The sequence below is a fragment of the Onychostoma macrolepis genome, chromosome 05, assembly GCF_012432095.1.
Source record: "Onychostoma macrolepis isolate SWU-2019 chromosome 05, ASM1243209v1, whole genome shotgun sequence".
Classification (NCBI taxonomy): Eukaryota; Metazoa; Chordata; class Actinopteri; order Cypriniformes; family Cyprinidae; genus Onychostoma; species Onychostoma macrolepis.
Window position 1 is genome coordinate 23,484,805 of NC_081159.1, and position 144,179 is coordinate 23,628,983.

A 144,179-nucleotide genomic window follows, 5' to 3' on the forward strand; every position below is an offset into this window, starting at 1 on the left:
GAAGATGGCATTCTTTCAATCTCCACAAGGACGTGTACCACGGCAGATCAACATTGTTTGTCGCAGACAACTAGTGATGTATAATGCTATGTAGTATAATAAATGATAAGACACTTGTTCTTTGCTTTGTTTTATTTTAAACAGGAAGGTGTAACATTAAACTATATTACAGCGCTCATAAACGCACACAAAACTCAAGTGCATAAGGAGGGAGGGGTTCTAGCAGACCAATCACAGCGCTTGCGGTCCGTGTAGAATTGACGCGCTGATAGATTTTTGGAGAGGTGCACGTCAGGTACGGCGTAGGTTACGGTGCAGGCCTGTGCGTCTCTGCGTAGGCTACGGCGTAGGTTCGACGCAGAAGTATAAATTGGGCTTTACCATCTTCGCCACTGAAAGTAATGTGAAACAATCTTCTTTTTTCAGTGTTGACTATACCAATCACAAGTTGGTGGGCGGATAGTGTATAGCCTTTGCCAACAAGGCAGGCTCTTTGCACTTAATGTAAATGGACACTCCGTTTTTATTATCACAATAACACTTTGATTAAGATCTCCTAAACCTATTGCATGCTTAAATGCAGTACAATATTAAAGTTCCATCCCTCAGATCTGATTGGATAAGCAGCGTTCCAAAAGTGATGACAGGTTTGTTGACACCAGAAAACGTGAGCAATCCGGAGTGAATGCAAAGCGGCGGGGAGCGAAATTTGCGGTGAAGGGATGCAGCAAAATCTGGAAGCTAACAATAAATTAAATTACTATTGTACGCACTTTCATGAGATCGGGTTGTCCCGTAGCCTATTGAAATTTGAAACATGGATTAGTCTCTTATCCAATCAATACGGAACGCGTTTGGTCCAGTATTTTATTGTTTTATTGTTGTGATTATTTTTTTAATGATTATTTTATTTCCTTTTATGTAAAGCACTTTGGAGTACCATTGTGTATGAAATGTGCTATAAACTTGCCCTTTCGTTAATAGCGTAATCGGTTCTCTCATAGTGTGCAGGGAGTGGCAAATAGAAAATTAAGGCCTGGTTTGGTTTAGACCAGTGGTCTCAAACTCAATTCCTGGAGGGCCACAGCTCTGCAGAGTTTAGCTCCAACCAGCTCCAAATCACACCTGCTTAGAAGTTTCTAGTGATCCTGAAGACCTTGATTAGCTGGATCAGCTGTGTTTGATTAGGGTTGGAGCTAAACTGTGCAGAGCTGTGGCCCTCCAGGAATTGAGTTTGAGACCAATGGTTTAGACTAAACCAGGATTAGGCCATAGTTCAATTAGGATATTTAAGTAATTTTTATTAATGAAAAGCTACTTCAGGGAAAAAAACATTAGGCTACTGGTGTGCATCTTGAGACAAAACAAAGGCCCTAATATATTTTAAGATCAGTCAGTGCAAGTTTCTTTCAGTTGAAACAGCTTAGATTTAGCCTACATTTTAGTCTAGGATTAGGCTTAAACCTTGTCTGTGAAACCGGGGGCTAGATTTCAACTGATTGAGTTATTACAGAACGCTTTGTCCACTCCACTCCACTTTGTCTCGCCGCTGGCGTCCGGTGTAACCCGCGTTTGAGCGGGCAAACCCACACTGATGCTTGCTCATATCCAGGGCCGCTGCTGGCCAAATGGGTGCCCCAAGCATAATTGTATTGTTGTGCCCCCTCCCCCAAATATTATGGATGTTAAAAAAAACAAAAAAATTAATAAAATAAAAAACACCTAGGGATCAAAATAGAACTTTAATAAAATATAAAAGTAAAATAATTAATTAAATAAATTGTAATTAATCTTTGGACGCTCCGATCAGGATTTTTGCAGCCGATACCGACTACTGATTTCTTGTCATGGTGATCGGCCGATACCGATGCCAATTCTGATGCTTCAAGCTTTGTATAACATATGTAATAATGTTATATAAATAATCACAAAAATGATCCCTTATACAGTGAACATTTTAATATTCCTTTAAAATGGTGTCTATGCATAACATTATGTATGTCAGGATAATTAATATAAGACAAAAATAAATGCAAACAAAATGTGTCTGATGCAAGCCAAGGCAGAGATGGGCACTTGAGTTAGTGAGTCGGACTCGACTCGCATTTTTATAGCCTTTAGTTCAGGCTTGACTTGACCTGAAATGACTCCAGACTTTACTCGACTCGAGGAAAAGGACTTGTGAATATTTTAAAAGCAACTCCAGTCTTTTATCCTTGAATAGGCTACTTCTAAGTGCATATGCACCCCGGCATCCATCCGGACCGCGAGCCGTAATAACAGCAACACCATTTTAAGTGAGCAGCGCATCAAAACAGCAGAGCGGATCACATAACAAGCGCTCAGGGTAGTTTATGGTAAATATCTTTCAGCGCTATATCCTCTGGTATTTTTCATCTAAAGCTAAACGCGCTTTATTCAAGCCTTTCAGCTCCGTCCGCGCTTTCTCTCTCTCTCCGGACGCGCGCCGGCGACAAGTTCAAGAGCTGCTGCGGTTATTTTAACAACAGCAGAAACATGGTGAGAGGCAAAATTATAGATTACTTTCACTAAAATGTAGCAGGAAAAAAAACAATGCTGCAAATCAGGGACGATTCTAGGATTTTCATTTTAGGGGGGCTCAGCCCCCAATGAGGGTATAATAATAAAAAATAAATATTTACAAAAGAATTGATTGAAAATTTGTACAAAAGAATTGTAGAACTGTTTTACATAAATTCAATTCAAACAATACATTTTTTTTTTAAATTAATACAAAACACACACACACACACACACACACACAATGTTTCAATCTCTGTCAATCACTCTGATATGCAATTAAAATGAGTGCACTGACTGAGTGCTGTCACTGTCTTTAATCATTGCCACATGCACTGTAGTATTATGTTCTATATTGAAAGCTAAATTTTCAAATGAAAATAGCAATAACGTGATCGTTTTATAAAGTATGCGTTCATATGTGTTAAGGGAAGGAAACAGCTGTGGTGTGATGAGTGGTGAATGCAGCGAAAACTTTACAGTAGATTGGAAACCGATTGCTCTCCCATGACTGTTTGTAAACTGCATTTATGACAAAGAACTGCATAGATGTAGATTATAACAATCTATCGATAAACACACACCTTGTCCTCTCCTCCGCGCCACCGCAGTCTGTGGATTGAAGTACGCGCAGAAAGATGGGGAGGAGCCGAAGTCTGCTGCCGTTTTCATTTAAAATTTAAAGGGAAAGAGTCACAAGATTTTTAGGGGGTAAAAATAATATAGTTATTTTTCTTACTATGTATTTATCTATCTCACTGAATCTGCTGTTAAAAATGAACCATCCATTCATCATATCATCATGTAAAACATAGCTACACGACATAGAGCGAATTTTTCATTGAGACTCGAAACATCATAGCATTTCCACACCGGCGATGACTTGCAGAATATGTCCCCATACATGTATGTCGTCACGCGTTGACGTCATCAATTTGCGATCGGTATGAGATCGGCCAAATGTATTAGTACAGATCGAGTCATAAAATGTGATTATCGGCCGATACCGATCTCCGGTCGATCAATCGGAGCATCCCTAGATTAAACTGTATTATTTACAAATGACAATTGTATAGCTATAATTTTATAGGCTATAATTTTATTAATACAGTTGTCTGATTGATTTTATAGTCTCAAGCATTCAAAAATCATGCAAAGGAAAATTAAGCAGTTTTAAAAAATGCAACATTTTAGAAGAGAACGCAGCATCACGGTTGTCTGAACCAATGAGCATTAAGCTGTGTCGTCAGTCAGTCGTTTCCCATCATGCTTTCGATCAGCGCAGTCGGTGGAGAGCAACTGCGCGCGACTGATCGATCCGACACAGCCGCCTCACCGTCGCGAGAGTTTTTTGGCACACGTCAGCATGACATCAGAGCAAGGCGGACGTAACTCGGACACTTTTCTAACCGGCATGCACCTCGCGGTGATCACCGGTGATCGGTTCTGCGCAGATTTTGCTCATCTCAAACAAGCCTATTGATTAAATGTAAATTTAATTACATAACATTAATACATAAAATAAATACTAGAATTGTCTATAACATATAGAAATGTCTATAATAGTAAGCATTTTAAATACTCTTTAATATGATATAAAAATATTAGGATTTTATTAAGCTTTTGGCGTTTAATTGGGTTGGAGAATTGTGAAGGATTGGCTTTTAGTCATGTCTTATTGTTATTGTTATGTTTGTATGAATTTTAGTATTCTTATCAATTATGGATAGCACTTTGGTCCATTTTAATGGTTTTGAAAGTGCTCTATAAATAAAAGTGAGTTGAGTTGAGTATTATCGAGCGCATGTTTTGTATTACTCAATACTTACTAGTATGTTTGTAATTTACGTGAATAATGTAGAGTAAAATGTGAGCGACTGGATGACAAACTATGAGCGTATGTAGTGCGCGGGTGATTTCGCTCTCCTCTCGCGCCAGTGGTCGTCGCTCCTGCTCTCCAACTCGCTGCTGTTCATCTCTCTGGAATCGGGGAGAGAAAGAGGGAGTACGCTGTTTCTCTCTCCCTGCCCCAGACCCTCCTCCTCCTCCTCTGGTAGCCCGTCCATCTCAGAACATCGGCGGTGAGTTTTATGGGGAGAGTGGCCGCTCCCTGCAGCGGCCCCGGCAGGATCGTGTCCTTTCTCACCGCAGTTCCGTGCTTATCCTGCAAACAGCAGCAGCGGCGGCGGCGGCGGCATCGTCAGTCTGCGGCAGTGGACCGGGGCAGCAGGGGGAGCATGAGCGAGCAGGGCAAGAGTGCCGCGTCCACGCCAGCGAGCGGGACACCAGCCCCGGGCTCGGACACGTACAAAGGCTGGCTCTTTAAATGGACTAACTACATCAAAGGTTACCAGCGCAGATGGTTCGTGCTCAGCAACGGTCTGCTGTCCTATTACAGGTAAATAATGCGCCTTCTATGTGCACATGTGTTGATGTCATTAATTTAGAATGCAATATATGCATATATTTAGGCTATAGTGGGCTATGTTAGTATGCTGTTGTGTGGCCGACCAGTGTAGGGATCTGTCATGTTAAAACAGGTCATGAGTGCTGTCAAACACACATGCGGACACTCATCGCACTACATGAGCGCATCTCTAGTGGACAGATGCTAGTCCGCTTCTCAAAACCCTCGCCCCACTTCACCACAGTGTGTTTCTTTTTAAAACAGGTCCTTAAATGTCATCACGAGCGGATAAAAGTCTGTCTCTCTCATTAAATGACAACAGTGCGCTGTTTTTATTAGCGCGCCAGCTAGCGCTCATGCTAACGTCAACTGATATTCTCGTATGGCGATGCTGTGTGACGCTTTTGAGAGTAGTTGCACTTTAACATCTGACAACCTACTTTTGCTTGTGTATGTGGGCGTGTCTTACAACTTTCGTTTTAATCATATTTATGGCTTGTTTTTATGGTGAACTTGGTCAACAGCAATTTATTCAGGTCCACATTCAGCCTCTGGGCAGCTAAGTTACAGATGTGTTAGCCAGCGTTAGCTTTAGCTAGCGTACACGCAACGATCTAAAACATCCCTTACAAACATTTGCCATGGTAACCAGCTTCCCTTAAAATATAATATGGAAAAGAAAGAGTTTTAAAGCCAATTGTTTGCATATTAATTTCTATTAATAATTAATTAATTTATATATGAGTGTGTGATCCACGAAAAAAATACTCTTTTCTTTCTATATATGTATGTGGCTTTATATGTGTGTGTGTGTGTGTGTGTGTGTGTGTGTGTGTGTGTGGTGTGGGTGTGGTGTGGGGTGGGGGCAGACCTTGATGCGGTAATGCAAACACACACACATACATCACATCACATAGCAAAACTACACTCGGATTATTGTTTTTTTTTTTTTTTTTTTTTGTGACAGCATCTCGAATGACAGGGGCTGAGATATCTGATGTGAAGCTTATGTATGCAGTGATACAGTATCTTTTTAAAATTTAAACCACCTTCACATGTGTCACCTGTGAGCTCAGCCAGTAACACCTGTTGTTCAAGAGGCCCGGCCTCAGCCAGCAATGGTAATCATGTTTCATTTCTCCCCTTGTGTCAGGAAGACAGGTGGATCAAATGAGGTAACTGTCACAAAAAATCCTAATTACTGCTGTCTTTTAATTGCTTCATTACCACATCTAGGTCTGTCCCATAAGAGCGTTTAATGATTTAGCTGAGCAAAAATATTATCCATTGAAATGTATAAGTGATTGCTATTTATGTGAATAGGATGACGATATGCATACAGGAAAATGTTAATATCTGTTCCTTGAGCTATAAAGATTATAATTGTCATAAAGTATCCTACTTCTGTTGATTCTGCAGTTTCTGAAATATTGCATATTACTGGCCATGGGATTATCAGTCACTGAACTTTCTTTTAGAATTTCTTGCCCTATATTGAGAATGTTGAAAATATTCCCAATCTACAATGTTTCCAACAAGTGCATGTTGGACTTTCTCCCAGTAGAAGGAAGAGGAAATGGATGTCCTGGAAACATGTATGGGAGAAATCATAATGGTCATTACCACAACTGCACACTGTAAATGCAAGTCTTGCTTTGCAGCCTTTGCAGTTTTAAGAGCCATTCAGCTGTGTTTATTCTAGAATGTGCATTCGTGTTAGAAGGAACAGCCTGAAAAAAAGAGGTAAAGAAGCAGAATGAATGATAGCTTTGTTGCCAGATTTTATTGTTTATTTTTAATCGATCAAATGTTTTATTAGTAATACATGAATGCAACAAGGCATACTGAAGACATTCAAGAAGTGTATTTGAGAGCCTTTGTGCTATCAGAACTGTATTGTGCACCAACTGTAATCTAGAATGAATGCTTATCAGATGGTATCGAGGGTCATCGTGATAGCGTCATCTGTAGTCAAGCAGCTAATGAAATAAGGGCAAAGGCTCTTGTAAGAGCACTGAAGCAATGCCCATCAATCCGTATCTCTACTGGGCAGACCCTGTGGGCCTCTTGACTCTTCACACAGTGGGCCACTGGGTTTCCACCCACTCTGGAGAGTCTGATGGGAAAGCGACACTCTGCTGACTGTGAAAGAGAAGAAGCACGTCTCTTGCTGCTCTCCTCTATTAATAGTCTATTATGGTGGAAGGTGATTGCAGTGGTGTAAAGCTAGATCTGCTGTCATCGGAGAGCTCTGGCAATGGTGCTCACGTAGCCAATACAATGGAGTGTCTGGATAACGTGCTGTGCTAATGTCTGCCAAATCAACCAGCCAAATACGCTATTAGGGAGCCAGAAAGAGCAACGGTAAATTTGCGAATATGTTTTAGAGCCAATGTATGATATCGATCATTAGATTATGAATGGCTTCTTGAAAATTGTGAATGTAACTGTTCATAATAAAAAAAATATATATATATATATATATATATATATTCCTTTGTGTTTCACAAAAGAAAGGAAAACCTTTTAAGTTGTGGTTATTAACAGGACAGCATGGGGAATGAGATAGCATGGGATGTGATTTAGACGTGAACCTGTATTTCTGGCCTGACCGTGTGCACTACACAGCACTACTGCTCAAATACAGGAGATGTACTTAGAGCGTATATTTTATGCGTACAGTTTTATTAGTCCATTAGTGGTCAATATATTCGAGTGAGTCAAGTGAATGGAAAGATTTGTACCAATTTCAAGCGGATCTGCTTCATGCTGCTAAATATGCACAATTACAACATCCTACAGAGAGCAGCTGACTCGCACTCTCTAGGTGGCCTCTGTATCAACATTTTCTTACTTTCAGCTGATATCAGTCTAGCATCCCCATGCAGTTATTTTATAAAAAATAAAAAACTATATTAAAATATTGTGCAATGAGCCATTACAATCTTATATCTATAATGTGCAATTCTACAGTGTTCTACAGCACAAGTCAAGTCAAGTCACCTTTATTTATACAGCGCTTTTACAATACAGATTGTGTCAAAGCACTTAACAGTATCAAATTGGAGGATAGAGTGTCAGTAATGTATAATGATAAGATTAAACACTCAATTTTCAGTTAAAGGCATTTCATTATTGAATTCAGAGATGTCATTGTCTAGCTCAGTTTAGTTTAAATAGTATCTGTGCAATCAAATCGGCGATAATCGCTAGAAATTAAGTGTCCCCAACTGAGCAAGCCAGAGGCGACAGCGGCAAGGAACCAAAACTCCTCGTGACAGAATGGAGAAAAACCTTGGGAGAAACCAGGCTCAGTTGGGGGCCAGTTCTCCTCTGACCAGACGAAACCCGCAGTTCAAAAGTTTATATTTCTATTTTAATTTTGTTGCAATTTCTAACAATAGTAGTATTATGTAGTTAGGTATTTTATTATATTTTAGTTATTTTGTTATTTTTGGTTGATATATCTGGGGATATATCTCTGGGGGTCATCTGGGTGTCCTGGTCTCCGCTGACGATCAGGGCTGTAGACATCATCTCTTGGTGCTGATCCACCATCTGATCGGATACGGACTGAGAAACAGACTAGGAAAGAAACAGACAAATATTAGCGTAGATGCCATTCAACTTACGATGTAACGAGTACATCGTGTGTTATGGGGAGTGTTCCCGGTTCGGTTGATCTAATTAATGCAGCCTAACAACTTTAACGGATTTGAATAATAGAAGCGTATTAGTGTGTTATGTGTAAGCCAGGCTAAAGAGATGGGTCTTTAATCTCACAATATTGCATCAATACTTCTGTTCCTTGTATCAATATTTTAATCTATTTTTACCAGAGGAGGCCTGTAGGATGGGGCCTGTAAGTGCAATTCTCTGCACACCAAGGGCATTTATTTAATTAAAAATAAACTTAATATTGTGACATAATTGCAATGTAAAATAACTGTTTTCTATTTAAATGTATTTTAAAAAATCTTCAGTCTTCAGTGCCACATGATCCTTCAGAAATCATTCTAATTTAGTGCTCATGAAACACTATTATTATTATTACCTTTGTGGAAACTAATAGATTTTTTATTCAGGATTCTTTGATGAACAGAAAGTTTAAAAGAACATAATTTATTATTATTATAATTTCTGAATAAAAGCATTATTGTTTTTTTAATCATATTTTATTTATTCCAAGCAAAGTCTAAGTTTTGGCCAAGGATTTTCTTTTAGTGTGTCATTAGACTTCATATCATTTCCTGTGCTTCAATTAGTGAAGAAGCAGGTTGATTTAACAATCTGTGAGGAAAGAGTGGGGAAGAGAAAGTACTGGGAGATAAAGCCCTGCTGTAATATGCTCAATTCAGAGGAGCTGGTCAGTTCATATTTGTTCTTTAATTAAAGTAAAACAGTAATGTTATTTCAGAACTCATTTTGAGCAGAAACAATCACAATCCAATTAAGATATTCTGGTGCATCACAATGCATCTTGTACTTCTCCTTCCATCGCTTTTAGCGAGGATCTCTGAGCTGACGTGTGTGTGAGTCATTCGAGCGTCCAGCGAGTCTGTTTCTGACACACTAAGTCAAGGGTCCTGGGTTGAGATGATGCTGCTCACATACACACCTCTCCATCTCTCTGGGCTGGATCGAACTGATCTTGCTGTCATATAGACTTGTGTATTATTACTAAGAGACACACTAATCAGTCACTCTTCTCTATGTGCACTTCTGAAGAACTCAGCTCCCTGTAGTGCTGTCACTACACTCTGAAGGATATGCTTTCTATAGGACGTGTTCTGCTGATGTGTTAGTTTTACCGCGAGCAATAGAACCCCCACCTCCATCACCACACACACAGTCCTGGCATCTGCAGCGCTAAAACATGTAAAAGTGTAATGACCTGCGTAAATTGCACTCGGTCACAGCACCTCCCTCTCCTCCTTCTCCTACTTGCGATGAGTCACATATCTTCCCGTCATACGTTTTTCTTCTTAAACACTTCCTCTCTGTCTGGTTCCTTCTATGCATATTTGATTTCTTAACAGACTTTTCACCCATCTTTAATGTCTGATGTGCTTATTGCAATCAGTTGCAATGGTAATCTGTTTTAGTTAGTTTATGAAGAATCTGTTAGTAAAAGAGGGAAATCCAGTGAACTTGCCTAGATCCGACTGTCAGTATCTGTAAAATCTAGTAGTAGATTATGATTTCTCCTTTAAATTGTACATTGTTTTTCTAGTCAAGTATTTATTGGTTAATTATATTTTCTTGTGTACATTGTTTTGATGCCTGATTTCATTGTTTCATTTTTTAAATTTGCAATGTAATGGCGACAGATCATTTCTTCCACATCGTTCATGACGTACAGTTGAATGATTATCAAAAAAGCATAAAGTCCATATTGTGACATACAGCCAAGTAAAAATGGAAGAAAGGAATAAATATTGGGTGGGACTCAATTGACTCGGTTGTTGATTGAATAGATGCAGATCCTAATGCAAACATTGTAAGAAAGCAACGGGGTATAAGTGGACTAAATAATTAGAGAGTGAGCATATGATACATCATCAGGGAGAAGTCTGACATTTCACTGGAAGTTCGAGTTATGACATGACATTTTACATTTACATTTATGCATTTAGCAGACGCTTTTATCCAAAGCGACTTACACTGCATTCAAGTAACAGTTTTTACATTTTATCAGCTCTTGCTTTCCCTGGGAATCGAACCCATGATCTTGGCGTTGCTAGCACCATGCTCTACTATTTGAGCTACAGGAAAGCTTTTATTTTGATTAAAGAGAAAAAAAGTTACATATACATGGATGAATTGTTCAGAATAAGACATTAAGATGCATTTAGACGGTGAATTTTCATTACATTCCCACTTAAAAAACAGGCAAAACTAAATAATTATTCTGACTTAGGCCATGAGATGGAAATTAAACAGTAATCAAATTAAACAGCCCATCATATTGCATATTACATAATAATCAGTATTATCACAATTAGCCAAATGTTCTGTTTTCAGGGCATCTCTAACTCATTCGCTCCCAGACAATGCTTGACCTTCTTTTGGAATGAGTGATAACGTTCCGTTCTGCTGGGAAGAATATGGTCACATGATCCGAGAGGAGTGTGTCCCTCAAGGGTATATGGGAGGTTAACTGAGAGAAGGGTTTTTTGGAATGTCATTCTGACTCTTTGCATGATGTGTTCACTGACACTTTGCACGCTTGCTATAATTATTTTTGGACTCTAAATACAGTAAATTTCACAGTTGGAGTAATCATCAGTCTTTGCAGAGTGTGTGTTTCTCTTGCATGTGATAATATGGATATTGCAGTAGTAGGCATGATTTATGGGCACTGCACAGCCCTCTCTTGATAGTCTCCAGGGGCTACTATGAGATTGGGAGTGTGTTGCAATGGTGTTATGACTGGAAAAAGTTACAAAAAAAAAAAAGTATATGACGGGATAACAGAATATAGAAATAAAAATAATTCACTTTTCTAAATGATCCTAAGTGATGGTGCTTATGTGACATATATGACACCTGAGCAAGCTAAGTTACAGAAAGGAAGGAGTTGCTGCTCTTTTGGTCACTCAGGATATGGTCAGTAAGATTTTTAAAATTTTATTCAGAAAGTATGCATCAAATTAATCAATAAAACATTTATAAAGTTACAAAAGATTTGTATTTCAAATATATTCATCACAGAATGACTGTTTTAAGCATTGAGCTGTTTTTAATATTGATAGTAAAATAAGAAATGTTTCTTGAGCAGCAGTTCAGTGTGTTAGAATGATTTTTGACACTAAAGACTGTAGTAACAGCTGCTAAAAAGAATAAGCAGAAACAAATTACATTTTAAAATATATTAAAATAGACAGTTATTTTAAATTGCAAGATTTATATCACAGTATTACAGTTTTTACTGTATTTTGATCAAATAAATGCAGCCTTAATAAACTGACACAAAAATTTTGAACGGTATTGTATATTAAAATTAATAATGGAGCATGCAACCAACAAGAACACCCTAGCAACACTAAAGAAACCACTCAGAATGTCCTGGAAGGCACTCAAAATTTGATTAGTAAAAAAACAGAAATTATGGTTGAAAATTCACTTACATATCTGGCAGTATGTAAGTGAATTTCGTGGACTCTCTTACATCAATATCACCTCCTTTTTCTTTCCCTCTGCTTTTTATGAATTTTTTCTTTTTGGATAAATTCTGGATAAATCTCTCATCTGATATTCCTTTTTGTCATTGCCTCACTTTCCCGTACCCTTTTCTTAGTCTTCTCTCTTCTCTCTTTCCCTACCTCTCTCTCTGCAGGTTTTAATGACATATCTCTGTCTCTCTCTTTTTGCTCGGCATGGTAGTTCCTTACCCTGGCTTCATGTTCTCAGTTCTGACCCACTTACAGCCATTTGCGTCCAGTCTGTCCCCTGCAGGGTGGGTGAAGCTAATTTAAGATCTTTGCTTTTACCCCTCCACACCTCCTCCCCCAACTTTCTCTCTCTTTCTCCTGTCTGCTTTTGCTTTGGTAGGGTTTGAGTATGCGATCTAAGCTCTAGAGGGTTTTTTTTTTCTTTTGTGTGATGGAGTGAATATGGTAATTGATGATTGGTCTCTGAGCTGAATGTGTATCTCTCCCTCCCCCTAGTGACTCGGTCACCTGAGTTTGGATTCAGCCAATTACTTGGTTTGCTTGACTGTCAGACCATCAGTCCCCAGAAGGCCTGAAAAAAATGTAGCCAGAAGACGTTGGACTCTACACTTTCAACACTCACACACACAGTAGGGAGACTATAGTGTCTCATGTGTGGAAAGAGAGGATTGCTTGTTTTCTGATTCAGATTTCCTATTATGCTGGTATATATTTTTTAATCCCCTTTCTCAAACAGATTGTTCAGTTTCAAAGCAAAATAGAAACAACTTGCTGGGTGCAAACGTAGACAATAATGTTCTTAACATTTATTAGTATTACCATGAACTGCATAGGCCTTAAAATGAACATGACAGAGACTGCACAATTGGTTTTTAAACTTGGTTTAAATGATGGTTTCATGCGCAGACAATAATGTGTTTTTGCAGTCATATGAACAACCAGTCAGTAATCACAGGCTACATATTTAAAGTTCACAAACCTTAAGTACACAAAACTTTGTTTATTGCAAGATTGACATCACTGACAGTAATGATAACTTAAATGAGTCAGATGTTAATTTGGTAACCACTCCACTAATCCGATAGATTCATCACACTGATTAAAAACGTAACTCGTGAATCTTTTTGAGTTATTTCACTGGACTACACTGATAATGCAGTGTTTCCCCTATGTTTATGGCTTTGGGGGGGCGTGAGTGTGTGTGTGTGTGTGTGTGTGCGAACCGGGGCGGAACTCCGCTGTGCGCGCGATACAGAGAGCGCGACCATGTAACGTAGAGACAGAAATGACATGCCGTCGTGCAAATAAGATAAATAACATAAGGCTATTTTGTTTGTTTAATAAAACAACAAGGTATAGACCTGTGGGCGGGCCGCCCCCCTAAAATAATGGTAGGGGAAACACTGTAATTTATGTGATTTTTCTTTTCTTCTAAACCAGTTAAGCAGAAATCCCATTTCATTGGTCAACTTGTGCAGCCACCTGTCAAGAAAAGTTCAAACTTTATGGATTCAGTTCAAAGGTCAGAAAGATGGATCTCATGACAAACAGTAATGCTATCTATCAGGACATGCTACCTAACACTTAGGTTAAGGTTAGGATGCAGGTTAAGGTTAGGGGTGAGTGTTTCTTTCAGCGTTGTGTAGGCAATTAGTACTTTGATTGACGTGACCAATGAAATCTTTAAAATCGGCTTTGGGCGAATTTGGTTTGAGAAAAGAAAATCATAGTGATCATGTTTTTGATACACTTTTGTTTGTGAATCAGACTACCTTGGTTGTGCTATATGTTTTCTTTTGCATGCAGCTCATGAGAACAGTTCAGAAGAAAGGAATGTTTGCATTTTTAACATTTTATTGGTGTCTAGCATCCCGCCATACAACACAAGTTTCAACTACAGACACATTCATTTCCACAAACACATCGTATATCTGTGTCAGAGATGTCTGACCGGCTCTGAATGAGTGGAATGCTTCTCACAGTTTCTCTGAGAGGTCAGAGCTTTGACATTCCATTAGAGATGTGCAACAGATACTGGGTAACGAGAGCAGTAACACAGAGACAGGGTTCTGGCTCTCTGTGTGTCTCCCCACTTTTAGGCTCCTCCTCTCTACCCCTTCATGCCTTTTACTGCCCTCACTTTTACACTTTTACTGAACCTCTTTTTCTTTCTTGAGTCAGCAAAGCTTCAGTATCATGACAGAGTTTGAATCAGTGTTTCATAAGCAGCTGAGTGAGAAATCTGTCTTTATTCCCTGTCTCTTCTTTCTTGGGCTGTGTTTTGTGAGGATCTATCTATCGTTCTATCATCATTTTATCTATCGTTCTATCAGTTATTCTATCCATAGTTTTGACTCTCATTCTGTCTGTGTATATATACTTCTACAATATATAGGTTGTTGATATGATTTCTAACATTTTTTTGCATTCTTGTAAATTATTAAACATGCGATTTTTATTAGGTAATATTAGATAATCTTTTTACTCAGGTTCATTAAATTAAAAACAATAATGAAATTATTTCTGTGATCAAATTGTTTTGCGGATGCCGATAATCTTAAAATAGCATGCTGTTGGCTGATTGATGCTATTTCATGCTAAGTATACTACAAGTGCATCTGCATATTTGTGTGCTTAATAAAAATACCCTGCAATTGTACATTTGTTACACTAAATTGGAACAACTAATTTTTGTGCTTAATACACTTTAATTGTGCGGAAGTAGTGCTGAAGTCCAACTAAAGACATACTGAAGTATATTTGATTGTGCTAAAGCAGAACTATTTTAAGTATACTTCAGGTACACTTTAAATATCTTGCCGTTTAAGACAATAAGATATTAATTAAAGATCATACAATCCTCATCAATAGTAACATTAAAAAAACACACACACACATTTTAGGCTTAATATTAAGAAATGTGCATTGTGCACTAGTAGTACTCCAAATAAAGTTGAATTAGCTATAATTTTTATAAGTCCCGAGCGATATGTCAGTAAATATGTTAATAGATTTGAACTATACTATACTATAGTTTCTTTGCTGTTTGATAGTGGGTACTGTAAGTTATTTTCCTGATCTCTCTGTCAGAGTTTACATCACACTCTGTTCCCTCTCTCTCTGGCTGACACTGGCTGGTTTGTTTGAGTGTTGTTGTTTGGCCAGCTGACACACAATAGCCATGTTAACTTCTATTCTCTGCCCACTCAGTATGCAGCTGTGTGTAGTAATGTAACGCTTACAGGTGCTCAGAATATCTCTCTCTTACATACGACTGATGCATTATTCACTCTACATACAGTGAGGCAAAAAAATAATTTAGTCAGCCACCAATTGTGCAAGTTCTCCCACTTAAAAAGATGAGAGAGGCCTGTAATTTTCATCATAGGTATACCTCAACTATGAGAGACAAAATGAGAAAAAAAAATCCAGAAAATCACATTGTAGGATTTTTAAAGAATAATGGTAAATTCCTCGGTAAAATAAGTATTTGGTCACCTACAAACAAGCAAGATTTCTGGCTCTCACAGACCTGTAACTTCTTCTTTAAGAGGCTCCTCTGTCCTCCACTCGTTACCTGTATTAATGGCATCTGTTTGAACTCGTTATCAGTATAAAAGACACCTGTCCACAACCTCAAACAGTCCAACTCCAAACTCCACCATGGCCAAGACCAAAGAGCTGTCAAAGGACACCAGAAACAAAATTGTAGACCTGCACCAGGCTGGGAAGACTGAATCTGCAATAGGTAAGCAGCTTGGTGTGAAGAAATCAACTGTGGGAGCAATTATTAGAAAATGGAAGACATACAAGACCACTGATAATCTCCCTCGATCTGGGGCTCCACGCAAGATCTCACCCGTGGGGTCAAAATGATCACAAGAACTGTGAGCAAAATCCCAGAACCACACGGGGACCTAGTGAATGACCTGCAGAGAGCTGGGACCAAAGTAACAAAGGCTACCATCAGTAACACACTGCACCGCCAGGGACTCAAATCCTGCAGTGCCAGGCGTGTCCCCTGCTTAAGCCAGTACATGTCCGGCCCGTCTGAAGTTTGCTAGAGAGCATTTGGATGATCCAGAAGAGGATTGGGAGAATGTCATATGGTCAGATGAAACCAAAATAGAACTTTTTGGTAAAAACTCAACTTGTTGTGTTTGGAGGAGAAAGAATGCTGAGTTGCATCCAAAGAACACCATACCTACTGTGAAGCTTGGGGGTGGAAACATCATGCTTTGGGGCTGTTTTTCTGCAAAGGGACCAGGACGACTGATCCGTGTAAACGAAAGAATGAATGGGGCCATGTATCGTGAGATTTTGAGTGAAAACCTCCTTCCATCAGCAAGGGCATTGAAGATGAAACGTGGCTGGGTCTTTCAACATGACAATGATCCCAAACACACCGCCCGGGCAACGAAGGAGTGGCTTCATAAGAAGCATTTCAAGGTCCTGGAGTGGCCTAGCCAGTCTCCAGATCTCAACCCCATCGAAAATCTTTGGAGGGAGTTGAAAGTCCGTGTTGTCCAGCGACAGCCCCAAAACATTACTGCTTTAGAGGAGATCTGCATGGAGGAATGGGCCAAAATACCAGCAACAGTGTGTGAAAACCTTGTGAAGACATTTTGAAGTTTTGTCATTGCCAACAAAGGGTATATAACAAAGTATTGAGATGAAATTTTGTTATTGACCAAATACTTATTTTCCACCATAATTTGCAAATAAATTCTTTAAAAATCCTACAATGTGATTTTCTGGATTTTTTTTTTCTCATTTTGTCTCTCATAGTTGAGGTATACCTATGATGAAAATTCCAGGCCTCTCTCATCTTTTTAAGTGGGAGAACTTGCACAATTGGTGGCTGACTAAATACTGTTTTGCCCCACTGTATGACTTTATTCACAGTGCAGCTATCCTGCAAGTTACATCATACCGAAAAGTTATGCATTGTGTGGTTCCTCTCTTCAACATTTGACAAACCGGACATTTGAATGAATGCTTTAACAATATTATTAATCACTTTCCTTTTCCCTCTCTTCTTCTCCTCATTGTTCCCTGTGTCTGTCTTCCTTTGAATTTTTTTTTCTCTTGGTGTCTTTTTGTCATCATGTACTAACACCTCCCTCTCATTTCCCGCTCTCCATGTTTTGGTTGCTTCTTTTGTCTTCGTCGCTCTTGATAGGACGCAGGCAGAGATGGCCCATACGTGCCGCGGCACCATCAACCTGGCCACGGCGCACATCGACACCGAAGACGCCTGCAATATTGTTCTGAGCAGTGGGGGGCGCACTTACCATCTGAAAGCCAGCACAGAGGTGGAGAGGCAGAGATGGGTCACAGCACTGGAGCTGGCCAAGGCCAAAGCTATCCGAATGATGAACGATCAGTCCGGTAAGAGCGGGAAAATTCTGGTGAACATAGATATTTGTTTTTTCTTTTAAGTTTGTGCTTTTAAGCTGAAATTGATCGTTGCAACACTGATTTGCCAACATTTTGTTTGGGCTTGTAAATTGATTGTCTAAATAATAAATTGGCACAATGATTCAGCTACATCTCATTAGTCCTTCAAGTCTTTAACAAACATTTATCTGAAGTTTCCTGGCAACAATAGGTCACTTTGAAATTGCTTTTATAGCAAATGCAGACACTCATCTGCCTTTTTGGCAAGATGGCATCTAATCATATGGTTGAAAGTGTTACTTTGTAATTGAAACAGTATAGAAACGTTCATCTGGAGCCATGTTTTCTCTCTGCTTAGAACTAATTGAGTTGCTGCACAAAGGTTTTGAATGAAAAATGTCTGTGCTTTTAGACAATGGCCCCACAGCCCCGCTAACACACTGTTATCAGTATGGTAAGGTGACTGGGCCTCTTACAGAGGCTTTGCATCATGTTTGCAGGGCTGGTGTGTAGTTCAGAGTGTTTGCAGAAAATTGCAGGGCTCAGCAATAAGAATTTTCTTCTTCTGGTCCAGTCAGGAGATCAAATTTGCACTGGCCATGTCATTGGATTTTCACTGAAAAAAAAACTTGACTAAAAACTAAATTAAGGTTTTGTAAGGGTCATGAACTGAGGAATCAAAAATCCCTTGATCTTTTCACATATAGGAGGTCATTGTATTATTAAAAACATCCTGTAAGTTTATATGGAAGTAACAAGTTTAACCTAAATCACAGCATCCATCTGTGAAGGATGTAGACTGTCAAACATACACAACTGTTAGCCAATCATAGCAATGGGCATTTACTTCCGAGTCTACAATCCTCCTCACCTATTCAAACAGAGCGTTCTGATGAGGGGGGTCAAAACAGGACAGAAAATAGCCTATTGCTTCTGAATTATGTTTTTTGATGTAAAAATCTTGATAACATTATAAGTGGACCTCAGAGAACAGTACAAAATATAAACAAGGCAGTTCATGACCCCTTTAAAACCTTGTAAAAAAACCCAACAACGAATAAATGTAATGGAATTAAGCAATAAGAACTTGTAATTAACCAGATATAATGTGTGAATTCATGGATGCACTTTGATTGAAAAAACAATGGCATAAGATGATGAATGAATGAATGAGGCATTTATATCCATAGGATATAAATTTATAGGCATCATTTTCAACTCATTCTAAATTCCAAAAAAAAAAAAAGACTTGACAAAGCATCATCCACTTTATCCAGCTGGATAACAGTACCCTGATAATGCATTTAAATGATCAGAATTGAACAACAATTTTCAATATATCATAGAAAGCCAAATATTGAAATATGAATAGAATTTTAAATTAAGACTTGAGACTGTCTCACACTGTTCAGGCAGTCCTTTTTGTTGAGCCGTGGAATGATTGCATTTGGACTGGCTCAAAGATGTTGATTTTTTTTTTTTGGATTGTTTAGTTTGCAGTAACTGCTGTGGGTCACTGCATTGCTTCAGATAGATCAAATCTGTCTTTCCACTGAACAGTGAGATGTCGAACGGATGGTATTAGCCTTTGGCTTGAAACACTACATACTGTAGAGCTGTTCATGCTTCTCATTGATTCTCATCGCTGAACCATGCTAGATGAGATGGTACTTGGGGACTGCAGGACTGCATGAAGCATGATTTTATTGCTTATGTTTATGTAACAGCGCTATTCAAACTTTAGGACATCTAGAGGACATGTTCACATGGACTGCAAGACTCCAGCTATTTATTATTTTAGAACTGAGAGTTGGATATAAACAATTTAGAGACAACATTCATTAATCAACAACCTCAAATGCAAATGGCAATATGAATTTAATAATTTTTAGAATATTAGGTCTTGTTCATATTATTGCAGTCAATGTAAATATAGCCAGTGCCTGCTATTTTGCAGCTCTCTCTTTTTGTTTTGAAAGACAAGGCGCTGTTTGGTCAAAGCTGTCGCTGCATGTGTTTAAAGATACGAGGTCACTTCCTTTTAATTAAGAATCTGCAAAGAAAAAAGATTGTTCTCATTCCAGGGCTTCCTGATATACTCTTGGGTTAAGCTCTAAATGTTATCATACAAAGCTGTATGATTCACACAGTGTGTTGTCTGTTAGTTCTTTGGCAGTACAGAGTGGGTCAGCACGTTCGCCATGTTACAGCGCTGTCCTATATTTGAGACCTGAAGCGCTCATCTCCTGTGACACACACAGCTGTCATTGCTCTGTGAGCTCCTGAAGCAGATGGCTTCTGCTTTTGGGTAGAACTTGTGTTTTATGTACTCATAGCTCCAGATGATAACCATACATGTACTTTAACACTGAAATAATGTTTTGCTGTATTTTATGAAGACGAATGAGTGTTGAAAATGTTTAACTTTTCATTCAGTTATTCATGTATTGTATGTGCCATTGTACTTGGCTTGTTTAAATTAAAAATTATAACTGACAGAGTAAAAAAAAAAATCTGAAAACATTTTATAATATTTTGTTTTAATTATTTTATTGTATTTTTCAGATTTTTTTACAATAAGATATATTGCTCAAATTAGTAGCCTGTTCATCATAAGTGGGATAAAGTGGGGGAAAAAATGGTTTCTGCTTTTAATAGTTTCACCACAAGGGGGCAGGTGTGTTCATTTTGGCACGTGATTTCAGTTCTCATGAGAACCTAGCCAGCACTCACGTGACAACAGAGCTCTTTTTTTATTTCTCTCTCTAATCTCTGTTGTATGTCAGACTCTCATCCATATGAAACCCTGGCTGTGCTCCAGCCCCCTCTCTTCATTCCATTCCAGACGCTGCCCACTCTTTCCTCTCACACACAAACAAACCCAAGCTTTCTATTTTTGCGGAGCTGTCGCATTCTGTGTATTCTGTCTATGCGAGCGGTATGTGTGTCAGTATAAATGACAGATTCATTCCTCTGGGGAGTTGAATGGCGGACAGAACGCTGATGATGTTTTGTGTGTTTGTGGTCAGTGCACCCGAACTCTCTCAAACTAAAATGATTCAATCCCTTGTCTGTGTGCCATGTATAAATGGTCTGCAATGAATCATGTTCAGAACATTAAATACTAAAATCACCCTGACAAGTCCCCAGCTTCCACTAACTTTTCTGTGTTGTAAGAACTAAATACAAACAAAAAAGTAACAGGAATGATCTCCCTTTTTCTGTAAGGTCAATAAAGTCATTGCCAAAATTTAAGTTTAAAAGCAGATCTTTTAAAGATTTTTGGGCATCTTCATGATGGGGTGTTTTTGATTGTTTGCCTTGTCTATGACTCTGTGTGTTGCTCTCTGTATTTCTTTTTTTATTCTGTGGTTGTATGTTATTTATGCATGCGTGTTAGTGATCGTGAAGCCCTTTGGGCAATCAGTGGTTGCATTAAATGTGCTATATAGATAAATAAAAAGGAAAAAAGAAAAGAACTTAGACATTTAAATTTGTACAAAGTACGATGGCTAGGCAATCTTCAAAATTAACTGTAGACCCTTACATTAAAGACCACATATAGATCATATAACTAGCATAATTCCATAATACAAAATTAATGTGTAGTACATATACTACCATTCAGTTTATTTATTTAAATTTTAATATTTTTATATTAATATAGGAATAAAATGTACTTTTATTTACTCTTGTGATTGTAAAGCTGAATTTTTAGCAGCCATTGCTTAGTTTTCAGTGTCACATGATCCTTCAGAAATCTTTCTAGTATGCTGATAACATTTCTTATTACAATCAATGTTGAAAACAGCTGTGCTGCTTAATATTTTTGTGGAAACCATGATACATGTTTTTGTTAGTATTATAATAATATAATATAATATAATTACCCTTTATCTATTATTAAAACAGATGGGAAATATTGATGACCTTCTAAACTGCTCATGTGAAAGTCAGGGTTAAGATTAAAATAATAAGACACTACTAAACGGGAACCAAAATATTTTTTTGGTCTAGACAAGGATTTCAGTGAAAAATGCGGTTGCCTTTGTCAGCCTGAGCTGTGCTGAAATCTGACGATGCCAGAGTGTGATCTCCTGAAGGAAGTGAGAGACACAGAGAAGTGGGTCAGACTCACGTCATTGATCTCAAGCTTTTAGATCAACACCCGTGTGCTCTAAAAGCCCCGCTCAGAACATTGTCTATTTTTGCACCAGTATTTTTATCTGCATCCCCACCTGTCTGTCTCTCTGTCTCTGCCTCAGAGTCCCAGCAGACCCACCTCACTCTGTTTGTTTTCACACATACTCTGAGTCACTCTGACAGCGGCTGATCCCTGTGCTCCAGTGTCTGGTTGTCAGGATGGTGGGAGTGGGTGTCATGGTGATGTGATCCTGCATAAACTGGAATACAGATTCGCCAATGTCAAGGCCATGGGATTTAATCCCTGTAGAACACATGCTAAATGTGTAGCTTGAAGGCTTTGTAGGTGTCTTCGGAATACAAGCATCTGCCAGATTAATAAATCATCACCAAAACCTGTTTGTCACCTGCTTCATGTAAACACGTGTTTTATAGTGTAATATCATACAAAAGTCAGCAGGTGGCAGGCCATACCTGACCACACCACAATAGAAATGTTTCATTACATGAAATGTTGGACCAGGGATAAGCAATTCTGGTCCTGAAGAGCCACTGCTCTGGAGAATTTAGCTTTAACCCTAATCAAACACACTTTAAAAATCCTTTAGGACTGGAATTGCCCACCCCTGTCAGCAATGCCTACTGTGAGGACGCGAGGGATAATCTCAAACAGCAGTCTTTAATAAACATCCAAAGGGTAACACAGGCAGGCAGGAGACACACGTAGCACATCTAGACGTATAACACCAGACAAGGAAGCATGGGACAGACTACATTTTAAATACAGAACTAAACGAGGGGTAGTTAATGGGACACACCTGAACAAAATAAGACAATAACACATGGAGAAACTGGGTCACGGGGAGCACATGGGGAGAAAAACACACACAGACAGTCCATGGGCGTGACAACCCCTGTATTAGATATTTTTGTTAGTGGGTCTTTAGTGGACGGCATCCCTATTAGTATTAGTTATTCATGCGCACAACTTCTCTAAAACATTTTTCTAAAACATTCTCTTAACTAGTGACCCAGTGGCTGGTTGCAAAAACGTAGTCACTATGTTACAACTGTGTCTTAAGAACTTGTCTGATCAAATAGCAGTTATTCAAGAGGAAATTACACTCGCTTTTCAGATTTAAATTAGACCAATCTGTGTTTCTATATAACTGAAGTTATTAGATGACATAGTTGACTAGTCTAAGCATTTTGCAACCGACCACAGAAACGGACTACATGTTGCATCCTACCACAGAAATAAAGACTGTAAGACCTTTGCTCGTCTTTGGAACACATATTAAGAAATTTTTGATGAAATACGAGAGTTTTCTGACCCTTCATAGACAGCAAGAGAACTACCATGTTCAAGGCACAAAATATCAAAAATATCTGATATCTAATATTTGTGTTACGAAGATGAACAAAGGTCTTATGGTTTTGGAACGACATGAGGGTCACATGTGAGTAATTAATGACATTATCCCTTTAAAAAAAGTAATCACGAGTATTGTGTTCAAAGTGGATGTCATAACAAACGTCAGTAGACAGTCAACATTAGAAACCACTCAGTACACCACATAGCAAAACCCTGGCATTGTGGCGAGTTTTGCAAGGTCAGAAAAGTTCTATTTTCACTATTACTTTTGGGAACACTTTGTTTGGATTTGTTAGGGTAAACTGATTACATTACTTATTTCTCACATTAGCGTTTTGACAAAATGCTTATTGGCCATTTATTCACTTCTGTTTTTAGTCGGCCTCTGTTTTTGTTTCTTTCTTGTGCTGTCCTTCTGTTTCCAGTATGAGCTGTTTAACAGCGTGACATTGGGCTTGTTTAGAGTCTAATGAAGGTATGCAGACATGCATGTGGTTTTTCAGCTTCCTGTCTGTCACGCTCAGGGAGAGTGGAGCCGAATGATCAGTTCTGGTATGTACACTCATTACCCAGCATTCCTCAGCGGGCACATCACAAGGCAAGAAAGGAGCTCCTCGCATCCCTGTCATCATTTCACTCCCACTGCAACACGCCTGATATGTGGACAACACATTCTCGTTTAGCCCTTCATATTTCACTTCATATTTCATTCTCATTATCGCTCTTCATTCCTCTGTCCATGGTGCTGAAGTCTATTCTTTGAGCAAAGTGTCAGCGATTAATTGGCGATGGTTTCCCTGGTATTCTCCTCTCGCTCTCTCTTTCTCTCTCTCTCTCTCTCTCTCTCTCTCCTTGCACTTATTTTCCCACCTATCTTACTGGCTGTTCTCTCCCCCTCCTAGTCATTCTACCTCTCCTCTTTCTCAGTAAGCTCATTCATTTTCTCTGAGTATAGACCAGAGCAGAGAACCGACACAAGTGACCTCTTCTTTTTTTTATGAGGGTAAGCTCATAGACAAGCTGGCTCTCTCGCTCTCTCTCTTGCACGCTCTCGTTCTTTCGTTCGGCTCTGGCTGGATTCTTAACTGAGGAGTGAATCTCTATGCCAGCAGAGAGGAGGAGGGCTCTCTCCTGTGTGTAAGTAATATCATAGCGTGTGTCCAGGCGAGTTGGTTTTGCCTAGATAGATCGTCATACCCACTGTGTGTTGAATATATCTGTATTATTTATTTAATTAAATATCTTCTAAGATATGTGAAGAATTTTTTCTGCTGTAGCTGAGTAGACTTTGAGTTTCTCTTGTGTGTTTGTGAACGGTGGGTGGGTGTGTATGTATGTGTGTGTGCGCGTGTTATTTGTGTGGTGTGTGTTATATGTCTCACCGCTGTGACATGTCTCTGTGTGTGTTTTATAATCTCACACACTCCAGCCTGACCTGATTTACTACACACTGACAGATGGTGCAGCTCTCTCTTCCTCATACCTCCATCCATCTCTCCTCCTGCTATCCATCGTTCCTTCCTTTTTTAATGTCTGTCCATTGGGCATTACAGTGGGATTTGCGTGTTGTGATTTGTGTGTGTGTGTGTGCGTGCGTGTATGAGAGAGAGACTGGAAACATGTATGCGTGTATGCAGTACATGTTTTGATCTGCATTGTAGTTGTTTATTAGTCTTTGCCTTTTGCTTCGTTTGTGCCTCTGTGTGTGTGTTTGTGTGTTAGCCCACAGGGAGACTCACTGTACAGTTGAGAGACTCTGTATGCTTGGATACACACTCAGCCTTGTTTCTACAACAGTCATAATTTGATTATAAAACTGTCTGGAAAGGAGAAGAAAGAAGGGAAAAGGAAGGAGAGACACGCTTTGGTGATTTTTACAATGTGAGATGTGAATCCTCGTGCTGTTTATCTGTCCAGCCGTCCAGTCATTCACTCATACAGTCTCAGATGGGATTACCACGCTTTCTCTTGTCAACTAAAGTCAAGTCAAGTCACCTTTATATAGTGCTTTTAACAATACAGATTGTGTCAATGCAAAAGGACAGTAGTAAACATTCAATTTTCAGTTAAAGGCAGTTTATCATTGAATTCAGTGATGTCATCATCCAGCTCACTTCAGTTCAAATAGTATCAGTGCAATCAAGTTGACGATATCGCTGGAAATTAAGAGTGCCCAAATAAGCAAGCCAGAGGAGATAGTGGCAAGGAACCAAAATTCCATCGGTGACAAGAAAGGAGAAAAAAACCTTGGGAGAATCCATGATCAGTTGGGGGACCAGTTCTCCTCTGGCCAGAGGACTTCCTTCCTCTTTTTTTTTTTTTTTGCCTTTTGTTACCCTGTCTCTCCTTGTTGGTCTAATTCCTCCTCTAATCTTCTTTTTTCTGCATTTTTCTGCTGTCTTTGTGAACAGTGTCTTGTGATATTGAGGTAGCAAGTCTGTCAAGTGTGTTTTGTATAAGTCTCTTTGTGTCAGTCAAAACTGTTTCCTTATTCCCTGTCTTTGTTGTCAGTGTTGTTATCATTAACTAAAACAAAAAATGATTTTATTAATTTAAATGAAGCTGAAATAAAAAAAAATATTTTATTTTTAAATAATTTTATTTCAGTTACCAAGGCAATGTTTGTAGATCTCAAAGATGAAGTATTAAAATTGCTAAAACTGAAATAAAAATAAATTAAAACAAGAAAAAAAGAATTTTATATACAGTATATATGTATGTGTGTATGTGTGTGTGTGTGTGTGTGTATAGACTGTATGTATATATATATATATATGTACATACATACATTCATTCACACACACACACACACACACACATATATATATATATATATATATATAATATACAGTATCTCACAGAAGTGAGTACACCCCTCACATTTTTGTAAATATTTTATTCTATCTTTTCATGTGACAACACTGAAGAAATGACACTTTGCTACAATGTAAAGTTGTGAGTGTACAGCTTGTATAACAATGTAAATTTGCTGTCCCCTCAAAATAACTCAACACACAGCCATTAATGTCTAAACCGCTGGCCACAAAAGTAAGTACACCCCTAAGTGAAAATGTCCAAATTGGGCCCAATTAGCCATTTTCTCTCCCCGGTGTCATGTGACTCGTTAGTGTTACAAGGTCTCAGGTGTGTTAAATTTGGTGTTATCGCTCTCGTTCTCTCATACTGGTCACTGGAAGGTCAACATGGCACCTCATGGCAAAGAACTCTCTGAGGATCTGAAAAAAAGAATTGTGGATAAGATTGTCTATGGCTATAAGTAGATTGTCAAGACCCTGAAACTGAGCTGCAGCACGGTGGCCAAGACCATGCAGCGGTTTAACAGGACAGGTTCCACTCAAAAGAGGCCTCACCATGGTAGACCAAAGAAGTTGAGTGCACGTTCTTAGCGTCATATCCAGAGGTTGTGTTTGGGAAATAGACGTATGAGTGCTGCCAGCATTGCTGCAGAGGTTGAAGGGGTGGGGGGTCAGCCTGTCAGTGCTCAGACCATACGCCGCACACTGCATCAAATTGGTCTGCATGGCTGTCGTCCCAGAAGGAAGCCTCTTCTAAAGATGATGCACAAGAAAGCCCGCAAACAGTTTGCTGAAGACAAGCAGACTAAGGACATGGATTACTGGACCCATGTCCTGTGATCTGATGAGACCAAGATAAACTTATTTGGTTCAGATGGTGTCAAGCGTGTGTTGCGGCAACCAGGTGAGGAGTACAAAGACAAGTGTGCCTTGCCTACAGTCAAGCATGGTGGTGGGAGTGTCATGGTCTGGGGCTGCATGTGTGCTGCCGGCACTGGGGAGCTACAGTTCATTGAGGGAACCATGAATACCAACATGTATTGTGACATACTGAAGCAGAGCATGAGCCCCTCCCTTCTATTCCAACATGATAACGACCCCAAACACACCTCCAAGACGACCACTGCCTTGCTAAAGAAGCTGAGGGTAAATGTGATGGACTGGCCAAGCATGTCTCCAGACCTAAACCCTATTGAGCATCTGTGGGGCATCCTCAAACGGAAGGTGGAGGAGCGCAAGGTTAGAGTAACATCCACCAGCTCTGTGATGTCGTCATGGAGGAGTGAAAGAGGACTCCAGTGGCAACCTGTGAAGCTCTGGTGAACTCCATGCCCAAGAGGGTTAAGGCAGTGCTGGAAAATAATGGTGGCCACACAAAATATTGACACTTTGGGCCCAATTTGGACATTTTCACTTAGGGGTGTACAGGTGCATCTCAATAAATTAGAATGTCGTGGAAAAGTTCATTTATTTCAGTAATTCAACTCAAATTGTGAAACTCGTGTATTAAATAAATTCAGTGCACACAGACTGAAGTATTTTAAGTCTTTGGTTCTTTTAATTGTGATGATTTTGGCTCACATTTAACAAAAACCCACCAATTCACTATCTCAACAAATTAGAATACTTCATAAGACCAATAAAAAAACATTTTTAGTGAATTGTTGGCCTTCTGGAAAGTATGTTCATTTACTGTATATGTACTCAATACTTGGTAGGGGCTCTTTTTGCTTTAATTACTGCCCCAATTCGGCGTGGCATGGAGGTGATCAGTTTGTGGCACTGCTGAGGTGGTATGGAAGCCCAGGTTTCTTTGACAGTGGCCTTCAGCTCATCTACATTTTTTGGTCTCTTGTTTCTCATTTTCCTCTTGACAATCAGACAATTCATGTCTGGTGAGTTTGCTGGCCAGTCAAGCACACCAACACCATGGTCATTTAACCAACTTTTGGTGCTTTTGGCAGTGTGGGCAGGTACCAAATCCTGCTGGAAAATGAAATCAGCATCTTTAAAAAGCTGGTCAGCAGAAGGAAGCATGAAGTGCTCCAAAATTTATTGGTAAACGGGTGCAGTGAATTTGGTTTTCAAAAAACACAATGGACCAACACCAGCAGATGACATTGCACCCCAAATCATCACAGACTGTGGAAACTTAACACTGGACTTCAAGCAACTTGGGCTATGAGCTTCTCCAACCTTCCTCCAGACTCTAGGACCTTGGTTTCCAAATGAAATACAAAACTTGCTCTCATCTGAAAAGAGGACTTTGGACCACTGGGCAACAGTCCAGTTCTTCTTCTCCTTAGCCCAGGTAAGACGCTTCTGACGTTGTCTGTGGTTCAGGAGTGGCTTAACAAGAGGAATACGACAACTGTAGCCAAATTCCTCGACATGTCTGTGTGTGGTGGCTCTTGATGCCTTGACCCCAGCCTCAGTCCATTCCTTGTGAAGTTCACCCAAATTCTTGAATGGATTTTGCTTGACAATCCTCATAAGGCTGCGGTTCTCTCGGTTGGTTGTGCATCTTTTTCTTCCACACTTTTTCCTTCCACTCAACTTTCTGTTAACATGCTTGGATACAGCACTCTGTGAACAGCCAGCTTCTTTGGCAATGAATGTTTGTGGCTTACCCTCCTTGTGAAGGGTGTCAATGATTGTCTTCTAGACAACTGTCAGATCAGCAGTCTTCCCCATGATTGTGTAGCCTAGTGAACCAAACTGAGAGACCATTTTGAAGGCTCAGGAAACCTTTGCAGGTGTTTTGAGTTGATTGGCATGTCACCATATTCTAATTTGTTGAGATAGTGAATTGGTGGGTTTTTGTCAAATGTGAGCCAAAATCATCACAATTTAAAAAGAACCAAAGACTTAAACTACTTCAGTCTGTGTGCATTGAATTTATTTAATACACGAGTTTCACAATTTGAGTTGAATTACTGAAATAAAACTTTTCCACGACATTCTAATTTATTGAGATGCACCTGTATATATACCTAACTTAAAATATTAATAAATATTAGTAGTATATTAATAACACTAAAAAACTGCTTTCATCTCTGCCTCCCAAAATTTGTCTTCAAATTTGCTAAAGAAATGGCTACAGTAAGCTGTTTGAGAATTTTTTTTATTTATTTATTTTTTTTTACACACTGAATTCTGCCCTTACTAGTCATTAAAAACAGTAAAGGTCATTACATGAAATATTATAAGAGTATAGGAGAGATGGGGCAGCAATATTCAGCATGATTGCCCAATCCATTTCTTTATCTCAGAATCCTTATAAAATACTGTGAAAAACGGCACTGTTATCTACTGACAAACAGATGCTGTTTTGATTGGTCTGTGTAAGAAGAAACGTATGGGGCAGAATAACATGGTTTTCATCTTATCAGTGTTGAATTTGAGAAACAACTGACTAGATGTGTACTTGACTTTTCGTTAAGCAGAACAACCATTCAAAGACATGTTTCTTGAACAGCAAATCAGCATATAAGAATGATTTTCTGAAGGATCATGTGACATGAAAACTGGAGTAATCACGGCTAAAAGTTGAGCTTTGCCATCCCAAAAATAAATTGTTTTAATATATATTAAAATATAAAGCAGTTCTTTTAAATTGTAAACTTTAGGAAACACTCCCGTGATGCCTTCTCTTATGTTCCCTGATGTCTCTCGTATCTGTATCTTTCTCATCCATGCATTTTTTATCGTAAGATCCGTGACATTGTTTCACTGCAGAGCTTTTTAATCTGTTCCACTCCCTTGCTATTTAGTTATTGCTTGTTTGGAGTAATTTTTCCTCTGCTCTCGCCACATGGTTGAGCAGTTGGCACAGATGTCCTCTGTGATCTTTCATCTCTTCGTGTTACAGCCTTTGCCCTTTTCAGACTACCCTGAAAGCACTAGAGTCCTCCTACATCTAGAACAGTCCAGTCTAGACATCAAGATTTTCCCAGAAATCCCTGCCCACGCTGTTTCTCTCACATTTACAGTCGCGCACAAACGCACACATAAACCAACTATGTAGCTCTATGTATAGAAGCGCTTTCTCTCTTGAATGCTCCCTGTTGTGAAGTATAGCAGGCGCAGAGGGGGAAAGTGAGAGACTGAGAGGGAGATGAAACTGCGCGGAGAGAGTCTGTATGTGTAGGAAACACTCAGGCAGGCAGGTGGACAGATCTGTAACATTACAGCCCACAGGAATGGCTCCGGTGTCTAGCCACCTCTCCCCGCACGACCGGTCTCATCCCAAACAGCAAAATATCAATCCAGCAATCACCCGTGCCCGCTGGCCTCATGTAAACCAGAAAAATGATCTTTTGTGCCCCATAAACAAGTGTGAACAATGAAATCTCACCCTTTCCTTATGTAAACACTGTGTTTGGATGTGGACATATGTGGCGGGTGGAATAGGTGGAAGAAGAGAGAGAGGAGCAGAGCATATGGCATATTAAATGTTTGCAGAAGGAAAGGACTTCGATATGAAATTGTGTCTCTGCGGTGGGCCGTCTTGGGCCGTATCCACTCTTGATTACAGCAGGATCCAGCCATGCTCAGACGCGTGCTCCTGTGGTTCTGTCTCACGCTGCAGACTGACGTCTGATCAAAACCAGCAGCATTTCTAAATGAATGAAATCTCTTTTTGCCCTGGTGGTTTTGTTTACAGTATGTCTCTCTTCGTGAAGATGCTGCTTCACACGCTTCTCTGGCTGTTCATATGTCTGCTGTTAAACCCAAATGGTCTAGTTAGCTGGTTAACATGGCCTGTTTGCTCCTGTTGGTAGATGCTGTAACTGCACCATCTGGACCCAAAAAAACATGTTTCTCTAATGACTACCATTCAAAATTTTGTACAGACCAGGGACTTACAGTATGTGAGGATCCTGTTTGTGGACTTCAGCTCAGCTTAACACGATCATCCCATTACTCCTCCAGCCCAAATTAACTCAGCTCTCTGTGCCCACCTCTGTCTGTCAGTGGATCACCAGCTTCCTGACAGACAGGCAGCAGCTAGTGAGGCTGGGAAAATACACATCCAACACCCGTACGATCAGCACTGGAACTCCTTAGGGCTGCGTTCTCTCCCCACTGCTCTTCTCCCTGTACACCAACGACTGCACATCTAAAGACCCCTCTGTCAAGCTCCTGAAGTTTGCAAACGACACCACACTGATTGGCCTCATTCAGGACGGTGACGAGTCTGCTTACAGACAGGAGGTTAAGGAGCTGGCTGTCTGGTGCAGTCTTAACAACCTGGAGCTCAACACGCTCAAAACAGTGGAGATGATCGTGGACTTCAGGAGAAACCCCCCTGCACTCCCCCTACTCACCATCATGAACAGCACTGTAACAACAGTGGAGTCATTCAGATTCCTGGGCAGCACCATCCCAGGACCTGAAGTGGGACACTCACATAGACTATTGTCAAAAAGGCCCAGCAGAGGTTGTACTTCCTTCGCCAGCTGAGGACCTGCCACAAGAGCTGCTGAAACAGTTTTTCTAGCCATTTGGTTTAACTATCATCATCATAATCCAGCAGATCAGAGGCATCCGAGTGTTTTTGTGGCAGTAATGCACTCTAATGTGTTCTGGAGCATTTGGCACTGCGTGTACCAGCGAGGTCAGTGGTTCTCTGCTACCTAAGGGTCGGATTACTGCCAGGGTCTCCAGGGCAAAACTGAGACTGAGAGGAGTGACTTATAGTGCTGGTGTGATCTGAGGCATGTTTTCTCACCACTCATGTGTTCTGGTAGCAAGCAATCGGTGTATAAACACTCCTGATGCCTTGTGTATCTCTTATATGGACTTGCTGATTAACGCCTGGTATGAATCTTGGCTCCTATGACTTTCACAAGGATTTGAGAGGTCTGTGTGTGTCTGTATGATTCATCGTTGGTGTGTTTATCGACAGGCTGCTATAATTGCATGGAGGCGTTTGTGGATTAAGTCTGAGATGTTGTGTCAGGCTGTAATTGAGGAATCTTAGTGTCTGTGTGTGTGTGTGTGTATATCATTCTTCTGTAAGCAGGGACCAATCAGCATATTTTAAGCTTGCATCTGATTGGCTCTGTGACTTACTGACGGACTTGTGTCTCAGGCTTACGTGAAAGAGCATGCACTTAAGTGAGAGCCTAGTGAAAATGTATTTTATTTTTTAGAAACTTAATTTTTAAATAAAAAGCTAAATCTATGATATCTTTATATATGCATAAGCTTTTAGATCAGATGGTCTTTAAGATTGCAGTCAATCCAAATACGCAAGCATAAGGAAAATTTCATTTAATTTTAATATTAAGTATCTACTCAAATCAAATTTAAATATGAAGCATTTAGGCATAACCTTTTAGACTGCAAGGTTTTTAAGGTCATAAGAAATATTAATTCAGTCATTTTTTTTCATCAAATTTTGACTATTACTATGTACAAAAGTCTGCAGGATGTGATTTCACATCTGTTCACAATCCTGTTCTTCATTTGAAGAGTATAGGTTTATGAAGTCTTATCCTCTATCTAAATATGGGTCCTATAAACACTCCTTCAGAATGTGTTATAAAACCTGTGATTATGTTCCTGTGATTTTGACTTTCCACTTTTAGACTTTTCAGATTCTACCTCTGAGAGAAAGTGTGTCTCTGGCAGATAAAGACACACACATACTTCTACCCACAGTTCTGTGCTTGACACTGTGCTTTTTATGCAGTGTTGATCTGAACTCTCTTGAAATGATCATAAAATGGCAGTGGCAGAAACATTTATTTGTTCATTTTTAGTCATTTTTCAGGCCTCCATTCATCACACACTAAATTAACTCAGAACTTCTTTAATTGTTTAACACTGTGGTACTATTTGAGAGTTCATGTTTCAGAATGTGTCCTGTCCTGTCCTCCAGTGGATTTTTCCTTCTGCTGGGTTTTAAATATAGACTCTCCTCTTTTATCTTTCAGATCTGTATTTCCTCTGGAACTCATTTCTACCCATCCATCTCTCTCCCTCTCTCCCTCTCTCTCTCTCTCTCTCTCTCTCTCTCTCTCTCTGCCTCTGTCATGTCTAACAGAATGTGATCTAGTTGTTAACTAGTAAAACAAATCATTTAAATTTAATTTTCCTTTTGTACATTTTTTTTAAGCAGTTCCATTGTGACTGTTTGAGCTTGGCTGCAGTCTTTGTGTTAAAGGTGTTATCTGTAGTTATGCAGGATGTATTTAGCTGCTTTACCGATCGATCTGCCATAGCAGCCTGGAGACATCCTGCAAGAGCGCCGGCTATGTGCTGCTCTGGTATCGTTTTTGATAAAATGCAGTCTGCGATGAGATAATTTATGGTTCAGCTTCAGCTTATGTATGAGGGCATATTTGAGCTTGATGACTGTAGTACTTGAGTAGGAGACTTTTTTTTTTGGTCATCCACGCCTAGTTGTATAGGTTGGGAATAGAAACCAAAACAAATATATGAATATTTATTTTCAAATGTTATATTAGCCATAGCTTGAAATGCGACACATGCTGAGTAGAAAATGTATGTGTGTTGGTCTTTGAGTTTGGCAAATTTTATTGCTTATTTAGATGGAAGCATCTAATGATGGAATCTAAAGATGCGCAAAACGATTGCGGTCAGAAGATCATGTATTAATTGCGACAGGCCTGTCTCTGGTGTGCCGTCTGCCCTTCATTCTCTTCATCTGGTAGCTACACTCTTTATTTCTGTTGCCAATTATCAGACTGAGTCACTGTCGCTGTTAGTCTTCAGCACAGGAACTCAGTGCTGGTAAGTGCTGGTCTGAATCGGCTGCGTAGGGGGAAGGTGAAAAAGTCTCCTTTTTTTTTTAGCATGGAATTAAAAACTATCTTTTGATTTGGGTCTAAAAATGACTAAAAAAGAGCGGGCGCAAACACTTTCACATGTCACAAGTTTTCAATTATAATTGCCTGGGTTATTGTGTGTGTGTGTGCCTAGTGCGTGCTCTGGCATCCATGTTGTTTTGTACTTGTCAGTGTAGATAAATTGAATTAAACTTGATAGATTCCACGTGTGTTCACACCCACCCACACACACACACACACACACACACACACACACACACACACATTACTGAAGGTGACCTTGCAGTGCAGCAATAATATAATGGTGTATTACACAGTGGCAGGCGATTCTTCTGGTGTTTCTGTGTGTGTGTGTGGTTATTACAACACATCAGTGACCTTGCCTTAAACATTCAGAGCATTGCATCGGACACAGAGCACTGCTGGGACTGAACAGAGTGCTGTCTTCTCAGCGATCATTTTATGGACAGAGTGTGTGTGTGTGTGTTTCTGAATTCAGGAGAGCAGTCTCTATATTTTCTTCCCAGAGGAGGTCCAGAAAGTACTATTTTGAAATAGCTACAAATTTCCATCTGGGCATTAGGACTACTTTATTAAAAAAAAAAAAAATCTAAACGGTCAAAATAGTCATTAAAGATAAGGATATTGGGCCCTGAGAGGCAAAGCAGTGGTGTCTGAGAAAAAAAAAAATTAATTAATCAGCTGAGCTCATTGAACATGGATATTATATTATATTTTATCAGGGTATTATTTTTACATTTAGATACCCATGTATGGCAGAAGGCCATGTGACTAAGAAAAAATACTGTATGGGGGTTTAGGGTTTTCCTCTTGAAGTCTGGACCATTTATATATTTGGCTTAAAATAAGTAAGAAAACTAACAAACAATGTACATAATAATCAAAACGTTCTCATCATGAGCACAAAACATTAACTAGTAATTTCAAAGCTTTTATCTTTTCTTGACATCTATGAATACTTTATAATAGTAATAATAAATAAAACTTATAACATTGTTTATTATGAAATGCTCTATTCATGCTGATGAATAATGATCAAGCTAGATGAAAAATCGTCTTTTCACATACCTGGTTTATTTGAACGGCTGGAGTCATATATGTATGACAGCTAAAAATAATTGTATTTTCTGCAGTGTTTTAGCAAAAGTATCAATGTATTTTGCTGCCAACTGTGTTTCTGCTACAGTTGTTAAAATAACTGTGTTATTGTCGATGCACTGCTCATTCTAAATTGAATAAACAGTAAAATAGTGTTTTTGTCATTGCCATTGTTGTTATGTCTTGCGGTCCAGTTGGAACCAAGTTCCCTATTTGAGGACCCTGTTCTATACGTTCTATATATGTACAAGGCACTATTAGAATAATGATCAAATAAAACCTGTTGAATAAAAAGTTTAAAAGAATAGAAATGTCTAATGCAACTGATTAGTCATGATTAGTCATACTTTGTGTAAAAATTGCTAATATTTTTATATGAACATTAAAATAGTATAGTATAGGATTATTTTAGTCTTTGTTTATATTATTACAGTTTTAAGAATTTAAGAATTCATATTCTTTTAATGTTTCAAAATTGACTGTTACAGTGTGTTACTGAAATTCATTTAAAAAGTAGCAAAATGAAACTAGGTTTCCTAGAGCTAGACTAATGTGACCTTTATGTTACAAAAAGAAGAAAAGAAAAAGCTGAAATTTGTTCAGTTTTACTAAAAATCAACCCTTGGGGCGTAAAAGTTCCTGTAATTGAAGAAACGTAATACTCTCATTACTAAACTCAGGATAGCCATTGCAAGAGGTGTGTGTGAAAGCAAGGACAGAAGGTGTTTTCAGCGGTCTATACCAGTCAAGACAGCAGTGTACCGCAGACTACTGTATCCCTCCCTCCCTCCCTCCCCTTGCTCTGTCCCACTCTACACTGCATTAAGCTGTGCACGAGGAGAGGAATGCCAATATGCTGCGCTATCAGAGTGTGTGCGTACGTGTTCTGAAGGTGAGGCGGGATAGCGAGGATGTGAAATCAAGGCCGTTAAGGTCTATAATTGCGCTGGCTCTAGAGAGAAGGGTTTGCTCCTTTGCAGCATGACGGCGAGCGTGTGTGCATGCGCACGCTTGTGTGATGCCGGATGAGAAGACTCAGCAGTGTGGCCGCTTCCCCCTGCACTCAGCCAGCTGATATAGTAGTCCGGCATACTTCCTGTGCAGCGGTTGGTTGCGTAAGTGTATGCGAGCGCGTGAGGAACGGAGAGGAGGGAAAGAGGAGCGGCAGGCCTGTAGCGTGGTGGAATGAAGAGTGGAGCATGCTGGGGGCCGGGAACGGTGCGCTCCTTCTGCAGCTCGGGCTGCCTGAGCCGCTTCAGCCAGGGTCAGTGCACTCCCGCCGGAGGAAGAGGAGGAAGAGATGACACTTCCTCATCTTTATCGCATGCCCCTGCTCCTCTCGCTCTCGTACGGGCCCCGACTCGCTCCTCTTCGTTCTGTCATCTCCTGAACCTCACCTGCCTCAGAGGTAGGATATGACCGATAAAGCTTTGGCTGTGTTCTGCTTTGATCAATGTCTGTGATTTTTGATCTCCTGGGGTCAGCACTTCCTCTCCCAGTCTCATTTTGGTGTCCAGAGGTTGATTGACGTGTCCAAGCACACTGTAACGCCCATAGCTGTGGAGCTTGACTTTCTCTGAATCGCTCTCCGAATTGTAGTTGTGCGTAGATTGAAATGTTGCTGTCAGTATTGTGACTTGCGAATAAGCTCTTCTTTAGTACAGGACAGCTACTCAGTCATGACGTCAATTTGTAGGCCAACCCGGCTAGTTGTCTTTGGGAGTTTGTAAAAATAGAGATTTTAGATTTACGAATATAATAAGATTTGTGGTTAACATTTCTAGAATTGCACATTATGTCGTACCAAAAAAAGACTGTTGGGTTGCTACATATCAAAAAAATTTTAACGTGTTTTTGAATGACTCTTATTCTCACCAAAGCTACATTTATTTGGTCAAATCTACAGTAAAACAATATTATTACAATGTAAAATATTTTGTTTCTATTTCATTTTAATTACATTTTAAAATGTAATTTACAATATTCCTGTGATGGCAAAGCTTCCATTAATCATTCTGATATGCTGATTTGGTGTTCAAGAAACATTTCTTCTTATTATCAATGTTGAAAACAGTTGTGCTGCTCAATATTTTTAAGAAAACTGTAATACATTTTTCCCCGAGATGCATCAACAAACAGAAAGAAACGTTACTTTTGTAACGTTATAAATGTCTTTACTGTAATTTTTGATCAGTTGAATGCACCCTTGCTCGGTAGAAGTATTAACTTTTAAACAGTAGTACAGCCTACAACTACCAAGGATGTGAGAGTTTTTGCTTCTTCATTGTATGTAATACAGTTACATGCTTAATTCAGCAGTTGACGTATTTATAGAGCATATAACAAACCAATAACTGTAATTGTTTTATTTTTGTCTGCCCTTCTCAGATATCCATTGGCCCCATGTTTTTTTTTACCAATGTGAGTGTGATCTGTTTCAAATTATTGTTGCAGTCCATAAATGGTAGACTGCATAAGGTGTACTTAGTATGTGATAGATTAAAGATTAGCATGACATGGTCATGGAGGGCATGGAGTGTCATGACTAGAGGTCGACCGATTCATCGGTTTTGCCGATTAATCGGCACCGATAGTTGATTGCCGCAACTATCGGCAGAAATCCAACCGTTGCTGGAGTGGCTGAGAAGGGTCTGCTGGCATTTATACAGTACGAGAGCGGCCTCTAGAGGTGGAAATCACTGACAGCACGTGTTGTTTATTTTGACACGTGACACTGCGCGCTGCACAGAGCGGGAAACTCCAGACTCTCATTTAAATACAGCCGACAGAAAAGCCTGCCGCGGAACAGAGCGCCATTCACATAGTTCTCTATTAAATTACATTATATTTGTCCCAAATCGCTGTGAATGTACATAATGACTTCACCCTAGGCTATAAATTATGTATTGTGCATTTTTCAGCAAAACGTTTGTCTTTCTATGGCACTAATAAAGTCTGTCTGCTTCATATAGAGAGCTGTAATAGATCGCGCTTTCTCTTTCCGCTTGCTCTGTTTTTTAAACACTGAACTTCAAATTAATTTATGCCACATTGTTCATTCTTGATGCAAACTTATGTCCGTTTGGTGATTAAATAAATTGTTTTAGACCACCACTTGAATTGAATGCAAAGCGTCTGGTGTGTGTGTGTCTGTGTGATACCTCTGAGTTCTCCTAGACGCAGCGCTGCGCTTTTGCCTGGTGTGTGACTAACTTTTTTTTTTTTGGATTAGATAATCATCAAGTGTTAAAAAATAGAAGCAAATAAAGTGTGTTACTACACATACAATATCCATATTATGTAATTTTAATGCTATGGCCTTGTGTAGATATTTACAAATGGCCATCTTTAAGCATGATTGTTGAAATTAAATGGTAACACTTAACAATAAGAGTCCATTCGTAGCATTAATGAAAACTGTAGAAGTATCGTTCCTTGTTAGTGTGTTCATTTCAACATTCACTATTAGCTACTAATAGGCTACATTTTTAAATTTTAGAGTTTCTTCTTTTAACATTAGCAAACTATAAAATAACTTTAATGATCAATATAGTAAATAATATTAATATTTTTATTCATTTACAAAGTATGGTTCAGTACTGTTTTTAGTGCTTTTAAAAAAAAAAAAATAGTAAAGCACTAGCTTTCTTTCAGTATCCATTTTGAAAACTATCGGTTGATTAATCGGTATCGACCAGTGGGGTCCAACCTAGCTATCGGTATCGGTAAAATCCACTATCAGTCGACCTCTAGTCATGACCCTTTAGTTGCAGCAGTGAGATCAATGAAAGAATTCCTGAGCTCCTCATGCAGCAGCTGTGACCTTCAACAGAATGTGATATGAGATGTAGATGAAACCACGGGGGTAATAATAAAATTAAGTGGTCTCATATACTGTCAATCTATCGGGAACGCAGGGAAATCTATCTACAAATAACTTTAAAGTATGAGAAAATGTTTTAAAATCGAAAAATCAAGCACTTCAGCTTTAAAGGGATAGTTCACACAAACAATTTCAGAAATGAAAGTCAGTGTTGTTTGTTACCAGTGTTCTTCAAAATTTCTTCTTTTGTCTTCTGCAAAAGACAATCATACAGAATTATTGTTATAAACTTTAGTGAACCTTCCCTTTAAATGGACAGTTCAACAGTTTTTTCAATGAGGACGTTTGACACTTATGAATTTTTGACAAATGGGACATATTTCCCGATTTTGGTGGTCAAAATTTGCTTTTTAAAAATAGTATTTTACCTTTTTCTGTCTCTGGGCATTTATGGTCTTTAAGTTATTGCATCATAAACAGAGTTGCTGTGCTCTGCATTTTGTGTGTGAGAGAGACTTGTGGGTCAGAGTGACATTGAAATGAAGGATACATTTCCTCCACTCATACAATGGCCTACATGAGAGTATATACAAACATTGTTAACCCACTTAAGAAATTATTGCATAATTAAGTTCATGTGTGGTGATTCCCTTTTATAACAGGATTGAGGCACAAGCTTTCTGTCCATCTGTGACTATTGTGCTGATATGTGCAAAACAAGCATGCAGAATGTAATCTGTGACTGTACATACAGCTCTGTGAATGTGTGATCTGTTTCTCATTGACAGTTGTCAGAGTGATAATCTTTGCTCTGATTTTGAACTGAAAATGAAGCACTTGTCTCCTGTATGTCCTCCACACAAAAATCAATAATGCAGTTATACAGCAGCCTGTTTATTTAGTCAGTAACCTTCATATGTTTTTAGATAACACCACTTGTCAGCTTTTTAAGCTATAAATACATGCTCATCTTTCTCTGCCTGTTGTAAGTTGGATATGAGGGTGAAAGATGTTAATTATGGTTGCGTGCAGTATGTTGAAACAGTTTTACAGTATGACAAATCAGTTGTGCAAGTTTGTGTGTAGCTAGGATTAAATAAATGCATTGATGCATCTCAGGAAAATAATCAAAACATCTTTTGCACTTACTATTGGCAGACAATTTTAAGTCTTAGAAACATTTTCAAAAGTTGCTTTAAAAGAGAGTCATTTCAGCTACACTGTAACAAAAATATCTTGAATCATGTTTGTGTTATATTTGGTTTCTATTCTGCAAATTTAATAATATCCATCTTTTTGGCTTCATTAGACAGCACGTGTCTAGTTAATATGCATGACTTCTTTGGTCGTTCAGGAATTTATAAGATAGCTGGGATGATATTAATTTCAGCATGTGATTCAGTGAGTTTAGTTAGTTTAACCAAATCATTTTACTTTGCAAATTAGTTCATAGGGTATCAAAATTATATTCGAAACATGATGTAATGTCATTGTCAATGTTGTGTCATTAAACCTTGCAAGCTCATCGCAGCTCTAGCTGTAGTTGTGTTAGTGACCATTAACACCTTAATACTCAGCTTAGACATCTTACAGTCAAAAGTAGTCATTTACATTGAGAATGCCTGTGATTTAGTGCATTGTTGTCTTGTCATTATACGACTGCTCGTTCTTGTTGGGAGAATACTGTTTCAAGCCGTAATGTTGATCCCCAGCAGTAGTGCCAGTCCTTATATAAAGTATTACATTGATTAATCACTATTCTCATTCAGTCTGAGTGATTTATTAAGAAGCTCTCAAAGATCTCCATTCCAGAGAGAAGCAGCAGCACTTTTAGAAGGATCTTCTCACCATATGTGCTGCTGCTCTCAGATGTAAAAAAAACAGAGCATCTACAGAACCTTCTAACAGAGCTTGCTGTCAAACCTTATAGGTTTTATTTCAAAAGTACTTTTTTATTAAGCACATTAGCTGGGGCCTAGCCTTTGATTTATGTCCTAACAAGACCTGATCTGTAAATAATACTGTTTGGTGACTGAAAGTAGAAATGACAGTGATCATTCAGAGTCCTTAATCAGGTTTACCGATTTGTCAATCAAGATATGGCTGAGACTGTCTAGTGTCACTCTCATTATCCTTAACGGATCTGATGCCACTTGAGGGATGTTGAGTCTTGCTAGCAGAACAGCAGCGAGTAAAAAGGCACGCCAGCACCTGTTTTTCTGAGTACATTTAAATGTGCATTTATGCATGTCACCACTGATTCTGACAAACTCTCCAGATGCACGATGCTACAGAAACTGCCTGCTACAGAAACTGTTCTGTATTTCTGTATTTTGGAACTTCAGAGGGTGGTGAAGACAACGTAGTCCATCACAGCACCCAGCATCCATGACATATATTCAGACAGATGATCATTTTTAAAGACCCTGGGCATCCCAATCGTTGCCTTTACAATTTGAGAAACAGTGCCCGGGCACAGACCAAAATGGCTATTGCGTAGCTTCTACCCACAGGCAATACAAATTCAACTTCACTGCTGTAAATCAATTACAGCAAACAACTTTCCAAAAACCTTGCTTTTGAATATTCTTGTATGGCTGTTGTTTCTATTCTGTTCAACAGTATTATTCACATTATAGGTTTTTTTAATGCAATTTTTTTTTTTACTCGCTCCTTTATATATTATTCATTTTGACACCAAAAATGCACTTATTGCTGCTTATTGACTTATAGTATTATACTTTAATTATACGTGTTTATTTTTTTAAAACATTGCATCTGTACGCCATTATATTGCCTCAGTCATTGTCTGTTACTTCCTAATAACTCTTTTATTCATTTAACACAATTTTTTTTTTGTCATTTTTATGCTCATTTCCAGCAGGGAGGCATAGTCTGTAGATTTCGAAGTTACTGAAGTGGTTGTGGAGGTGATATACATTAGTTTTAGGCTGTATGTTTGATAGAAGATTAAACGCTGCCATCTGCTCATTGCAGTGCTACATAATCTATATCTGCATCATCATGTTTCATCTGCAGCACGTCCACCTGATCTGGTTGTTCAGGTGTTGATGTTTTCTGCCTTCTGCAGCTTTATTCCTCAAATATATGAAAGCTGGTGAGATTGCATCCATAGATCCAATAAAAATAATTGTAAATAGTCATGCAAGTTGATGCACACTTGTGCTTTCTAAAAGGGTTTGGCAATTTGGAAATTCTCCTTTGACATGCACTTTTTATGGAATTTTTTACGTATTGGAGTGACATTCTAGAATCTTCTATATAGCAAAATTATAATCCATATTATATAGAAGTATAGTCTTTCCCACATTACTTACTGTGAAGTCTTGACTGTCTTTTGCAATAATGACAAAAAATGCAGACAAACAAACAAAAATGAATTGCAAGGCGAGCTTTGTTAGGAGACTCTCCTCATTTTAGGCATATTCTGTTTGCAACCTCAAAGTGACAGAGCTGACAGAGTTTATCCCACCTTCTTACATGAGGTCTTAGAAAATCTTTTCAGTCTTTTGAGTAAAACTTGAAAACTGTTTTAAATCCTACGTGAATGTGAACTATTGCTGGCAGTGGCATTACTACAGTAAATCTGGATGTATGAAACCAGCTTATAGATTTATTAATTCATAAGTAATTCCTTTGTCAGATTTATTGCCACATTATTGCAGGCTGGTAGGTTGTGCTCCTTGACATATTCATCGTACATCATACTTAGTTTAATGTTCCTATTTCAGGTGTACAGCTGAGCTCAACAAAATTTAATGGTCAAAAGGTTGTAGAAAATATGAAGTGCAAACATACATGATGGGGTTTAGAGATACAGGATTCTACTAAAGTACCATTTGATGTAATAATTATTCTATCATCTGATGTTAAGCTGATGTTAGATTGTAAACAAGACAGATGGTGGCAGAAAGATTTGTATGTGCATGTTTGCATTTAATATTTACTACTACTTTCTCTTTAACGTCACTCTGTAAATAGATATTAGTGTGCGCAGTTTGATGACTGTGACACTGTATGTATTTAGAAACAGACCTCAACTGACTGGTGCCTTACAGGTTGTAATCCTTTAAGTGTTATAAAATAGCAAGCCACCTTGTCCTTCTGTTGGACAGTTCCCAGACTGAGATGCTGCTGTAGAAATGAGCTGTAATCTCCAGCACACAGCAGATTTACCCTATACCAGCTGCACATTAGCCTCAGACCTTCATCAGCAGCTCTTCTAAAGCTGAAAGGTGACAGGGTGAAAACTACTCTTAACGTAAAGCTGTGTGGGTTTATTTATTTATTTATTTTTTTGGCTATAGATCAAGATGCTCAAGTGCTCAAGATTAAACCCAACAGAGGAAAAGAAAGAGATGTTCAGTTTGGAATGAAACACTAGTCGGCTACATACTGTGTGGTATATAATGTATATTACTTAAAATTAGTATGTGAAATAATATGCAACAATGATACACAGTAATGAACATTTTATTTACAGTACATGTGAGCAATATAGGCCTGTGTACTGCATGGAAAATACTTAGTATGGTAATATGCTGTTAGTAACATACCCACAGATTCTTCTGTCAGCAGTCACACAGCAACAAATATGTGATGTATGTGCACAGTCAGCCAGTGTGTGTGTGTGTGTGTGTCTGTGTTTTAGTGGCTAATGGAAAGAGAGAAAAGAAGAAGAAATGGACGATTTGATGGGGAAAAATTTTGGACCCTCAAGATGTCATTCTGTTGCTGATTAGATTAAAATAGTTGATAACTGTCTCAAGGCCAGTGGCTGATCTGGCATCCACCAGCACAACAATGAACTGAGAAACAGGAGAGACCTTTTTAATGCATAATAATTATCTGGTATTAAGTCATGGAAGACTCTCATTTAGTTAGCATGTAACTAAACTTCTTTCTACAGGAAGTGCCCTAAAGTGACCCCTCTTCCTCCTCTTCAATGTTTTCTATCTGCCTATGTTGTTGTTGAGTCATGAGAAGGTTAATGTGTTCAGTCTCTGAACAGTTTGCTGACGGCTGCTGTGCTCTCTGCTGAGGAGGAACAAACACAGTCAAATCAATCTCACCCTTTCCCCACTCTGCTGCTCTGAATGAGGTTGCCATGTCCCCTTTTCTCACACGCACTATGCTGTCTTTTTTCCAAATGGTCTTTTTTTTTTTTTGTCAGAGATGAGCAACAGCGTCCTTTCTTTGAGAAATTGATTTCTAAGTACATTGTGGTGTAATCAACGTGTTTGTGAGTAGCTGCCTCATTGCATCCATGTTGCATGATCCTGTCATGGCAGGATTCAGCTTCAGGATCTCAGCTGTGCTCTGATGTGTTTTCTCCATTTGCTCTATATTTATGCCACTTGTGTCATTGGAAGGGAGCCGTTGTGTGTGTGAGCGTGTCCACACATGCCAATGGACTTTAATGATGGCAGCTGTGGAACCGTGCAAAGTGAACACATTTCGGCATCCAAATTATTTAATCATTTATTTTTAGCACGTCCTATCCACTAGCAAATGTTTAGATGTCACAAATGACGCTGGTGACCAGTAAAGGCACACTAAGGTCCTTAATGTTAGCTTTTTTGGCTCTTTTTTTTTTTTAAACTGACAGCTATTGAAATGAATGCAGTACCATATAAATGCTAAGGTTTTTGGTCCACAAAGGAATATCACATTAGCTGTGCTTTTTTGTCAAAATGCTAATTTCTTTTGGTGTAAAACATGATTGAATTGCTTGAAAGGATAGCTGTTTGTACTTCTTCAGTCCTCACCCTACATATTATCAACAGATGAGTCTTGCCAGTGTGTTCTCCAGTATGACTTAAAAGGTTAGTTCGCCCAAAAAAGTAAATTCTGTCAGTAATTACTCACCCTCATGTCGTTCCAATCCCGTAAGACCACAAATGAAGATATTTTTGATGAATTCTGAGAGCTCTCTGACCCAGACAGCAATGTAACTACCACGATCAAGGTCCAGAAACGTAGCAAGGACATCGGTAAATAATCCACGTGACATCAGGGGTTCAACTGTAATTTTACGAAGCTACGAGAATATTTTTTATGTGCAAAGAAAACAATAATAGCATAATTTATTCAACAATTCTTCTCCCCTAGTTACCATCTTCCGCTATTAATCAACGTAATCAGCGTTATCCTTGCTGTCTATGGAGGAACAGAGAGCTCTCAGATTTCATCAAAAATATCTTAATTTGTGTTCTGAAGATAAACTAAAGTCTTACGGGTTTGGAATGACATGAGGGTGAGTAATTAATGACAGAATTTTCATTTTTGGGTGAACTATCCCTTTAATTAGGAAACCCATTTATATCTGAGACTTTCAGGTTTCTTAACAGGTAATATGTTGTGTGTAGTCACAGTCTCTTAAAGCTGTCCACCATCTGTGTGTGTTGATTTGGGTGTTTGTGCTCTGTTTGCATAAGTGGTAATATTGACTGGGTGCCTGTTGTTAGGGCCTCAGCCACCTGTAAAATCAGCATTAATTAATGAGGGAAATTAGGAGGAGCTGTGGTCTAAAAACAGCTGGAAAACACATTGTGGGGACATGGGATGGGGTTTTTTTTGGTCTGTTTTAAAGCAATAGTTCACCCAATAATGAAATTTTCTCCCATAACCTGTATTCTGTGTCTCTCTCTGTGTAGATGACTCTGCGGACGAGGAGCCCACCTCTCAGTCAGACCACAGTGAGATCCAGGGCACTCTCAAGACTCTGGCCAGTAAGTTGGATGACTTGAGTACATGCAATGACCTGATAGCCAAGCACGGAGCGGCGCTGCAGCGGTCTCTGAGTGAGCTCGAGACCTTACGTGTGCCTCTGGAGGGAGGAGAGAAAATCAAGGCTGTCAACGAGAGAGCCACCCTCTTTCGCATCACCTCCAATGCTATGATCAATGTAAGTAGAACTGACTTTCTGTTATTACAGGATTTGAGTTGGGTCAGGTTTCAATTATTATAAAATAGATATTTTGTGTATAAAATATTGTTTAAAAGTTTGGGGTCAGAAAGATAAAAAAAAAAAAAAAAAAAACTAATACTCTTATTCAGCAGGGTCTTAATCAACTAAATTAATCAACAGTGACAGTAAAGACCTACACTGATACAAAAGATTTCTTTTTCAAACCAATGCTGTTAAGAATTCTTGTTGAACTTGAGAATCCTGAAAAAAATAAAAAAATTTAAACGATAAATTAAAATGAAATAAAATTAAAACTATATCGCTTGAGCACCAAATCAGCATATTACAACGGTTTCTGAAGGATCATGTGACACTGAAGACTAGAGTAATGGCCATTGCAGGAATAAATTTCATTTTAACATATATTAAAATATAAAACAGCGGTAATAATTCTGTTTTCTTTTGTAATAATATTTCACAAAATTACTGTTTTTACTGTGTTTTTGATCAAACTGTAGCCTTGGTGAACATAACTGACTTTTTTTTAAAAACATAATAAAAAAACCAAATAAATGTTTGAACGGTTGTATATGTTATTAAAATGTATGTTATGACAATATAACAGTCGATAAGATTGCTTGGATTTTAAAAACATTTTATTCTTGGAGCTGGAGAAATTTGTCCCCATGTTTTATGAAACAATGAGTCTGAGCACTGTCTGACTTTGTTCAAATTAAGGACTGGTTGTATTTATTGTCTTTAATCATCTGGACATTGTTTTTCTCTGTCCTTAGTGCTACGGTCAATATGAATGAGCATTGTCCAGAAATAATGGGTGGAAAGATTGTGGTTCATTTATCACAATGGACAATGTGAAATCTAATCCAGTATTAGCTGTTTTACCCAACCATACTTCATCAAACAGACTCATTTCTGAAACTAGCTCCAGAACAGAATATAACAGCATCTTTACTTGGAATCTTTTTCAGAGAAAATACTAATCTGTCTGTCTGTTTTCAAATTTTATGTTCAGTGTCGCTCTAAAGGCAAATGTTGTTGCAGATACCTGGATCATAGATAGTTTTTCTTTTCTATCTGTAATCAATGAAGGTAGAGCCTCCACTAACACGATCAATACTGGTCTAGGAATAGCTCTCAGTTTTGCGGATGTCCTCTGTGTCTTTGATTTCCTAAATCAAATTCTGGATAGATATTACTACTCACAGTCATGGAAGTCAATATTAGAGGTGATTTTGTCTTGTGTGTTCCATTTCAACTTTGACAAACTGAATTCATCTATCTTAGGTGAATGCAATTTCATGCTGTTTATTTGGATTTGTGTGGATTTCGGGAAAGGATTTTGAACAAATATGCATCGACTGCATCATAATTGTGATTGTTGGTACACAACTTGAATACAAACCTCACTTTAGTCTTCACAGCCAGGTGTACATTACAGGTAACTTATTCTGGCAAAGCAGTCACCACTTTGACAAAAAAGGTCAACCACATTTTTGAAACCCGCTAAAATAGTCATAATTTTTAAGTAAAATGTGTCTTAATATTTATTGATAAACACAGTGAGATTGGAAATTTCCATGCACATTTATTTAATGTTAAAAATGTGATTATGTCCATTTTTATGTGCGATAGTGATAAGTTGCTTCACAAATGCCATAGATAAGAAGTGGCTGCACTGATGAAAAGTTTGGAAACAACTGATATAGAGCAAACTATCTCAACATGTACACCTAATTAACTGTCTTTAGATTTATGTTCAATATAAGAATCCAATAGTTCACCAATGTGTTATTGGCTGATAACTTTTCTCACTTCTTGAGATTAGCTTGAATCATTAGCCCTGCAGACAGCAGTCAGGATCTGAGTCCACCAGATCTACATGCTATAACACTTTCATTAGCGAGATCTCTGTTTGGACTCTTCTTTAGTCTTCTTTCTTTCATATCTAAAATGATTAATAGCCAGCTGAACAGAAATACACAAACAGCACTGTGAGGTCTAACTCATTAAAGCACTCGGACAGGCTGAGCCGCAGCAGGAAGAGGAAAACCATTCTGATCTTTGTGTGTGGTCTGATGGACAAACAGATGATATGTTTAATAATATGCTTCAATATTTGAAACAAGGAGAGAGAAGAGATGGTCATTTTTCTTGTTACCTGACTCTCTGAGGCTTTGAATCATGTCTGTGATGTAATACACTGCTGTTCAAACGTTTAGGGTATGTACAAATTTTTTTATGTTTTTAAAAAGCTCTCTTATGCTCACCAAAGCTGCATTTATTTGATCTGAAATACAGTAAAGACAATCATTTTGTGAAATACAATCCGAATTCGGAAATGTTGGGACGTTTTTTAAATTTGAATAAAATGAAAACTAAAAGACTAACTAAAAAACTAAAACGCAAATCACATGAGCCAATATTTTATCCACAATAGAACTTAGAGAACATAACAAATGTTTAAATGGAGAAATTTTACACTTTAATCCACGAAATGAGCTCATTTCAAATTTGATGCCTGCTACAGGTCTCAAAAAAGTTGTCACGGGGGCAACAAAGGGCTGAAAAAGCAAGAAATTTAGAAAAGATTCAGCTGGGAGAACATCTAGCAACTAATTAAGTTAATTGACATGATTAGCTATAAAAGGGATGTCTTAGAGAGGCAGAGTTATGGAGTAAATATTGTGCCAAAATTATACCAACAAATCCAGCGTTTTGCAAATAAACACAACCTGCTTTGCAAAGAAAACTCGACTTTCAAACAAACGCAAAGTGATTTGCAAATACAAAACTCTATTTGAGAGAAAATGCAGAGGTATGGACAAATATATGTATTGTGTTACAACTGTGAGACTCATTTGCCTTTTTATGAGGAAACTTGGCTTGATTTTCTCACACGTGTCAGAGCAGATTTTCTCACACACATCAAAGCAGATTTTCTCACACGTGTCAAAGCAGATTTTCTCACACGTGTCAAAGCAGATTTTCTCACACACATCAAAGCAGATTTTCTCACAAATGCAACTGAGCAACTTTCTTTTCTTTTCCAAAAACAGCAGATGATCAGTTGGTCAATTTACGCTAGTCTCCTGAGACCCGAAACACCTCTTTACCTTTTCAGACCAATATGAGTGGGGAACAGGTGAGTTTCTGTCTTACTATCTCTATAATTAACCATTTAGATGTTTTCTGGCGATCCTACTATAGTGTCAGTGAAATTCACAACACGTGCTGTAAAGTTGTTAACATGATTGATTAGTTCAAAAATCAGTAGTGACATGGCTAAACATTTAACTAGGCAGTCTTTCCCTATAAAAACTGATCCATTCTCCGTACCTCTTATCCTCTGTTGGATCGCAGGATATTGAATATACATATATATTGATACAATTGTTCAACATTCAAAACAATGCAGGGGTATAAGTTAACAATATATCGTGTCACAATATATTGTAATACTAAAATGCAAATGTATTATGGATAGCAACAATATTGTGTACCAAAAATGAAAGCGTTTTGAATTTTATTTTTACGTTAGGTCAAGTAAGATTTATTAATTTAGTCATTCTGCTATATATGTTGAGACATAGCCTACAGTGGAGAGAAATGTTGTATAAAACAAGTATAAAACTACACATAGACAACCTACTGAAAGGAGTATGCTAATCGAATTATACAAATAGGCTACTATAATCAAACTAGTTAAAGTTCAGGTGAGCTTTATTGTGATTCAGCTATATAAATGTACCGAAACATAATCTAAACATTAATATCCCTTATGAAAATTAACCACGGTTTTACTAAATAAATACCATGGTATTTGTAGTAAAGCTGCCTATATAGAAATGGTAACCTGCAAAAAAAAACATGGTTACCACACTTTTACTATTAGTAAAACCAACTTTAATTTTAATAAGGGATATCATAGTTTATTATCATATTTATGTTTATATATAGCATAGTTTATATACATGCCTTGTACAACATTTAAAACTAAAAGTGGCCTGTAAGGAGATATTTTGTATTTCAACCAATCGGCAGATTTTAGTCTGACAATAAATAGCCTGTTTGGAGAAATCCAACTAAAAATGTTTATTAAAATGCTGAATTTAGTATTATATCATTGTGAACTTGATCCTTCTCCCCAATTCACAGGACAAGAGTGACACCAGAAGAGAAATATTCATCATTTTGCTTAGCTAAAAAATATGTAATTATTTTAGACAGAAGTGATTGCAGTGTTACATCATTTAAATTTTTTTTTATTAATAATTAATGACCTCTTGGGTGATATTACTATATCTGATACTAAATTAAATTGTCTAAGCTTTCATTTTTGGTACTATCCATAATACATTTGCATTTTAGTATTACAATATATTGTGACACGATATATTGTTATACCCCTGCATTGTTTTGAATGTTGAACATGATATATATGTATATTCAATATCCTGCGATCCAACAGAGGATAAGAGGTACGGAGAATGGATCAGTTTTTATAGGGAAAGACTGCCTAGTTAAATGTTTAGCCATGTCACTACTGATTTTTGAACTAATCAATCATGTTAACAACTTTACAGCACGTGTTGTGAATTTCACTGACACTGTAGTAGGATCGCTTTGTGAAAACATCTAAATGGTTAATTATAGAGATAGTAAGACAGAAACTCACCTGTTCCCCACTCATATTGGTCTGAAAAGGTAAAGAGGTGTTTCGGGTCTCAGGAGACTAGCGTAAATTGACCGACCGCGCCATCTGCTGTTTTTGGAAAAGAAAGTTGCTCAGTTGCATTTGTGAGAAAATCTGCTTTGACACGTGTGAGAAAATCAAGCCAAGTTTCCTCATAAAAAGGCAAATGAGTCTCACAGTTGAAACACACAATACATATATTTGTCCATACATCTGCATTTTCTCTCAAATAGAGTTTTGTATTTGCAAATCACTTTGCGTTTGTTTGAAAGTCAAGTGTTTCTTTGCAAAACAGGTTGTGTTTATTTGCACAATCCGCCGTGCCATCTGCAGACGCCAACTAAAGCTCTATCGTGCAAAAAGGAAGCCATATGTGAACAAGGAGATGCTACACCATGGTAAACATGCCCCTGTCCCAACTATTTTGAGACCTGTAGCAGGCATCAAATTTGAAATTAGCTCATTTTTGTGCATAGAATTGTAAAATTTCTCAGTTTAAAAATTTGTTATGTTGTCTATGTTCTACATAGACATGTTGAAATATTATTGGGAATCTCACTAAATTCAGTGAACCATCTATCAATTTTACACACTGAATCACATGGCTCTCCCTCCCCCTCAACTATTTTAAATGGCATTTCTCGGATATGTCACATATGCATCTCTTTCCTCTAAGCTCTTCCTGAAGTCACGAGCAGTCGGGCCCAGGGCCTCACTCAGCAAAATAAAAGTGGAAGTTTGCATATGTTAAAGGTGAGGAGCTGTAGTTTCACGAACGTCTGAGGAAGCCACAGTCACATGCTAAGCGTAGCACAGAGGATCCTCTCTCACAGCAGAGCTCTGGACACTAGTGCTGATAGGAGTCAGGTAAAGGCTGGTTTGTTGCTTTGTTTGTGGACTTTAAGGGCACAGAAGTGTAAGTAGGATGCAAAGAGTGGAGAGACCTATACTGTTGTTTTTGAACTATGTTCTGTACAAGGTCCAAAATTAGCACCTGCAAAGCGCTAAATGTAAGTAAAAATGGGGTTGTGGAGTAAATCAATCTAATGAGTTGGCTTGAAACTTTATTAGGGACTGTAACATAATACCTACTTTAAGTCAAAAAGAAAAATGATTTTCTGATGCTTGCTGATGTAAAAGATGGGAATGATTAAAATATATGGATGTTATTATGATAAAAAAAAAAAATATATATATATAGATGTTATAATAAAAAAAATAGACAAAGATATACAAACAAATCTTTGAAGTTTTGCCTCAATTTTATTAGCAGCAATTTTTATATGAGGCCTAAAAAACATTTCTCCCATGCATTAATGCCTCCAAATGAAAATATAAGAATTTTCATGTTTTTATGAAGGTCCTGTACGTACAGTGACCGCAATGACCTATCATTAACATGCAACAAAAACAGCTATGTAATGCTATATATGCATATATAATTGTATACTTTTTCTCTTTTAAATATTCTTTTTTTTAGTATGTAATATTTTATTCATTCAATTTTTAAAAATAGATTTGGCAGACTTTTTGTCCAAAGCAACTGCATTCAAGCTATATGTATTTTCATTCCCTGGGAATTAAACCCATGACTTTAGCATTACTACGGGATCTTGTAACTTTTTTCAATTTATCTGCCATTGGCAGTTGTGGTAAAAGGTGAATTTTGATCACCGATTCTGTGCCCATTTTGTTCCTGATAAATCTAGCAGACTGGGGTCAGTCAGATGAGTCGTGTCATTGTGCCTCCATATGAGACTAGGGAGATGTACAAAGAAACATTGATCAAGAGAGAGAAGAAGAAGAGAGTACGGACACCCAGAGGCAGTGACACTGTAAAAGACGTGATTGGTTATGCCTGCGAGCTGCCTTAGTGATTTTGTGGCTGTACTGTAGTCTCAGTTATTAACGTGATTGATGAACTCTGATGAGAGAGATGCTCTCACAGAAACTGAGTTAGATTACAGCGGTTATTTTTAGTGAAACCTATGTGTGGCGTGGGTTATTATTCTTAATAATGAGCAAGAAACAATTTGAATAATTTTGCAGCATTGTTTCTCCTGTTTATTCCTGAAAGGTGGTTCAAATCAATCTATATTGTATAAAGCTCTATATAAATAAACGTTACTTGACTATAGAAAGGAAAAAGCTCTTTAAAATCTCACTTATTTCTCCTCGATAACAAATTAAACAGAGAGCAAATGGAGACATATAGTTCTGCTGAAAAAAATGATCATCTGAGCCAAATCTTATACTGAACCATGACTGTGAACTCTAATGAGGTTTGAAGGAGCAACCTTTGAGCAGTAACATTTTCCTGTGTGTTATTGCACAGGAAAATGGACTGTTTTGTGTCCGTGTTATTGACCAAGAGTAACTTCTCTTAGATGCTTGCATTACTCAATACTGCTAATCCGAGACTCGACTAAAAAAAAGCATGACTCAGCTCATAGACCGTCTGTATGTTTGCGTGTTTCTGAACGTGCACTGGCCATCAGATTTACTCTTTCACTTCTGCTTTGAGTTGAACCACTAGAGCTACGACCCATGATCGATTTCATCAGATCTTTTCAGCATTTCTGTCATAGACATGTCAAATATAATTTCTTAGATGTTGTGAAGAAAACGAAGTAATCCTTTAAAAGGGTTAAAGGATTCTCTTGATCAGATTTTGTCTAATTAGGGTTTAAAAACATTTGGCAATTTTATCCAATGCGACTTGCATTGTATTCAAGGTATATGATATCAGTTCATGAACTCCCAGAGAATCAAACCCATGCCCTAACACCGTGCTCTACTGTTTCATCTGTGATTGAATCAAAACTCTTCACGGAGGTTGATCTTTAGGAGCAGAATCAAGCCCCCCTGGTCTAAATAGCACTTTTATTTTGTTCCTGAAGCTGCTGTGTTTGTGTTGATATTTAGTTCCTGTTTTGTATCTTCCTTCACAGGCGTGTCGAGATTTCTTGGACCTGGCTGAGAGCCACAGCCGCAGATGGCAGCGAGTACTTCAGCATGAGCGAGAGCAGCGCACACACCTGGAGGAGACCATCGAGCAGCTAGCCAAGCAGCACAACAGCCTGGAACGAGCCTGGAGAGAAGCCCCCACTCACGCTGTCAACACACCCGATACGCCCACCATCGACACGGGTGAGACACGCCACCCCTGCCGCATCGTGATCATTCATAAATGAATATTATAGAAGTGAATGAGCTCAGTAATGAGACATGGCATGATGGTAAACCAGCATGGTACTGTTGTGCCTGTTTTTGACTACTTATGTGTGCACAGGAGTGAGTGAAAGGCCCAGGAAAGAGGAAGCGAGTGATGAAGATGAGGATACGGAGTATTTTGATGCCATGGAAGACTCACCTGCTTTTATAACAGTGACTGCCACGGACCCCTCTCACCACAGGTTAGCGTCATCCCCACTTAACCCAAAGATGAAAGTCATACATTTTTCAACAATATTAGGGTAAATAATATTATGACAGAATTTTCCTTTTTTGATGTGAGAGTTCGAAAAATAGGTGTTCAAAAATTAAGTGCAGACAATTTATTAATAATGAATTCAAAACACATTTCTTAAGTCAATTTCTACTACCTACTGATAAACAGTACACCAAAAGACATTCATTTCCAATGGAGAGTAGTATGGAAGCTGCATGGAAATTCAACCAAAAGAATATGCATAATTTTTGGTTCTGATTTATGGTTCGATTACATTTACATATTTGAACTCAACCGTATGTGACCACCTGACCGAATGAGATGTATTCCAATCAAATTTATGAGCATGAGGTGAAAATTACCAAATATTTTGCACTAAAAAGTAATTCTTTTAATACTATTTTGTAAAATAAGTGATTATTAATAACTATGTCTGAAATGAAATTTTTTAAATTAATATAATTTATAAAATATTAATTATATAATTTTATGCAATTTATAAAATATTTTATGATTGTGAAATAATTATTTTTATCAATTATTACATAAGTTTATATTGACTAGCCCTAGAAAAATAAAAAAGCTTTTCATTCAAATGTATTGTGTGGATATATTCATGCATTCACTATTCATTCATTACGGTTGTGAATAAGTGGAGGATAACACTTGTGATTGATTGATTGATTTATTATTTTAAACAAAATCTGTTCCTAGTAAGAGGCTCTTATTCACTGGTTGACTCCTGAGACCTTTATTCCATCAGTCAAACACAACGTCAGACTTTTATTCTGCTTATTTTCCTGCATCTCATCCTCTTACTGTCTCTCCCTCTTTCTTGTCTGTGCAGACGTTCTCAGAGTAATCTCAGTGGTGCTAGTGGAGGACAGCCCAGTGACTGGAACCAGGAAGACAATGTGAGTGTGACATGAAACAAGAGCTGAAAACAAAGGTTATATACACTAGGATTAAAAAAAACAACAATGAAAATCTCATTTAAAATCTAATTTAAAAGGGCGACAAACAAAATGCTAAGGCATTCTGAAATACTAGAAATAATTTGTTACAAGGGCCTGAAATTCACTTCATATTTGTGACCCTGGACCACAAAACCGGTCTTAAGTCGCTGGGGTATATTTGTAGCAATATGCAAAAATACATTGTATGGGTCAAAATGATAGATTTTTCTTTTATGCCAAAAATCATTAGGATATTAAGTAAAGATCTTGTTCAATGAAGATATTTTGTAAATTTCTTACCATAAATGTATCAAAACTTCATTTTTGATTAGTAATATGCATTGCTAAGAACTTCATTTGGACAACTTTAAAGGAGATTTTCTCAATATTTTGATTTTATGCAACCTCAGATTCCAGGTTTTCAAATAGTTGTATCTCTGCCAAATTTTGTCCGATCCTAACAAATCATACATCAATGGAAAGCTTATTTATGCAGCTTTCAGATGATGTATCAATCTTAAAAACTGGTTTTGTGGTCCATGGTCACATTTATAATGAAAAGTGTTTTTTTTTCTTTTTATTTATTGAACTAATGTGAAGTGGAAGCATTTTCATTAGTGGCCTCAGACATTTGGACCCCACTGTATTTCTTGTGGCATAAAGTTCCAGTAGACTCAACGTGACTGTGAATGTTACCTCAGGCGGTCTGTGTTCATCATTGACTCTCACAGCTGTTGTTCATCTCAATTAACCGAATTTTAATTAACTGATATCTGCTCCCCTCGTTTCATCTTCCTCTCTGTGACTCACTTTCTCAGACAGATGGAGCATCAGTCAGCTGTCAATGTTTATGCATTACGTTCCTCAAGGGCACTCAGGCCCTTCAAATAATCTCTTTCAGCATAAACACATTTCATAAATTTCAGATGTTTTTTTAATACAAACACTCTTGTCTGTGTCTTTTTTAGTGTTCTGTGAGCAGTAATGATTTTTCAGGGAAAGAGCTGCAGCCTCACAGGAAGAGGCGGACCCAGATCACAGAGAAGCCCAACTATTCACTCAATCTGTGGAGCATCATGAAGAATTGCATTGGCAAAGAACTCTCTAAGATCCCAATGCCTGTAAGTGATATTGGAGATTAATGAAGTGGTCCTAAATGCAAGATTAGAATCAGTGCATTGCTGTTCTTTGAGAATAGTAAGCAAAATGTGCCCAGATTATATATCATTTGCATGTACACTGCTGTTCAAAAGTGTGGGGTCAGTGAGTTTTTTAAAAATAAATTAATATTTTTATTAGGGCTGTTAGTCGATTAAAATTTTTAATCTAATTAATTACATGATGTTTTGATTAATTAATCGCAAAATAAATTTGACTGTGAAAATACCCACAAAAGATTATTTAAAGTTATTTTTGTGTTAAATGAGAAAGTATCAAGTAGACATTACAAATTGTAGCTTTAGAAAGAAATATTTTATTTGATTCAACATAAAATTTATTACACATAAAAATTTTGGCTACAAAGGCTTAACATAAACTATGGAACACAAAAGAGGATAAGTTTTGTTCATACAATCAAAGTCATTAACCAAAACAGCTTTGTTACCAACAGTCTTCAAAATACCTTCCTTTATGTTCCACAGAAGAAAGGTTTGAAACGACATGAGAGTGAGTAAATGTCAGAATTAAAATTTTTGGGTGAACTATCCCTTTAATATTTTGATTTTGATTTTTATTATTATTTTTAATGAAATGATACTCTAAATAAGAAACTAAATCTGCCAGCAGGTGGCGGTAAATGTCTTCATTCGATTCGTTCAAACGGCTGATTCATTCATTCAAGGGTTACTCCACCCCAAAATGAAAATTTTGTCATTAATCACTTACCCCCATGTCGTTCCAAACCCGTAAAAGTTTTATTCCTCTTCGGAACACAAATGCTTTCTGACAGCTTTCTGTCCCTCCCATAGACAGCAATGTAATTAACATGATCAATGTCCAGAAACGTAGCAATGAAGGTTTACTTTCAGGAATGAAGTAAACGGCTCTCTTTATGAATGAGTCTTTGAATCATTGGTTCACACGATTCTGTGTTGCTCGGAGACGCACAACAAATTCTGCTGCGGCTTTAAAGGTAATATATTCTTTGCAAAATTGAGCAAAAACACATAATATTTTGTTTAAAATATAACACTATATAAGCTTCATATTTACTGAACTGTTGTATAAAGTCACATTTAAACTCGTGATATTCGGGACAAAATCAGCACTCGTGTCATATTGCTCTCGCTGCTCGTGTGATATCGCTTATCGTATGATATAAAAATGAGACAAAAACACATACATTTTTGCACCAATATCTTGAATTTTAGGGCATAATTGCATTTATGGAGTTGTTTCCCTGCATCATATTTGTCAACAGTTGGCTATATGGAAATGTATGATGATGTACAGGTCTGGGGGCGTGGTCAGTGCATTAACTGCATAAAAATATTTGCGTTATTTTTTTTATAACTAATTAATTAAGTTAACACGATAAACTGACAGCTCTAATTTTTATTCATGCATTAAAAAATGACAGTAAAGACATTTATAAATTTATAAAAGGATTTCTATTTTAACAAATTTGAACTAATATATCACCATTCTCACAAAAATTTCAACATTGATAATAAATGTATCTTGAGCACCAAATCAGCATATTAGATGAGCCCCGACTTTTTTACGTCTCTAGGGCCCCGGAGCCTTAGAGCCAATTTTCACGTCATAGTTTCACGACACGGGCCGGGCCTCGGGCCTGTTTTAGGCTTCTCCATATTTTTTATTTTTTAGACATCTACCAATTAGTGATGAAAAAAAATAATAGCTGCGCTAGTGAAAGCAACACGAGACCATGCTGCCACGACTGAGAGCGGCTCGACGGTGTTTAGTGTCCCGCAGGAGACATATATTAAAATATATGAAAATAGACAGTTATTTTAAATTGCAGTAATATTTCACAATATTACAGTTCTACTGATCATATAAATGGTGAGCATAATAGACTTCTTTTAAAAACATTATAAAAAATCTTATCAACGCCAAACTTTCGAACTCTAGTGTATGTATTTTTTAAGCTAATATTGTTCACAACCCCTTGCTCTACGGAAGAGAAGGTGATGGTAAAGTAAAGTAACTATGTATTTTAAAGTAACAAATTTAGTTGGATGCTAACTTTTTCATTCCAAAACAAACTTGTAGAATAGGTCTGTGGTCATAAGACAATTGCAGTATCTCCACATACTCAACAATATGTAGTAGAAGAATGTGAAATGGGACACAGCCAAGGTGTCTTCCTCTCTCCCTGTGTCCAGGTGAACTTCAACGAGCCCCTGTCCATGCTGCAGCGCTTGACGGAGGATTTGGAGTACCACGAGCTGCTGGATAAGGCGGCGCGCTGTGAGAACTCTCTGGAGCAGATGTGTCTGGTTGCAGCCTTCTCAGTCTCCTCATACTCCACCACAGTGCACCGGACGGCCAAGCCCTTCAACCCTCTCCTGGGAGAGACCTACGAACTGGACCGCCTGGAAGAATTCGGTTACCGTTCCCTCTGTGAACAGGTCAGTGTTAAGAGTCAAAAGGTCTACGGTAACACATGAGGAAAGCTATCCATTAGCATTTATATTCACCTCAGTAAAGGTTAAGCTAGAACTCCACTATTATTATTTTTTTTCCTGTAACGGTAAAGCTGAATTTTCAGCATCCATTACTCCTGTCTTCAATGTCACATGAACCTTCAGCAGTCATTCTAATATACTGATTTGATGATGAAGAAACAGTTTTGCTGCTGAATTCATTTTGCATCGAAAGCAGCATATAAATTAGGAATTTAGCAACAAGGGAGGAAATGAGAAATTAAGCAATTTATTATAACGCAGTGTCACAACACTTGTTTTCAGTCACATTCATGCATTACTAGAAATGCTTCTCATGCAAGGTTCAGTGATCGAAGGCTAATGATGGATGAAGGTGACTGTGAGGATGCCAGAATCACACATAGAAAGTCCACACGTCTGAATGAATAAAGACACAGCACTCCCTAGTGGTGAATTTTATATTCAGCACTCGACTGATATTTGCCTGTATCTTTCAGGTCAGTCATCATCCGCCTGCAGCCGCCCATCATGTGATGTCACAGCGAGGCTGGACCCTGTGGCAGGAAATCACCATTGCTAGCAAGTTCCGTGGCAAATACCTCTCCATCATGCCTCTGGGTGAGTGTCCTCTCCTCTCTTGACCGTCTCACTATTTCACTATTCTTCATATACTGTAAACAAATGTAGGTAACACAAAATCTATAAACATTATTTATGCTGATTTAATTTATTGTTGTATTTCTCTCTTGACTTCACATAATTAGTTTGTCATATTGTGATAATGATGAACACATTGATTTTCTGTCTGCCTAACCAGGTGCGATCCACCTACACTTTCATGCGAGTGGAAACCACTATGTGTGGCGTAAAGTCACCTCCACTGTGCACAACATCATTGTGGGCAAACTGTGGATTGATCAGGTTGAACTTCTGACATTATTAAATTTCTATGATTACCAGAATTTTCTTGCAGTAGTATGTCAAATATTCAAAGCCTAGAAACGTCAAGGGGAATATATTGCTTGTAGGTCCATGCTTGTTGAATATATTCTTTGTATGACCTAGTTTCACTCAATTTTGATGTCCTCTTCTGAATAACAATGACTAAAAATGAGGGGAAGAAACAGTTTGCCAATTAAACAATGCAGCCAACAGTATTGTTAATGGGATAGTTCACTCAAAAGCGAAAGTTTTGTCATCCTTTACTCACCCTCATGTCGTTCTTTCCTGTTTTGAACATAAAAGAAGATATTTTGAAGAATGCTGGTAATCAAACAGTTGATGGTCCCCATTGACTTCCATAGTATTTCTTTCCCTACTATGGATGTCAATGGGGACCATTAATGTTTGGTTCTTCAAAATATCATCTTTTGTGTTCAACGTATGAAAGAATACAGATTTGGAATGACATGTGGGTGAGTAAATGACAAAATTTTCATTTTTGGGTGAACTATTCCTTGAAGTTTAACAAAAAAAAATCAGACTTTTTTTGGCTTTAAGACATGTTTTCTGTTCAATATCAAATACGACTTTACTGAAGAAAAACATCATACATCCATGACCGCCAGGTTTTGTGAACCACTGATTTAATTGTAGGTATTTCTCTCTTTTCATCTCATATTTTCTTTGTTGCAGTCCGGAGATATTGACATAGTCAACCACAGGACCAAAGAGACCTGTCAGCTCAAGTTCTCTCCATACAGTTACTTTTCAAGGGAAGTCCCACGAAAGGTATGTTTTGGACTTAAATTGTCTCTGTCCTTTTTCCTGTCCCTCCTGCTGTGATTCATGTGTGAGTTATACTGACAGCAGATAAGAGCCCTTAATGATGTTTGTCATGGCTAAACCATCTTTCTATCCTGCTCTGCCCTCTCTCTGTCTCTTCATGCTTCTGTAGTTCAACCCCAGAGCTTGTTACCCTTGTTCTCCTTGTTCTTCCACTGTAAGGTCACAGGGGTGGTGAAGGACAGTGATGGCCAGGCCCACTACATCCTGTCAGGTACATGGGATGAAAAGATGGAGAGCGCCAAGATCGTGCAGAGTAGCAGAGGAAGCAGCAGCTCTGAGGGCAAACAGAAGACTGTCTATCAGACGCTTACACCCAAACTGCTGTGGAAGAAATACCCTCTACCGTAAGACACAGCATTAATGTCTGGTATTATTGTCAATCAATAAAGTACTGGCCTACCTCCATATACTACGTGAACTAACTACTGACATAACTAAATGAACTTACCGCCTGCCTACTGACCAAACAAACCAAATTACCTACAGGCTGACTGACCGTACCTATCAACCAAACAAATTACCAAAACGACTGAATCTTCCTAACGGACTAACTCCCTATAGACAGAGCTACCTGCCTACCTAGAAAACCAAACTAAATGCCTAATAAGTGTAAAGGTCCTTGCACACCGAGTCCGAAATTTTCGTATGCGTTTTTCGTACTTTTTGTATTTGTCATCATTTCCTATCAAAACGCTTGCTATGGATGCGAAAACGCAGAAAATCGAACCTGGTCCGATTTTTTATTTTTTTTTATGACGGACGAAAGTTTCGGAGGCAGTGTGTAAACGTGATTGACACAACGTGAGGTCGTATTTATTTTTCAACGTGTGAAAATTTCGGACTGGCCTTAAGTCTAACTGATAAGTTGAACAAACTGGTAGTTTGTTCAGTAGGTAGGTACTTCATTTTGCAGGTAAATGGTAGTTACATTGGTAGCAACGTAGCTGCCAAACAAACTACAGACTAAACAACCTACCAGAGTCAGTACCAAACAGACCAAACTACCTGTCTGCAGAGCCAGCTACCTCATTGACTACCTACTTACCTACCAAACTAAAGATGTACTATGGCATTACCTACCTAAGTCTAAAGATAGTTAGTTTAGTAGTTAGTGTGCTAGGTAAGTAGCTCATTATGTAGGTAGCTGCTTATCTACTTACCTGCAGAACTACAGTATTCAGCATAAATGAGTACATCCCCTTTAAAACTTTATCAGTTTAACAATTACTCTTAGAACTTATTTAGAAGGCATATTAGGCTTATTTGGAGATGTAATATTCTAGCATGTCAAAATTATTCAGGAAAATAATACTTTCTTATCAAAGTGATAAAATGTTGTGTTGCGAAAAGTAGTACATCCTCCTAAAAAGTTACAAAATAAAAGTAAATAAAGGTATTTTTGTAAAATGTTTATATGCTTTTCTTCTCTTTCTTTTTGCTCTTAACAGCTCCCACTTGCTGTGGTGGAGCAGTTATGAAATATTGTTCTTGTAAATACATTCTAGCGTTTCAGTATTTTTAGTTTTATTTTTTTTAAATAAATATGCATGCAAATTACAGCAAAGTGCAACGGTGTTCGGCAGTGGTCAAAAAGGATTTCAACATTGAATTTTGAAATTTGTTTTATCTTGTAAACTCTGATATGTGGATTCGGATGACAATTAAATTACCACACAACTTTGCTGTTTGTCAAAAAACACTAGGTCATTTGGCCAGGGATTTGTACGCGGGTGGTGGTAGAAACACACCTGCATTCTGTATTCGGACAGCAATAAAATCACAGACTAAGCCCTGTAAATGTTGAAAATCCCCATGAGAAACAATTACCATCCGAATTAGGCTAATTGTTCTTGAAAAAGAGCTGGAGGAATACCTGAGTTGGCAAAAGAGTGATTGCATTGGTATCTTCTTAACTACTTACCTGACAAACTACCTACAGTCTAAACAACACATCTACCAGACTCATTACTGACAGACCAAAACTGCCTACCTGCAGAAATACCTTCTTGACTTCCTACTTACCCACTTAACTAAAGGTGGCCTTGCAGAACAAATTATAAAGTTAGATTCTCTGCATAATTTTTGCATTTGTTTCCCATTCTCTTCTCTTCTCTCTATCTCTCAGAGAGAATGCTGAGAACATGTACTGTTTCTCTTCTCTGGCTTTGACTCTGAATGAGGAAGAGGAGGGTGTGTGTTGGACAGACAGCAGGCTGAGGCCGGACCAGCGGCTGATGGAAGCAGGACGCTGGGACGAGGCCAACGTAGAGAAACAGAGGCTGGAGGAAAAACAGAGAGCCACGAGGAGGAGGAGAGAAGCTGAGGCCTCTAAGGCCATCGATGAAGGTGAGCACAAGATGGTCACATTTCTTTGACATTTTGTCAATGTAGAAGTTTTGAAAACCATGAAACTAGGGCTGTTATTATTTTCACTGCTGCAAAAACTAAGTTAATATACACTGCTTGTTTATTGAACTGTTTTGTAAAATCAATATCACATTTGCAATCGTACTGATATTTGGAGAAAAAACTGTACTAGTTTAACCTACATCTCATAGTGTATGCGTGCACCCTGTGGGTGTGTTTTTGTTTTTGCAATAAACTCGATAGTCAAATTGCATATCTTTTAAACAACAATTACGATATTATTAAATGTCATGGATTAATATTTACTAAGTAATCCACTATTTTGTAGAAATATTCTTTAGAAAAATAATATTTATGGCACTCAGACAGGTATGTTCAATGCAGTTGTTTTGAACTAAACGAGATACATCTTTAAAAGAAAAAAGAAGTATCATATTTTTGCAAATTGACCCAAATTTGGTTTTTGACCACTGAAAATGTCCATTTTAACAATTTACTCCTGAAGCCGTATTAAAATTCCAATATCTCTCGAACCGAACTATATAGGGCCTTAAAACTGAAGATGTCAAAAGGAAAGTTTGTTAAGACCCAATATCTAAAAGGGCATCAAGATATATTTTATACTTCTTGAGTTACAGACATGCAAACTTTGGAGAAAAACTTGAAAAGTGCTGTTTCCCCATTTTTTAATGGCCACCATTGGCACATAATGCAACAAAGATTGCTAAAGTCAACAGATTTTACTAACAGGCCTACCAATTTCTGTGTAAAACTAACATTATGAAGCTGCCATCTTTCTGAAGCCATTTTGACCCCCTTCTACAAAATAGTGGATTACTCTATTAAAAATATTTGTCAACCACAAATTTGTGCCACAGTTCAGGCTGTTCTCATGGTGATTTTATTGATGTTTTACGTTACAGGACAGGACTTTGAAGGCTACATGCCACTGTGGTTCCACCAGAGGACGGATGAAATGACGGGAGAGACTATTTACGTTTATAAGGGGGGTTACTGGGAGGCCAAAGAAAGACAAGACTGGAGTATAAGTCCCAATATCTTCTGAACACGCAAAACAATTGACTAACTCTGCAGACAGACGAAGACAAAAGAGGAATAAACATCAGGGCCTTGGGACTGCAGAGGTAGTGGAGACAGGTCATGTACACCTGCGCTGTTGATCTCTTAGAGCGTGTGTGTGTGTGTGTGTGTGTGTGTGTGTGTGTTTTGCAGCCCAATGACGTATATCTTTGCTCGACTCTTAAACAGACTACTAAAATGAGAGAACAGAAGAATGTGCTCTCTGAAGTTCACCTCAAAGACGAGTGCGTGGGAGAAATGCGCAGTTGAACTCTTAGCCAAGTGCCGCCCCAGTTTATCTTCCAAAGCAAATCAGGTTCTTTTTATTCAATACAACCCCATCACAAATGCACTTTCCTCTCTTCCCAGCAGTGAAGTACACTGGACTCAAGTCTTGTTTATAAAGAGATCATATCAAAGACGCTCCACCCCCGTCCCATGCTGGCCTGGACAGCACATGAAGAAGAGACTCACTCAACTCAACACAACACAGCTGCAACATTTCTGTGAATTGTCCGATTGTTCAGCTTGTGTACTTCTTTTAGTTTCATATCAACAACAGTACCATATTTGGACAAAGGAAGTTCTTGTATTCGTATATCTCAGGAGCACAATCAGGCTCTTTTATTGGACACATAGCTAACGACTTTCTCCCTGGCTCCACCCACTTTGCATAGCAAATGACAGTTAAGATTCATCTCATGTCTTCAGTTAGCCAATGAACTTTAGGCAAGAATTAAAAGAGCCCTTGTCTGTTGTATTGGACAGTGCAGGTATTCGGACACCCATGAATTGTCATGCACATTAATTAGCTGCTTCCTGCATCTGCTCAGTGGAGCCCCCAGTGGTCATTATCGTGTTACTGTGACTGCCACAGTACAATGCATATCAATGCAATTAAAAAAATATATAATTTTTGTACAATCAGGATACTTAATGAATAAATGAATGAACGATCAATTAATAAAAGTAAACAAGTCACCCGCTTGACTCACTCAGAGGACATAGCAAACAATCAAAATACAAAGTGTGATGCTGAAAACACAAGCAAACAGTTTGCTGACCTTGTTTTGTGTTCATAGCATGCTTGTATTTATTAGCAGTAGAGAATGTAGATTAAAACACCCAAGTGTTCCTGATGAAGGGGATTGCTGTAGTTCACATTACATTATGGTGATAGATTTTTTTAAACTGGTAACATCAGTACTCCATGACAGAAAGACCGAAAGTTATAAATCATCAGGACTCAGGAGTGATAAAAAGGAGATATTTCTGTTGTTTTTCTGAGCACTTTGAAACTGTAGCCCCCATTGTAAAGTTATATAACAGAAACAAATCTACAGTATTTCTTTTATGTTTAGCAAGTTCTGAAGTTCTCATTTTATTTCTAATTGCTGTCGAAAATGTAGAATTAGGCTGGAGGTCTTATTTTGCGCTCACACCATCATATGTATTTTGTGATAACCATAATTATTATTACTATTATAAAGAAAACAGAAGTAATGATGCCATGTCATCCTAATAATTGCTGTTTTGGTAAAAAACCTGAATTTTAACCTATGATTTTAACCAAGAGGTTGACTTGTAAATGGATCCAGCTAGTCAAAGTTTCATTTTTGACAAGCTGTCAATGTATGATTATAAATGTTAATCTTTTCTATTAAAACTCACTGACTTGGATACTGGCAGGCACTTTTCATGTCTATATACATTTGTTAGGAATGTTTTGGTCTCATGCACATTGACTGAAGGGAGTGTGATGATTTGTGTAGAATTTTGTTAATCCTGGCATATCCTTAGTTTGTTTCCAATTTAGGGTTTATTTTTCTTCACACTTACCCATACATGTAAATGCCATTTTCCTTAAGATTATGAAAACAAACTAAATCTTACATTTTTGTTACATGGTTTGCAAGTTCAAGATCTGAGTTTGTAATAGAGAGATTATAAATTCAGAACTATAGAGAAAACCACCTTGCCACTGAAAGACTAATACTTTTAGGATGTTCAAAAACCCACTAAATCAGTTGTTTGTGAAATCAATTAGGATTAAGTAAAAGTTGTGACAATTTCAGAAAAGAAACAATTAACTCTTACAAATGGAAGCTCTTTTTAGTGACACTGAATGAAAGCCTTTTTGCTCAAAAATGTAGTTCACATCAAGAGTCATTTAATCAAAGTTTTATTACCCCAGCTTCACAGGTTTGATTTTATTGTGTAATGTTAATACAGAGCTTGTATGCAAAATGTGGAATGTAAGTTACCTAAACGATGCTGACGACTTGTCAAACGATAGATGGAAATCAAAGTAAGTACTGTTAATACATTTAAAAAACAAAACAAAACCTGGAATGAATTCAGTGGCTCACAATCCACACACCAAAATATCACATTAAATTCAAGAGTTTAAAAAAGGACCATTCCGGAGAAGCAGAACAGAGTAACTGAACAGATCTGCAAGTTAAAAATCACTAAAAACATGTCCATTTATGATACAATTAAAAATAAATGACTTTGAGAGTTTCACCGTGAACAGCAACACAATGCATTAATTAAATTCTAAATGACTTCATCTGAAAAATTCAATCCACCACCCACTCATCAGAATACATTCAGCATGTTAGGCACTTAGAAATATCTGAGCCTCCTGTGGGCTAGTAGAGGTTCTTGAGGAGATTTTTCAAACAGAAAGAAAATCAGCTGCAGCAGGATTTGAAAGAAACAGAGCCTCACGAAGCTCTAGCTACACAGCCCAACAGAAACGAGATCTGGGCTAATCAACATGAAGAATGAACACATTTGGGCTAACGTTGCTCAGATCTGGAGCAACCAGTTAAGCAAGTCATTGTTGCCCTTTCTGAGCATCTTGTTGCCAACATGTGACAAATACTGTGCCCAAATGTACGAACTCCTGATTGTGTTATATCAGTTATCTAAGCACAGTACCATTCAACACTATGAGCCATATTCAATTTAAACAAGCAGTTAAATCGACAGCAAATAAACAGAAAAGTTAAACCTCAAAGTCACTCATGGAATGTGCTCAGCTATGGAGAGTCGACCATCTCTGCACAGCCAACAGGCATGATAGTAAAATGATATTCAAAAACAGCACTTTTGTGAAGAGCTAATACATTCAACACATTAAAAAGCACTCAAGAGTCCTATTTACAGTCCAGAGCTGTTGCTTTATCTCAGCGTATTTGTGTTACGGTTGCATGTCCCAAAATGTGATCTGATGTGGCTCAGTATTGTCAATGCTGTTCTGGTATCTCCATATAAAGAGTATCTGGTTAGACCACTTTGGAATGTAGTGCAACATGTAAATCTGTTCAAATTAAGCTCACAGATCTGCTCTGGTCTGGTGTTTAGCGTGCCGCAGTTCACAACAACCCCTCGTTTTCAAAGCTGGTGTGCAAGAGAGAAAAGGCAAATGGTACAAACTTGATGCCAGCGCCGCTATAGAACTTATTCTGAAACTCCACCCTGAGGAGAGAGAGACGATTTCAGTTTGAACCATTCAGTATAAATTCATACTGTGTTTGAATATTTATCGTGTATGTTTGAGGACTGTACTGACCAGTGGAGTCTGAGAGCATGAAGGAAGGCTGAAAGTCCCTCCATCACCAGCAGGATGGACACAGTGAGGACAGCAAACAGACCAAAAACAGGCACCAGGAACACAATACCCACACTGGTGTCCACACGCAGACCGACCCGCATCACCATCGCCCACAACACTTCAGAGAGCTCTGGACCACAAAACATGTTCAGCATTCCTTTATTTTAAATAAAGCCATTTTCAAATTGTCCAAAACAATAATTTACAGGTCCTATATAGGCTAAACATTTCACCCAGTATTTCTGCTGTAATTATGATAAAGCGGCTTGTTTCAGTCTTTTATTAATGCACATTGGATATGCTGAATATACTAATCACAAATTTAACTATAATTAAAACTGTATAGTTGTCGATAAAAAAATTTAAAAAAAGAGGAAATATTTCAGTTTACATTTTTGTATTTGTAACAGATTATTAAAAAAATAAAATAAATAGATTCAATAGACATTCAAGTAGTGCTGGGCAGTATTACAAAAAAAATGTATTATGGTATTTTTAAGAATTTGGTTTCAAGGTATATCACTGTATTTTTGTCACTCACGGGCATGTGCCAGGCTGAGAGCCCACAGACGGAGGTAAGAGGCAGTGTTAGAGATGCACCCCAAGCAGTACTCTATAGTGTGGATGGACTGATGGAGGAAGACATCAGCAAAATCAAACTGTGGAAGAGAGGAAACTTTGTTAGGCTCATGGGGAAAGTAGTTTATTCACACCAAACGGTGCACAGAATTAGTTTTAAATTAGGGGTGCACAATATGAACTAAATACGAATGGACTCTTATTGTTAAGTGTTACCATTTAATTTCAACAGTCATGCTTAAAGATGGCCATCTTTAAATATCTACACAAGGCCATAGCATTAAAATTACATACATATGGATATTGTATGTGTACTCACACACTTTATTTACTTCTATTTTTTAACACTTGATAATTATCTAATCAAAAAAAAAAAAAAAAAAAGTGCAGCGCTGCGTCTAGGAGAACTCAGAGGTATCACTCACACACACACACACCAGACGCTTTGCATTCAAATCAAGTGGCGGCCTAACCCTAAACAATTTATTTAAATCACCAAACGGACATAAGTTTGCTTCAAAAATGAACAATGTGGCATAAATGAGTTTGAAGTTTGGAGTTTAAAAAAAACAGAGCAAGCGGAAAGAGAAATCGCAATCTATTACAGCTTTCTATGAAGCATACAGACTTTATTAGAGCCACAGAAAGACGAATGTTTTGCTGAAAAATGTACAATACACAATTTATAGCCTAGGGTGAAGTCATTATGTACATTCACAGCGATTTGGGACAAATATAATGTAATTTAATAGAGAACTATGTGAATGGCGCTCTGTTCCGCGGCAGGTTTTTCTGTCGCCTGTATTTAAATGCGAGTCTGGAGTTTCCCGCTCTGTGCAGCGCGCAGTGTCACGTGTCAAAATAAACAACACGTGCTGTCAGTGATTTCCGCCTCTAGAGGCCGCTCTCGTACTGTATAAATGCCAGCGGACCCTTCTCAGCCACTCCAGCAACGGTTGCAAAGCGGAAAACTATCGGCATGGATTTACGGCAATCAACTATCGGTGCCGATTAATTGGCAAAACCGATGAATCGGTCGACCTCTACAATTAAATCATATATTCTTTCATATAATTTCCCTCAGCAGTCTGCCTTCAGTCATTTTTTCACACAAAACGAAACTAATCTACGTGTTGCGCCTGCGTGAGACTCTTAATAACTTTGATTAAAGCTGAAATGTATTTACTGTGAATTTTTCAAATCACGATAATCAAATATGGGTTTAATGATAATTAAAATACATAACGGGATCATTAAAATAACCTTGCGGCCGATATGTCAATATGTCTTGGCAAGCTACCTCCAATCAGGCTGCGAGCTACTGGTAGCTTGCGAGCGACGTGTTGGAGACCGCTGGTCTAGACTCTAGAGTTAAAAACAAAAGACACAAATCGCAACTCGAAATCGAAATTCTTAAAAAAAAATAAAATAAAAAAAAAAAATACATATCGTATCGGCACCCTATCGTGATAGTATCGAATCAGGAGGTAGGTGTATCGTCCCATCCCTAGTTTCTTTGATACCATAGTATTTTCATAAATCTTGTGACCTGTGTCAATATCACAGAAAAACTAATTCAAGCCTAAAAAAGGAAAAACTCAAGCTCACTGAAGATAAGTAACTAAGTTCAAGCAACAGGACAAAAAAAAAAAACTAAATTAAATAATGCTAAATAAAAAAAATAAATTAATCACTGTGTAAATTAAATTTCGTTTTAAGATACAAAATGATTTAGTCAAGAGCAGTGAGAGATTTTCTCTTTTGTTGTTCGATTAACATGAATGACAGACAGCAGGAATATTAGACTGCTGTCACTCTAAGAGCTACCCAGATCCAATATACTGTTACACGTGTTTTCTTTCTGCATAACTGCAATAAAGATAATAGTCCAAAATCTCTACCGGTTAATCATGACTATCGGTGTATCGCCCACCCCTATTCTGAACGTCTTACCTCCTCTGATTGGCTGTCAGAGCTGGAGGAGTGGCTGTCCAGACTGGTGCCCTCCTCCATATCATGAGCATGCATGAGAGAGAGCTCCTCCTCACTGCTCCGCCGTACACGCTGATAACCCTACAGAGAGAGACAGAGAAAATCAGCCAACGGCCTTCAGCCAACCGCAGAACACACACAAACAAAACAAGGATCCTCACCCGGTACATGCTCAAGTGGTCTCTGCCCTTGTGTTGCCAGTAGAGGTAGAGAGGTTTGCCCAAGAGTAACACAGGCACAGAGAGCACAGCCACAATTACCAGGAACACCTGAAACCCAGCCTGTGGGAAAGAGGGAAAATACATGTAAAGAAACACTGAGGTGCATGTAAAGTGGAATGGGTGCAAGTACAGTTCTTTCAGTCCCACCTGTCCTGGGTAGAGGGGTTGACTGGAGTCCCCCTGCATCAGGAACATGTTGATAAAGTGGATGAGAATGCTGGGAGCTGTCTGAGAGTCTCTGACTGTGAAAAACAGCCACTTATAAATGATCATGAACCCCAGATAGCCGAAGAGGCAGAGCAGGAAGAGCAGCTCAGGAATAAATATCAGGAACAGATTGAATGTCCGTCTAAAGTGCCTGAACAGATGAACATACGGAGTATTAGAAGGATCCAAGTCATACATTTGAAATGGATCTATTGAAAATATCTTTTAAAATGTCTCACAGGTGATTGAAAACGCCGAGGACGACTCCAAAAGTCATGTGCATTATTCCTATGATCACAGACATCTTCATCTTATAGGAGTTCAGGAAGGTGAGACGGTTGGATGCCAGGTTCCAAATCTACAGAGTGCAAATAAAACATTACTAAACCTCAATTTAAAAATAATTTTAATTACAATTTTTTTTAATTATAGCTTGTCATTCACCCATGGAACCTTTCACCCACTGTTACTTGTTTTTATGGTGATGTGATAGTAAGGTAATCTGTTTCATTTGATAACAGTAATAAAATGAAGTCAGAGACCTACCGGGTCAATGCCCAGAGGATAGGCCCCTTTAAAGACTCCTGTGATGTTTGGATCCAGTGCAAGGAAGCTATTTGAGCGGACTGTGCTTGGACTTGGGAGAAAGAGAAAATGAAGATCACATTAGAGCTACATGCTGTACATGAGAAATCTGCTGTTGTTCCCTACGGTGAGGTAATAAATGAAATTGTGATGATCATCTGCATAATCTCCATCAGTTTCCAAACTTCCAACTCCAAAATGTTTCCATCAGCATTTTGGACTGGCTTGTAAATTTTTCAAGTGGATTTCAACTTTATGTAAATAAATAATTTACGGATTCATCAGCTGTCTGACTGGAGGAATTACACTACAACTCACCCAGGTTCCATTTATTTGATCAAAAATGCAATAAAAACAGTAATATTTTTAAACATTACAATAACTTATAAATGTCTTTACTGTCACTTTAATGTGACCCTCCTGAATAACTCTTCAAACATAGCATCATGAGTCAGCGCCAATAGCCTAGTGGTTAGTGCGCTGACATCTAGCACATCTGTGCTCACGGTGACCCGAGTTTGATTCCCGTCTCTAGGTCCTTTGCCGATCTCGACCCCCTCTCTCCACCCAATACTTTCCTGTCTGCATTCCACTGTCCTATCTAATAATAAAAGGCATAAAAGCCCCCCCCAAAAAACTTATGTGCAAATTTGGAATATCGCATAAAACATTTGCGAACGAGCACCGTTTCCATCCAACGAGTCAAAGAGAACAAAATCGTCACTTCCTGGTAAACTGGCACTAAATAGCCTATAGAAACCTAGGATATATACTGAATATAATAATTTTCATATACGAAAAATTAATTGCGCCACAGAGCGAGCAGACAAAACACAATAAATGCTGTCATTGCTTTCAGAGGTGAATGCTGCTGTTTGGGAACACAGTCGTGTAATACAATTATACAGAAATATTTTGATGACAGACTGCTCAGGCATTTCAGAACGACCATAACAACATTTCAGATGCTGTGGAACGAGATCAGTCTGCTGCTAGTCAAGTTATCCCGTCTCATAACGCAAAGTCACATGACTTTTTTGATGCGCTTAGAGGAATTTATTCGCAAAATGCATTACATGCATACATCTCCCATTATTCGCACAAGTCAAAAACCACCTCAAGTGAGCATAAAAACATTTTTGCGAATTAAGGGATTTTTATTCGAAATTTGGCTATCCATCACTCGTTTCTCATGTGATACTTCAAAATGCGCATTAAAACAGGGTGATGGAAACCCAGCTAGTGTTAGAATTGCCTTCCCCTTATGTGTGAACTGCCAGGATAAAAACTGGCAGTACAAAGAGCTGATAAATGAAATGTGCTTTAGTAAAGCCTTGATTTCATCTCTATGGAAACAGGGAAGGTTGTACCCACATTTCAAAATATACAGCTATGGAAAAAAATTAAGAGACCACTGAAAATTCAGTTTCAATGAATTTGCAATTTACATGTGTGCGTCTGAGTAAAACAATTTTTGACTACTGATAAAAGTTTTCAAATTTTAAATAAAAATAAATTGTCATTTAGAGCATGAAATGACAGTTTTCAGACATCTTCATATTTATTTTAAGACAAAACAATACCAATGTTTTAACTTTAGAAGAGATAAGAAATCAATATTTGGTGGAATAACCCTGATTTTCAAATCACAACAAATGAAAACATTTGTTATTAAAATGTAATTTTCTTGAAATTATTTTATTGGAAATTTGGAAGAAATGTTATCAGACCTTTATAGAATAAAACAAATATTAAAATTTTACTCAAACTCATAGAATTTTCAAGTGTTCTCTTTGAGAGAACTTTTTTCCTGAGATTCTTTCCATAGCTGTAGATCCATTAAAGAAGTTTATAATACTACATTTTAAAACATATTTTGCACACTACATACTGTATAGTACATTGTTCTTTTATTTTTTATTTTTTTGCTTAAAGGATGCCGTACACAATATTTTGTGCTTTGGACACTCACCTCCAGACTCCAGGCACAAACATAGCACTGACGTTCCACCCCGAGCCGAACAGGTTGAGTGATTTGGAGAAGCAGTCATTGTATATTAATCCAGTGTAGACTGAAAATATACCCATCAACAGGATGATGTAACGGCCCTCGAAAAAAATGTTCCAGATCTAAAACAAAAAAAATCCAATGTTTGGACCACAAAACCGGACATAAGGGTGAATGTTTTTGAAACTGAGATTTAAAATACATCTTCTGAGAACTGAATAAATAAGCTTTCCATTGTTAGGATATCACAATATTTGGCTGAGATACAACTATTTGAAGATCTGGAATCTGAGGGTTCTCCAAAAAAATCTAAATATTTTGAAAATTGCCTTTAAAGTTGTCCAGATGAAGTTCTTAGCCATGCATATTACTAAACGTTTATGAAAACGTTTTCATATATTTACGGTAGGAAATGTACAAAATATATTCATGGAACATGATCTTTACTTAATATCTTAATGATTTCTGGCATAAAAGAAAAATCGATCATTTTGACCCATTCAGTGTATTTTTGGCTACTGCTACAATATACCTGTGCTACATGACTGGTTTTGTGGTTCAGGGGTCACAATTAACCAAAACAGTAAACTAATACTAGACTAAATAACTTTTAACAACCATGTCTAAATGAATTTCAGAAGAAAATTAACACTGTCATAACAACAAGCTGCATGTACCTCATTTCTGGTTTTCTTCAGTTTGCGGTCATTCTCATAGAGAACCATCCACAGAGCAAATAGCGCCATGATGATGCCGTGCCCGAGGTCTCCAAACATCACAGCAAACAGGAAGGGAAAGGTAATGATTGTATATGGAGCTGCGAGAAGGTGTGATAAAGAAACAAGCTTACACATCTTATCTAAGCATATGTTTGAAGCATTGAGGGCATGTTAAAGCTGCTAACATGAAGTCAATTTTAATGTTAATACTTAAGTGTTTTTAATTGCTACCCTCTCACCTGGGTTGACCTCTCTGTAGCTGCTTACACCGTAGGCATCCACTATATTCTGAAAGCCTGAGGTAAACTTGTTGGTGCGCATGAGTGTTGGTGGAGTGTCATTGCTTGGGATCCGATTGACAAATGAGGGAACTGTGGCTCCACCCTTCCTCTGAAGGAACAAAACAACACAGTTAAAGGGATAGTTCACCCAAAAATGAAAATTTGCACATTGAAGACTGACACGGAAGAGAAGAAATTGTTGAATAAAGGCATAATGTTTCTTTTTTTCACACAAAAAGTATTCTCGTAGCTTTGTAAAATTATGGTTGAAGCACTGATGTGACAGACTATTTTATCAATGTCCTGGGCCTTGAATGTGTCTGTTGCGTTGCTGTCTATGCAGGGTCAGAAAAGTCTCGGATTTCATCAAAAATATCTAGGGCTGCAACAACGAATCGATTACTAAAAGAGTTGGCAACGAATTTCATAATCGATTCGTTGTGTTGCGCGACGCGGAGACGTTTGATTATTTAAAAAAAAAAAAAAACTTTAGTTGAGCGCGGAGCGGAGTGAACACACTCGGTGTCTCTCGCGCACTGATGCTAGCAGAGTTCGGCGCCTCATAGACAGGGCGGAGCAAAAATTAAAAAAAACGAGCGGAGGTAGAGGAAAGATACATGGCGGAGGCAGAGAAATCCGTGCGACCCAAGTCATCCAAGGTGTGGGAGCATTTCACACTAAATAAACAGAAAAAGTGTGTTAACTGCAAAATATGCAAAAGCGACATGGCACGGGAGCAGGGGCGGCGTTTCCGTATGGCAGAGTATGGCAGTTGCCATACCCTAGCCCAGTCAGGTGCTGTGAAAAATTATCCAAACTTGAGTTATTATTATTTTAAATCAGAGGGTTTTCAAAAATAGTTAACCAATGATAAGCATTAAAAAGAGCTTGTCAGTAAAACTTCGTAACGCCATTGGATCATCAAGCTCTCAGCGAAACCTCGTAACTTCACCCCGCCTCCATTCAGATGGACGCGCTGCGCACAGCCTGGAGGAGACAGATCTCCGCTTTTTCGCAACGCAATTACATTGCAAGACTAAAGACACGTTTTTATTCACTCGCCTTTTTGGACCATTCATTTTTCAATCTGTTGTCATATAGCTACACTGCAATAAAAGCTTTTCTTACTTAGTAATTTTGTCTGTTTCAGTCAAATATCTAAAAACCTTAAATCAAGATTACTAGACAAGAAAAATGGCATGAGAAAATTAAGTAATGCTTAAAACTTCTGTTTGAGATTATATCTCATTAAGATTATTTTTCTTACCCCATTGGCAGATAATTTTGCTTGTTTTAAGCAAACAATCACTTAATTTTGAGGTGTTTTTTCAGAAAATAAGACAATTTCTTATGCTATTTCATGTGTCTAGTAAATGTATCTTGATTTAAGATTTTTTAGATATTTGGACTGAAAACAGGACAAAACTACTATGTCAGAAAAGCATTTTTTGCAGTGTATATTCTGTGCTTTGTCCCATATAGGTTATTATTGACAAATATATTTGTGTGTTGTACTTTAATTTAATTTTAAAGTTCTTTTACAGCACTTGGTCATCTTAAGCGGTGTTCAAATGTGGTGTATAAATGAACCTTGCACTTACTACAATGATGGTAATAATTTAATGAATAAGCTTCAAGTGAACTTGAGAGAGAGAGAGAGAGAGAGAGAGAGAGAGAGAGAGTGTGTGTGTCAGTGTGAGAGTTTGTGAGTGTGTGCGTCTGCAAAAGTGTGTGCGTCTGCGAGTGTGTGTGTCTGCAGTGTAGTGTAGAGAACAAGTTCTGACATTCAAAGAAATCCTGTTAAATTTTCTGATTTGTATTGTTCTTTATTTTTTATAAATTATTTATTGTTCTGGCAGCTCAGGTGGCACTTTATTTAAAAAAAAAAAAAGTGTATATATTTGGCAGATGTAAAGTATACATGTGTATGTTTTTTGTGTTAGTCCATTTTTATTTTTATTTATTATTATTATAACAGCTCAGGGATGTTCAAGGAGCAACATGTTTGTGCACTTTCTAAAGATTTTTGTTCTGTTTTTGAATAAAAAATGAATGCTTTTCTTGTTTTGTTTTTTAATCCGATTAATCGAAAAAATAATCGACAGATTAATCGATTATTAAAATAATCGTTAGTTGCAGCCCTAAAAATATCTTAATTTGTGTTCTGAAGATGAACCAAGGTCTTGTGGGTTTGGAACGACATGAGGGTGAATAATTAATGACAGAATTTTCATTTTTGGGTGAACTATCCCTTTAAGAGGTATGTGCACAATTATTAATCAGATGTACAGTCATGGCCAAAAATATCGGCACCCTTGGTAAATATGATCAAAGAAGGCTGTGAAAATTAATCTGCATTGTTAATCCTTTTGATCTTTTATTTTTTTTTAAATCACAAAAATCTAACCTTTCATTGGATAATGAGAATTTAAAATGGGGGGAAATATCATTATGAAATAAATGTTTTTCTCAAATACATGTTGGACACAATTATTGGCACCCCTAGAAATTCTTATGAGTAAAATATCTCTGAAGTATATTCCCATTCATATTCACAATTTTGAGCACTCCAGGGTGATTATGAACATGAAATTATCCAAATTATCCATGGCTCCCTGTGTCACAGAAATATAAATAGGAGGGAAAACAAAGCCCAAATTCCCTTAATCATCCATCACAATGAGAAAAACCAAAGAATATATTTCTGATGTGCAGCAAAAGATAATTGAGCTTCACAAATTAGTGAAGTGGCTTTAAGAAAAGAGCTAGAGCAGTGAAAATTCCCATTTCCACCATCAGGGCAGTAATTAAGAATTTCCAATCAACATAAAATGTTACGAAACTGCCTGGAAGAGGACGTGTGTCTATATCGTCCTAATGCACAGTGAGGAGAGTTTGAGTGGCTAAAGACTCTGCAAGGACCACAGCTGGAGAATTGCAGAAAATAGTTGAATCTCGGGGTCAGAAAACCTTAAAAAAATTTGTCAAACAGCACCTACATCACCACATATTGTTTGGGGGGGCTTCAAGAAAAATTCTCCTAGGTCATCCAAAAACAAACTCCAGCATATTCAGTTATCAGACACGACTGGAACTTCAAATGGGACTGGCTTCTATGGTCAGATGAAACTTAAAAATTTGTTTTTTAGCAGCAAACACTCGAGATGGGTTTGGTGAACACAGGGATAAAAAGTACCCCATGTGTACAATGAAATATACTGCTGTATTTTTGATGTTGTGGGCCTATATTTCTGCTGGAGGTCCTGGACATCTTGTTTAGACACATGGTATCATGCTTTCTATCAAAAACCAACAGATCAAAAAATCAATAAGTGACTGGCTCTGTTAGAAATCTTATAATGGGCCATGTTTGGATCTTCCAACCGTACAATAATCCAAACACAAACCTCAAAAACAACACAAAAATGGGTCACTGAGCACAAAACCAAGCTTCTGCTGGCCATTCCAGTCCTCTGACCTGAACCCTATAGAAAATGAGTGGTGAACTGAAGAGAAGCAGCACCAACATGGAGCTGGGAATCTAAAGGGTCTGGAGTGATTCTGGATGAAGGAATGGTCTCTGATCTTGTCAAGTGTTCTCTAACCTCATCAGGCATTATAGGAGAAAATTTAGAGCTGTTAAACTGGCAAATGGAGGTTTCAAAAAGTATTGAATAATAGGGTGCCGTTAATTGTGGCCAATGTGTATTAGAGAAAAACATTTATTTCATAATGATACTTCCCCCCCCATTTTAAATTATTATTATTTATTATATTACAATGAAAGGTTAGATTTTTGTGAATTTTTTAAATAAAAGATCAAAAGGATTAACAGTGCAGATTAATTTTCACAGCCGCCTTTGTTCATATTTACCAAGGGTGCCGATAATTTTGGCCATGACTGTATCTGAATGAGCGCACCGTAAATAGTGTCAAGTACTCACCGATCCATCCTCTAGAGCTCTCCGAAGAGCGGGCAGATCATTTACGGGACACCACACCTCAGCTATGAGGCACTTGTTTGTGACATCAAAACTGCAGAGGTTAAGGATGTGGTATATGGCCTTCATTTTCTTAACCTGGATCACCCAAACGTACAAAGACTCTGAGGCCTTGATCAACACCTGCCTCAGGTAATCCTCAGTCCGGTGAAGAACCTACGAAGAAACAATGGTTTCAAGAGCATATTCAAAACTATGTCAAGCTAAACCATTTCGCATGTAAAGTTTTAAGTGTTAAACATAACCAGGTTCAACCAGGGGGCCTTAGCAAACATCAAAGGGGACAGCAGGATGACTTAAAATGGACAAAATGAATGCATTTACTTATTTATTCATATATTTATTTATTTAATTTTAAATTGTTTAGTAATGTAAAGCTCTGTAATAATATTAATTAAATGCTTTACTGAAGAACATACAGTTTGTGAAATTTCTGGAATTACAAAATTAATGTAATATATTTCTCAGTTTGTGTGGATAAAATTTTGAAAACAAGCTTTTGGTCATAATTACAGCAGAAAATGAATATTTTAGCCTGTATGGGGAACTTGTAAGATAAATGTGTATTTTCCCCCCAGGTCAACCATACATGGCATTTTGTTGCCCTGGTTTCTGAACTGTGGTCTCAGATGAGCATGCAGTAAAAGCATTTTGCAAACAAATTTTCAGTCAATCAAGGAATATTTTCTAGGCACAAAAACAACCCAATTTACTTTTCATGAATGATTGAGTGAGCCTTTCCATTTTTCATAGGTTTTGAGAGGAACAGTGAGTGAGAACAAAGTATCAACAAATAATTTAATGGTGCCTGTAGTCTGTGAGAAATTTGTCCACAGCCTAAACCTTGTGAACATCATGTGCTGAGTTGGGCCACTAACACAATTTTCTTTCTCTCTTTTACAGAACAGTCACAAGCAAACTTAATGCCCTCAAACCTAACCCTACATTCCTCCACTGCATGACTGTCTAGAACTGGTTAGGAAAGATTAGTCACAACACTAAATCCAAATAATTCTAATATAGATTCTATTATGTACAATTTCTGCTCTTTTGGATGGAGTATCTGAAGTACCATCCACTGCTAAAGACAGAGAGAGCACAATCAAACTCTTCTACTATTGTAGCCCATCATTTATTACTGTGCATGACACAAAACTCCATAAACCTTCATGCATTTCATTACTATAATTCCTGTGTTATAACAGTGTTAATTCCTGTGTTTTTTCCATGGGATTTGCACTATACTCAAGCACTATTGCAACATTAAATTAGAACTTTTTATTCAGTTAAGAAAAGAGATATTTTGTTTCTCTGAACTAACAAGTGAGATTATGTTTGTGTGAATTTTATTAAACTTAGATTTGAAAACAAGCAATAAAATCTTTATTACAATTAGCTGCTGAATTTAACTGTCAAGTTACAGTTTCTAGGACAGAGGTTTCAGTTTAACGTCTGGTGTGTCTTACAGCCTTCCCTGGTAAGGACAAAACTGTGGTTATACAGGATGCTTGAATATTTTGTGCATCAAAGTTGCTCTGAGTCAACCTCTACTGTCCCCGATTTCATCAGTCAGTTTCAAAAGACGTTTAAAGTCAAATTAAACATGAATGGGTTTTTTAAATCTTTAATTAAGATTAAGCTGAGCTTATTAGTAACTAAGATAAAGGTTAAAAAAAACAGCCAGTAAATGACTAATCACACTAATGAGATCACATACCCTCATCATGTTAAACACAGCCAAAGCAAGAAAAAGTGGGCGTCATAAACTGTAACAAAGGTGAAACCGAGCTCATTTGGACTCACCGTGTGCAAATCCTGAATGCGTGTGCGGAGCCCCTCCACCACATCTGTCCTCTCCTCGTTACTGTTGGGGTATGGGTACAGGTGACAGTGGTAGCTATGAAAAAACAAACAAAAAAAAACAACAACATTTTCTTAACTACAGCACTTCTACTTTCTCTTAAGAAAAAAAATGCTCTGAATGATTTAAAATAGAGAAAGAAATGAAAGCATGAAGCTTCCCCTAAATGTAACAGGGAACAAGCCATTTATAATCTTTATGAAAAAGGAGCAGCTCCCCATTTGTTACAGTGACGTAATCAGCGTGTTGGTGGTTAACTGCCCCAGATGTGTGGTAGCTTAGCACAAAGTTATTTAAACCAGACTGATTAACAGAATCACCAAGTAGAATGTAGGAAGTTGATTTAAGAGCTAAGTTACCAGTCACAAATCTTCTTAACTTTCTGTCCAATCTGATCTCCCCAATAGGAGATGAGAAACACCACACTCCTGGTTGGCTCCCCCTGACAAACCAGACAGAGAACAGACAAACTAGAACATCTTAAAAGACTTAGATATTCCTATTAGGGATGCTCATTTTAACCGGTTAACCGTTAACCGACCGTAAGAATTTTGACCGATTAATACAATCAGTTAAACGGTTTAAAAATTTTTTTTTCAGTAATTTAATTTATCAAAAAAGGTTTGCTGCATGGTTAAAATACGCTAAAATACGCTTTAAATCGTTTTTTAGAGAGAGAAAAAAAAAAACATAAGTTGCGTATAAATCGCATTTTATTATTCCGTTCAGAAATAGGCCTAATGCCGACGTGAAATGTTTACAAACATTATAATAAACACTGTAAATATAGCTAGGCTATTTTAGTTCCCCTCACTTCACAACAAATCCTTTCAATTTAACAGTAGCCTATTTAGAAAAGACTAAGAATTAAAAATATAGCTATAGCTATATAAACAAGCCAAAATAAATTCATTTAGGCTAAAATTAAACTGAAACCAACGTTGGGTCTCTCATTTGACACAAAATCAAATGCTTCCGTATTCGCGATGCATTTGAATGCCAAAATATTATTTATTATGTACTTCACTCGCGATTTTTCGACATATTTAAACCGAGCAGTGTGTTTTTGTATTATATTTTTTTATTATGTATTTTATTATGATAATGAACAGGCTGCATTATTGTCAAGGTAGCAAAGCTTAACTGTGTGCGCGTATGCAGTGCCGGCACAATCATTTAATTCTTTTCCTTCTAAGAGCGGAAGCAACTAGGCTACTCCTTTTATTCATAAAGATAATCATAATTGTAAAAAGTTTGCTTTTATGGGTGTACATTCACAATAAAAACATATCTTTGTGTTTCTTCCAATCTTTCCATTTCTTTGCCTTTATAAATTCCTTGACTGAACTGGCAGGGTGTTTCGGGTCATTGTCCTGATGCAATATGAAGCACTTCCTAATGAATCTGGTGGCATTTTCTTGTATATTAGTAGGCAAGATGGTTTTGTACCCTTCCAAAATCATTCTGCTACTGTCATCATACATTAAGTCATCAGTAAAGTTGAGAGGGCCTGTTCCAGAGACTTTACAGATTTACAGATCAGGCTGTATGCTTGGGATCATTGCAGTTCCCTTTTTTTCTCCACATTTTTGCTTTCCCATCACTTCGATAAAGGTTCATCTTTGTCTCATCGGTCCATAAACACAGTTCCAAAACTCTTCTGGCTCACCTTTGTGCTTTTTTACAAACTCTAATCTTGCCTTTCTATTTTTGGAGCTGGTCAGAGGTTTGTATCTTGCTGTGTAGCATCTGTAATTCTGTCTCAAAGTCTCCTGAGGACAGTAAATTGTCAGAGCATTACCCCAGCTTTCTGTAAGTTGTTGGTGATTTTACAGACACGTCTTTAAGGGTTCATTTTCACAGCTTTTATGATTTGTCTGTCATGAACTACTGTTGTTTTCTCAGCAGATTAGGTTGTTGTTGATTGCTGGTGTCGCTAGTGGTTTCCAAACTCTTGATTTCTCCATGGCCTTTGTTTTTGCTATAGCTCTAATTGACTTCCTCTTTTCTTTTAGCATCCAAATTGCTTGCTTTTCTCTCAAAGTCAGCTCCCTCATCTTCATCCTAGTTTGTGTGCATCATCATCGAATGCAAGTAATGGATATAACTGATACGACACATTCCCTGCTTTTAATATCTGAAGAATTAATGCAACAGGACACAGCTGATCACTTAGAAAGACCTGTGAGGCAACTGTTCCAATACTTATGCTCACATCAGACAGAGGGATGAAACTCTAAAAGTGCTGAACTTCTTAGCTGGTAAAACATCTATGCGTTGAATCACCCAATAATAAAATGTGACATTCTGTAGTTTTGTCTCATATTCATCTTTTAATCATATTTGTAAATGTCTTGACTCCACAGCCAACAGAGCAATTTTGTCTTTACTGTTCCAATACTTTTGGAGGGCACTGTGTATATATATATATATATATATATATATATATATATATATATATATATATATATGGGTAGTTGATGTATCAATGTGTACTATGGTGTGACAGAAAATTGTAAAAAAATAAAAAAATAAAAATAAAAATACTCTAGCATTGAAGATAAACCTCTCTCAACTGAAATGAACATCCCTAATTCCTATTTTTTTATTATTATTATTATTTTTAATTGAATCAAGCATCCAGCATTAGAGTAAAGGCTTAGATCAAACTGACCATATAAAAAGAAACAAATGGTTAAAAAAAATAAGATTTAACTATACATTTTTGTAACCAAAAAAAACATATAAAATTAAACTATGTTGGAGATGCCAACTTGTCTCACCGTATCAGGGTCTTCCAAAAGCCCATCTACCTCCGAGTAGCTGAGGATGGTGTAGCCCTTACACACTCTCCAGAGCATTCGCTCAAACGCCTCGATTTTTACGCTCTGGATGAGCCCAGAAATGAACCTGTGCAGGAGGGACAAGAAGATTATTAGCTCCACTTTACAACATTAACATGAATAAAAAAAAACACAGGTTTTGTGTGCTTTTAAACATGCATACAAGAAACAGGATGTTAGATAAAAAGATGATTTCATAAGAAAAATGAGTCTGCACATGGAAGGTGTGCAACAGGAAACTGTGCTGATGATGAAAATTCTGTCACATTAACTGTTGGTGAGCCAAAGCAGGACATGGGCAAGAGCAGTATACTTTCAGCTTTATATTTTTAAACACTGCTCACCCAAGCTTGGCTCCAAGCCTCTGCATGCTGGTGTAGTCCATCATGGGTTCTTTCTCTAGGAAGGGAAACTCTTCATACTGGACCTGTGATGGCTCCCTCTGCTCATACACAAGCAAAAAAACACAGCAAGAGATTAGATTCACACAACGCCTCTGTGATCAAGAAGAAGAAGAAGTCAAGACTTAAGCCTATTTGCAAAAGCCACTGCTGGCTCCTCGCAAAGTTCTGGCAGTCAGTGAAAATCAGGTGACTCCAAATCACCTGTGTGATTCCCACAGTCCTTTTCTCTGGTGATGAATTGCTTTCAATTACACCAGAAAGGTCGAACATGATCATGTACCAAAGACATCAAGAGACACAGAGAAACAAAAGCCAAACTGCAGACAGTACACTGAGCAAGAGTTTTAAAGATATTTGATTTATAAAGAGCTGTTGCTTAACAATATTAGTGATATAATTAAGGACAAAAGCAGGGTAAATCTTTCCACCAATCAGACGTTCCCTGCTTCTTTTGCTCAAACAAGAACCGCTCAAACAAATGTTTCAAACATTTGACTGGGAATCACATGACCTACCTCAGCACTGTGGTGCACAAAGTTGCGTGTGATGCGCAGCATGTGTGTGTACTCAGTCAGTTCCAGAAGGTTCTTCTGGAGTTTTTCCTTGTTCCTGGTGACCTCGCTCAGCTCCAGTTCCAGTCTCTGAAGCTGCTCCTAAACAAAACACACAGGAATCGGTAATAACTAAATATCAGCAGTCATATATCAATGTTGTAAGCAGTGCACTGACATTGAGGAAAGTGTTCCTGAGAGAGACCTAGCAGGGAACTGCAAAAAGGGATTTTAACTGATTAAATGACATCCAATACATGCGATAAAAAATGATTAAATGAAGGCATGACCAACTGATGAATATCCAGAAAAGTTCAATAAGCAAATATTTTATATTTACAAATTGAATGACAAACATTCTATAAGCTGACATTTTCAAACTTAAAATTAAGTTATCTTTATAGCACAGCTATGACTGAAACTATTTAACAAAATGTCTTGAATTGAGCTAAGCAGCCATGAAAGCAAGAAAACAGAACACAAAAGACATTTGAATGTGTCTGAAAGACCAACTAATCACAAGAGTTAAACAAATGAACAGCGTTGAACTGATCTCACCATTATGACCATCACATGTTTGGGTAATGGTGCAGCTGGGTTCACCTCCCCTTCTGGCAGTGGGATGTCTTCTTTTTTGATTTCCCTCAGAAGATATCCTGTTATACAAGTCCACTTTGAGTTCATTTTGTTGATTTACTTTGGGGGATTTTAATTATCTTTAATGTCTGTTTCTGTGCACTGATCAAGTGCCATTACATACCAATCTTAAATCACATTTTACTGAATTAACTCGAATGCACTGTTTATAAACTAAGTAAATAACCTAATGGTCCTGCCCATCGCTCATTCACAAATATTTTAAAGAAAAAAAGATTTATTTTCTTTTGCTTAACACATTTCCTATTAGTACTACTACCGTTTTTGGTTATAACTCAACCATCATGAACATGCTTTGTGCTCAGAAAGCATTGAGACTTCCTAATTTTGAAGTATACCCTTACTAAATAATTTATCTAACAAGTTTAAGTTTTTACCCAGAATCCTCTCCATCTCTTCACATCTCTTGATTTCATTGACAAACTTCCGCTGAAAAGAGTTCACACTTGGGTTAAGCTGGGGAAAAAAAAGAGAAAGAAAATGTATAATAAAACAGATCCAGGATGACTGGAATATTCTAAACATATTCAAAATATTCTATACTAATAAATTCAATACAATTAATTTTTTTTATATAGAATAGTACTTTCATGTAATAATGTTAATAATCATCATTTGGATATAATAATAATGATAATACTTAATTGAAATATGAATTTCTATCATTTTTTATACATTAAAGCTAAAGAATGTATGTTTGTTCAGGACTTAATTGATGAGAGTAAAGAACATTGGTGCAAAGTGTGCTAAATATTAATACATAATCGAGCAGTTAATGTGGTTATCTGACAAATGCATCAAATACTTATTTTATTCCAACAAATGAACGACGTCAATTAAAGATGTAGAAATGTGTGGGTGGTCCACGAAGTATAGCTCGACAGCATTCATATCACATCATGTTACATCGATAGCCAACGTGTGTGAAGCGGTCAGCTCAGCACAAGACATAAACATAAACAACACATACATTACTGACACTATACACCGACTTACGTCTCTGAACTCCACCAACCCGAGTTCGCCGAGTTCACTGATGCAGTCGTAAGCGGATCCGGACTGCAGAAAGAGCTGGGCCAGACACATATCCTCACTCCGAAACAACGAACCCATCTTGACAAAACACGTCTTTCCACACCAAAGTGGGGTTAATTAGTGTTAAATTCACCGGGCGGTAAAGTTTAGGGTAAATAAAATCCTACAGGACCGGGTTAGAGGCTGGATGGACTCCCCCTGTGGGGCGGACCGAGCTGAATGGACCGATGGACCGATGGATGGATGGATGGATGGATCTCAGCGCTGTGGCTCTTAACTCCAGCCGCTTTATCAGTGACACGTCTCCCGTCTGCAGTCCCAGCAGCCACATCTGACCACTGAAAACCCCGCTGTTAGTCGTTAGTCTAATCAAATCCAAATCTCCAGTACTGTTGGGTCGTCCATCCCTGGTTAGAGTTCTGTTGAAGTCCTACAGAACCGAGTCTGAATAAGCGCGACTTTCCTCTGTAATTTGCGCTGACTTCGTATCAGATAGCAGCGAGCTAGACAGCTAAGTTACTGTCGAAGGTGCTTGGCCTCTCATTCAATAATCTGTCAGTTCATCCCCCGGTGATAATTTTACAGACAATCACGTAATGTTTAACAGCACTTGTTAATCATTCGCGCTTTTCTCTCTCTCTCTCTCTCTCTCTCTCTCTCTCTTCCGAACACGAACCTTTCCAGCAGCCAAAACTTCTTGGTCCGTCAGAGTAAAGACTCGGCACTTACTTTCGCCAGTTGAGTCACACTTCAAAATAAAAGTCCCAGCTCTTTTGCGTTAGATAAAATTAAACGTTGCACTGGAATTGAATAAAATTCAACGTTTTAATGCAAAGCATTTTGAATACTATTTACGGTCTAAATTTAAGTAGTATATTTAAAACAATTAGTCTTACAACTAGATTTTACTAAATAGAGGAACAGACCTTAACCGGCGTTCCCACAATACGCTGCTTTTGACACGTGTTTCTTAAAATGGCAGCTTGCATGCATGCGCAACTGCACAGTGCTTTTAGAGCTCCTTAATGTTTCATAGTGAAGAACTCTGAATAACAAGGAGATTTGACATTGCAGGTTTGTTCAGACGGTCTAAATATATATCAGAATTAACTTCGCTTGCAATTTGTTTGGCATTTAATTGTCTCAAAAATATAGTCTGTTTTTTTTTTTTAGCCTTGTAGTGTCCATTAGTTGACACATAAACATGTCAATTCACTTTTTTTTTTTTAGCTTAATTGTACATGCGTATGTATTAGGGATCTTAGATGCTGTAACTGGTTACTATTCCGTTTGTTTTTAATGGTCCTGATCTGTGGGAAATTAAAGTAGAAATACACAATTACACCATGGCACATTGCAAAACACTGCTGAAACTGGTTTACTGAAAATTAAGATCACCTATTTGAATACAAATGAAAAAATATATATATTTTTACATCTAATAATGTTCCTTTGGTCTTTGATGCAGGACAAAATGACAGATGTTGCTGTTGACAAGAATGATCCAGCTGGTTCATTACCCAGCACAGAGAAAGAACCAGATGACGTAATAGAAGAGAAAAACCAAGAGAATCCGCCAGCAACAGCAGCAGAAGAAGGAGAGGTGCAGCAGGTGGTGTGTACCGTTACATCAAAGGAGATCTCTTCACCTCAGAGATCTTTAAAGTTGAGATTCAAAACTTGCCCAAGTACATTGGCTTTAACGACCTGAAGAAGTTCCTCAACAAGCATGGGATCAATCCTCACAAAATCAAGCTGTTTAGCAAGCAGATGTTTGCCTTTGTCACTTTTAAGAACCAGGAGGAAAGGGACAAGGCCATGAAGGCAGTGCACGGCATGCAGTGGAAGAGTAAAGTGCTGAGTGTACGGCTGGCCAAGCCCAAAGCTGATCCCATCCTCAAGAAGAGGAAACAAGAGGAGGAAGCGGAAGGTGGACAGCCTGGTGCAAAACGTGCAGCCGGTAGCCAGGAGGGAGAGGAGGATGAAGAAGAAGAGCCTCTCAACATCCAGATTGCCAATGCGGTGACACCCTTGTGGAACGTGCCTTATGAAGAACAGCTGAAAAGGAAAGAGAAAGAAGTTGAAGGCATTCTCCAGAAACTGACCAGGTATTTTCTGATGAGTCCAGTGACATGCATATGGCTTCTATTATAAATTGCAAAAATAGATAAATTACATGGCATTGTCACATATATAGTTCATACGTGAGCTTTTAGTAGTAAAGTTTTCCTTCAGTATAACCAGCCTCCTTGATACTTGTTCTCAGAGAAATTGGCAACAACAACAAAGCCATGCTTCCCTGGTTGTTTGTTCAAAAAGAGAAGTACAACAAAATGTGCTGCCCGCTCGAGGCCATACAACCATCACCTGTGCAGGTAAATCATCTGTGCTCACATAAACTATTCTAATCACAGTCACACTTTAATTAACTCACAAAATAAATATCATAAAGTATGTGAAGGGCTGAATGAACATTTTTGGGATTAAATGGATGCATGATAAATAGTTTAAGACGGTCTGTGGAAATAGTCTGATTGAATGTGATTTGTCCTTGCAGACGGAGTACAGGAATAAGTGTGAGTTTGTGATTGGAGTGGGAGCAGATGGAGAGGACAAGACAGTGGGCTTTCGTTTAGGTAAGTATAAAGGAGGATCATGTGCAGTAGTGAGTCCATCAGAAACCACCCATGTATCTTCTGAGGCCAAGAGGGTCGTGCAGGGCTTCCAGCAGTTCATCAGGTAAATGAAATAATTCTGTTGTGAACTGTTGATTATGCCTAATGTGCATCCAAATCTAACCATATTTATGAAGTCAAATGAGCAAAGTATATGCTTGCATTACCCATCAGCCATTGTATATGTATTTATTTCTATTTATTAAATGATTTTGTATTGATATTCTGAACAGGACAACTCCCTATGCAGTATACAGTCCAGAGACTTATGAGGGTCATTGGCGGCAGCTAACAGTCCGAACAAGCAGGATAAAGCAAACCATGGCCATTGTTTTCTTCAATCCACAGGTAATAAGAGATTTATTCAGTGGTTATTTTTGTGTCCACTTTAAATGTTGGTTATGTATTTTACAAACAGTGGAACTATTGCTACTGCTGCATGAAATATTTACTTGTTTAAACAACCTAGAAACTCCAAGAAGAAGAAATTGAGGAACTGAAACGAAACCTGCATCAGTATTTTACTGAAGGAGAAGGAAAAGAAAGTGCCATCACTTCATTGTATTTTGTGAGAATGGGACAAAGGTAAGACCCCAAAACCCTAAATGAAATGAATTTAGATTTTAGATGACTTTACACATTCTTTTATTAATCTGCATCAATCCAGGACATCTGCAGGTACAGAGGACCTGCCATGTGAACACGTGACTGGAGAAGAATGGATTCACGAAGAGCTTCTCGGACTAAAATTCCGCATCTCTCCACACTCATTCTTTCAGGTGAACCTTCTGACAATTTGACTGTTATATAATTTCTTGAGAATTAATACTATGATACTTGATAAGGCATCAGGCAGCTGCTTCTTTTATGCCACTGTGTATGTGATTCAGAATATTAGGTACAGGATAATAATACTGACCTTCAGTTTAAATGTCCTACATTAGTGCTATTGAAATGTTTATAACATTATGAGTGTTGATACTGCCAGACGAACACCCCTGCTGCTGAGGTTCTGTACTCTGCTGTGGGTGAATGGGCACAACTGGACCAGGACAGCACTGTGCTGGATGTGTGCTGTGGAACAGGAACCATCGGCATCTCGCTGGCAAAGGTGTGGCGTTTGCTTCTAAAAATATGAGTAATGAACAGCACAACAACAAAAACAATTCTGTGTGTTAACAGAGAGTGAAGAAGGTGATTGGCATAGAGTTGTGCCAGGAGGCAGTGGAAGACGCTAAGGCTAACGCTGAAGCTAATGGTAGGCCAGAATGGTGTTATCATTGCCTTGTCAATGAAATCTCTCTCCACCTCCCATGATATACTCACACTTCAAATGTACATTTTCAGGGTTGACCAATGTGGAATTCCACTGTGGAAAGGCTGAAGATGTGTTCCCCACTGTTCTTAATGCTGTTGTGTCCCCCAACGTCACAGCAATCGTCGATCCTCCAAGAGCAGGGCTACGTACGTACAGTACTCTCGAACATAACTTTTGACTTGCAGGTATGGTGTTTTGTTTTTAAGTTCTCTGCCCAAACATTCTCACTCTTACTAGATTCCAAAGTTATCCTAGCAATTAGAAGAGCAGAGCATCTGAAGAGACTCATCTACGTCGCCTGCAATGCCAAAGCAGCTATGAACAATTTTATTGAGTAAGTTCATTATTTTCTGTTTCAAGTGAACAATGATTTACACCTCAAATTCAGGATAGCAGCATCCAAACTATTGTGAATTGATTGCATTTTGATGACCATTACATATCAGAATGGCGGTGGTTGAAATGTGAGAGAAATGCGTGACATCAGCCAAAAAGGAAATCAGAGGCTTATTATATTTTGATAAAAGATTATGAAGACAAACCTTGGTAAATTAAAAAACCTTGGTTAAAAAAAATAAAAAACATGGTATATTATTTCAAGTCGACTTTCTTCTGAAAATATAAAATATTCCCAATTAACTGTTATTCTAAAATGTATATTTATATCTTAAAAGTCTCTGCAGAGCGGTTTCTAACCGTGTGCGAGGAGCCCCTTTCCGTCCAGTGAGAGCTATGGCTGTTGACCTCTTCCCCCAGACCATGCACTGTGAAACCATCCTGCTGCTTGAAAGAGTGGACTACAGCTCGGACACTCAGACCACAGAAACCTGACGCTCTGCTATCTTCACCATCTATCATGCCAGCACAGCGGTCTCTCTTCTGTTTAAACATTTTGAAATTCAAATGTTCACTTTTTCTTAAAAGTTCAACTGATTTGATCAAAGTGCTCAAACTGTTACCACATTTTTGTATAGGTTTCTCTTCTCTGCATTAAAAACAGCACAAGACATCAGGTTCTGGTCATCAATTTATTTGCATAAACAAATCACTGTATCAGCGATCATGTGTCACATTAAAAGAACATTTGTTTAGGCAGCTTTACTTGCAGCTAAAACGTCCAACATTATCCCTTCAATGATAACTAAAAAGCACACATTTCTTCACACAATTAATACACATTTAGCAAGACTGACAGGACAAGTTGTACACTTCAGACGTTTATTGGGAAAACATATTCTCTAAGCACTCTTAGTATGGCAGCAGCCTTGTGCTCATGGAAAACAGGAAAGTGCCTTCACAAACGCAGTGAACATTCAGAAGCACACAAACTAAAACAGTAAACTCAATGACAGTGCACTGCAGTTTTTTTTTAGTTGCTGTCCCAAGAAAACCTGATTCCCCCAGTGTGTTAAACAGACGTCCGATCAGACCTTCTTGTCATGTCTTAAGGCCAGAATTTTTCCCTCCTTTCTCCCATTATAGTTTAAGGGGAAGTGGTGGTTTTCTTCAAACAGGGACCATATTTTAATCCAGCAGTTATTGCATTTTTATTTATTTTTTTAACATTTTGTTCCGTATGTTATATATAGTTAATGAATAGTTATGCAGCAATATTCTATAAAAATGCATAAGACTTAAAGCTTTGGTTCACACTGTTCTTCAAGCTATTGAATATAACAACATGGTATGATTTTCTTCGAGGTATGGAGTTACCACCTTTGTTTTTAGGTAGACTGCCTTATGAAATAATAAGGTTCAAACTATTTAATACCCCACCGTGATAACATCTGAACAAAATGTGCACACAATCACCCATCGCAGCAAAATGACCACAAAACCATACTGAAAAATTTAATCAAACACAAAAAGCACATGCGTAGAAGGCATTTTTTTCCTAAAATATGCAAGCAAGCATCACTCCACAGCAAATACATAATGTATAGCATCACAAATGCAGACTCAAGTGAGGCGTTTCCCTTTTGAAACAAGGTACCATCAATAAAAAAGGAAAAACTAAGGCAACATATACCACTTTTTCTTACTGAAGATTGCCAACCAGTCTCTAAAGATAGATTATATCAGAGCATAACAAAATGTAACGGTACCAAAAAAAAAAAAAAATAGCTTAACTAGCACGCACTAGCATCCTATCTCCCTGATGTCTTGTTCCTCTACTAACTACAGTACCTCAAACACTTGTGCTTGTGTTTTCTCTGCAGTGCTTTCTAAATAAGTAGAGCAACTGGTCAAGATAACCATTGGTATGCATCACTCCTCAATTAAAACAAAAATACAAAGGTTCTTCATTCCACACAAGCAAATAATTCCAACATAAGTGCATTTCTTAACAGCAGTTGGAAGTGTGCACATGAAATGCTTTAGAAATACAACATTTAAATTCTTCACATGCCAATAAGAACTAGACATGGCCACTGAAGAAAACCAACACACTTTAAGCCATTATAAACCCTATTTTCCAGATAAAAGATCACGTGCACTGAATGAACAACTCTGCATGCCACAGAAGCAGACATAAAGGAACAAATCCCTGTAAAATGACAGGCGTATCTGTTCAAACGCATCAGTTATGAGTACTGAGATACAGGCCTACTCTGAAATCTGTGGTTCCACAGTAAATATGAAATGAATTTGCTGTTTAAGAAGGGAAAAAGCAACATTTTATTAACATCTAAAAGCCACAAACTTAAAAGCATCTGTAATACTTCACATACATAATTTGTATGATTCTCCTTAATATAGGCATATTATAGTCAACAGCCGTCATTATAATTGTGCACTTTCAGGTGCAGAAGTGCATCTGGAGGTATTTAATGCTCATTCTAACTTCCCTTAGTGCATGTATATGACTGTTACCGAACCCATACATTATGGGCAATAATTGGATTGGGAAGAGAGCTCAAAAATCTGATAAAAATTTAACTAGTATTGCCATTTTGCACTGCAAAGTAATGCATAAGTCAGTATTGGTATGATGACCTTTTGTTATATAGAACTATTACCATTGGTCAGTGCTATCTGCTATCACAACATGCTGGACGAGGGTTTGCTAGACGTCAACAGTACACAGAGGTTCACTGCCAGGTTGAGCGGACTCCATTATAGTCATCTTCGGCTTCTTTCTTGCCTCCTCCTGGGAAAAAATAAATAAAAAAACACAAATGAGTGAGCACTAGAAAGGTTTAAGCTTTTTAGCTATCAATTTACTGAATTTATTTCGGTCAACTGGACGTTTTTAATCTTTAGCCAACTCCATTTATCTGAAGTGCAAGATTTGTCTGAAAGAGGTCATATATTTGCAGCTGTACCCTTTCTCGAGCCAGCTTCATCATCTCTTCTCTTAGTTTGTTGAGGATGTGAAGATTTGGCTTGTTCTTTTTGGCATACTGCTGAAGCTCAATCACACTCTTATCCGAGTTCTCCTGAAGACGACAAGAATCCAACATTAACTTCTCAAATCACACAAACAAAAAGAAACATTCCTCTCATATTTACTATCTTAAAATGCAGATTCAACAAAAGACAGCGCCGACCTTCTTAACCATCTTGTTGCTTTCTCTGCCGTACATTCGCAGCAGCGAGCCCCAGTTCTTCACGTGAGGATGAAGCATCTGAAGAATCTTCTGTGATGCCAGCTGCTTTCCAACCCTCTTATTTTTACCTGCAGTCAACAAGAGCAGTATTAGGTATGTGGCTTGAGATTAACCTGCAGAGTAGACCAACATTTATCATTTCTGAAGTATGACATTGTGAAATGCTCTGAATGAAACCTGAATGAAGCATGGATACTCACACCAGCCGCGTACAGTGTGCTTCCCACATGTCATGACATATTCACTCTTCTGGTTCTTTCCTGGAATCACCTCAAACTTGATGCTGGTGTCACCCATGCCATGGTTTCTATAGAACAGACGACAACAGATCTTCAGTTGCTTTTCAATCAGACATGACATTTCAAGGACCCATGGTTAGATTAACATGCATTTCCTGTAATACAGAGTGACAGACTCCATCACAACATACCTCTTAAGGCACTCATGAAGGATCTGATATGGTGAGAGTAAACCTGCTTTGTTGGTCAGCTCATACACCCTTGAATCTTCAATACTGATATGATTAAAATACTGTGGGATTGGAGAAGGAAATAAACATCCATAAGTACAAAGAACAAAACTCTGATCAAAGATAAAAATCAGTCATTTCACTCAAAGAAGAGCAGTACCTCCAGTTCATCTCCTTCTATGGGCTTCTCCTCAGACGTCTGCTTCACAAAGTCAGGAATAAGGATCTCAAGTGTTGCTCGAGCTGTCAGAAAGAGAATAGTAGTATAAATACTCATGTTCCCCAATAAAATGTTTACAGCAATCTATTCATGAAACACATTCTTGCTAAGGTTAAGGACTCAGATGAAGATGGAGGAAAAGGTACCAGCTTTATTCTTGGCGAGTTTTTTACTACTTGCTGTTCCTGTGCCATATGTAACACCATCTATAATGACTGAGGCTCCGAAGGGTTCACTTGGGTTTTCTGGGCAAACAAAATATTACAAATAAAGAAACCAAAACACACACACACACACACAGTAAAATCATTATGCCACAACAGACCATGTATTATTAATGTGATTTTATCATGGTTAGAAAGAGCTACATCAATCCCAAAATGTCTTTAACCAAACCATTCGGCATGGCCTTTATTGCCTTCACATCAGCATAACAAATTTTTTAAGTACACTGATAAAAAAAATAAATAAAAAAAAAAATAAAAACCCATTTTTTTTTCTGCCGAGCGAGCTCATTAGCACAACTGTAAATGATATGCAGACACAAATAACTCTACACATGTACTTATAATTGGCTATTTTTTCACAGCTTCAAACAGTTTCTCAATTATGCTACTTACCACATTCAAAAAAGTTGTAAACTGGTCGCACTTTGAGCACTCTTTGCATATACTCGTGCAAAATGCACACTTCTGACTTCCCGTTGGGGTTGATGACAAACTCTGAAATATAAATACGGTCAGTCTTGTTAAAACACCACGTGTTGTGTACGGCTCAATTCATTAATGCAAGGACTCATAGACAAGTACCTTTCTTTGTGGGGGCGTCTTGTACAGACAGTGTGATGAGCTTCTGATTGGCTGGTAGGATGGGCCTCTCAGACTCAGCCTGCTTCCTCTTCATATCCCTGTTGAACTGTCTGCGCTCAGCCCATGTGCGAAACTTCTTAACCGTCACTTGCTCAAAATCAAAGCACTTCTCTAGGTAGCCTCTAAACTCCTCAATGTCTGGGATACAAGTCACGAGAAGAGTTTACAAACCATGTGGATTTTAAACAGTGATGCACAGGAGAGAGTGAAACCTCATCCTCTTACCAACAGACTCATCCTTGCACACCTCCACCTTGGCTTTGACCTGGCCCAGCGCTCCCTGTGTAGTATCATTGGCTTGGCTCTCCTTCCCCTCTGCAGATCCTCCTGGCTCCATGAGGTCAACATCTACTGATGTTGGTCTGCCGGTCGGCTCTTCTGTGGCAGTAGAGTCAGGTTCATCGACTCTCTCTAATGAGACGCCCTCCTCACCAGATTTCACTTGAGAAACCTCTGCAGTCGGGGTCACCTCTCCATTCTGTTCCCTTTCTTCTTGTTCCTTCATTTTCTTATAGTGCAAGCAGGGAATGCTACTGGTTGGTGGGTCATGTTTCTGATAAGTAAATAAGAATACAGGGATGAGGTGCATGAGAATGCAGAGCACTCAATTTGTAAATAGAATTATCTTAGAGGAGCCAAACCATTTACCCTAATGCTTCCTGTTCCAAGGAAGTAAGGTCTAGACCAGGTGACAACTCGGGTTTCCCGGTGGAGGTAGACTGGAATGCCAGAGTTATGGAATGTCATGATCCACCCATCGGGTAACGGCTCAGTTGGTGGACGCCCGCGACCTTAAAAATAAATAAAAACTAGTCACATCAATAATAATAATAATAAATTAAAAAAACACTAGTCACCTAGAATCCTATGTAGGTTTTTATCTTGTTTGAATCAGTGTTATTGTTAACAAAATTTAAAATGAAAACATTAAAATGGAACCAACATAAAATAAAAAAAAATCCCCAAAAATTACTTTAAGTCTGATTCTGAAAATACACTACCGTTCAAAAGTCAGAAATAATCACATTCACCAAGGATGCATTAAACGGATCAAAAATGACAGTTAAGACTTTCACATTGTTACAAAAGTGTGATTTCAAATAAATGCTGGACTTTTGAACTTTATATTCAATAAAGCATCCTGGGAAATGTATCATTTTCCACAAAAATATGAAGCAAGTGTTCAACACTTACAAGAAATTTTTCCTAAGCACCAAATCAGTAAATTAGAATGATTACTTTTTAAATAACTAGAATTTCACTTTAATTTTTATAAATATACGAAAGAAAAAAAAGTTAAACATGCAATAAAAAAACAGTTACTTTAAATATTAATATCAAATAATTACTGAAGTAATTAAACAGCCTTGGTGCGTATAAACAAACACCAATTTTACAGACTTTAATACAATTTGTGCATTTAAGTTTCAGAATTTTTTTTACAAAATTTGTTAAAATACTTTGGCAGCACAACCCCCCCCCAAAAAAACCCCAACAACAAGTGAAACCCACAGAAAACTCTAATAACTTTGGGGTTTGAAAACATATCGTCTTTGTGTAGTTGCAATAATGTAATCTTCCATTCTAATAATAATCTATAATTTATCTTTAAAAGTTTTAACAGTGTAGCAACAGTGTTTAGAACTTCCAATCAAACTTTCTATGAGTTAACCAAGAGTTTCTGAGGCTCACTCTTAAGAACAGTCTTAATTTTGGTCATCATGGGCTGTACTCCGGCCTCCCCATCTGAATGGTGATCACTTTCCCCAGCATACTTGTCCTCAGCCAGACGCCTCTTCTTAGGCACGGGCATGCCTTCCTCCAGCAGGGCATCTACATCATTGTCAAAGTCCTCCTGGAAGAATAGGCAGGTTAGTAACTGGCAGCCACTGACATGTCATCAACTAAACGTACATCAAGATTTGAATCAAGCCCATTTTTTTGAACTGTAATTCAAATCTTCTTCAAATGGACCACCTTGTTACAGTCCAGGATCCTTCCTGATGAATAAAAGACACACACTCTATTTGTGGTAGATGCACATTTCAGGAGATGTTTTGAATGATGGCATTTACAGGTTTAGACAGCAATAATATTATTTTTATTATCTTTATTTAACCAATGTAATATTTCAGTTTGAACAGATAAAATGGCCAAATCAAAAGAGGCATAATAAGGCCATGCATTTTACCTCATAGGAGTAATTCAGGTCCTCCTCGTGCGCTCGCTCCTGCTGAACTATCATCTGAGACCTGAAACCACTCGGCTCCCCATCTTCCACTTCCAGAAAGTTCTCGCTGAAATCTTCCAGGTCGTCCAACACGGCAAACTCAACCTTGTTCTCCTGCTCTGTTTCCAGCTCTTCACTGTTTCTAACTAACCCTAAGGAACCAGTGCTCATGGTCGAGCTGCCTGGCTCTAAAGATTCATGCAATTCACCATTCAATCCCTCTAGGGTCTGCTCTTCATCGCTAACCTTCCCCAAACCAGTGTACAACACCTTCCTGTCTTTGCTCTTACTGCTGTCTGAGAAACTGACTCTGATCTTTACATCTTTGAGGAGTTTGAGATCAGGTAAGAACTTGGTAACTGGGGGAGCATGGCGAGCGGTTCTAGGGCACGTGGCCATGGGGTCAAGGCTACCTGATGGGTGACTGCTAACAGACAATGTGCGCTTGTTGAAGAGGAGCTGTTCATCCCTGTCCACTGCTGGGGTGTGTTGGTGTCCATCACCACCAGAGCTAACGTCCATTTCCTCTGCGTCACTGGACGTTTGCAGGGGAGGTGGTGGAGGTGCTTTACTGTAATCATTCCCCGCCAATACTGCGTCTGGTGGCTCCAATGGGAGGGGAGGTAAAATCTCATTCACATCCATGTTTAATTTCTTAAAAAGAGCTAGATTAAAAACTATATGAGAATGCAAGTAGGAAGGGATCTGCCTAATTTAGCTAATAAAAAATAATAATAATGCAGCCCCTAATACATGCATGAGTACATTACACAGCTCTAGACACCTATTTAACAATATTCATGTACATGGTTGAATATGCTAAGCTGACTACATTGTTCTTTTCATTAATGTAGACAGCTTTTTAGAAATCACTGTCTCAATTATTGGAAATCACAATGCATTCAGCTTAAACGTTGCCCACATCCTGGGAGGCCAGATCTTCTGCCAGTGCTGAAAGAAAGAGAAAAAGAAAAATCAAGAGGCATTCAAAGAGCACTACAGAACTGGATCTAAATGGTAAAACTTCTCAGATGCACCTTTTATTTCCCAAAATGTTTACCTCACAACGTAGGCCTATGCCCCAGAAAGCAGTAACACAATTGATTCACAATTGTTCATTTGCATCTCGAGATTAAAATTGGGTTTTGTTGCTAAATAAATAGGTCAGCAAATAACTGTATTTGTAGTGAATTATAACGAACCATAAGCCTTAAAGGCCTTTGCTAATTGGTCGGCCAAGAGAACCGGAAGGCAATGTGGTAAACGTTACATATTCACGCAGATATTAAAAACTGCAATTTTGTATCTCACAGCTGTATTTTAACCAATTACGTGTGCGCTTTCGTGTATGTTTAGCAAAAACTGATCCATGCCTCGATTAGTTCGCCCGCGTTAGCCGTAATAAGGAGCCGTGTGCGGCAACCAAACCTTTTCAACCGTACCATGAGTTAACCAACTAAATGTCGAAAGGAATACAAATCACAGCAGTTTCTGCACACCATTCTCTTTTACTCACCTACTACACAAATGCTCTACTGAAGACCGCATGCAATTAAAGGATCTTTCCGTTTATGGGTTTCAGATGGCCGTCTCCTCTCTCCGCCATCTTCACTGCAGCGCAGCATCAGAGGATCTGAATGAACACGCCTCTCAACCGCTGTCCACGTTCATGTGATTGGGTCAACATGATTCAGTTTTTACTGAAATTTGCTTCAGATGTGGCCAATAGTGTGAAATTTATTTGTTGCATGTCTTGGTGAAATAATATGCTACACCACACCATTAGCAGACATGATCAGAGAGTGCGATTATCTAGTTTCGGATGTCATTGACAAGCATTCTACATTTAGTTGTGATCACTCAAGTGCATGACTATACAGCGACAGAGCTGTATGAAATGTTACCCTCCTACATCACATTATTAAACAACTAAAAAATTCAATTAAATTTATTTTTAATTTGAATCTTAAAAACGACACTCATTACCACTTGTCTAACTGCTATTTGTTTAGACTAGTTTGTCCTAACAAAGTGGCTAAATTTATGAAAATGCATGGCCCTGAATGTGAACAGCTTCAGAGACAGGGTAACTGAATCCCACATGGCTGCATAAAAAGGTTACCGAAATCTGTTACCCTACTCTATTTTACACATAATGGCTTTAATGTTACCCAAAATAACTCTGGTGATGTCTAGCCTCCTTTATTTTATATTCTAGAAAGCAATTTGTTTTTACGTGAATAGACCCAGAGATTAACAGAATCTGACGAGTGTAACTGGTAACCGAAATCTGTTGCCCCTCTGTATTTCACACTGAAAGTGTGTGTGGCTTATGTTAATGTTACCCAAATTTACTCTGGTGATGTCTAGCCTACTCTATTTTATATTCTAGAAAACAATTTGCTTTTATGTGAACAGATACACAGAATCCAATAAGGCAGCATAATGTTACTGGATGTGTTTCTGTTACTTCTCTGTATTTCACACACAAAAAAGTGCAGCCCACTTTCATGTTGCCCAAATTCACTGCAGTGATGTCTAGCCTCCTCTGTTTAATATTCTAGAAAGCAATTATTATTATTATTTTTTTTTATGTGAATAGACCCATAGATACACAGAATCTGATAAAGCAGTATAACAATACCTAAATCTGTTAACTCTCTGTGTTTCACACACAAAAAAGTGCAGCCCACTTTCATGTAACCCAAATTCAAGATAGCCTCCTCTTACTTTATATTCTAGAAAGAATTTTGTTTTTATGCAACCATAACAGGTTACCAAAATCTATTACCCTTCTATTACCTAGAATTGCTTTATTGATTGAACATTTCGTTTCTGATCAGACTGAACACCAAGAACTGTATATGAGTTTTAGTATCAGTTTTAGTAGTAGATTCAAATTAATCTGAACACTTAACTGGTTTTCTAAATGACTTATTTTTTGTAAGAAGAACCATGCCTTCAGCAAACTAAACTGGGACACGTGAAATAATAACGAATGCCCTTAAAAATAAAGCTCAATCTATCTACATTTGGCTTTATTGAAACGTTTAGAGTAGTGGTGTCAAATGACTAAACGTGATTAATCGCATCCAAAATAAAAGTTTTTGTTTACATAATATATGTGTGTATACTGTGTATATTTATTATGTATATATAAATAAAAACACATGCATGTATATATTTAAGAAAAATATGTTATGTTTATATATTAAATATATTTATATATAACATAAAATATAAGAATATGAATATATAAATGTATGAATATTTTAAAAATACATACTGTATGTGTGTGTATTCATATACACAGTACACATACATATATAATGTAAACACAAACTTTTATTTTGGATGCGATTAATCGTTTGACAGCACATACGTATGGCGCTACTGGGCATGAGCACATCAACACAGCGTAATTTTTGTCACACGATACAACAATAATGACTATTTTTTTCATTCTTGTAAGGGGTAGGTTTAGTGTTGGGGTAGGTGTAGATGTTAATAAAACACAATCTAATAGGTAGAAAATTAATTTCATTGTTCGTTTCCGGTCGGAGCTGTACCTAGTTTAGAGCAGTTAACGTATGTCAACAAGTCATAACGTAAAAGAATCACTGAATCAAACGAACCGATTCGCCGAAATGAGTCGGGTCAGCGAATGACCTGCTAGGGGGCAGTAATGGGTGTCTTTCTCCAGGAACAGCAGCAGCTAAAGAAGAGCGCCCGCAACGTCATTTGATGACGTTTCACGAGTAACGTCAGAGGAAGTTATTCCAGTAAATTCGCGTTAACTAACAAGTTAAAATCATAGAAGCTTTATCCACTCGAACGATAAAAACAGAGCAGTTTTTTTAATCAAAGAGTCAACCTTTTTGCCACCAGCATGATGATGATGATGGACGAGGACCAGCCCAGGACATTGTAAGTGCTGCTGTAGTTTAGTCGGCCACTTTACGAAGCCAAACTCGTGTTTAAACACGTTTAGTAAAACGGCGCACAGGTCGCAAGCGCAGCACGCCGAACGAAGATAATCAACTCAAGGGTACAACTCCGTTAATTACTCTTTATGTTATATATGAAGTGTGATATGGGCGTCCATGCTTTTAATCCCGACAGCACAAGCCGGCTAGACAAACACCAAACTGGGGCAGCGGAACCGAGCCTAGCAGAGGTAGCTGTGAAGAATCCAGTGTTTCCCTTAACCTTATTTTAATTTATCCGGTTATGTCCAAATGGATGAACTAATATTTCGGCTAATTACGGCGCAGAAGAGGCTTTTGCCAGCACACAAGTTCCGTTTGTAGTGCTAGGCTTCCGTTACCGAATTAGCTAACTACCAAAAAAGCGCTTAAATGTTAATAAGTATCCCCCACATGGCCCTTCTCACACTTTCCTCTGGTGTAAAATCGTGAATCAGACGGACAGTCTGTTTACTATGCGTGGTTTCTCTTATAAATAGAGCTTTTGGATCATGTTAGCTGTTGGCTCTCGTGCGCTGAAAACGTGGCAGAAATGAAACCTCGCGGAATGTGCTGCTAGCGTGAGAGAAGGAGGAAAAACGCGACGCATTGACCGTGTTTTTCACTTTGCTGTGCTCTTCTGTGTTTTTAGGTATGTCGGGAACCTCTCCAGGGACGTTACGGAGGCCCTCATCCTGCAAGTGTTCTCCCAGATCGGTCCCTGCAAGAGCTGTAAAATGATATTTGATGTGAGTTGAAAAAACATCTGAAATCCAGGGATTCCACTGTCATGGAAAACCAAGAAATATTTTTCAGGCCTGGAAAAGTCATGGAAATTTCTATAGTTAATACACATTTCTAGCTGTTAATGCTCTTAAGTAGAATAAAATTAACTTGCTAGTGGGAACGGGCAGTTTGAGCATATTGTCATTGAGTTGATTCTTTTTGATCAGTTAACAAAATGGTCTGTGATCCAAAATGATTCTTTAAAAAAAAAAATCTTGTTCACTACTAACTAATGACTTTTAAAAGGTCATGGAGAAATTCATTGATCCAAAAATCTGGGAACCCTGGACACCCGTAACTTCAGTGTTTGACCCAGATCATTTTGTGTTTTTCAGACGGCTGGGAATGACCCATACTGCTTTGTGGAGTTCTATGAGAACAGACATGCTGCTGCAGCTTTGGCTGCCATGAACGGCAGGAAGATCTTAGGAAAGGTAAAATATTGCAAACGCGCCCTCAAAAGTAGATTGGATATGGTTTGAAATGAAGTTACACCTCTTAAATGTCTTGTCAGAGCCATGTACTACGATGACACACTGAATATCTTTAGTTAGCACGTTTGTGTGTGTTTACAGGCAAGCTGCTTTTAACCTTTGCATCAAATCTTTCAAATCCTTCATCTCATCAGTTACTTACAACATAAGTCAAAGTATATAGGATTTACTTAATTTATGGTGTTTAAAGCCTTTTTTGATAAAACATCGTTTTATCTTTGTGGCATATTGTTGCTTTTACGAATTGAAAAATGTAAGAAGCCGCAATATGGCAATGCACAGCAAACAAGTCAAAAATAGACATGTTCATTGCACATGTTCATACCATTAGCTTATGGCTTTAACATGATAATATTTAAATATAGCTGAGAATACTACGGTTGTATTGGTAAGTTTGAAGCATAATCAAGTAAGCAAAATATTTATCCAGAAAGTCCTTGCAACACACCAGAATCCTTTACTGGGCAGTTGGAGTGCCTAATTGCTTTGTTATATTTGAAACTCCACAAAGCATGTGAGCTTTTTTTTTTTGTAAGTTATTTTTGGGTACAGGTTGACCATTTTTATTTTTGACAATAGACACAAAAGTGTGCCCCCCATCCATTTATGTCAACATCTAGCCTTGCTTTATCATCATCTACACCTGTACCAGGCCTTCAAATTTAGCAAAGCCTTGGAAAAATATATTCAGTGCAAATATTTTATCCTCAACAGGGAATGAAGGACCATTTGAGGAGTAATACAAGTTGATAATGTCACTTCTTTGTAAGTCTGCTATTTAGACTCTCTTCCTATGTAGAAAATAATTCCAGAGTTTTTTTTTTTTTAATAGTCCCTTTTTCTTTGAACCTGAGTGATCACCAGGGTTTATTTTGTTGTCAGCTTATTTCTTCTGCGTTTGGAGGCTCGCCATATTATGCGGCTAAGTAAGATGAAGATGATTTATGCTGCTGCTTGTCTTAATCTGCCAGTCTCTGCTCTGCTTTGTCTTTTAGGATATGAAGGTTAACTGGGCCTCAATGCCAGGCAGTCAAAAGAAAGACACAAGCAGTAAGTGTCCTCTTCAGTGTTGCTAGTGGATACACGTGGTATTATATTAGCATATATAAGAGCCTGTGTGGTCAAAGTCAAACTGTAAAGCATGAATAGTTTTTCTCTTTTGCTTCATAGTTTATGAAATATCTGTTTCCCTTCAAACCGTTATTGTAGATCATTTCCACGTCTTTGTTGGTGACCTGAGCCCAGAAATCTCAACAGATGATGTCAGAGCAGCCTTTGCTCCGTTTGGAAAGATATCGTAAGTGGAATATTGTGTAATTCAAGTGCTATTTAAACCTCATCTGAGCTGGATTGTCTAAACATTTGGATTCTTACTGATTTCATGCAGTGACGCCCGTGTGGTGAAGGATCTGGCCACAGGCAAATCTAAAGGATACGGTTTCATCTCCTTTATTAATAAATGGGTAAGATTTTGCATGTTATTTGTTGTTAAGTGATGGTTCTACTCTGTTGAAGCAGGATAACATGAATGTAACTTTTTGTGTCTTTATGGCTTTTTTGTTATTGATCAGTTTGATTGGTTTTGTTGCCACTGATAGGATGCAGAAAGTGCCATTCAGCAAATGAATGGCCAGTGGCTGGGAGGCAGACAGATCAGAACAAACTGGGCCACAAGGAAGCCATCAGCTCCTAAATCAAACAATGAAGGTAAGTCACTTTACACAATAGAATTTGACAGTTTCTTTGGTCTCTCATTTCTTGTCTTATGTAGCCATGTGTTTTATGTGAACCACCTATGGAACTGGGTAGTTTCTTTTTATTCATGGGTCACTTATTTGTGTTATACTACTCTTAAAATGTTCTCTCTTTTTGATCTAAAGCTGCCAGCAGCAAACACTTGTCCTATGAGGAGGTCCTGAACCAGTCGAGTCCAAGTAACTGCACCGTGTATTGCGGCGGCATTGCTTCTGGCCTTTCAGGTTTGTCTAAGACTCTGTTTACACTAGTGCGTTTTCGTTTTAAAATGAAAACGAACCTCTTCTACACTGGCGTTTTCATCGCGTTTCAGAAACTATCTCCGTCCACACTACACAACTGAAAACACATGTCACATGACCATTCATGCAGGTACAGCCATGGATATGTATAGGTAGATTCCGTTTTGGTCCGTTTACACTGAAACGCAACCCTGGAGTTTTCAAACTAAAACGGGGTCTGCAGCGTTTTCAAAAGTCTCTGTTAAACGCGAGAGTAGTGTAAACAACATGTGTAACCGTAGCAAAAGTTATGTTTTAAAACGAAAACGCTCTAGTGTAAACGTAATCTCAATTTTGTAATTATAAATATGTTGTGAGAAGAATGTGATCTTGTAAAACCTTGTCGAATCTTAAAACAGGTTTGCACATCCTGTCAGTAAGCCAAGCAGAGCTAGATATAAATAAATAAATAAATAAATAAAAAAAGTGTTTTGAAATCTAAAATATGAAGATCCTGTTTGAATGTGTTTTTCCTCATCCACTGTAGATCAGCTGATGAGACAGACTTTCTCTCCGTTCGGGCAGATAATGGAGATCAGGGTTTTCCCGGAGAAAGGCTACTCATTTGTGAGGTTTGTTGTACTGCTTCTTTGTGACTTTAAATCATTCACCTATGCATATACTTGAATTTAGCGTGTGTGTGGGCTTTTTCTTTTTTAGGTTCGACTCTCATGAGGGTGCCGCCCATGCCATAGTGTCTGTAAATGGGACCTGTATCGAGGGCCACACTGTGAAGTGCTACTGGGGCAAAGAAACGGCTGATATGAGATCCATGCAACAGATGCAAATGCCCCAGGTAACTCTTGACCTCTCAGAAACATTTCCTCTGCTCTGTTGCAAACTCAAGTCTTACCGTTTCTCCTTTTCCACAGCAGAATAAACCCACCTATGCGGCCCAGCCTTACGGACAGTGGGGTCAGTCATACGGAAACGGTCAGCAGATGGGTCAGTATATGCCCAACGGCTGGCAGATGCCCACTTACGGCGTCTATGGGCAGGCCTGGAATCAGCAGGGATATAAATAAGTACAGATGTGGCTGACTAATCCCTCAGTCCAATCATTAAACCCCACTCCAGTGTGGCATCTGCCCAATGGGACTCACCATTACACCAGTTCAGGGGTTGTTGAAAGGGCTGCATTCAGCCCACTGTACATTATACTCAGACCATTAACTTGGAAAGAATCCTGTCTTTTGTCTTTTTTTTTTGTTTGTTTTTAGGCCCCAGGATTTTTTTGTTGTCAGATTTTCTTTTAAAAAGTACTGCATTTCGGGGACTTTAATTGTCTAGTTTTGCAACAGATGGAATGTCTTTTCAATGTGTTGAATCTGCAGGCTCAATTTAGCTCACACCTCGAACGGTGTAGAAAGTTTGAGGTCTAATATACTGCACTCTTTGTATGGAGTTCTTGTCTCTAAAACTGATTTGTTCACAAATATCTTTCATCTTTTTGTCAGTATGACTATGCTTTACATTTTATTTTGAGAAAGGTTTCAAAAATTGAGACGTGTGATCGTGTTAACGCCTAGTGATAAAGGTATTTTGCATATAGAGGGGAGATTATTCTGTGGCCTTGAGTACTTGAGGTTTCAGGAACTTCATGATAAAGTTTTGGACAATTACTAAAGCTTTTAACAAGTTGTATTAACACAGAGGTGCAGAAAACATGCTTCCTATTTTGTTCAATTTAAACGTTAGTCTATTCATTTTGTAACATGGAATTGTTGGCTCAATTTTTAAAACTTTTTTTTTCATGTTTTTACAAAATCATGTTTGCTCGGATCAGTTGAGGGTGTGACAGCACCGCAGCTAATCAGCGGTAATAGCAGTGCTGTAGCATCTTTGTAAAGATTTTTGTAATTCTGTGTAAAATGAGGTTGTGAATTATTTCTTTAAATCTTGTAAATTCAGGGTTTGTTGAACATCTGTAATGTAACGTTGCATGGACATTCTGAGCTCTGTTCTTGTTACAATCTCTTGTAAAATCCATAAAAACGTGTTCATTAGAGTTACTGAGATGCAATTTTTCTATGTTCCTCCCATTCTTCTTCCCCAAGAGTCACTGTTGAATTTACAAGCCAAAGACAATGACAAAAATGAATCGAGATCTTGCATGCTTCCACCTTGCTGTATTGAGATGGTGATTGTAATGTCAGTGTTTGATGTATTTTGGAAAGGTGAAGAAATGCAAGATACTCCTGGGTTTCAGCCACACGTTCTCGAGTTGCTCACACGGCCAAATTCTTTATCGGACACTGTTTTTTTTTCTCTTACCATCATTCATTCTTTTTTCTTACTGGGCCCCAACACTGAGTCATGATTAAGTAGATCAAATTGAAAGTAATGAGCAACTGTCCTTTTTTTTTTCTCCTCTCTTCTTCTGTGTCATGTAAATTTATCGACATAGTTATTTAATGTATCTTTTTTCTATCTAACTGGGATTTTTTTTTTTTTTTTGTAAAAGCTAGAGAAGTTTACTGTTATTTTGAAACACCCCGATTATATGCTTCCATCTAATGTTGTTCCATTTACTATATTCCATGTGTAAAAACACTTAATAATAACCATTCAGAACTACTTTGTTGTCTTGAGTGTTCAATGAAAGAATATTTTCCAGTATTTTACAGTTGTGTGATAATTCATGATGCTTTGTGGTAAAAGATGACTGATACATCTTGGCTATGGGGGAATGGGGTAAGATGTGCCGCTTTCTGCTAATCCTATAATTATTAGAAAATAATATTCTAATACTTTAATTTCTTTCATTAAACTGTAAAATGAGATTCAATTTTATATTTAATATATATTTTTAAAAATTACAATCCACTTTCCATTTGTTACATAAGGCCATTTGGAATGTGCGGAAAAAAAACCTTGATAATTTTCTTTGAAAGATGGGCTTCAGTTTGCTAGCAGTCACATACAACAGTTCAAAACCAGACAGTCATGATGATGCTTCATTCTCTTTTATAAGATGCTAAATATGCACAATTCAACTGATTCTGGTTGACTCTTTTTATTCTTAAATTACATTATAAATACATTTGGAGTACTATACAGTTTGTTTATTAATAAGGTCCTATGGAACAGGTTTTAACACCTTGTTTAAAGCAAAGCTTTAACACTGAAGAATTCTGTCAGCCTGGAGTGTTTTGGTTTTCACTTTGCTCTCAATAAAGACCACAAAATGGCAATTTTTTGTTTGTAGCAATAAACAAACTTACATTGTTTTCCTGTAAGGCTTAGGAAGGAGGAGAACGGTTGTTGTAGGCCTCAGTTCCTCACTATGTGTCATGGACTTAAGAAGTGTTGCTACATCTCCAATGTCATTTCTTCTCAGTCTCCTGAAATGAAGGGTGCAAATACAAGTTCATCTAACTGTACTTTACATAAGATTTTGTTTCACCAGAAAAACAATAGCCTGTCATTGTTGATTTTTTGGCAATGATGCTAGCTCCTGCTAAGATCCTAATGTTTTACTTTGGAAAATATTTCACACAGGATAAAATGAAAGTGAAATTAAATGAAATCTGTCTACACAAAATCATATAAAAGGACAGACTTAATCATTATTCAACACCATTTTGTAGTGTAAATAGTGTGGGTAGTGTTTACACTGAAAAAATCCAACAAGAAGTGCATTTCAAGTACCCAGAAGATGCACTTCTTAAAAAAAGAAAAGTGTGGAATGTTTGGACACTTCATGCACTCAACTATTGCAGCTTTCATTAAATCACAGAAGAGGAAGAGTACATTGAAAGTGTGTAGTGTGCAGGGACCCAACTATAGAACTGTAGAATTCATGTAAATTGAGCCAATTTTAACAGTCATCTAAATGTAAAACAGTGGCCCAAGTGTGCTTAGCAATAGTGGAATGACATGACTTATATTACATTTAAAGGAAATTTAATTAGCAGACCAATAATTTGCAGTTTACATAATATAGTTTCCATAATATAATTCAAAAACTATGCATTGAATGCTGTAGCCTACAAATTTAAATTTCTGCTTTAAAAAAGGGCAGACATGTAGAAATACAACAGTTACAATTCACTTATGGTTACAAACACTGTTATGATTCTTTCTGGCTTTACAGAGGATCTTTGTGACATCTAGTATGTACCTTTGTCTGGTCTTATATACATTACATCTCAAAGAGTATCTTTGCTGTACAAAGGAGTTGCTAATGTAAGAAGACAGTAAGTCACTTGTTTCGGTTTTTTTTAAATTTTATTTTCTTTTTAACCCACCGTCCCAATTCTGCCTCCATTTTCTATACACAAGCTGTAACACCCAAATTGGCCACTAGATGGAAATCTCACCCAACACTTTGATGGTGTCTTTCAAAATTTTCTTGAATTCCTTAGCATGAAAAAAACATTCAATGAATGGGCAAGAGCATCATGGGAAAAAACAACAAACACAATCAATATTTCCTCAATTATATTGTGAACAGAATATACTGTGCAATAAACATTCATTATTTGTTCACAGCCTCCATCGCAAGTCAATTTGTTCTACAGAAGGCACTGTCTTCCTCTAATCATATTCTTGAATAGTTTAAGGTCAGAAAGAATGCAATAACATTTGAATATCTTGCATATGTTTGATAAGGTAGTTAGTATGATGGGGCTAGTAAATGACTAAGAGAAAAAGCGAGACAGCAATGTATCTGCTTTGAAACATCATTTGTCAGTCTGTCAGTGTGATTCAGTAGAATGGTAGAGAGAGTGTGTGTGTGTGTGTGTGTGTGTGTTGCTGAGAACAAGGTGTCTTTAGTGCAAGCCATCATTAGTCAGTGTGTCAGAGCAGTGGTGTGGAATAGAGGGCTGGATTGACAGTCTGATAAATGAGGGCAGCTCCTCTCTCAACAGCACTGCTAAAAACAGACAGCGAGAGAGAGAGAGAGAGAGAGAGAGAGAGAGAAAAATGTCAGCAGATGAGTTACTGAGCAGATCAGAACTGACATAAATCAAATCTGTCCATGACTTGCTCCATCTTCTCTCTCTCGCTCGCTCTCTCTAACCTCAGCTCTAAAACTCTCAATACATCATACCAGTCAAAAGCGAGACATTTGTATGAGAGATCTTGACTGATCTCTTGTACTATCCAGGTAAATGAGCTGAATTCTGTTTACAGCAGATCTTGATTGCTGGATTCAGAGTGTGTGTGCGATTTTTCCTTTTATTACAAAATAAATCTTCTAAAACTCATGTAAATTATCTGAATGAGGGCATACCATAGACATGTATTACTATTATTATTCATAATAAAACATAAATATTACAGATTTTAATATTTTATATATTATTGTTAATAATAATAATAATAATAATAATAATAAACAATTGCAACATTAAACTTTTTTATTAAATGTGTACAAAACAATTGTATAAAATTGAAAATAAAATGTATCATTTCTACAAATGGGTTTATTCTTTAATTGCAGGTAGGCTACATTTCATGTCCAAAGTCTGCTTTTTTCAAATGGTTATATTTTTTTATTATTTTAGTAATTTGTTACTCATTGTCATGGATCACAGCATGTTACAGGCTGTAACAGTATAATATTTTCTGTAAGAAGTGTTTTATATAGCTGCAAATCATGATTTCTTGATGTCCGAATTAGTGTCAATTCTGTTACTAAGGTAGAGTAACAGTTTTACCAGTATGTAACAATTGACAGTCATACACAGAGAAACATGCACATGACTGTCGTTTCTGTTACATACTGTCAACATTGTCACTTTACATTGGTAACACAGCTTGACGGTAACAGAAATGCCACTGACTAATTAGGACAATAAGAAATTATGACATAAAACTGAATGTGTTTTGATTGTGATAAGAGATACTTGATTATTAAAAATCCATATAAATAAAATGCCCCTTCCAACACACACAGTGCGGCTCATGCACTTGTGGATGTCTGGTCTTCTCCTGTTGTAATCTGACAAAGTCAACCATTTTAGTCTTAGTCTTCTGTAAGAGCCATTCCTCCAGCACTCCAGATGTGTGAATGGATAAGAATATGAGTGAGCAGATTAGAGAGAGAGAGATGTATGTGTTACCGCTGTCCAGGAGGTTCCTCTCCATGTAGACGTGTGTTTGAAGACTGTATCCGCACGTGTGTGACAGCTCACAGCAGAGGCTGACACAAAATAAACACGTTACAGTAATTAACCTTGACAGGCTCAATGCGGCCGCCAGCAGCAACTTACTCCTAATGATACAATTAATTTATAATTAAGGCACACTGTCTAACCAGAAACAGAGAGAGAGAGAAAGCTCACACTCTTTGATACTTGAAAATAGCCTCTCTCATTCACAGACTACAGTCACACAGGGGAAGTTGTGGCCTAATGGTTAGAGAGTTGGACTCGTAATCCAAAGGTTGTGAGTTCGAGTCTCAGGTCCGGTGGGAATTGTAGGGGGAGTGAATGTACAGCACTCTCTCCACCTTCAATACCACGACTGAGGTTCCCTTGAGCAAGGCACCGAACCCCCAACCGCCGCAGCATTGGCTGCCCACTGCTGTGTGTGTGCACTTTGGATGTGCAGAGCACAAATTCTGAGTATCAGTCACCATACTTGGCCACACGTCACAGTCAGCTTTGGGCGGCTGTATTTACTAATACACGAGGATGCTCAAATATACCTTTGTCAGTGACTCAACAGACAATTATAGCACACATCAACCAAACTCGCTTTCAAAATTCAGCTGTGACTTTGGCTCTTTTATAACTAGACTGCATGATTGACTGCAGGTAGATGACATAACTATACCATCTGTTTCCCAAATGTATTTTTCTCCATTGATTACCATTCTGACAAAATAAATGGATGTCACATTGACTGTAGAAAAAATGTTGATGCCTGCGATTCAAAGAAGCTCAAAAGCATTCTCCTCAGACACTTCTCTCTGCTACCCACCACTGAGCCTTCATGGAACTCCAACCCATAAATTCCACCTCTCACGTTCAGTTCACAGATGAGTTTTTGACTCTGTAAAGGCCAAGCACATTGTTCATCATATCTTTTTTATACATGTAATATTTATTGTGCAGCATAAGGATTCATTAGTAGTCTTCAGAGAAGACAGTTTTATCAGACCATATGGCCCTGTCTGTAGAACACACACATTCCATCTGTAGGATGCCTGCGAAATACACACACAGTCTGTCTAACAGACACACGGTCAGCGTCAGGTTAGCACAAACCTTTACTATATCAGCCCAGCACCATTTTGTTCTTTATGTTTATAAATATGACATTTGCATCAGAATTGCTGCATTAGCATCTATATGAGGACAAATGCATAAATAAAAAAAATTACAAAATTATATATACATTATATACATATACACACACACACACACACACACACACATATTTGCAGCATATAAATTTGCTGCAAATATTTGTCAAGAATATCATAATTTTGAATCAATGCAGTGTTATTTTTAGTGTGTGCATATACATATGAATGTTAAAATAAATGTTAAAAATAAAAACTGAAAGCAAATTGATATATATATATATATATATATATATATATATATATATATATATATATATATATATATATATATATATATATATATATATATATTTCAGTTATTTATTTTAACATTCATATTAATTTTACTTTAATTTTCTGTTCTTTTTATTAGATTTTATGAAATATTTCTTAATAATGTTTTTCAAACTTCAGCTTATTTTAGTTAGTTGCCAAGGCAATATTTCTTATTTTTAAAAAAAATCTAATATTTATATGTTTTGTTTACAAACTTTTTCTGTCACCTGATTCACCTGTTCATATGATCCTTGTGTATAATGAAGGTAAACAGATTTGCTGAACAAGATGGATGGATCAAGCTTGGAACTCCCCTGGACTAGTTAATAATGAAATTATTTGTGAATTAACAGAAATAAAGGATGAATAGGTATGATGTTGGTCATAGCTGTTTATTATATATGCCTGACAGGATTAGATGAGCAAGTGTCTTCATGTCAGTGAAGCTACATATTCACCAAGTTCTCCCAGAATGCCCTTGGAGCTTATTGATTGATATATTTTTGAGTATAAAATAGAAAAACTGGCAAGACAAAGGGCAACCGAGAGCATCTTTTCTTCATTTATGTCCACCTCCCTAAAACAGGAGTGAAGATTTTCCACAAAACAGTCACGGTAAGAGGGATTGAGTTTCCGCTTAAGTACCTCAGAGACGGATCTAGTTTAGCTTCTGGTTTTCTTTACCTTTTAATACATGGAAGTTCACTTAGTCCCATTGCTCAAGAGCAGGAGACGGGGATCAGGAAGGGAAGACAGCAGAAGAGAGGGAGAGAGAGAGAGATGTCTGTATCTGTCAGCGCGAGAGAGACTAAGCTCTGACAGGTGTGTCAAGCAGTCAGTCACCTGTCAGCACTACAGAGGAATGAAAGCGAGAGAGGGGACAGAGGCTGTCTGCCTTTGAGCCTGACCCATATAACTCACACACACCTGTCCTCATACACGCACTCTCTGTCAGAGTCCACCTATGTAGGTCAAAGGCTGCCTGGGGCTATCCCAGAATTCCCACAGATGAGGACAGAGAATAGTGTGTCCTGCTAAATCTCTCTTGTTCTATTTCTCTTTTATCCCCCTCAACACACTGATCAAAATTTGCATTCTGTCATCCTCACCTTGTCAGAAAGACGAAGACAAAATTTGAGAGTCTAGATGTCTTGCCAGGCTCTGCTCTGTTTATGTACTTTTTTTGCGGTGGAAAATGAGATGTGCAAATGGAGCCAAATAAACGCATCTTCTTTGACAGGCTTTGTGCTTGAGCTCTCCTCCAACACCACAAGAGAGGGACTGCTGACAGTTTTATGGCTGTATAGAAGCAGAAAGAGAATGACAGAGGAGTGAAGCAGGACTTGTGCCAAAATGCTGGGTGAAGCTTATGGTTCTGTCCGAATCTGAAGACAGCTGTCTTGCACCAAAGGCAGTTCCTCCAAAAAAAAAAAATTCTGTCATAATTTCCTCATCCTCAAGCTGTTCCAAACCTGCATGAGTTTCTTTCTTCTGCAGAAGAACGTTCGCAATCAGACAGTTGCTGATAAGCCAATGACTTCCATAGTATGAAAAAATAAATGTTCAGCAGAAGAAAGAAAGTAAATGATAAGGGTGAGTAAATGATGACAGAATTTTCATTTTTGGGTGAACCATTCCATTCAATCACAAGTTGGGGAAAAAACTTGCACAACAAACTTCCATATTCTGCAAAAGTCACATTGCTTCTGGTTCAGGTCTTTTGTTCTTTGTTAAATATACAGCTGTTTTACTCAAAATGCCTTCAAGAACTTACCAAATATTAGCATAACCAGTACCCAGATTAATATCTAAAAGTTTTTTCATTTTCTTCTTCTCATTAATATTCAGATATTAAAATAAAAAAATAAAAACTGAAAGCAAATTGATATATATATATATTTCAGTTATTTATTTTAACATTCATATTAATTTTACTTTAATTTTCTGTTCTTTTTATTAGATTTTATGAAATATTTCTTAATAATGTTTTTCAAACTTCAGCTTATTTTAGTTAGTTGCCAAGGCAATATTTCTTATTTTTAAAAAAAAAAATCTAATATTTATATGTTTTGTTTACAAACTTTTTCTGTCACCTGATTCACCTGTTCATATGCTCCTTGTGTATAATGAAGGTAAACAGATTTGCTGAACAAGATGGATGGATCAAGCTTGGAACTCCCCCTGGACTAGTTAATAATGAAATTATTTGTGAATTAACAGAAATAAAGGATGAATAGGTATGATGTTGGTCATAGCTGTTTATTATATATGCCTGACAGGATTAGATGAGCAAGTGTCTTCATGTCAGTGAAGCTACATATTCACCAAGTTCTCCCAGAATGCCCTTGGAGCTTATTGATTGATATATTTTTGAGTATAAAATAGAAAAACTGGCAAGACAAAGGGCAACCGAGAGCATCTTTTCTTCATTTATGTCCACCTCCCTAAAACAGGAGTGAAGATTTTCCACAAAACAGTCACGGTAAGAGGGATTGAGTTTCCGCTTAAGTACCTCAGAGACGGATCTAGTTTAGCTTCTGGTTTTCTTTACCTTTTAATACATGGAAGTTCACTTAGTCCCATTGCTCAAGAGCAGGAGACGGGGATCAGGAAGGGAAGACAGCAGAAGAGAGGGAGAGAGAGAGAGATGTCTGTATCTGTCAGCGCGAGAGAGACTAAGCTCTGACAGGTGTGTCAAGCAGTCAGTCACCTGTCAGCACTACAGAGGAATGAAAGCGAGAGAGGGGACAGAGGCTGTCTGCCTTTGAGCCTGACCCATATAACTCACACACACCTGTCCTCATACACGCACTCTCTGTCAGAGTCCAGCTATGTAGGTCAAAGGCTGCCTGGGGCTATCCCAGAATTCCCACAGATGAGGACAGAGAATAGTGTGTCCTGCTAAATCTCTCTTGTTCTATTTCTCTTTTATCCCCCTCAACACACTGATCAAAATTTGCATTCTGTCATCCTCACCTTGTCAGAAAGACGAAGACAAAATTTGAGAGTCTAGATGTCTTGCCAGGCTCTGCTCTGTTTATGTACTTTTTTTGCGGTGGAAAATGAGATGTGCAAATGGAGCCAAATAAACGCATCTTCTTTGACAGGGCTTTGTGCTTGAGCTCTCCCCTCCAACACCACAAGAGAGGGACTGCTGACAGTTTTATGGCTGTATAGAAGCAGAAAGAGAATGACAGAGGAGTGAAGCAGGACTTGTGCCAAAATGCTGGGTGAAGCTTATGGTTCTGTCCGAATCTGAAGACAGCTGTCTTGCACCAAAGGCAGTTCCTCCAAAAAAAAAAAATTCTGTCATAATTTCCTCATCCTCAAGCTGTTCCAAACCTGCATGAGTTTCTTTCTTCTGCAGAAGAACGTTCGCAATCAGACAGTTGCTGATAAGCCAATGACTTCCATAGTATGAAAAAAATAAATGTTCAGCAGAAGAAAGAAAGTAAATGATAAGGGTGAGTAAATGATGACAGAATTTTCATTTTTGGGTGAACCATTCCATTCAATCACAAGTTGGGGGGAAAAAAACTTGCACAACAAACTTCCATATTCTGCAAAAGTCACATTGCTTCTGGTTCAGGTCTTTTGTTCTTTGTTAAATATACAGCTGTTTTACTAAAAATGCCTTCAAGAACTTACCAAATATTAGCATAACCAGTACCCAGATTAATATCTAAAAGTTTTTTTCATTTTTCTTCTTCTCATTAATATTCAGATATTAAAATAAAAAAAGAGGCAATAATAAAAACAACTAGCTATAGGATAGATGATTAAAAGTACATTGACATTGGCATCAGTTGATACTGCTGTTAACACTTTCAGGTTTGACATATACCTTATTAAATATAATATAATGGCCCGGTTTCACAGACGGGGCTTAGCTTAAACCAGGACTAGGCCTTAGTTAAAATAAGATATTTAAGCAACTTTTACAAAAATGCCTTGGAAGAAAACATTAAGGTGTGCATCTTGACACAGAACAATGATACTGACCAATTTTAAGATACGTCAGAGCAAGATATTTTCAGTTGAGACAGCTCAAACATGCATTTTAGTCTGGGACTAGCTTAACTAGACTACCTTGTCTGTGAAACCAGGGGTATATAATATAATGTAATATAATAATACTTATTTATTGGCTTATTTCTTTTATATATAAAATTTATATATAAAGTTAATATTAATATAAATCATATGAAATAAATTTCATGAATGAATATGTGAATATAAATTTATTTATATATGTTATTTATTTATTTATTTTTTCCCACTACTAGCTTCTAATGCAGAGGGGGAAAAAAATAATTAATTGACATTTTAATTATTAGGCTTTCCACCACAAATACAGGACTGTAGAGAACCAAAGGCAGCAAACTTGAAACGATGTCTTCCTACCTGCCTATACCTCCCTAAAGACAGCATTTTTCAGCTTTCCGACATGGCCTATGTGTCTCGATGTTTCGCCCACAGAGCAACTTTACTGAGTGTACAACCTCCCCTTTACATTTAACACAAGTTTGTAATCGTCTAATGATGTCTCCTGGAAGTAAGCGATTGTGTGGGAGTGTTTCTTTCCGTGGCCGTGCGGCTGTCCTTGTTCCTCAGAGAGACTGCCACTCAGACTGACGTTCCTGGGTCTGACAGCACCCGCTTACACATGTCACTTGACATTACACACACACACACGCAGACACACACTTATACACACTGACTGCCAGGAGGATTGGGAGGGGTGCCCACATCCTGCTGGGAGCCCACACATAGACACATACACACTGCTCTCACTGTCTCACGCAGCTTGTGCTTTCTTTGAAAACGTCTTTACCCTTGTGCTCTGACCAAAATCACATTCACTATTTTAGTCGACAGACCACTGAAATTAATAGGACATGGTTTAGAGTGGGAAAAATAGGCATGTGCTGAATTAGCATGTGGGCTGGTACCCAATGCGGATCACATGACCAACTGGACCCTACGGTCAATCAAACTGCTATCAGAGCGATCAGTCATGTTGTTGTGTGTATGTTCATGTGTTTGATGGAGCGAGGATACGTATGTGCCAGTGGGTGGTAAGATGGCAGATGGAGATAGGTGTGAAAGTGTGTTTAAGGAGAAGTAGGCAAGCGAGTTAATTTGTGTTGAGAGTCCGCATACGTGTGGGTGAGAAAAGCAGGCGAAGGAGTGATGGGATTGATACCCGTAGGAGAGAAAAAATCACAAATGAGATAACTTGTTGTTTCTTTTAGACAGCAATGAGATTAAATGGAGATCAAATGAAGATGAAAGTCTCTCGCCTCTCAGATTTTTCTTGTGGAAAAAAAGATCCTATTAATATCACATATGTCTCATAGACATCATAAACATACACCAAATAATCTAAAGCACAGAATCCACATTCATTTTAGAGCTTGATACTTTTATTGTACATTACTGTTAAAAAGTTTGGTGTCAGTATAATTTTATTTGACTTTTATTCAGTAAGATATTTATACTTCTAATTAGTAAGATATTACTTTTATTCAGCAAGATTTCAATTTCAAATCAATGCTGTTGTTTTGAACTTTATATTCATAAGAATTCTGATTGAAAAAGTATATCAGTTTCCACAAAAATATTAAGCAGTACAAATGTTCAACAACAAAAAAAAAAAAAAAAGCATCTTAAGTATCACAAAAAGCTGGAGTAATGGCTGCATTACAGAAATAAAAAATATATTTTAAAATATATTAAAATAGAACATAATTATTTGAAAATGTTCACAATTTTTTTGCTGTATATAAATAAAATAAATGCAAACAAAAAAATCTATCTATCTATCTATCTACCTGGTCTCTGGTCTCATGGCATAAATGTACCTGGGTGCACTTTTTAGCAAGACGCGAAATACAATAAGTACATATCACTGCATCACTGCAGTTTCCAAAAGAAATGAACGCTAGAGGCAGTAACCGACACCTTTTATTCCTTTTCACACAAATTTACAGAGTTTCGATTAATAAAGCGTAATTTTCGCACAGTTACTTGAAGAATATCATGTTATGACTTCAAAATAGTATTAATATGCTGGGAGATTTGAAAACTCCCAATGAAAAATGCTTTTGAACATTAGCATCACACATATCCAGCTTCATATCTATGGGTTTTCATAGACGGTAGGTTTGTTCGTTAGCTTACGGAGTACGGAGATGAACTTGAGAGGCAAGGAGCACTGGTTTGAATCCTGTGTAACTATGGCTCGACAAAACAGTTCAAATCTGCGTAAAAGGAAGTTGAAATGGCACAGTTGCATCTACAAATACGTTTTCAGAACAATTTTGCATTTGTCAACACTATCGGGTAGGTTTAGGGTTGGGTTTGGTGTAGGGCATATTTCAAACACGATACAGCATTAACTTTTAGTCCCCGGATATTTGAATTCCGAACCGCCGCAATACGTACCTATATCAACGTAATAAAAACGTGTCAGGGTTCATGTATTGAACCTGTGTTTTAGCGCCACTCAGTGGACATTTCTCTTTGAAACTGCGGCGAAACGTGCAGTAAGGTACGTAAAACGTTATTGCACAAAAAGTGCACAGAGGTACGTATTTTTATGAGACCAGGTTGCTATCTATCTATCTATCTATCTAGGAAAAAACATCTGAGACAAAGTTTATCCATGATGATAAACAAGCAAGATCTTCATTATGTCTCCTGTGCTGTGAAAGAGCGACCTCTGAGTGGTGTTGTATGACTGACATGGTGTCAAAGTGTTTGTTTAGGTGTGGATGGTTGGGTTAGGGAGGGCAGGCTGGTTTATGATTGGTTAAAGAGTTAGTGTCAGTGAGTACCTGCAATGTGTGTTTGTGTCTCGGCCTGTGGTCGGCGAGAAGGCCACTCAATCAACAACTCTGTCCACCGCTAAAACACCTGACTGATATATTTAGAGAGAAACTGGACGAAAGACAAAATGAAAGAGAAGGAGCACTTCAAGCAGGCGAACGTGCAGATGTGAGTAGGTGTTGCTTGTGTTTGTACAGGTTTGGCTGCATCTATGAGTGCCAAATTTTTGCAAATGGTCTAGTGAAAGATGTTGAAAACTGACTTTTGAAGTGGTTTTCACTGTTCGAAAGACCCATAAATCATGTCTTGCCTAAATCAAATCATGGTTTTGCATTAAATTTAATATTGTCAACAAGTTTACGGAAAGGTTGTGTTTAGGGGTAAGGTACAGTAAACACAATTATCTTCATATAAAAGCTACTGCGTCCTCTCTAACACTAACGTGTGTGTGATGAAAGAAAGAGAGCGAGGATTGAGAGAGAACTCTTGAAGGATCGCTGTGTGTGTTTGTGTTTTATCCAAACACACATATTCCCCAACCTCCGCAACCGCAGAGTGAGAACGAGATGATATCAGAATAAAGAGGTATGCTGAAAGCGGAGAAAGAGAAAGAGAGAGACGGCACAGTGAACACAGACATCACCCATCACAAACACTCCTTCACCCACAGCAGCCTGACAGACACAAAGGGAGGGAGGCGAAGATGAGAAAGAAGTGATAGACGGAGGGAGAGCGTGAGTGAAAGAGTCATCACCAGGGATCACTCCATTGCATACCGTGAAAAATGTGTCTCTTTTTGTTGGCGGAGGGCTGAGATTAGGCTGTAGCCCGTGGCCATAACAGTGCTGACTGAGACGCGAGGGTATTCTCTTTAGCTAATGAAGAGTCGCAGACCGTATGATTGTCTGTCTGACACTCTAAGATGAGTCCTCACTTGTTGGCACGGCTTTTAAACCGTGCCTGAATGTCTTCGGAGAAAGCGGCAGTGTCTCAGCTATTAACGTCTCAGTAAAGCCTGTATGAGTTCCTTCTTTGAACTTCTGAGTGGGGAGAGGGTTTTTTCCGTGCCGAAGACACTTTCTGATTGACAGTTTCGGTTTGAAGGCCTTGAAAGAGGGAGAGATGGAGAGAGGAGAGGCAGACTCTGTCTCGTACTGGCAGCCTATCAAACTTATCTGTACCTCTGTGACAGGCGGAGTCTGGTTGGGGATTATGACTCCAGCGCACTGCCGAAGACATGGAGTGGGCCGATCGCGGTGATTGACATCTGTCTCTGAGAGAAGTCGGACGGCACAATCTGCGTGCTTCGGCCCGGTAGACCTCAGATCAGACCGACCGCTCACACGCTCATTAATATCTGTCATAACGCCCTTTCCTGCCCTACAATGGCATCATTCAGCACTCAACTTACAAACACAGTACTGTGAGAGTACTGTTGGGCTCTGTGTTTGTGTCATGACAGGATATATTAGGGTGTTTATTCAACATGCTTGCCCAGAGGAAAGAGAAATCACAAATGAGATCTTTCTATATTACCAGCCAGCTCATATGTCCAACTTTATCTCCATACTTACAGTATACTCACATAAAGTGATTTATACTACATGGCAAATCTCAACTGCTTGATTGCTTGTATATTATTGCAAAATGTAAATTATATTATCATCCTGCTCTAATCAGCTAAATGTGATAAAGCAGTTAAAATGTTATCAGCATTCGGTAACACTTGACACTAATATGCATTAATTCATGCTTAAAAAATGCACAGATAATCATGAGTTAATGTATAACTCATGAAGAACTAAACCATTTATTAACAATTACTGCATCAGCAACAAATTAACATTCTATATGATTCATAGAGTAAGTAATCAATAAATTGTTATTAGTTAAATGTGTCATAAAGTATTAATTCCCTAATGACAAATTATATTAACTAATAGTGTAAATTCTTATGTTAATTACCACAATGGGTTCAAGCATGCATTTCAACTTCCAGTTGTCTGCTTTAATTAATCATTAGCTAATGATTTGCATGGGTATCATTATGGTGTGACTTTACTTGTTGAGGCACATGACTAACTAACTAATTCAAAATCTATAACCACAATGACATATTACTTAACAATTAGTTAATAGTTCTGTGACTCAACAAGTAAAGTCATAACATACTGATACCTTCAAATCATTAGCTAATGATTAATTAAAGCAGACAACTGGATGTTTAAAGGCATGGCTTTGACCCAAAGTGGTAATTAACATGAATTTACTTCATTAGTTAATAAAATAAGTTATTAGGTAATTAATACATTATGACACATTTAACTAATAACAATTTATTGATTACTTAATCTTTGAATCATATCAAATGTTCATTAGTTGCTGATGCAGTAATCATTAAGAAATGGTTTAGTTCATCATGTGTTATACTTTAACTCATGATTATCTGTGCATTAGTTAAGCATTATTTAATGCATATTTGTGCACCCGTATTGTAAAGTGTTACCAAGCATTCATTCAACATCATGATTTTCTTTAAAGCTGCTTTAAAACAATGTATATTGTGAAAAGTGCTATTCAAATGAATTTAGTTTGTCCTAGCCTGCAATTAGATTCAGTAAAGAACAAATGAAGACTCCTTCTTCTCAGTGTGATGAAAGGCCTCTGTGAACTCACATGTGTCTTCTCTGGATCTCAACAATCTTTTGTACTGTGCTAATCTGCTAAAATATGGAAATCTATCAAATGTGGGATATTTCAGTAGTATTTCCCACCAAAAAGGTTAGTAATAAATGATTTTTTCATGGAAATATAGAAAATACTATTTCAGTTGTTCTACTTAACAATGCCATTTTAATGCAATATGTTATATGCAATTTCTTTGTAATTTTTTGTGAAAGCAATTTCTGAGTGAAAATTGTTTTAAAGTAAATGCTACACCTTTTTTTTTTTTTATCTGTCAACAATTCTCTTAGTCATGTCTGAAGATCTTTAGAAAATGATTTTGCATTTTATTTGAATTTAATACAGATCAGATATATTATTTTACATGGTTCTTAATGGGGAAGTTCACCCAAAAATGAAAATACTGTCATTAAGTATTTACCCTCATGTTGTTCCAAACCGTTAAGACCTTCGTTCATTTTTGGAACACAAATTAAGGTATTTTTGATGAAATCCAAGAGCTTTCTGACTCTGCATAGATAGCAATGCAACTACAACTACAACTTTCATAGCCTGACTACTTCAGACTTCGTACTTCCGCTCAATTTCAGTTCACTTCTGTACTCAGTCTGATATAGCAAACCAGCTCCCAGATTATCTCCGGCTCCGCACCAGCCGTCCAACCAATGAACAGAGGGCGGGCTGAAAGCCGTGACGTAGACGCTAAGCGCTGAATTTAAGATTGTAGTTTAGGTGAGGGAAATCTAAAACGACAGCGGACATGGAGACACGGGATGCTATTCCCTCAGTTGTGGAGAATATGCCCGGCATTTGCCAACCGAAGCCCGAACAAGAAGAATGTTTGGTTCACATTTTGAATGGAGATGATGTTGTGGCCCTACTCCCGACAGGTTTTGGGAAAAGTTTAATTTATCAACTGTTACCGATCGTCAGCGAGAAACTGGGGAGGCCAAAGTTCGGCAAGGCGATAATTGTGGATGTGTAGATTTACTTCACATAATCTGCAAAAGTCGTTCACAGCCATCTTCACTCCGGTATTTCGCTCGATGGTTTTGTTTTCGCCGCATACCTGTGTTTACAGAGGAAGTTCGAGCCGGCGCATAGCATACATCATAACCAAAAGTTATTTGATTGGCTTACGGGTACACCAATGATTTTAAACTTCAGACAAGTGCCAGAGTTTGGTATTACCAGGCTACAACTTTCAAGGCCCAGAAAGGTAAATCAATAATTGATCAAATATTCTAAGCGACATCAGTGGTTCGACCTTAATTTTATGAAGCTACAAGAATTCTTTTTGTGCACAAAGAAAAAAAAAAACAAGAGAAGAAATTGTTGAATGAAGTCATTATTTTTGTTTTCTTTGCATACAAAATTATTTTAGTAGCTTCATAAAATTAAGGTTGAACCACTGATGTCACATGGACTATTTTAACGATGTCCTTTTCTGGGCCTTGAACATGGTTGCGTTGCTGTCTATGGGAGGGTCAGAAAGCTCTCGGATTTCATCAAAAATATCTTAATTTGTGTTCCGAAGATGAACGAAGGTCTTATGGGTTTGGAACGACATGAGGTTGAGTAATTAATGACAGAATTTCCATTTTTGGGTCAACTATCCCTTTAACAGTAAGAGGTATATACTGTATATAAATATACTCCTTTACTCCTATACATATATATATATATATATATATATATATATATATATATAGGAGTAAGGAGTATATATAAGAGGAGATAATGGGTATAATGCGCAGCTGGATGTGTACAACATCAGACATGTGGTATGTTGTGATGTGATGAGTGAATGTGTGTGATCTAATGTGCGAGACATAATATGTCTTCAGTGTCTGTGTTTCGGTGTGTGTGTGTGATTGTGGGCAGCTTGTGTACATCTACCACCAGAAGAGATCAAACATACTGCTCAGCACCCCAGCAGCTGCCAGAGTCTGCCTTTTATCTCGCTCCCTCTTTCTCTCTTCCATACTTTCTGAATTAACCGTCTCTGGTTCACTTACTATGAGCCCATGTCTCCACCCATATCTGTCTTTCTCTCCTTATTCTTTTCTTCACTATCAATCTTTCTTCCCTTTCCTCAGTCTCTCATCCCTGTTTCTCTGTCTCAATCCTTCATAACCCCCCTCCCCTTCATCCTACATCACAATTTATCTCTCCCCACTGTCTCCCCACTCACTCCCTCCCTTAATCTCTCTCTTTCTCCTCTCTCGCTCTTAATCTCTCTACGTCCCATCCCTCTTCTCTCGCTCTCTCTCTCTCTGGTGTTAATGTGGGGGTGATTGAGGAGTGCTGGATGTGTGCTGTGACAGGGCTCATCTCTTGCAGTGATGCATGGTCCGCCCGCTCCTCCCTGTAGCCCCATTACACCCTGATTAATCGTCCCTGTTTAACTCAATAATTCATCCCTTAAAAAACAAAACCTCCACTGGGAGCAATGCTGGGAAGAGGGGGCTGAGCAAAAAACAGGCAACAAAAAAATAGCAGAGCGAGAGAGATATGGGCGGAAGAAAACGAGGGAGGCAAAAGGAATGTGTCCTTGTTCTTTTATGTGATGATCTAGAGCAAAATGGGGTGTACTGTGATGTCACTGAGGTGATAACGGAATCATAAAATTGATATGCTGACAGTGTGAGTCAGACATGCTTTGTCATGCTCCGTATCCCATAGAATCGCCTGTTCCATAATTATGCAACTCATGGTACAGTCAGTGTCAAGTTTGTGCTCTCCTGCAGTTTGTTCTGTAGTGTTTCTGTTCTGTAAAGAGATAGTTCATCCAAAAATGAACATTTACTCTGTTGTTCCAAACCTGTTTCATTTTCTTTCTGCCATAGAGCACAAAAGAATATGTTAGCAGCGTTTTTTTTCTTTCTTTTCTTTTTCCCAGTGTGAATTGGGACCACAGCTGTCAAACTTTTTAAAAAATGACAAGAAAAGATGATAAAAACAGCATAAATCTAGTCCATATGACTCATGCTTTATTATTTCAAGTATTCAGATGACATATGATAGCTTTGACTAAAATCTGAGTCACTATTTACAGAAAATCTTCCTCTCTGTCTTAGCTCTCAGGCTGTCAGTACTGTTTAAAAATGTTAAGTTTTGAAAGAATGTTTAAATTTTGAAAGAAATACTTTTATTCAGCAAGGATACATCAAATTGATCATAAGTGACAGTAAAGATGTTTGCATTGTTGAAAAAAGAAAAAGTTTTAAAAATAGTTTTTAACTTTTTTTTTTTTTTTCATCAAAGAACCTTGAAAAAATATATCATGGTTTCCACAAAAATAATCAACAGCGCAAATTTTGGTTTTGCTCAACTTGGATTATTAGTTTATCACCTTGGATTATTAGAATAATTTCAGAATTATTTTTTTGGCTGCTGACAATTCAGCTTTGCTATTACAGAATAAATATATGTAAATAATATTTCATATATTACATATGCAATAATATTTCACACAATTACTGTTTTACTGTATTTCAAATAAATGCCACCTTGGTGAGCATATGAGACTTTTTAACGGCAGTGAACATCTTTCTGTTTCTCACACTATGCCATAATATTATTTGAAGACTTGACTTATAGCATGTTATAAAGACAACTGTTATGGTTCTTTTGTAGTGCATTTTGTCATTTTTGGAGCATGACAGTGCTCATATTACGTTCTCATATTATGGAGAACGTAATAACAGAGTGAATATTTGTCTAAACTTCCTTTTGTGTTTCAAGGAAGAAAGAAGGAAAGTCATGCAGGTTTAGAACAACATAAGGGTGAGTAAATGATGACAGAATGTTCATTTTGTGTTATCTGTCTCTTTAAGGGAATCCTTTGTTCTCAGGATTGTTTAACAGCAGATTGCAGTGAAATGTAACTAACCTTGTCCTCCCAGCTCTCCATGTTTATCTCTTCCGGCTTCTCACTAACATTCTTGCCTCTACTGCTCAGCCAGATAACCTTTCCCCAATAGTGCTCTAAGGTAAAACCTGAGCGATCAAATGAGGTCATGAGCTGATGGCAGAAAGGAAAAAGGCCCAGTGCCAATCACCCAATCCAGCCGAGGGAAGGTAAACACAGGCAGGTTAGACATAAAAGACCTCGTGGAGTTTTGTTATGGCTCATATGGCTCAGGCTGACGTGTTTGACATCTGCACTGGCTACTAGCAACGTTGTGACATGTCCAACTCTGTCTACGATAGGGACTTGTTTTGCACGGTGTTCAGAAATGTTAGAGCTTCGCTGAGAGGATTGAATTTCAAAAATACTGGTTTACTCATAGTATTTATCAGTCATAGGTGTAAATCTGGTGGGAATTGTTCAAAGGGGAATTTAATTTTTTAATCAACATTAAAAATAATTTTATATCAGGCACTGGTAAATTAAGCATTAATTGTGCTCCTGAGAGATTCACAAAGGCGATGTTCAATTTTAATGAATGCTCATCATAGGCCCAATAGTGGACAAGTGCAACATTTTTTTTAAAATGAATAAACAGAATATACATGAATCAATACCTAAGTCGCTCAAATATCTGCTTTATATTACAGAATGTAAATAAACATCAGACTGAATATTATATTACTGGATAGCCAAACAACGATTTCTCCAACATACACTACCACTTAAAAGTTTGGGGTTGGTAAAGTATTTAATGCTCACCAAGGCTGCATTTAATTGATCACAAATACATCAAAAACAGTCATATTGTGAAATACACTCTTAAAAATGAAGGTGCTTCACGATGCCATAGAAGAACCTTTTTGTCTAAATGGTTCCATAAAGAACCTTTAACATCTGAAGAACCTTTCTGTTTCACAAAAGGTTCTTTGTGGCGAAAGAAGGTTCTTCAGATTATAAAAAGGTAAGAAAGAGATGGTTCTTTAAAGAACCTTTGACAGAATGGTTCTTTGTGGAACCAAAAATGGTTCTTCTATGAACTTATTCACTTATTCACATAAGTGTGTATCGTTTTAATTTAGCCATTACTCCAGTCTTCAGTGTCACATGATCCCTCAGAAATCATTCTAATATACTGATTTCAGACATTTCTTCCTATTATCAATGTTGAATTTGTGCTGCGTAATATCTGTCTTATTACTCTCATATTTCATCAATTTAATGCATTCTTGCTGAATATAAAATTCCAACATTAATTTCGTTTTAAAAACAATCTTATTGACCCCAAACTTTTGAACAGTGATGTAAGTGAAAGTGAGCATTTCCAGTGTTCGAATCATGTCTACACCATACCCGCAATTCAAAATTGCAATGTTTCCACTGGAGGGTGAAGCCTCCACGACAGATTTGAGTCTGAGTGTCTATAAACACACAAGACAATGACAGTAAATGTGTATTCCGTCTGTCTGAGAAAGCAGTGATGGTATCAGTTGTTCTCCTGCTGTACGCCAGCTGATAACAGCCAGACACTGGCTCCTTCCTCTCACAGATAAACACGGCCTCCATACCAAACTGTGAGTGCTTGTGAGTGATAGGCGATGTGTGTGTTTGTTGTGCGAGTGTGCACATGTGAAGTGTGAGGTGCGTTGCACAGATTATCCAGTCGGAGTTCATCTCACAGATGTATATCGCACAGATATACACAGCTATCGCTCCATTTGCTGAGAGACACCGTCTATCTCTGTCGGAAACAATAGATCAGTGTTTTGTGTGAGAATTCTTTGGTTTCATATAGAAGCCCAAGGAAAAAAAGCACTGTAGTAGGAACTGTGGCCAATGAGCCGTGGTGTTCACGTGAGAAACAAGGGTTCAAAATATGCCCTGATCTCATTTCCCTCCATCATTTCCGGTTATCAGTAAAACGGGGAAGACATTGAACATGATTAGAATGGCATACTAGATTACTGTTTACTGACTACTGTATAAAACGTGTACTTTTTACTTTGATGGTGTACCGACAACCTTTCTGAAAATGCAATATTCAAAAAGTAGTATGCTACACTGTTGTCACATGAGCTCACTATGTCACATGACCATATCACATTATGTGGTTGAATTCAGAATAGCATATATGCTAGTATGCTGTTCTGAATTCAGCATTTAGAGAGTGGTGTACAACTGTCATTTTGAAAATAAAACAAGTAAAAAAATGAAATAATGTGGCAGTCGAATCAAATAATGAGTCAAGAAAGAAATCACAGCCAATACTTCTGGTTCAAGCAAGTGCATGAAACTTATTACTCCCAAATAAAGTCTGTTGCGTACTGCACATCTTGGCAAATCTTGTACACAAAGGTAAAGTACATACTACACACAGTACCCATACAATATACTGCAGAAATAGTAAGCGTACAATAGTAGCATGCCATTCTGAATGTATTCACACCAAGGTTGTATGAAATGCATTCAGGCACGTGATAATGTTCAGGCGTGCAGATTTGTCTCCCTCTCTTTTTCTATCTATCTCTACTTGTCACACTGAGTGGAGCTGTCATGGCATATATCAGGAGTGCTACATGGCCTGGGGAAACACAGGGCAATTATGCTAATAAATAATAATAGGATTGGCTACATGACATCATGAGTGATGGGGCCTCTCAGAACTCATTTACATGACTTTGTGCAGCAATCATCGGCCCCACTAATGTAACGCTAAGCAAATGAGCCCTTTCTGAATATTGTGCAATTTATGGCAAGTCGACTGGCACGGAGAGCGAGTCTATAAATCATGTTGAAACACATGCCCCCAATGACAGCTAAATCAACATAGAGTAATTGCTTTGAAATGTGCTGGAACAGTGCTGGCTGGACAGAAAGAGAGAGAGGGAGAGGAAGGAGGGAAGGAGGGAGGGAGTGAAAAATAGAGGGAAGCAGGCTTTGAGTGAGAGTGTTGTGCTTCTGACCTCCCTGTGACACCTCAGATACACATTACAGAAGTTTTTGGGCACAGCCTGCTTTTTTTCCAATAAAGTTGCACGGCAAAATGCTACTTTGCAGTTTTTAATGTCACGTTGTATTGCACGCAGCCTTACAGCTAAGCGAATTGAGATGATAATCAAGCATGCTTTTCTACAGCGTCTACTCTTTCAAATTAAGCTTTTGGAAAGTCTCATTCATTCTGGCGAATCATTCATTCAGTTGGTTCATTTAATGAATTGAAATTTTGATTATTATTATTTTGATTATTTAATTTTGATTATTATTATATTACTATAATTGAATATATAACTTAAGCCTAAATTGGGTAGTGGTTATAACACACACACATTATATATATATATATACAGTGGTGTGAAAAAGTGTTGGCCCCTTTCCTGATTTTCTTGCATGTTTGTCACACTTTAATGTTTCAGATCATCAAACAAATAACACAATAACACAAAATCAAAGATAACACAAGTAAACACAACATGCAGTTTTTAAATGAAGTTTTTTATTATGAAGGGAAAACAGAATTCAAACCCACATGGCCCTGTGTGAAAAAGTGCTTGCCCCCTAAACCTAATAACTGGTTGTGCCACCCTTTGCAGCAACAACTGCAATCAAGCGTTTGCGATAACTGGCAATGAGTCTGTTACAGCGCTGTGGAGGAATTTTGGCCCACTCTTCTTTGCAGAATTGTTTTAATTCAGCCACATTGGAGGGTTTACAAGCATGAATGGACTGTTTAAGGTCATGCCACAGCATTTCAATTGGATTTAAGTCCAGACTTTGACTTGGCCACTCCAAAACCTTAATTTTGTTTTTTCTTGAGACATTCAGAGGTGGACTTGCTGCTGTGTTTGGAATTTGATTGTCCTGCTACATAACCCAAGTGCACTTGAGCTTGAGGTCACAAACTGATGGCCGGACATTCTCCTTCAGGATTTTCTGATAGAGTGCAGAATTCATGGTTCCATCAATTATGGCAAGTCATCCAGGTTCTGAAGCTGCAAAGCAGCCTCAGACCATCACACTACCACCACCATGTTTGACTGTTGGTATGATGTTCTTTTTATGAAATGCTGTGTTGGTTTTACGCCAGATGTAACGGGACACACACCTTCCAAAAAGTTCAACTTTTGTCGCATCAGTCCACAGAATATTTGCCCAAAAGTCTTGGGGATAATCAAGATATTTTTTGGCAAATGTGAGACGAGCCTTTGTGTTCTTTTTGGTCTGCAATGGCTTTTGCCTTGGAACTCTCCCATGGATGCTGTTTTTGCCCAGTCTCTTTCTTATTGTTGAATCATGAACACTGACCTTGATTGAGGCAAGTGAGGCCTGCAGTTCTTTAGATGTTGTTCTGGGTTCTTTTATGACCTCCTGGATGAGTCGTCATTGCGCTCTTGGAGTAATTTTGGTAGGCCGGCCACTCCCGGGAAGGTTCACCACTGTTCCAAGTTTTCTCCATTTGTGGATAATGGCTCTGACCATGGTTTGCTGGAGTCCCAAAGCCTTAGAAATGGCTTTATAACCCTTTCCAGACTGTAAACTATTTTGTTTCTCATCTGTTTATGAATTTCTTAAGATCGCGGAATGATGTGTTGCTCTTTAAACATGCTTCACTTTGTCAGACAGGTTCTATTTAAGTGATTTCTTGATTCAACAGGTCTGGCAGTAATCAGGCCTGGGTTTGGCTAGTGAAATTTAACTCAGCTTTCTAAAATAATGTGGTTAATCACAGTTCTTTCATGATTTAATAGGAGGGGGCAATTAATTTTTCACGTAGGGCCAGGTAGGTTTGGACAGATTTTTTCCCTTAATAAATTAAATCATCGTTTAAAAACTGCATTTTGTATTTACTTGCATTATCTTTGTGTAATATTAAAATTTGTTTGATGATCTGAATCTTTTAAGTGTGACAAATATGCAAAAATAATTTAAAATCAGGAAGGGGGCCAACACTTTTTCACACCACTGTAAATCTGTGTTAGTGAGCACTTCTCCTTTGCCAAGATTAGAGTGGCCTTTTATTGTGGCCAGCCTAAGGCACACCTGTGCAATAATCATGCTGTCTAATCAGCATCTTGATATGCCACACCTGTGAGGTGGATGGAGTATCTCAGCAAAGGAGAAGTGCTCACTAACACAGATTTAGACGGATTTGTGAACAATATTTGAGAGAAACAGGCCTTTTGTGTACATAGAAAAAGTCTTAGATCTTTAAGTTCAGCTCATGAAAAATGGGGGCAAAAACAAAAGTGTTGTGTTCATAATTTTGTTCAGTGTATATAAGTAACTATAATGTTCTTTATTGAAATATTTAATTGTTCATTACTAAGTGTTAAAGTGTTTTCTAGTTTCTTTTAACCAATTTATGTATTTAAAGAATGCTTTATCAGAATGTATTTGGACACGTAAAAACATGGTTTGGAAGAATTTTGTTCCCAAAAAAGTTACATAGTGTAGTTTTAAAAGAGATATTAACCTCTTAAATGAATATAGTCAGCTTTTTTTTTTTTGTTTTTTTTAGAAATGTGTATTCTGAAGTGTAGCTTGACTGCAGTTTAACAACATTAAATTATGAAGTAAGTTTTCAAAGCATCTTCTCCATCACATGCACAATTGGACATTTTTACTAAGGTTCTCATACAGAGGTAAAGAATCAATGGACACCATTGACCGGAGTTCCCCGCTCCACCACCAGAGGGGGTGGCTGAGGCCCAGGCATTAGTGTTAGCCTATGTGCCACAGTGAGTTAGCTGAGCTACATACAATGGCCATGCTGTATCACAGAAGGGGCTTACTGCTAACACTTCACCTCTACACCACACTTCCACAGACACACACACTTCAACATCACACACACACAGAGTGCAGATTTAGCATCAACCCACTGACTGATTGCTTTAGACACTGTCAACTACTGAATGACTGAGGGTGTGTGTGTGTCTGTGGAGCTGTCAGTTGGGCACCAAGAGTGTTTTTTAGAGTATGTGTGCAGTGATACGTAGCAAACACTGGCTTGTCCATCATCATCCATTACCCTGACAAGGAGAGAGATTAATGACCACGGGGTCAGCGAGGGGCGCCCACTGCCCCCCCCCCCTCCCACACACACACACACACACACACACACACACACTGTCTTTGAAGCAAAGCAGGGTGAGTTACACTCACACAAAAACAATTATATATACAGTATATAAAATAGGTACAGATTGTGAAGGAGAAAAGAGAGAGAGAGTAAGATCTGGATTAATCGTCATTTTCCCTGGGAAGTATTGTGGTTATTCTCTTGCATTTCCATGTCTTTTCCATTTACTCATGGTAGCATATTGAGTTACGCAGTGCTGTCAGGTCTTTCAGCAGCGTTAAGTCGGATTTTGAGCTTGAGGGCAGGTTTTCGTTCCAGTTCTGGACTTTCTCTGGCTTTCAATTCATTCCCTCTGTCTCTCTCCTCAGCTGGCTCTGGACATTACAGACCCTGAGCCACACAGAAATAATTTTAAGTGGATTAATATACATCCTACAGTCAATCGACTGGTTATATGGACAGAAAATGAGCCTTTTTGTGACTGTGGGAGTTTTTAATGAAGCATTGTAAAGTTAGGAAAGTGTGAGTAAGAAGGTCATCATACATAGCCTATTAATAAAATGTATATCTCGAAGTCAGTTTGAATCAAACATCTGCCAAATACATAAATGCCATGGAAAATCCTCCCTGCTGACTAAAAAACTGATGGTTTATGCTGGTCTGATGCAGCTTGTGAACTAGCATAGCTGCTACAATTGTCCTGGAGTGCACTAGCATGCTAGCATCTTGTAGCATCTAAAACTCAACAAAGTTACTGGTTTATAAACGTAGTTAAATAAAGCTTGATAAAACCTGTTGTTATTTACGTCATCCCTGGATCTTGGTCGAAAGGCTGCCCTCAAAACCACCTTTAACATAAAACACAACCCTGACAGAAGCGTGGTGAGGCGACACAAAAGCTCTACTAGATCCATTAAACAAAACTTGGCAGCCACTTCAGTTATTAATTTCTATGCTGCTTGATGATCTTTATTATATTTGCATAATGACGGAGACTGCTGATAAGCAACATATCACGGCTAATGCAGTGGGCCTTAATTAAAAACAGCTCGTTAAGATGAGTGTGTTCATTACTGGGACAGATGGCTTCTATTCTCTTGCCATCACTCATTCCCCTGTAATCACATACAGCGGCCATTTTGAAATGTCCTCCTCAATGAGCCTGAAGGTCTCATGAAGATTGAAGAAAGGCATAGTCTACACTTAACGTTCATTGTTTGTTTTAGTGGTAGCACTTGTACTTTATTCGTTAATTAACTCCTTGATAGCGTAATTTACACTGTCATGTAGGTTTGTGCTAGGTCTCATTGCTAGCATGCCCTTTTAAGGACTGTAGGGGTACCATGGTATAGTCATTAGGTAAAACCATGGTACTTTGATATGTACCGAGGTACTGAATGCTAACCATTATATTGATTTCACAATACGATTTTCTCACAATTAAAAAAAAAAAAAAAGAGATTTAAGACTAATTAAAAAATGAAAAAGTGTCCTTTTATTATTGCTTGGACAAAATGTTGCATATTTCTTTGTGAAATCAAAATATGTCAAATAACAAAACTAAACTGAAATTTTAAAACAAACCCCAAATAAAATAAATAAATAAATAAATAACACAAATAAAATAAATCTCCTCATATAAACAAACTAAGGCTTTGGCTGTGCTCTTTTCCCATCAGAAGTAAAAACAGAATGGTCTGACTTTAATTTTGTGAAACTATACTACATAAAACATGAACGAAACAAAAAACAGCTGAATGAAACCGCAAATTCACTCTCTGACAGCAGGTGTTACCGCTGTAAACAAAGCAGTGCTGCTCTTATGAACACTACTATAGCATTATACGGAGGCAAGAGGAAAAGAAAATACCATCTAAACTTTTGTGGATACAGTAACTTCCCCTCATATAAACCACCAAATGTATTGCGATTCATTTAACATCTCAACCGATTTGAATCGTCACATATTTGTATTGATTTTCAACCGGTTCGGGGGGCATCGTGTAAGCAAACATAAGGATCTCTGTTTAAAATTTTACAACCATGGTTCTTTTAGGTATTGTTAGTGTAAATTTAATAGATTTATTGCTATATGTATTTTTAGATTATCTTTTTTTATGAAGCATTATAATAAACTAACTTTTTGTAAGTGTATTTCTACTATATATAAATTTTTTTAGATTAACTTTTTAAATTAAACATCAAATATAATATAATGCTTCTAATTACATACATTAAAACCTTTACATTTCCTTCAAACACTGTCAGAAGCTTTCAGGATCACATCAGTTATGGATGACAATGGCACATTATACGAAGTCAGCAATTTTATTGTAGTTACAATGACATTTTGGCTGAAAATATTGTAATGCGATTCCAAATGTTAGTGTATGTGCTAATATAAGCTAAGCTAGCAGCATGACCACAAGCAGAGGCTAATGTAGTGACAGCACTTCTAAGGCCTACAGGCCTGAACTCTCAGCCTCAAACGGTGACTCTGTAGGACAAATCACGTTCAGCGGCCCCGAGAGAGATATTACATCAGGTTAACTGGAAAGCAGCGTGTGTGTGTGTGTGTTACTGCGGAACATTATTATCCTCTGAGTGTTACGTAGTAATTGTGCCTCGTGCTGTTCAATCGAACTGTCGCTTTAGCTTAGCCCTCTGCTCCCTGGCCTGACAGGTTCATACACACACACATTCGCTCAAGTTCCCGAAGGCTGAGTAGACTTGACATAGGAGTCCTTGGAGCTTGGCAGTAGCGACTAGCCAATGCTGACTATGAGCTCTAATTATCCACTCTTCGTCCTCATCTTCCTCGTCATCGTTAGTGCCTGCTCGCCTTGTCAGAAGTAATCGGGCAGCCGTCACCTCTCCCCGCTGCCCACAGGGTTGTCAAGGCGACCATGGAAAGGTCAACGCCACGCAATTAAATCTCCCTGCGGTGGGCCGGAGAGAGAGGAGAATAAGACGCGGGCACTCGGCGCTGACTGTGACACCAGGCCCCTAATGCCTCGCACTGTAGCCTACTTATGCTGCTCATCATAAGAACACACACACACTCACACACCGGCCTGCAGGGGTATCTCTTTCCCTCTTTCCCTTCATTTGTCTTCAGCCTCCTGTTTTCGTTCTATTTTCACCTTTACTTTTTCTCTTTCATTGTGAACTGCTTGTAAAAGGAATGGATGGGTTTGTTTGGCTTTCTCCGAGTTGAAAATGGAATGTATTCTAGATTACTACAAGATTAGACACAGTGTTCATTTGTTCAAACGGTTTGCTTTTCTTTGTTTTGTTTGGATCTATTTTAGCCAAGAGTTCTGAGATTCTCTCTTTCCTTCACTTTTTTTTTTTTCTCACCCTCTTTGCTTAGGTTCTTCATTTGTCTTCAGGGCTTTTTTTTTTGTTAAAGACATAGTTCACCCAAAAATAACAATGTTGTAATTATTTACACAGGTTCATTTTGTTCCAATATTGTATGCGTTTGTATTCCAAATACTTTGTATCAGAGTTTTTTTTCATGCTGTCAAGTTCCAAAAAGTAACTAACAAAAGTAAAACTGGCACAACTTTACAGTGAATTAAGTCAACTAGGGCTTCCGATGAAGGCTTGAAAGCTGAAAAGCGTAAATGTATAAACTTTTTTCTCATCACAAACGCTGATGGATTTCTTTTTGTTGTTTCCAAGCTCAAAAAAGTACCAACACACACCATGAAAGGACCATAGAAGTAGTCCATAATTTAGAGTAGTGTTGTTATAGTTAACTAAAACTAAAACTATTAGAATCACTTTTGGTGATTGAAATAAATTTGAATTAAAAGAAAACATAAATATTAAATGAAAATTAAATGGTTGGCAACTAACTAAAATAGATCAAATTTAAATAAAATGAAGGTTCTAAAGAAAAAGATTATATATAATTTCTGTGCCTTTGTGCTTATATTAAAGCACTATATAGCCACATGATAGCTTTATGTGAGAAAATGTAGCAAATATAGATTAAAACAAGCAGAAACCAATGATTTGGCTTCAATCACATCAAACCTGGTGTTGCAAAATTATTATAATTTTTTTATCTTGACTGGCATGGTGTGTAAAATGCTTCAGAAACTCGTCTGACATGACATTAGAGTGAATAGTGCCAGAATATGAACTATTCATTTAACCTTATGTCATGTAGTCATCATATACCTCTTCCATTCCAACTTTACTGCATGTAACTGAACACACACACACACACACCTCTTTCTTTGATCAAAATCTCCCCTCTGACCTTCTTCTACACACACACTTTCTTGTGACCTTGTTGGCTCTCTCCCTCTCCTCCCCTTTCCCGTGTATGTGCGTGTGTGTGTGTGTGCGCGCCAGTGACTAGCCTGACTAATGTGCGTGCAGGCCCCCACCCTCAGTGTGTGTGTGAGTGTGTGTCAGTGGCCAGCCTGACTAATGTGTGTCCTGGCCCCCACCCTTCCCATCCATCAGGCCCTGCACATTGTTTTGACGTCTAGTTAATTCTCGCCTGATGATTTATCAAACTCTTATTACGGCCCGCTGAAAGCCTCATTTATTGTCTTGATGTATGGTAATGATAGGCCTGCTGCAGCCCTCCTGAATCTTAACTAACTCCTCTACTTCTCTCCCTCTCTCTGCTTTTATCATCCCTCTCTTTCTCTCTCTCCATCTCTTCTGTTCACATTAGGTCATTGCCAAGTGCTTTATCACTTTCTAAGTCATTGTTTCTACAGTAATCTCTCTCTAGTTTTAATATCCTCTCTCTTTCTCTCTCTCTCTGTTTTAGTTGAATGTCTCACCACAGGAAATTATGTGTGAGATTATTCTGTTCCACCTGTGACTGAAACGGCTCCTCTGTCTTTAGCCCATTACACCCAGTAAATGCCATAGATTTCTTCGCATAGATTTCGCCACATTGCATTAGCTTTATGTTAGTCTGTAGGGTCTATAGGCCATTGGTTTCCGTTCTGCTTGATCACCGCTGACAGCGGATCAGAGAACTGCTGGTGTGTGCGACTCCTCGGGAGCATCGGATATCAGCTACAATAAATCTACAATGACTTTGTTACTGACACATAACAAAACACTCTGTTTAATAATTCACCGTAGAGCAGGAACGGGGGCTATTAGCTATTTGCTGCAATGCAATAAAAGGCTTGTGAAAAATCAATACAGCCAGACTATTTCCTGGACAGTCTTTCGGCCTCGTTCCTAATGGATCTGTGATCATTATCGTTGCATGCATGTCATTTAAATGTGGCTGCGCTCTGGATTTTTCAAGTTTAAGGTTCAAATCTATGTCTTGAATGGTCCTCCTTGTCAATAGCAAGGATTTGCTTCGAGAAGCCTCAGATAAATTAGCATAAATTTACAAGTTTGTTAGGGCTTAAAAGATCAGTTCAGCCAGTGATGAAAATGCTGTCGTCATTAACTCACTGTCACCTTGTCCAAACCCTTCTGTGTAAAACAAATGGTTGTGATTCAGCCGCAGGTGACCATTCTGAGAAACAGCACAACTGCAAACGTGATGTTGCTTTTGTACAACAGTTCAATCAAGAAGAAGATAATATTGAGTAACTTACATTTTACACACTATGTTGCCTGTAACGAACAGAATTCCAAACAAAGCCACAGTAGAACACAACATGCAAGCAACACTCGTTTGTGAATGAATCAGTGTTTTTGAGCAAATCAGCTGAACGAATGATTCAATTGCTGCATCCAAATATACTTACCTCGCTACTATAAGGTAGGCAAAAAAAAATACATTTTAATTTGTAAACAGTAAAATACCTGGATGACCTACTACAGAAAGAGTCACTGAAATGTACACAGACTGACAATGTGCGATCACATATAGGCAGAGTGAACTGTAAAGCAATGTATGAGTTGAGCCTGTTGGGTTGTTTTTTTTCCAGTGTTGGGTAGTTTTTGTATTAACTAGCCATTGGGTTAGTGGCTGGGTCAATCTCACTGACCACTGAAACTATACATCCCTCCCTCCGAAACAACCCAGCACAAGGTTTACTTTAACCAGCTGTTGAGTTAGAGTCAGAGCGTGGGCTTTTTGCATCCTCTTCAGGAGAGAGCGTTTCTCGCCCTGCCTAATTGGTGCACTTCTTCAGTGAAATTAAGGTTTGTATACCTACATTTTATTTCATCTATAAATGTTACGTGTATGTTCTGTTTAGTTTCCCTTAGTTGCCCTTATTTGGTCTTCCTGTTCCTGTCCTCGTTATAGTTCATTAGTTTCCACCTGTGTTTGTTAATTATCCCATTAGTTCCTTTTGTTTGGTTCAGTACATATAGCCCTGTCTTTCCCCTGTTTCTTTGTCCTGTATTATGTTGTTTGCGTTTTCTGTGTGGATTTATTAAAAGACTCTGTTCATTTGACTACCTGACTCCTTCGTGCTCCAACAACCCGTGACAAAGTCTTTACTGTGCTGCAAGTTATTTTATGCAATGCAACGTACAGGGATGAGATGTCAGTCAGCTAAATGTGCCAGCATGATGGAAACACCTTTGCCTTGTATAACATAAGCTGCTTTTATTCATTGTAATACTGAATTTAATGTATTTTGATTTAGAAATTATGATCTCTTGTCTCAGTGCTGTTTGTTTATGGGCAGGTTATGGAGTCAGATATGGTATCTTTCAGCGTCGAGTGAAACATGAGGTAGCGGTCTGAGTTTCGCAGTTCCCCCGGTGAAACAGCAGCCCTTCACCGACTCATACACTCAAATTAAAACGTTACTTTTATAGGTTACATTTTTTTTATTTATAAAATGCTAAAAATTAATTAGAATGAAAAGCAAAAATGAGTATAAATGCATATAATATTGTAAACTATGCTGTATTCATCCGAATAAATTACATTTGTCATATTACTTTTTTCCATGGGTGCTTTAAGCCAGCAATATAGTAATTTTTAAACAATAGTTGAGTTAAATAAAACAACCCAGCATGTTGGTTCAAACATTTAACCCAACCAGCTGGGTCAAAATGACCCAGCATGTGTTCTGTCCAATATTTAACCACCATTAGGTGGCCAAATAACCCAGAAATGATTGTATAATGGTGCATTTTATCGTTTTTTTTAAACCTTGGCAGTAAAAATAACACTCCAATATGGAAAAAGCAACCATATGAACATTATTTAACATATCTAATTTTGATTTCAATAAAAGAGAAGTTTTTTTGTCAATGACAAATATTTTGCTCCAAGAAGATTCATTTTAAATGTAAAAACAGCAAGACCGTGAATGTGATATTGCTTTTATATAATAGCTCAATCAACAAGAACATTACATTTTAAACAATTACCTGTTACTTTGCCTGTTTTTGCTTCACTAACAAACACAATTCCAAATGTGAAGCCACAGTAGAATCACTGCACATCTCTGAGCAACACTCTTGTTTGGAGTCACATAGGGGAAAGTAAATACTGGACATCATACTACATAACTCCTTGTTTCTTTTAGCTACCATTTTAAAACTGAGAACAAATGCACAGCCACGTAAAGATGGAAATGGAGATAATCAAGGTCCTGTAGCATGACTATCCTTCTCTTTCACTCTTTCCCTTTCTTTCCACTCGTTCTTCAGTCCCCAAGAGAGAGAGCCCCTGGGGGTCTTTAAATACTTTATTGGGCTGTAACATTACCTTAATGTCTCTCAGCATTTCATCTGCCTACAGCCTAATGGAAAGTGATGGCAGCCATGTTCCTCTGCAACAACGACCTGAAACGCATGTGGGTTCAGTTTCTCTTTTGTAGGTGTGTGTGTGTATGTGTTTTCTTTTAGGTAATGGGAACATGATGATGTCACTTAGTATTTGGAGTATCCAGTGTTCCTTTATGTGCAGGATAATTATATGACTTCTATATCCCACTAAGACTGTGCACACTTACGTAATCTTGATTTACGTCTAATCTATACAGGAGAAGAAATTTAAGCAATTTGTTTTTCTCCTTTCATCATCACATCTTTCTCCACTCTCTCACCTTCTCTCTCTCCCTCTTTCTGCAGATGAGCGATGAGAAGAACAGTGAAAGAGGTCAGACATTAGCAGGGCTATCTAATGACTGTTGCAGCTCGGCATTATGGGATGGGTGATCTGTCAGCGCCTGTCAGAGACAGGCCTTCCATTAGGGTTGCACCTGAGTGATGGGACACACATACACTCGGGCGCACACACGCAGCGTTTCAGACACCTCACAACATAACGGTTCCAGCGCTGCTATGCATCATGTGTCATTCTAGAGCCCTCTATTTAATGACCCTGTCCATCCACACACACACATCGCTCAATGTAAATTACACCTGACCCAAGGGGACAGGCAGGAGGACTGCGAGAAGACAAGAGGGTGAGACAGTGTGAAAGGAGATGTCTTTATTAAACTGAACATGAGATGCAGGTTATCAGACATATGCATAGGTAATCTATATGTGCCCTTTGAGGCTTTTACGTCACTTATTCTGGTGCTGATATATTTATGATGTTATCTGCAAATTAGTTAGGGATGAAGAAACCTTTATAACTGTAGGTAATAGGGCCTTTCTGGAAAATATATACATTCATCTATATATGCATCCATCCATCCATCCATCCACCTATCTATCTGTATCCATCCATTGATATATCCATCTATCTATCTATCTACCTACATACCTACCTATCTATCTATCCATTTACCCATCTATCTATCATTCCATCTATCTCTATATGATGAGATCATCACCCTTTCTTTCTCGTAGGCCACTCAGTCCTTGTTTCTTGACGAGAACGATTCACCTGTTCTTTCATCCCTTTTCTCTCGTCTTCTCTGTCGCTCTCTTTCACTGTCACCCCATCCATCATCTTATCCCCGGTTATAATACAGCCCATATGAGTTGATTGGCCTGAGATGGTCTCCACACACTTTCATTTAGCCTCTCTCCTCCTCACACATATACTCTGTCTCTGTCCCTCTCCTCTATCCTTATTCCATCTCTCTCCCTCTCCGTCCCTCCTTCCTCGCCCCAGCTCCTTATTGCTCTATCAATCTCTCCCAGCAGAAGATCAATACATGCTTGCTTGCTTTCCTTCTCTGTCTCTCTTTTCTCGCTCACTCTTTGTCTACCTCTTCACCCGGGGGGACTCTATCGGTAAAAAGAGAAAATATTGATTTTAGGCTGCCATTATCATTAAGAACAACTGTTTTTGCACCATCCAAATCTCTTAATTAAATTTTAAATTGTGTATGACGTTTAATCAGTCTGTACCAATTGAGATATGCAGATTCGATTGTAGTGATTCCAATTGGTGATATTTTCTCTAAATTGGTTTTGCATAGATATTTTGTATATAACTGTGACTAGGGCCTATATATTGACTTAAAGTATAGTTCACCCAAAAATGAAAATTCTGTCATTAGTTACCCTCATGTCTATATATGCATAATACTATATATATAACAACAGCCGTATCACCCTGCAGCCCAAGACTGGTTGCCCATGGAAGCTAAGCAGGGCTGAGCCTGGTCAGTACCTGGATGGGAGACCTCCTGGGAAAACTAGGTTGCTGTTGGAAGAGGTGTTAGTGAGGCCAGCAGGGGGTGCTCACCCTGTGGTCTGTGTGGGTCCTAATGCCCCAGTATAGTGACGGGGACACTAGCACCGTCTTTCGGATGAGACGTTAAACCAAGGTCCTGACTCTCTGTGGTCATTAAAAATCCCATGACACTCATCGTAAAGAGTAGGAGTGTAACCCCGGTGTCACCATCAACTCCACCTCCATCGAAAGTCCAGTGGAAAGACAGTCAGCGGATTTTCCATCCTGCTATGCTTCCTTCAGTGACGTCTTCTGCCTGAGGAAAGCCTCGCAGCTGCCACCACATAGGCCATGGGATTGTGCTATAGATCTGATTCTGGGTGAGCCAGTGCCCCGTGGAAAGATTTATCCCTTATCACTCCCTGAACAGAAGGCCATGGAGGAGTACATAGAAGAGGCTTTACAACAAGGCTACATCCGCCCTTCGACGTCCCCTGCTGCTTTGAGTTTTTTCTTTGTGGCCAAGAAGGACGGAGGCTTGCGGCCTTGTATTGACTACTGGGCACTTAACAAGATTACCATCAAGTTCCGTTATCCACTTCCCCTCATCCCAGCGGCATTGAAACATCTCTGCAGAGCCACCGTCTTCACCAAGTTGGACCTCCGCAGCGCCTACAATCTCATCCGGATACGTGAGGGGGACAAGTGGAGGACTGCCTTCGTGAACCCCTACTGGCCATTCCAAATATCTTGTTATGCCGTATGGACTAGTCAACGCCCCCTCCGTATTCCTCATTCATTAAATCCTGGTGCTCCGGGAGTTTCTCCATCGATTTGTCCTCGTCTATATTGATGATATCCTCATCTACTCCCGGAGTATGGCCGAACATCGTCGCCACGTTGCGGAGGTCCTGAAACGTCTGAGGGAGTTCAATCTATTCCTTAAAGCAGAGAAATGTTCCTTTCAACCCTCAGTACAGTTCCTAGGGTACAATATCGACAACGGTGGCATCCAGATGGATGAGGGGAAGGTGGAAGCCATCAAGAACTGGCCAGTACCCACCACCATGAAAGAACTTCAACGATTCCTGGGATTTTCCAATTTCTATCGACGGTTCATCCACAATTCCAGTGCTATTACCAGTCCACTCATCAACCTGTTGAGAAACAAGCCCAAGCCTCTGACCTGGTCACCGGTTGCTAATGAAGCTTTCACATCTCTTAAGGAGACTTTTTCCAGCGCACCGATCCTCATTCACCCAGACCTCAACAAACCATCATTTCATTGTAGAAGTTGACGCCTCCACCACCGGGGTAGGAGCAGTGTTCTCAGCAGCAGGGGACTCCAGCCAAATTCCATCCATGCGCCTTCTTCCGCAAGCTCAGCCCGGCGGAGAATTACGACATCGGCAACAGGGAACTCCTCGCCATCAAACTAGCATTGGAGGAATGGAGGCAGTGGCTGGAGGAAGCACAACATCCTTTCACCGTCCTCACAGATCACAAAAACCTTCAATATCTGCGGGACGCCAAGAGACTTAATCCCTGCCAGGCTCGGTGGGCACTATTCTTCACTCGATTCAATTTTACCATCTCCTGTCGTCCAGGTGCAAGAAACATCAAGGCTGATGCCCTCTCCCGACTCCATGCTCCAGAAGAAATCCATGAAGAACCTGAACCCATCATCTCTGAAAGACTAATCGTCAACCCCATTCAATGCACTTCCACTCCAGTTACCTCCTCCAATGCCTCCATGGCCACTCCGCCGGGCTGTCCACCAGGATTGCAATATGTTCCCAGAGCACAACACACTCCTTTGATTCACTCCACTCACACTTCTTTGGGCATTGGCCACCCAGGGGCCAACAGCACCCTCTCGCTGCTGAAGGATTGCTTCTGGTGGCCCAATATGGCCAGGGATGTGAGAAGGTTCGTCCAGGGCTGTTCCAACTGCGCCATCTCCAAGAGCCCTCGCCACTTACCATCTGGCAAGCTCCATTGCCTACAGCAATGGAAACTGCCGAACTCTTGTTCAGTTCTGTCTTCAGATATTATGGAATCCCTGAGGATATTGTCTCGGATCGAGGACCGCAGTTTATATCTAGGGTCTGGAAGGCTTTCTTCTCGTTCCTAGGTGTAACCGTAAGCCTCTCATCAGGATACCATCCTCAGTCAAACGGGCAGACAGAGAGGAAGATCCAGGAACCTTCTGCCATGGCCACCAGAACTCTTGGAACCAGTTCCGAAGCTGGGCCGATATTCCGTCCATCGACTACTGGTTACGAGAGAGCGAGAGGGTCTGGGATGCAGCTCACCATCAGCTCCAGAGGGCAGTGCGCAGACAGAAGATGACAGCAGACATTCGAAGATCCGAAGCTCCATCATACCAACCTGTCTGGCTGTCAACACAGGACATCAGGATGTCCCAGATATGTTGGCCCCTTTACCATCACCAAGCAAATTAATCCGGTTACTTACCAACTGCAACTTCCCCCTCAATACAAGATTCACTCCTCATTCCATGTGTCCCTTCTCAAACCTCACCACCCTTCTGTTTCTGTTTCCCAAGAGTCTGACCAGACAGAGGAACCCCCTCTTCCTTTGATCCTGGAGGACGGAGCCATCTACAAGGTCAATGAGATCTTGGACTCCCGGGACCGTGGTGGTCAGCTAGAATACCTGGTAGACTGGGAAGGCTATGGGCCGGAGGAACGGTCTTGGGTCCCCAGGGATGATATTCTCAACCCTAGTCTGCTGGAGGCTTTCCATTCTACGCATCCTGATCTACGCCACCCAATCACAACGCACTCCTTCACCTGAGTTCTGATTGCACGCACCTGTTCAGAATCTGCACCCTCATCAAGATTGCTTCAAAAGCACACCTCACTTCACTCCAGTGTCCAGTCTTGTTTGTACAAAGTGGAATCTTCATGCTACTCCAGCGAAAGATTGATGTACTTACCTCCTGTGATCTGCTCCAACGTCCGTCTCTTCCTTTGTCTCCAAGTGACCAGCTCCGTCGTATACTCCAGTGAGGTGTGTGCTGTCATCCATCCAGCCGCCAGTTATTCCACGAACTCCTGTAAGAGCTGATCCGATCAGGGGTGCGTTTCCCAAACTATGGTCGCAAGTTCTGTCGTTACCAATGGAGTTCAATGGAAATAACGACCATAGTTAGCTAACGATGGCTTTGAGAAACGCACCCCTGATTTGTGCCACAAAACCCGAATGTTGAATTTGTCCCCCCTCCAACCCCAAAACGTCATCGATTTCAACCCTTTGACGTGCCACGCTTTGGCTGGCGCTGAGCCAGAGAAAGATGAGCTCAGAAAAAAGAAAAATGCGCACCATGCTTTTCATATCTCATAACTGTTCAGTGTTTTCAACCGAATAAAGTTTATTTTAGGTTTCAGACATTTAAATACACTTCAATTAAGTAAAAAAGACATCTTGTTTGTTAAATAGGCTACACACTGATTTCTATAGAAAGCGTCAATAATAATCCTTTCAATTAATGGACGACGTGTTTTATTCCTATCAAATATACACATTGTGTCGGTTACTATAAAGTTTATTCTGTTTTTTTCTACCAGCTAACTGGCCACTTTCATGTATTTTGGGAGAAATGGGTGAATTTATGTGATATTAATCCAACAAATCCACACGGCAGCGTCCAACGCATAATTATCAACCTGGTCATTATTGTGCCTGCATGACACGTCGCTATGGAAATAATAAAATTATTTTTATAGATTATTTAATTATTTAATA

At 38.2% G+C, this 144,179-nt stretch overlaps 5 protein-coding genes across 14 annotated transcripts; 3 read left to right on the forward strand and 2 right to left on the reverse strand.

The window, feature by feature from the left end:
• The first annotated feature begins 4,309 nt into the window (after window positions 1-4,309).
• On the forward strand, window positions 4,310-65,221 carry osbp2b (oxysterol binding protein 2b). 7 transcript variants are annotated; one of them, XM_058777042.1, is made up of 15 exons: window positions 4,314-4,622; window positions 4,716-4,939; window positions 17,306-17,514; window positions 45,297-45,547; window positions 53,216-53,414; window positions 53,557-53,680; window positions 54,563-54,629; window positions 55,640-55,792; window positions 58,025-58,270; window positions 58,804-58,924; window positions 59,124-59,227; window positions 59,942-60,037; window positions 60,254-60,438; window positions 62,220-62,440; window positions 63,385-65,221. In XM_058777042.1, exons 2-15 carry the CDS (start codon window positions 4,779-4,781, stop codon window positions 63,525-63,527), a joined length of 2,280 nt encoding a protein of 759 aa, XP_058633025.1. In that variant the 5' UTR covers window positions 4,314-4,622; window positions 4,716-4,778; the 3' UTR covers window positions 63,528-65,221. The 7 variants fall into 7 exon arrangements, with proteins under 7 accessions (XP_058633024.1, XP_058633025.1, XP_058633029.1 ...); XM_058777041.1 differs by having other exon boundaries at window positions 4,310-4,939; XM_058777046.1 differs by lacking the exons at window positions 4,314-4,622; window positions 17,306-17,514 and having other exon boundaries at window positions 4,811-4,939.
• A 104-nt stretch (window positions 65,222-65,325) lies between these two features.
• atp6v0a2b (ATPase H+ transporting V0 subunit a2b) lies at window positions 65,326-85,816 on the reverse strand. Of its 2 annotated transcripts, XM_058777039.1 has the most exons (20): window positions 85,069-85,816; window positions 84,450-84,528; window positions 83,974-84,071; window positions 83,380-83,517; window positions 82,805-82,902; window positions 82,401-82,527; window positions 79,977-80,059; window positions 79,560-79,653; window positions 77,700-77,912; window positions 73,714-73,864; window positions 73,433-73,572; window positions 72,720-72,877; window positions 70,709-70,799; window positions 70,402-70,520; window positions 70,103-70,313; window positions 69,896-70,015; window positions 69,696-69,815; window positions 67,705-67,822; window positions 67,122-67,293; window positions 65,326-67,027 (listed from the first exon to the last, which is right to left on the reverse strand). In XM_058777039.1, the coding sequence occupies exons 1-20, from the start codon at window positions 85,183-85,185 to the stop codon at window positions 66,925-66,927; spliced, it is 2,550 nt and encodes an 849-aa protein (XP_058633022.1). In that variant the 5' UTR covers window positions 85,186-85,816; the 3' UTR covers window positions 65,326-66,924. The 2 variants fall into 2 exon arrangements, with proteins under 2 accessions (XP_058633022.1, XP_058633023.1); XM_058777040.1 differs by lacking the exons at window positions 79,977-80,059; window positions 83,380-83,517; window positions 83,974-84,071; window positions 84,450-84,528; window positions 85,069-85,816 and having other exon boundaries at window positions 82,805-82,900.
• Window positions 85,817-86,035: 219 nt separating this feature from the next.
• Window positions 86,036-90,112, forward strand: trmt2a (tRNA methyltransferase 2 homolog A). Its single transcript, XM_058777050.1, is given in 13 exon segments — window positions 86,036-86,181; window positions 86,576-86,708; window positions 86,711-87,215; window positions 87,374-87,482; window positions 87,665-87,846; window positions 88,016-88,130; window positions 88,252-88,367; window positions 88,450-88,561; window positions 88,771-88,893; window positions 88,965-89,040; window positions 89,130-89,246; window positions 89,338-89,434; window positions 89,775-90,112. Coding segments are annotated over 12 exon segments (1,836 nt in total). The 5' UTR covers window positions 86,036-86,181; window positions 86,576-86,581; the 3' UTR covers window positions 89,932-90,112.
• Window positions 90,110-98,180, reverse strand: dgcr8 (DGCR8 microprocessor complex subunit). Its single transcript, XM_058777049.1, has 14 exons — window positions 98,016-98,180; window positions 96,461-97,450; window positions 95,962-96,124; window positions 94,918-95,060; window positions 94,495-94,822; window positions 94,210-94,407; window positions 94,021-94,122; window positions 93,547-93,645; window positions 93,341-93,423; window positions 93,142-93,242; window positions 92,912-93,018; window positions 92,652-92,779; window positions 92,427-92,540; window positions 90,110-92,251 (listed from the first exon to the last, which is right to left on the reverse strand). Exons 2-14 carry the CDS (start codon window positions 97,142-97,144, stop codon window positions 92,168-92,170), a joined length of 2,334 nt encoding a protein of 777 aa, XP_058633032.1. The 5' UTR covers window positions 97,145-97,450; window positions 98,016-98,180; the 3' UTR covers window positions 90,110-92,167.
• Window positions 98,181-100,204: 2,024 nt separating this feature from the next.
• Window positions 100,205-106,357, forward strand: tia1l (cytotoxic granule-associated RNA binding protein 1, like). 3 transcript variants are annotated; one of them, XM_058777264.1, is made up of 11 exons: window positions 100,205-100,426; window positions 101,117-101,213; window positions 101,586-101,684; window positions 102,740-102,794; window positions 102,954-103,041; window positions 103,132-103,207; window positions 103,343-103,451; window positions 103,625-103,723; window positions 104,268-104,352; window positions 104,441-104,576; window positions 104,656-106,357. In XM_058777264.1, the coding sequence occupies exons 1-11, from the start codon at window positions 100,389-100,391 to the stop codon at window positions 104,803-104,805; spliced, it is 1,032 nt and encodes a 343-aa protein (XP_058633247.1). In that variant the 5' UTR covers window positions 100,205-100,388; the 3' UTR covers window positions 104,806-106,357. The 3 variants fall into 3 exon arrangements, with proteins under 3 accessions (XP_058633247.1, XP_058633246.1, XP_058633248.1); XM_058777263.1 differs by having other exon boundaries at window positions 100,210-100,426; window positions 104,653-106,357; XM_058777265.1 differs by having other exon boundaries at window positions 100,426-100,547; window positions 104,653-106,357.
• Window positions 106,358-144,179: the final 37,822 nt, after the last annotated feature.

Excerpts from the sequence above, each read along its gene's own strand:
- osbp2b (XM_058777041.1), top strand. The coding sequence starts at position 4,632 with ATGGGGAGAGTGGCCGCTCCCTGCAGCGGCCCCGGCAGGATCGTGTCC. Across the intron at positions 4,940-17,305 it reads GGTCTGCTGTCCTATTACAG|GACGCAGGCAGAGATGGCCC; the intron begins GTAAATAATGCG and ends CGCTCTTGATAG. Across the intron at positions 17,515-45,296 it reads AATGATGAACGATCAGTCCG|ATGACTCTGCGGACGAGGAG; the intron begins GTAAGAGCGGGA and ends CTCTCTGTGTAG.
- atp6v0a2b (XM_058777039.1), bottom strand. The coding sequence starts at position 85,185 with ATGGGTTCGTTGTTTCGGAGTGAGGATATGTGTCTGGCCCAGCTCTTT. Across the intron at positions 83,518-83,973 it reads AACATGTGATGGTCATAATG|GAGCAGCTTCAGAGACTGGA; the intron begins GTGAGATCAGTT and ends TGTTTTGTTTAG. Across the intron at positions 67,294-67,704 it reads TCTCAGCCTGGCACATGCCC|AGCTCTCTGAAGTGTTGTGG; the intron begins GTGAGTGACAAA and ends TTTGTGGTCCAG.
- dgcr8 (XM_058777049.1), bottom strand. The coding sequence starts at position 97,144 with ATGGATGTGAATGAGATTTTACCTCCCCTCCCATTGGAGCCACCAGAC. Across the intron at positions 95,061-95,961 it reads AATTAAGACTGTTCTTAAGA|GTCGCGGGCGTCCACCAACT; the intron begins GTGAGCCTCAGA and ends TTTATTTTTAAG. Across the intron at positions 94,823-94,917 it reads TTGGAACAGGAAGCATTAGG|AAACATGACCCACCAACCAG; the intron begins GTAAATGGTTTG and ends TTTACTTATCAG.
- tia1l (XM_058777263.1), top strand. The coding sequence starts at position 100,389 with ATGATGATGATGATGGACGAGGACCAGCCCAGGACATT. Across the intron at positions 103,042-103,131 it reads GCTCCGTTTGGAAAGATATC|TGACGCCCGTGTGGTGAAGG; the intron begins GTAAGTGGAATA and ends GATTTCATGCAG. Across the intron at positions 103,208-103,342 it reads TCTCCTTTATTAATAAATGG|GATGCAGAAAGTGCCATTCA; the intron begins GTAAGATTTTGC and ends TGCCACTGATAG.